Source organism: Mobula hypostoma, chromosome 9 (genome assembly GCF_963921235.1).
Source record: "Mobula hypostoma chromosome 9, sMobHyp1.1, whole genome shotgun sequence".
In the NCBI taxonomy this organism is placed as follows: domain Eukaryota; kingdom Metazoa; phylum Chordata; class Chondrichthyes; order Myliobatiformes; family Myliobatidae; genus Mobula; species Mobula hypostoma.
The window spans coordinates 8,853,407-8,997,585 of record NC_086105.1 but is presented as its reverse complement, the minus strand read 5'-3'; the positions used below and the strand labels follow the sequence as shown (position 1 = coordinate 8,997,585).

Here is a 144,179-nt window from a genome sequence, read left to right as displayed (position 1 = left end):
GGAAATAGGGAAATGGGGGGGGGGTGCTGAGGAATATCATGGAAGAATAAATAAGACATGCCCACAAAATATCTGGCAGATTTTGTTTGACAATATTTTGGAATGTTTAACATTTCAAAAGATTCAAGAATTAAAGCAATGTTAAAGGTTACAATTTAAAACAAAAACATTAACACAAGAACTATAAATCAACTAAATCTCACCAAGACACCTCATAACTATTTTTCTCCATTCACAGGGACAGACACTTTTCTTGCAGCAAACCTAACCCAACACATTTGGCAGATTAAATCCCAAACATCAATATCAGGGGGCAGTTGAGAGATGGCTATAAACAATGGCCAACAAGTTTGGTGATTTTGTACTTGAATACTCTTACAGTACACAGAATGAGTAGAAGCCCTATGGAGCTCCCTATTCTTCCCTACACATTGTAACTAATGAAATCAAGTGTTCAAATAATCTTCAACGCTTTTATGGGCAGGGAATGGTGATTCATAAAACAGTATTCCTTCTGCTTAAGCGAGTTCTTTTATGGCATCTTGGCACCAAAGCCAACTTAAATTACAAAATGAAAAGCCATTGTACTTGGCAATAATACGCACAAAAACTAACATTTGAAAGAAAACTCACACAAGAGAAATGGAATAACAACTCCTTAAAAGGCTTTTAACAACTACTAAATTGTATTAAATGACAAACAAAATTTCACCTACTTTTACAAAGATCAAGAAATAGTTCTTCAATTCCTTTGTTCAGCTTTGCTGATGTATGAAAGTGTTTTGCTCCAACAGATTCTGCATACCTGTACAAATACAAGAGAGATGAAATCACCCAATGATTCTTGCAAACTATTACTGAAAATATGATCAGTGTAATTATGAAAATAGAATGTCATGCACTTACACTTCTGCCTCTTCGACAGATACATGCCGATCCTTTTCAAGATCTAATTTATTACCTGTTGTAAAAAGAATCATAAAAGTACAATCAACAGAGATAACAATACTTTATAAAATACCTGAAATAAAACAGAACGTAGCAGTACTGTACAGCACAGTACAGGCCCTTTGACCCACGATGTTGCGACAACTTTTTAACCTCTTCTAAGATAAATCTAACCCTTTGCACACACATAGCTCTCCATTCATGTGCCTAAGAGACCCTTAAGTGTCCCTACTGTATTTGCCTCTACCATCACTTCTGACAGCGCATTCCTTAAGAAAATGCTAGAAATACTCAGCTTAGTAGCATTTGTTATGAGAGAAATAACTTTCCATTAGAGCTGCAGAAGACAGATCAAAACACCATTTCTGAGGTGTGATCAAGCTAAATCTTTAAGGCTTCCCTCTCTACAGATGCTGCCAAGTATTTACAGCATTTTCTGTTTCATTGAAAATTTAACAAGTTATATTTTTTACAATCTATGCTAATATTTGGGTATCGAATTGTCAAGTGAACAATAGTTTTTGTTGGACTGCAGATCGTGGTCTCTCTTTGGGGGCTTTGCTACTGCTTGCGTGGTGGGTGGTGGGTGCTGATGCTTCTTGCTGAAATTAGCTGCTGCTAGTGTGTGGGGGGGGGAAGAGGGGCTTTGCGTTCTAACATTGTTCTGTCATTCACTCTTTGGGCTACTCTTCTGTTTTCGTGGATGTTTGCCAAGAGAAAAAAATTCAGGTTGTATACTGTATACAGTCTTTGCTACTAAATGGAATCATTGAAACACTGAATATTCTGGATTATTATAGCTAATGATCTTAAATCAATCCAGTCCTCTTAAATAAATAATATGCAGGATTTATGTCATTCAATAATTCTATCAATCTCCTCAATGGAAATAAACAGCAAACAATACTATTAACCAATCACCTACAACACTGCATCCATATATAATTAAATAACTTTAAAGTAAATTTTGGATAATAATAGATATTTAGGAAGTTCAACAATATCAATTTTGATTAATTGTGCCAATTATAATTCTGGCTTCACAATAGAGAACAGTAATTAATGGCTTCAATATAATGAACAAGGTATTTCAGACAATATAGCCATCCTACTGAAAACGGATTGATGTTCACATTTCTTCAACGTGTGCTGCGATGAATCTTTTAAACAAGAATTTCTAACAGATTCCTTCATTGCATTTTCTCATGATTCAATTATTTCACACCCCCCTCCCTTCAAATGTTAGAGCATGGACAGAGAATTCCATGTCACAAAGGAAGGGATTTCTGCTGAACAGTCCTCACTCTTTAAGTGACAACCTTTAAATAGATGCTTTTTTATTATTTTACCTTTTCCTATCAATCTTACTTCAGAACTTAAATAATTACATCTCTTTGCAGCTAATCAGTATTTATTTTCTGAGATGAAATATGTATTTTAAAAAAGTCACATTTCTAAAACAGATTAGGAAATAGGATTTTTACTCTAACTTCATTCAAATATGACAACATACAGGAGACGGAAAGTTAAAACTATTTAACATTGATCCAACAAATGTGTATTCTCTTTGGAAATTAACTACTGAAGATAATCATTTAACTGACCTCATGATTTATTATGTAACCTGGAACTTATAATAGTAGAAATCAACTCTCATGCAATATTTTAAAGCAAAAAAGTCTTTGAGTAATTCAAAAATATTTTTAAAGCATCTGTCTCAAAGTAAACCTTCAAGGAGTTTGTAACTAATATTCTTATGCTGAATGACACAATAATATAGTAGAGTTTTTAAAAAGCGTCTTTAAAAAGTACATACAAAACTTTAGGTAAGGAATTCCAAAGCTTTGGGCCTCAACACAATTGCAAATGGTAAGGCAATTAAAATCAGGATCGTGCAACACCCCATAATCAGAGTAGTGAAAATACCTTGGGAAAGCTGTAGACCTGGAGGATTTCACACAGGTAGGAAAAATTACACCATTGTATGTGTGTGTAGTAGGAGTAGTACTACAGCTATCATGAAATTTTAAAATAAACTTGGGGATTTTGAAAAAGGACACACTGCTTAATCTGGTTAATGGTTAAGATAGTACAGAAAGTTAATGTTTAGAGTCTTTCACAAAGGATTAAATATTTTATTTTTTCCTTAATTTAAATACTTCCATAATATGATCCTCAAATACTCCTTTGAGGTAAAGGATTAACTGAAAGATTAACGGTATATGGCTATTTTATAATTCCATTAAAGACTATCCATTTTTATGGAAAATTATAAATACAGAAGGTATAAATTTGGCATAAATCTTCAGAATAAGATCCAATCATCTCTGTATTTTTGGTTTGGGTATGGAGTGATTCAAGAACTAAATAAAACAGAATTAACAAATTAATCTGTTTACTGTGCTATAAACATACAAACACTGATTAACCCTTGAAATAACCTGCTTTATCAGTGCAGAGCCAGGAGTATTTAAATTTGATGATTTACAGGAATAATTCAAGAATACCTAATGAAAGTACTTCAATGACAAGGATTTACTTCATGAATACTGCATACTTACCTACAATACATAAAGAAATGTCATTTCCTAACATTTTCCTTAATTCTTTCACCCAACTTTTCACCTGAGAACGAAGTATTAAATGTTGTATACATTAGTATATAGTTTAAATTGCTATTCAAAAGCTCAGCATGCATTTCTTACATAACATTTCTACCCATATCTTAGTTTAAAAAAGGGTTTTAATCAAAATTATCTCAGATTGAAAAAACACTTGTTACTTTTAATTAGTATGCAAAGCAAACATTTATTATTGAGGTCTCCTCAGATCCTGGAAAGTGAAGTATGGTAGAGAGTAGATAATTCAAGAACCCTAAACCCTTAAACACATTACAGTAAAACTCAAATGGGTAAAACTTCAAAATTATTGCATTTCACTTCACAGTAATTCGTATATAGACCACTGTACAACTTTAAGCCAAGAAATCACCTTTTGAAATGAGTCTTCATCTGTGATATCGTACACTAATATGGCTCCATTGGAATCTCTATAATAAATCGGACCCAAAGCATGGAACCTCTCCTGGCCTGCAGTGTCCTTGTTTCAAAAGAAAGTTTATACAATAAATATTAATTCCAAAGCACAGCAATAATATTTAGTATACAAGTTAAAGATGTCATAAGTTACTCTAAAGGTGGACATTACAAAATGAACGCTGAAGTCATGAAGTCAAGGTATTTTTCATATTCCAACTTTCCTATGACAAGCCGGCTGGTGGTGTAGTGGCATCCACACCAGATTTCAAGGCAAATGATCCCGAGTTTGAATCCGACTAGCTTCCTGCACGCTTTCCATCCGTGCTGGGTTGAGCATCGAGCTAGCAGCTTGGCCTCGTAAAAAAACGGGCAAATGCTATGGAAACGGCAAAAATGCTGCCTGATTTGCCACAAGGTGCAAAAAGGAACAACAACAATAACTTCCGATGAGATCATCCATCAAGTCTATTTCAGCTCCCAGAGCACCATTCCTTACCCGACCTCCCCTCTCCCTTTTGTTCATACATGCCCAATAACAGCCCTCTCCAGCAATTCCACTACCACCCATCTAGACCAGGGCAATTTACAGCAATCAATTCACCTAACAACACCATCCCTTTCAGATATGCCAATGAACCAGAGAACCGAGGAAAATTTCATACAGTCACTGGGAGAAAGTGCAAACATCGCACAGACAGCATCAGAAACCAGGGCTGGTGGAGCAGTGAAACAGCTGTGTTACTGATGACGGCAATGTGGCATATTAAATGATTTTTTTTAAAGGAGGCCTTTAAAAGTGGTAGAAGTGATGCAAAATTCTAACTGAAAGATTAGAACCAACCAACAGAACTATTACCAATGGACAGTGGAGAAAGGCATTTAATGAAGCAAAAGGTCAAAGGATATAGATGGTAATGGTTGGGAGCACACCCAGGGAAACATTATTCTTAGTAAATCTGGAAGTAGAGAAACGACTAAGTCTTGAAATATGATGCTGATGAACTTAAAAAAAACAATTCCATAACTCTGAACAAGTTCATGCAGAGAATATGACCTGGGGTAAGTGTAGACAGTACAAGAGCTATTGGATAAAAAAATGTCACAACATAGTTTTTTGAGAGAGCTCTTAGTTCACTTTCTCAAGTCAAAGTCTTAAGATTATGTAAGCCAAAGGACCAAAAGAAATGCACTGGGCAAAGCTGAAATTTTCTTGGATAAGCAATGGCCGACCAAAAATAAGAATGACCAAGATGAGGTCTCTAGAACCCCGGCGATAAATGTTTTAGGCAAGAAAAAGCAGGAATTGATTAAGGTTCTAAGGTTGCAGTCACGTAATGGAATCATAAATAGACTCGTCATATTCTAATTAATGATCTAATTACGTTTTCTAAAACAGCTCAGAAAAATTGGATATACAATTAGATGAAGAAAACAGTTAATCAACACATTAGACTCTGTTGTTAGAAAACAGAGAATGTTCCTCAATGAACAATGCAACTTTTCTCGGGTCTAAGCTGTAATTGTAGCATCATAGAACATTTCTGATTTGCACTGAACATTAACAGTCGGAACTTCATAAAATTTAAACATGACACCAGAGAGAAGATAAACAAAATTCATTACAGGCAGTTATGTTACTCTTCAGTGGAATTAATCCATGCTTCACATCTGATTAATCAGTAGCTAAATATACCTTAGTACAAAGCAAATTCATTGTGCATCAAGTTTCAGACACCAGGTCAATGTATTTCAAGGGAATTTGGTAACAGACACTTTGTATGAAAGTTGGCTACTTACCCAAATTGCAATATTTACTCTTTTGCCTCCAATATTCAGTTTTTTTGTTAAGAATGATGCCTAAGAATAAGAAGAAAGCCCATGAAATTACAAGTTAGAAATTTTACTGATAGAGTAAGAAAAGGATACAAGACATAGAAGCAGAACTAGGCCATTCGACCCACTGAACCTGTTCCACAATCATGGCTGATTTATTATCCCTCTCAATCCATTTTCTCCCCATAACCTTTCATACCATTACTAATTATCTATCAATCTCCACTTTAAATATACCCAATGACTACCTCCACAGCTGTTTGTAGCAATGAATTCCATAGATTGACCACTCTCTCCCTAGAGATGTGGAATTTCTATATTCTAGAGGGACTTCCCTCTATTCTGAAGTTGTTCTCTCTGGTCCTAGACTCCATCACTATATGAATCATACTCTCCACATCCACTCTTTCAATACTCGATTGGTTTCAATGAGATGGCCCTCATTCTTCTAAATTCCCATAAGTACAGACCCAAAGCCATCAATTGCTCCTCATACATTAGCCTTTTTGTTCCTGGAATCATTCTTGTAAACCTTCTCTGGACCCTCTCCAATGATAGCACACCTTTTCTAACTAATAAAATGGAGTATATCTGATGCGTATGAATGGGCAGCCTTTAACAACAAACTAAATTAAATTGAATAGGGAGAGTTTATACATTGACAACAAAACAACTCAGCTTATCAGAGAAATAACAATTCACTTCAAGGCATTTTAACTGCTCCAGTTGGGATGCTGACAGTATCTGTTCAAAGGTCTGAATACTTGTCAAAATACTTCCACCATTACAACTATTACATCCTCAGCTACTAAACAAAGGAATGCTAAGTGCATTATTGTGCATTTAGATTATCGTAGCCCAGCCCAAAATTTAAATTTTAATACTGGGATAAATTAGTTTTGTTCTGATCTTCAATGTATGATGTAAAAATATGCATTATTAGCTGTGTAAACTGACTTCACTGGTACCCAGTACAGCCAAGCCTTGTTTTTAAATTATTCCATGGTAGACCAATCACGAGTTTCTTGACAGACTTCTAAGAATAAAGTCAAAGTATACTTATTATTTAAATATGTATGCATTACACAACCTTGAGATTCATCTTCTTACAGGCAGCTACAAAAGAAATTCAAAAGAACCTATTAAAACAAAAGACCAAACACTCAGTTTGCAGAGAGAAAAAAGGAAAAGAAATGTGCAAACAAGAAAAATAAACAAATAGCATTCAGAAATTTGTGCATTCTTCCAATTCTGAATGTGCATTCATTCCCAATTTCCATCATTTTGTCACTGTCACCCATGCCTTCTCATGCCTGGGAAAACTCCTCCTTGCCTACCCTTCTATACTCATCGTTTAAGAACCCTTGATCCTCGATCATAATTTGATGAACTGACTGAACATCAGAATATTTCTGATCAGAATCCTATAAAGTAATTTGTGGTATTGTACTATATAAAATGCACAGTAGAAATGAAAGTACACTTGTGATCATCCAATTTGGAGGTGGAATTAAACTTCTTGGCTTCAGAAACATGTAGTTGAGACAAGAGTCATTTTCAAAAGACTCTTTGTACCTACTGAATGTAAACGTGCAATGATGCTAAATAATTACTCCATCCTTTTCTAAATGTTGTTATTTTGGAGGACCTGTCATGGATCCAGCAAACAAGTGCAATTATGAAGAAAGCATGATAGCACCTCTACTTCCTTAGGTGTTTGCAAAGATTCAACATTACATCTAAAACTTTGATGAACTTGTGTAGATGTGTAGTGGAGAGTATAGTGACTGAATGCATCAGAGGTTGGTATAAAAACAATGAGTCCCTTGAATGGAAATTCCTACAAAAAGTAATGGATCTTGGGTAAAGCCCTCCCCACCATTGAGCACATCTATGTGAAACACTGTCACAGGAAAGCAGCATCCATCAGCAGGGACCCCAAGCACCCAGGTCATACTCTCTTCTCATTGCTGCCATCAGGGAGGTGGTACAGGAGCCTCAGGACTCAGAACCGTTATTACCCCTTAACCATCAGGCTCTTGAACCAAAAGAAATAACTTCATTTGCCCCTATGAACTTACTTTCAAAGACTCTTCATTTTATGTTCTCCGTATTTATTGTTTATTTATCATTATTTCTTTAGTTTTGTGTTTGCACAGTTTCTTGTCTTTTGCACTCTGGTTGAACACTCACATTGGTGTGGTTATTTCATTGATTTTGTTATGGTTATTATTCTATGGACTTGAGTACGCCCGCAAAACAAAGTATGTCAGGGTTGTATATGGTGACATATACAGTTGGAAGAACCCTTTGCAATTACCTGGTTTTCTATATTAATTACTCATAAAATGTGGTCTGATCTTCATCTGTCACAATAATAGACAAACACAATCTGCCTAAACTAATAACAAACAATTGTATTTTTCATGTCCTTATCGAACACATTGTTTAATCATTCAAAGTCCTGGTTTTAAAAAGCATGTGAACCTCTGAGGTAACACCTCCTACAAAAGCCATTTGGAGTCAGGTGTTCCAATCAATGAGACGAGATTAGAGGTATGGGTTATAGAGGTACTCTGCCCTATAAAAAAGACACACAAAGTTAGGTTACTGACAGGGCCTGCTCTTCTCTAGAAAGATCTGTTTGTGCACCATGCCTCCATCAAAACATTTTTCAGAGGACCTTAGAATAAGATCTTCTAAGACCTTCAAGCTGAAAAAGAACTGAGTGTTCATCAGTGCACATTAAGAGAAATTGTCTACAATGGTGGAAATTCAGTATCGTTGCTACTCTCCCTTGGAATACACTTCCTGCAAAGATCACACCAAGAGCACAAGTGCAATGCTGAAGGAGTGAAAATGAACCCAAGGGGTAACAGCAAAACACCTGCAGAAATCTCGAGAACTTGCTAAAGTGTCTGTTCATGTGTCCACTATAAGAAAAACACTGAACAACAATGGTGTTCATGGAAGGATACCATTAAGGAAACTACTGCTCTCCAAAAAAAACATTGCTGCACATCTCAAGTTTGTAAAAGGCCACCTGGATGTTCCACAACGCTTCTGGGACAATGTTCTGTGGCCAGATGAAACAAAAATCGAACTTTTTGGCAGAAATTCACACAGCTAAGTTTGGAGGAAAAAGGGCACAGCACACCAACACCAAAACCTTATCCCAAACGTGAAGCATAGTGGAAGGAGCATCATGATTTGGGTCTGCTTTGCTGCCTCAGGGCCTGGACAACTTGCAATTGTTGAGGGAACAATGACTTCAAAATTGCATCAAGACATTTTACAGGAGAATGTCAGGGTAGCAGTTTGTCACCTGAAGCTTAATAGAAATTGGATGATGCAACAAGACAATGATCTAAAACACAAGAGTAAATTAACGACGGAAGGGTTTAAAATGAAGAATGTGTGTGTTTTGGAATGGCCAAGTTAGAGTTCAGACCTTAACCCAATTGAGATGCTGTGGCATGACCTGAAGAGAGCTGTTCATGCAAGATATTCCAGAAATAGTGATGAACTGAAACAGTTTTGTGTGGAGGATGATTTAAAATTCCTCCTCACCATTGTGCATGTCTGATCAGCAGCTTGAGGAAATGTTTTGCTGGAGGTAGTTGCTGTTAAAGGAGGTTGTACCAGTTATTAAATACAAAGGTTCACATACCTTTTCCATCCTGGACCATGGATAATTAAACAATGCGTTCAATAAAGACATGAAAAGAACAATTGTTCGTGTGTTATTAGTTTAGGCAGCTAGTATTTGTCTATTATTGTAACTTAGATGAAGATCAGACCACATTTTATATGTAATGCAGAAAACCAGGTAATTGCAAAGGGTTCACAAACTTCTTGCAACTGTTTGTACTTTGATAATAAATTGACTTTGAAACTTTGAAAAACGATTAGCAAACAAGTGTGGCATTTAGTCAACTTAATTTCTGTACATTTACTTGTACTATACTAAACTATTAAGATGCAGTATTTTAAAAGGTTATAATCTACACCTGCAGAACCCAAATTAATTTGCCAACGAATCATTGTACAAGTTATCAGCAAAAGAGAACAGAAACTGTTAGCTTTAGCATCACAATTGAATAACTGCCATGGATAGTCCCAAGCTCAGCTGTAATGGAGTCGGGCATGGGGCTAGCAACTACATCCCATAAAAACCGAGTGCTACAGAAATGCCAACAGAAGCTCCAAAGACCTCATCCCTGGGAGAGGAAGGATATTGAATGGGCCACACCTGGGGACGACATGAAAGACTGGCCCAGGACAGAGGACTCTGGCAAGCTGCTGTTGACGGCCTGTACCCCAGTAGGGGTGATGGGCTAAAGTAAGTATCACAATTGAATGATCAACCAAATATTGGCTGCTGAAACAGGCTATGCATTTCAAATTTACAAGGAAACGTCATAACACTGCAGTTAATCTATTGGATCAGCATTCACCTCAAGACAAAGTTAGAATCCCACTGTAGCAACTGGGGATTCAAATATGAGTAATTAAAACTCATCACCTTGTGTTAATAACAATGACTACAAAATGAATGGATTATTATAAAAACTAATCTGCTTCATTAAGAAATTCCACCATCCTTGTGCAGCATGGCCTATTATACATTCCTATCCCTTCAATATGGTTGCTTCTTAATCAAAATCATACCAAACTACAGATGCTGGAAATCCAAAATAAAAGCAGAAAATGCTGGAAACACTCAGAAGGTTAAGCAGCATCCAAGGAAAGAGAATGCTTCAGGTCAAAGACCTTGTGTCAGATCTATGCTGCAAAACAAAACATCTGTTTCTCTTTCTACAATGTTTGACTATTTGGGATGAAGAACAAATACTAACCTAGAAGTGACATTTAAGACTCATTAATATTTTAATTTTATTCAATGTCAGCAGTGTCTGAAGTGAACTTGACTGATGCCAAGAGTGTTAAAAAACTCAATTTGTAACTCAGTTTCACTAAGAGGATTGTAAGAGTGTGGAATGAATTGCCAACACAAGTGGTGCATGCAAGCTCGATTTTATCAGTTAAGTTTGGATAGGTACATGGACGGAAGGCTACGGTCCCAGTGCAGGTTGATGGGAGGAGGCAACTTAAATTATTTCAGCATGGACTAGATGGGCCAAAGGGCCTGTTTTTGCGCTGTACATCTCTACGACTAACTTTTGCAACACACAAAATTTTGGAGCAATTTAGCAGGTCCAGCAGCATCCTTGGAGGGAAGTGAACAGTGACATTTTGGGCTAAGACCCTTTATCAGAACTTTCTAACTTTCATCCAATTTCTGAATGGATATTCATCACATGAACACTATCTCACTACTTCTTTTATTTCCTATTATTTTTGCACTAAATTTATTATACTATATATTTTATTGTAATCCACAATTTTCTTTTTCTCTCTTTTGTAGTGCTACCACAAAAGTGGACAAATTTCATGACACATGCTAGTGATATTAAACCTGATTGTGATGCACTGGCAGTTATTCCAGACTGCATCTATTTTGAAACAATCAATGTTTGCAGATGATTGTTTCAAAACAATGATTTGCAATATTAAGTGTAGAACAATAACCAGTACAACAATGGGTTCATTTGTACAACCTAGCAAAGTTTCCACCTCAATATTTTAATATTATTCATATATTTTAAGTTAGTGTGTCAAACAATTCACAGAAACGAGTACACGATTACAAAATCACATAACTCAAAGTCAAGTGAAATACACTTCGTCACCTAAAATGATGCAAGAATATCTTAACTGTTTTCAAGCAGCGATTAACACCAATGACAAAAGAGACAGTATTCTGCGAAGGGGAATGAAATGTAAACCTTCCCTGCGGAACTTGTCGCCTCACCCTCATTTACTAAGGATTAAATATGCAAGTCCCTCCGTTTGAGTGACTTACTGAATTTTAAACCTCTCTGAAAGGTACAATGAAACAACGAATCATAAATTCAGCTACAATAAACGCTCAATTATTCGTAATTGATACAGGAAGAACAATTTTGGGGGCAAATATATAGGGCCAAAATATATTACGACGTCTATCCCAAAGTCCAGTTTGACAACATATCATTTGGGATAAACATGCTTCTTGGGAGGATTCTTCCTCACAAAACATCAACCGTAATCCAAATCAGCGGTTATCGTTTCCCGGCTCTGGTATTTCTCAGTATTGGTAGATTTTAATGGAACTGCGGCGAACACACAACTAACATGCTTATCACATTAAAATCTATCTCAGGCTGTAGGATAGAAGAGGAAACTGAAGATCATTTTCCTGGGCGACATTTAGCAAAAGGCCTTCGATTGGCAGGCGCCGTAATCGTCAGTTCCCCTTTCGTCAGGCAGTGATCCAAAGCTGGCAAGGGGGTTGGGATGGGAAGCAACTATACAGCAAAGGACGAACCTGAAGCGTAGTGATGTGCTTGTCGTTGAATTTGTTCTCACAGTATCTCAGAACCAGTGATGTCTTCCCCACGCAGCCTTCCCCGAGCAGGACAACTTTAAACGAGTAGGTTTTGCCGCCACTCGCCATTATCGGGAGGAAAATGAATCCAAGCGAGCCTCGGACACAATCACATGGGACCAGGGTGGGATGTGGCGGTGAGTAGGGGGAGGGAATGAAAGCGCAGACCAACTGGGGGGAAAGCCGCCGGCTCACCCAGTCGAGCAGGAACAGTAAACAAGCCGCCCTCCTCGTCTAATGGCGTCTCCTTCCTCCTGCGTCAGTCCTTTGGTGTACGTCATTTGATTGACAGGCGAGGGGCGGGGTCTCTCCGGGGCCGCGGAATGTGCAGCATTTTAACCCCGCACCTGATACATTACAAACAAGCGGCTTCAGCCCAGTTTGCAGACTTAGAACTTACGCCAGTAAAAAAAACTAGGTTGATTTTGACTGGAAGCAAATGATTTTCACGATCTTCTAATTAGCAGTAATTAATTTCCTCCCCCCCCCCACCCCAAAGAAACCTCCAAGAGGACCACAACCTTGTCGTGGTTTGGAGGTTGCGTACCCCAGTGACCTGGAGAGATACCTGGCTCTGGGTAGGGTCACCCATTCCAAACGGGTGAAAGGGCAGAGGCCGGACTGGGAGATTCAGGGTCTCAAGCTCGGGACTAACATACCTGACTTACGGAAACGGCAAAGACAAAAATGTTCTACATCTATGTGCGACCGTATTCTTGAGTCGCCACCCGGGACTTGCGTGACTGACAATAGTGAAAACCGAGCTGCTGGGTGAAGGAAGCTCAGAACACCGCCAGAGACGGGGGAAACCTTCATTGCTGCCGTAAACGCCAGCAGCGTAACGGGCAATAGGTTGACCCCAAAGAAAACTTTTATTCCAACTCGGTTTGATTAACCCGCAATGGCTCCTGCTAGGAAGCACATTCTGATTTTTCAATTCCCTTTGAAGCCTTACTCCTGTCCATTCATACAAGTATAAATTATTAATGGAGGATAATCATTGTCATTTTTTTAATTTATTAAGATACAGCGCGGAACAGCAAATCTCGCTTTAACCCTCGCCTAATCAGGGGACAATTTACAATGACCAAATAACCTACCAACTGTGGATTGTGAGGGGAAACTGGAGCACCCGGACGAAACCCATGCGGTCTCGGCAAGAACATACAAACTTGCAGACAGGTCACTGGTACTGCGTTGCATTACAGTGTTTTTAAACTTGTTTATCATCAGCACCACTATTATCAAAATAATAGAGACAGCTCTTTGGTACCTTGAACTCACTCCACAATTTAATAAGATCATGTCCATCATTTTCCTGTACTGTCACCCTTGATCGGCAATAGTTGAGTCATCTGGCTATAGAGCACAAAAACAGGCACTTGACCATTTACTCGTTTAAACAAATCCCATCTACCCCCAATCGTCACTGCCTTGGCAATTCAAGCGCTTGACTAGATATTGAGAGTACCTGCCTCCATCACCCAGTCAGGCAGCACGTTCAAGTTCCTCCTCAGACCCCCACAAAATATATATCTACGCCCTCAACTTGTAGACACCGCCGCTGCTTTCTACTGTCATTCATATGTTTTTTAAAAACGTTTCTGGTCTCTCTCGGTCACCTCTATTGAACAATAAACAAACCTAGCTTATCTAGTTTATTTATAAATGAAACACTCACTATAAAGGAAACCACAGCCCAGTAAATCTCTGCTGCAACCTCTCCAGTATGATCATACCCATCCCTTAACAACCAGAAATATACATAGTACTGTACTCCAGTTGTACAGGCTAAGGAAAGCAAGTATCCAATAAGCCTTCTTCACTACCTTATCTACCTGTGCTGCCACCTTCAGGGATTCTGGGACTCGTACACTGATAACACTAAACAAAGATTTTGCTTCCTGAATATTTTTGAGGGTATCTTAAGGACTTTGGACTATTGATTGCGAAAAATCACCATGAAATTTCCCTATCAAGCACTTTTTTTTGGGAAATCACCTTGTTTTGTTATTTGAATTCATAATGTTATCCACAATGTAAGCTGAACATTTTTCCTTCTCGTCCAGGCTTGCAGGGCAGGTTTCAGAAAAGCTATTCAGACAGATGTTTCCCAGAATAACTGACACCAAGATTAACGAAGGCATTTTTGTTGGTCCACAATTCAAACAGATCAACAGTGACGGGCAATTCTAGCAAGACTGGAGAAAAATCACATGGAAGCCATTCAAGGATGTTGTCGAAAATTTCTTGGCAACTACAGAGCATCAAACTATAGGCAGCTAGTTGACAACATGCTTCATGTATACAAAACCGTGGTGTAATATGTCACCAAAGATTCATTCTGCATTCCTGTTTAATCTCCATCCCTGCAAATCCTGGTGCTGTCAGTGACGAGCATGATGAATCTCGGACATCACCAGGACATTGCATTCATGGAGAAATGGTATCAGAGTGCCTGGAATCCAACAATGCTGGACACTTAAGCAAGAAGCCTCAGACACTGAAACATTTTTAGCTTAGTTGAACCACTGCAAAGCAGCAGCACCATTAAGCAATTAAACACATTATATTCGATAAAAGTTAGTTTCTTGTTTCTCCAAATTCCTACACGAATACAACTAATCTGAGATTATATTTGTATTCACTGTCAAGTGATAAACAAAAAAAATTCTGAGGAAACAACACTTTTGAAAAAAAAATGTTGTCCAGTGTAATCTGACCTGGTTTGCCAATATTCAGCAACATTTTTCACAGCACTCTTTGGGAGTTAATTCCTAAGATTCTGTAATCTCCAGCTGTAGAAATTTCTTACAATCTGTTCTGAGCAACCAACCCTTTATTTTGTGACCCACAATGGATGGAGGAATGCCACAAATATCAATCATGCATCAACTCTGTCACCTCAGATGAATCTGTATGGTTCTCCTTTTACCGAACTGTGGCCTAATCTACTTCACTCCTCCTTAAAGGGCAACTTCCCATCCCAGGAGTCAACTTGTGAATTTCTGTTACAGTCTCTACATCACAAATACACCCTTTGCAAATTACATTGCCACTCAGATTTGTACCATATGAGAATCTAACTATCTACTTGGTTCCCTGAGAAAACAGATCCACATCAAAAAGGCTCTTGCAATTTACTTCTTCCAATGGAAAATTAGCAGCTTCCTCTCTTTACTGTTAATAGAACATAACTACAGATTTGGTTAGGAAAATAGCAATTGCACCACAAAGGTGGGGCTAAAATTACAAGAGGCCAGCTGGAGTATTGTTTTCCATTCTAATGAAAGATGTGTCGACGCCTTGGAGATTGAGACTTGATTTACTCTCCATAAAGGTTGGTAGAGTTTAAACTACATAGAAAATCCGAAGTTAAAAAGAGTATAGATTTAAATGAGTTAATAAGAGCCATGCATAACTATGGACATTAAAAAAAATTGTGATTCAAAATCTTTCAAAAACAAATGGGAAAATATTTGAGGGAAAACATTTGTAGTGCTGCAGGAGAGTTGTGGTAAACACCAAACAAATATTGCCATTATTGTTTTATATATTAAAAAAAAGCCCTCCAACTCCAAAAATGAGATATTAAAAAAAATCAAAAGAACTTTTAAACCCATTTTTAAGAATGAGAACTTAAAAGTTTATAGCCCTTCATTTAGAAAAGGCAAAGATCAAATTTGTTTCACATTATTGACTCATGAGAATCTATAGGCTATAGTCTGTGCAGTTTAAATTAGCATCACAGTCAACACAAACACAGTAGGTCAAAATAAGCTAGTAGCTCCTGTGCTGTGCTGTCCTGTCCTATTATCAATTTCGGTTATCAAAATTAAAAGCCATTTTACCAAAAGCTGATGACTTTCTGTGACATCACAAACTCATGCTTGACTTCTGAAACAAGACATAATACTTTTTCAAAACAAAAGATGGCAGCAAAACTGACAGCATTGGAGCCAAAGTCTTGAACAAACAAGGACCATCTGAAAATTTCCCCCAAATACAGTGAGAGTTAATTACAATCACATCCAGAAATAATGCATGGTAAACAAACCCATTAAGGGATTTAAACATCAAGACAAGGAACTGGAACAGCTACACATTGGTATGATCTGTGAAAGTAGTGGAACAAGCAAGTGGGTAAAATGACTTTTGTTCTTGCATTGCTATGGAACTGCCAGTGCAGTCCACAGTTAATAGAAAAATATTTTTCTGATTCATCCAAGTCCCTCTTTTTAGACAAGCAAAATATTGCAGGCACTGAGAAACTACGATAGCATAAGTCCCAGATTAGGCAACATGAATAAGATGACATTTGAGCTGAAACATTTCAGTTCTGGTTTCCTCCCCATTTTCTATATTTCGGGGAAAAGATCCTCATCTGCATTTTTCTCGGAGTAATCCTATAAAGAGCATAAAATTGCACCATACATCAACGCAAAACCTCCAGTTTTCAATTTTTTTTTACCATGTTGGAGAATTTACACCTCCTTCCTCAACACGTTTCAAGGCCCCAAACAGTACTTCCAGGTGAGACAATATTCACCCACCATTGTATTTGGTGCTCCCGTTGCGGCTTCCTCTACATCTTGTGACACCTGATGTAGATGGGGGCAGCTTCATCAAGCATCTTTACTGTCTACAACAGGCAGGAATTCCCAGTGGCCACCCCTTTAATTTCCAATTCCCATATGTTGGTCCATGGCCTCTGCCACAGTGAGACTACTTTCAAGTTGAAGGAGCAACAACTTGTGTTCCTTCTGGCAAGACTCCAACCCAACAACATTAACATTGATTTCTCCAACTGGTAACTTTTCCCTCCTCTCCTTAAATTTCCCATTCTAGCTCCCTTCTCCTCACTGCTGCCCAAGACCCGCCTGGGGTGCCCCTCCTCTTTCCCTTTCTCCCATGGTCCACTTTCCTACTAGATTCCTTTTTCTTCAACCCTTTACCTTTTCTACCTATCATTTCATCACCCCTCCTCCCCTCTCACCTGCCAGCTTGTACTCCTTCCACCTTCTTACCCCTTCCTTTCCAATCCTGACAAAGGGTCTTGGCCCGAAGCATTGACTGTTTAATCCCCTCCATAGATGGTGCCTGCCCTGCCAACATTCCCTGGCATTTTGTGTATTACTCTGAATTACAATATTTATTAAATCTATTGCATTCTTGATAGCTTAATCAAATACACACATCTGTAGATGCTACTATCATCCTGGTTCATTTTACATGATCTCCGTACCCACTCAGATCTGTCGCTTCTTCAATATCCAGAGTGGGAGATATTTCCTCCTACTTACTTGTCTATTACCATCAACATCCATTGCCACAAACCACCTTGTTCTTGATCTGAGGTTCTCTTGGCAGGTAACTCTTCATCAATGTCCTACTTTAGATCGTCAGTTGTGAAACCCCCGGTTTCCTTGGCAGTGTAAGTCTGGGGAAGACAACCTCCGACCCCACTAAATTCACGAGATTGAGGAACTCTCCCACCCCAAACCCTTGTTTGTGTGGATACTGTGTAATTTGCCACACTGTTTCACACTGGTGCCACAAAATAACCAGACAGTACACTGCACATAATTAAAAGGAATATTTAAGAAACTTAAGGGTTAGTAAAGAATAACAAAAAGAAAAGGGCCCTTTCTAATTAAACAGTCAAATGTGCACAAGTTGAAACTCATCTTGAACTTCCATCACTCACGCACTGGCCCCTCGGACAGCGTGAATGTCCACACCACCTTCCGAACGTCCATCAATCCATCTCCAACAAACTGGTCTCCCACCGGATTGTATGCTACGACCCATTCTCCCCAGCATCTTCTCCCCCCGAACAAAAAGAAACGAGATCAATCTTATTGTCTCTCACCAAGAAAACCTCCTGCTAATTGGATGGCACACATTCCACATCATCCCTTATCTTCGACAATAACCCAAACATGCTGAAAGCAAAACAGACCACTCCCACAGAGCTGGCCAGTGAAACACCCACAGCATAACAGTAAAGATGTGAACCAAGGCATTACAGTTGTTAAAATCCTCAGGATCTTCATTTCTTCCAGAAAGAAAGAAAAACGGGTGGCTATTTGGGAAGGAAGCATTAGATTCATCTTGGAGTATGTTAAAATGTTGGCACAACATCATGGACCGCAAGATCTGCACCTTATTAAGATTGTATGTTCTTAAGATTCCATGTCACCTTCTATACACTCGGTTACCCAAAACTCAGCTACTTATACTCCACACTAAACACCGAATGGTCAGGCTTGTGTGACAAAGTCTAACGGTTTAACTAAAGAAACCTCACCCATTATACCAAATCCTAATGTCCTAATCTGTCAATAAGACTCTGAAGTTCTTATGGTACAGGAAGTGGCCCCTCCCCCCATATCAATTGACTTAGCACCCATACTCCTGTAAAGCCCCTTCACATCTTTTAAGAATTAAATACAAGCTTCATATTGAAATATTTTCCACTTGCCATTGCAGGATTAAAGTATTAATTTCTTTTATTCAGGCTCTTAAACAGGAGGAAACCAGATAGAGAGTGACCTTTATTTTTGAATGATCCAAAAAAAAAATACCTGTACATTGTATGACAAAGTGGAAGTGCAAGATTTATATCCCATAATCTTACAATAATTTTTACCTAATAAAAACATCAGTAGTGTATATAGTCCCAAAGAAGTGCACATGAAATTTAAATTAAGGGAATAGAGCTTATATATTCTTCCTCTGTACAGAGCACTTAAAGTCACTGTACATTATATTCCACTTCCCCACCACCACGCAAAAAAAAATCAGTTGTCATTTCTTCCAAAAGAAAGTCTCTGCTCCCGAGTACTGAAGTTATTCTCTTTGTCGTCAAGAATTGATTCGTGTTGTGCAGTAATCTTGCCATTTTGAAACCTGTAGACAATTAAACATTAGGTTGTAACTTGTGTACCCAGATTTACATTGTCAAGCAACTTGATATTCCAATTAGACAGTTTTAACAGTAAAAGATTAACATTGGCAAAGTGTCCATTCCAATTGCATATTTATGAATAAACTTTCAGTTGGCTTCTACTGTGAGTCAGAAATGACACATTTCCTACCAAACTACTGAAGATAGGAATAAGATCCAAAATTCCTCAACAAACCACAAGAATTCTAAGCTGATAGAACTAGAACTTCTCAATCAATAAATCAACCGCATTTTAAAACATGTACAGTAGATTTTGGTTAATTGGGACAACTCTTAAAAAACTAATGGAGAAAATAGGTGGGATTTCCTTTGTTTACTTGGGACACTATGCCACTTATTTGGGACAGGAGACGGTTGCCAAATAATTTCGATCTAGTATCAATCGCATGCACTTGTTAGACACTACACCGCGCTTAAAACAAACAGTTTATAAATAACATCAATTGCATGTATTTGTGTTCAAAAAAGTGATTTTTGTCACCGATAGTTGGCAAGAGATAAGCAATTAAGACAATTCAGTAATGTTTTGCTCACTATAATTTCAAGATGCCAGAGACAGCCAGGAGTGAAAATGCTTTCACTAATGTAACAAGTTAGGACCTACGATTAATTGAAGTTACCGATAATCTTCTTTGATGTTACAATGAAATTAAAGATTTGGAGGATACAATCGTCAATAGCTTGTATGAAGACAGTCCATTATCTGAACCAGGTGTCTGCACTAATTTTGTTCATTTACAGGCAATCAAAAGAAAATAGCAGTGAACACTGGATGAATTCCTCCGTCGATAACTATTAGCAACTATTTAAGTTTTATCGTACCTTAATAGTATTGGTAGTGTTCTAATTTGTATTTCATTTAAATACATAATTTATTACTCAGTTAAATAGTAGCTCATCTTTTGTTTATTCCTTTTTAACTATTTCCATGAAACTTCAGTTAATTGGGCCAGCAGATTAATTGGGTCAAAATGTACTGGTCCCAATTAACCAGAGTCCATCATACTGAGAAAGCCCTTAATCAGAGTGAAGAATTCTTCAGGTACATTGTTTATGCTCATTTTTGGGTTAATAGCACACAAGACTAAATTGTACATTGCTGCTTGCCAGCAAAGTTTGCTTCCCGCACCTTGCTGAAAAATGAGGCAAAATAAGTTTTACCAAGATACTTCCTTAAAACAAAAGCAAGTGGGTCTTTAGGAAATCAAGTCCATGAGAAAACTATATGCAACTGTATCTTTTTTAAACTATATGCAAACTTTGTTAATCAAGCAGCCAAGAATGAAGAACTTTATCTTAAACATGTTATTTCTAATTACAATACAGTAACAAAAGATGTTGGAGAGAGCAAAACAAAGTACGAATGTCAGACTGGTACATGTTGATGAATGAAATACAAATACAGGAGGAACAGGTGATTGTTTGAACAGATAGTTGCAAATAACAGCTAATGTTTAAGTGACATGAGGAAAATGGGAATTATTGCAAGGCCAAAATCACGAAGAAATGACAAACAAGAAAGTCAGACTCAAAATTCTGGAGAACATGGAAATCTACAGCACATTACAGGCCCTTTGGCCCAAAATGTTGTGCCGATCATGTAACTTACTCTAGAAACTGCCTAGAATTTCCCTACCACATAGCCCTCTATTTTTCTAAGCTCCACATACTCATCCAAGAGTCTCTTAAAAGACCCTATTGTATCCACTCTATCACCTTTGCTGGCAATGCATTCCATGCACCCACCACTGTGTGAAAAACTTACCTCTGACATCCCCCTTGTACCTACTTCCAAGCACTTTAAATTATATCCCCTTGTGTTAACCATTTCAACCCTGGGAAAAAGCCTCTGGCTATCCACATGAGCAATGCCTCTCATCATCTTATACACCTCTATCGGGTCACCTCTCATCCTCCGCCACTCTAAGGAGAAAAGGCTATGTTCACTCAACCTATTCTCATAAGGCACACTCTCCAATCCAGGCAATATCCTTGTAAATCTCCTCTCTCTCAATAGTATCCACTATCCACTAATAGTATCTCAATCTGCACCGAAGTGACATTGCTATATTAAAAAAAATTCCCGTAATTATTTAATTTTTTAAAAAAAGCTACCCCCATCAGTTCCTTCAGATATTATGCTCTAGCCCCATTTTAGGGGGTGTGATGAAAGCAGGTTTATTAGAAAAACATTTTTATTGTATTGAATTAACATGTGGACAGGTAATTAAGTGACTGTGATTTACAATGGTGATGCATTAAAACTGCAAATAATAAAACTTACTCTGTAGGATTGACGTGCTTTGGTTTCATCAGTCTCTGTGAGCATGGTGACAACATGCTGTCCGTAGGGCTTCTGAAAAGTTTCCTAGACATGAAAAACAATTTAAGTACACCAAAACAACACCAAGTGTGGCTATTCAAGTTATCTTCTTTTCCAAAGTACTTACTTTTCTTGCGCTCGTTTTCTCTTCATTAGACTTGGAGTTGGTGGCTGCTGGTTTGGGTCACTATGTTTAGTCAAGGCCTTGTTTGTGCTCATCTCAAAAATCTGAGGAAAAGGGGAAAAAAAAAGAAAAATCTGTTTAAGGTTGACTATTAGATACAAGCTCTATAGATAAATACAACTTTGAAGATATCAATAAATATAGAAAACAAATGATACAAAACAATCTCTCTACATCAGCTGAGGAAAAAGAACCACATTTTAGCTTCTTTAGTTTCCTTCCCCCAAACACACTGCCTCTCCATTATCCCACACAATTCCCGTCCCTGGGACACTCCCTCCACAAGGAAGGCCACTTCATTAGCCCAAGAGCCCCGCCTCCGTGTCTGGCACGTGAGCAAGGTCAACCTGTTCGACAACTGCAGACCCTGTGGTGGATGTGGAACATAAGGCTGGTGCTCTCTTCTGTGGTGTCTCCCTTGCCATCATTGTGGGCTTTTCATTCATTCACCACCTGCCAGATCGAGGAACGTGGCAGCAGACAACTAGGGAGGCCAAATGGCACCTTAAACAGAGAGGCCAAGGGGCTCACAGTCATCGAGTGTGAAGTACTTCGGCCCAGACGAGATTGTCCTCCCTCCCGAGGTTGAGGAGTCAGCCCATCTCTGTCCCCTCCCAGAGAGATTGCTGAGTGTTTAACTGTTAATGATGTGTTCAATTGTACAAAAAAAAGAGTAGGCTGCTATATGGAACCTTGACAAATTTAATATAGACTATAGCTAGCATATCTGTCCCCAGTGAATTTGCCATCAGCTGGGAATAACAAAGTTAGTTAATCACAGCAGTTCCTTAGCAAGTCGACACAACTATCCCCAATTCATCATTGCCTTTCTAAATAAATATTTTAATTAATTCCAGTAAGTTTCTAAAGTGGGATTCTTGTGTGCCTCAGCCAAACACAAGACAATGGGCCAATGTTAAATGGCTTACATTAAACCAGGGAACAACTACATTATTTGCACCATTGATCCTAAAGCTTTTAGACTATCTATGAGCATTACTTTGCCCCAGCAAAAGTATCTGGAAAACATCACATGCAGATGACGTAATCTAGTAGCAAAACAGGCTAAACATTAGAAAAGCAACACACATCAAAGTTACTGGTGAACGCAGCAGGCCAGGCAGCATCTCTAGGAAGAGGTGCAGTCGACGTTTCAGGCCGAGACCCTTCGTCAGGACTAACTGAAGGAAGAGTGAGGAAGGGATTTGAAAGTTGGAGGGGGAGGGGGAGATCCAAAATGATAGGAGAAGACAGGAGGGGGAGGGATGGAGCCAAGAGCTGGACAGGTGATTGGCAAAAGGGGATACGAGAGGATCATGGGACAGGAGGTCTGGGAAGAAAGACGGGGGGGGGGGACCCAGAGGATGGGCAAGAGGTATATTCAGAGGGACAGAGGGAGAAAAAGGAGAGTGAGAGAAAGAATGTGTGCATAAAAATAAGTAACAGATGGGGTACGAGGGGGAGGTGAAGCCTTAGCGGAAGTTAAAGTCGATGTTCATGCCATCAGGTTGGAGGCTACCCAGACGGAATATAAGGTGTTGTTCCTCCAACCTGAGTGTGGCTTCATCTTTACAGTAGAGGAGGCCGTGGATAGACATGTCAAAATGTCCTGACGAAGGGTCTCGGCCTGAAACGTCGACTGCGCCTCTTCCTATAGATGCTGCCTGGCCTGCTGCGTTCACCAGCAACTTTGATGATGTCAGAATGGGAATGGGATGTGGAATTAAAATGTGTGGCCACTGGGAGATCCTGCTTTCTCTGGCGGACAGAGCGTAGATGTTCAGCAAAGCGGTCTCCCAGTCTGCGTCGGGTCTCGCCAATATATAAAAGGCCACATCAGGAGCACCGGACGCAGTATATCACCCCAGTCGACTCACAGGTGAAGTGTTGCCTCACCTGGAAGGACTGTTTGCGGCCCTGAATGGTGGTAAGGGAGGAAGTGTAAGGGCATGTGTAGCACTTGTTCCGCTTACACGGATAAGTGCCAGGAGGGAGATCAGTAGGGAGGGATGGGGGGGACGAATGGACAAGGGAGTTGTGTAGGGAGCGATCCCTGCGGAATGCAGGGGGGGGGAGGGAAAGATGTGCTTAGTGGTGGGATCCCATTGGAGGTGGCGGAAGTTACGGAGAATAATATGTTGGACCCGGAGGCTGGTGGGGTGGTAGGTGAGGACCAGGGGAACCCTATTCCTAGTGGGGTGGCGGGAGGATGGAGTGAGAGCAGATGTACGTGAAATGGGGGAGATGCGTTTAAGAGCAGAGTTGATAGTGGAGGAAGGGAGGCCCCTTTCTTTAAAAAAGGAAGACATCTCCCTCGTCCTAGAATGAAAAGCCTCATCCTGAGAGCAGATGCGGCGGAGACGGAGGAATTGCGAGAAGGGGATGGCGTTTTTGCAAGAGACAGGATGAGAAGAGGAATAGTCCAGATAGCTGTGAGAGTCAGTAGGCTTATAGTAGACATCAGTGGATAAGCTGTCTCCAGAGACAGAGACAGAAAGATCTAGAAAGGGGAGGGAGGTGTCGGAAATGGACCAGGTAAACTTGAGGGCAGGGTGAAAGTTGGAGGCAAAGTTAATAAAGTCAACGAGTTCTGCATGCGTGTAGGAAGCAGCGCCAATGCAGTCGTCGATGTAGCGAAGGAAAAGTGGGGGATAGATACCAGAATAGGCACAGAACATAGATTGTTCCACAAACCCAACAAAAAGGCAGGCATAGCTAGGACCCATACGGGTGCCCATAGCTACACCTTTAGTTTGGAGGAAGTGGGAGGAGCCAAAGGAGAAATTATTAGGAGTCAGGACTAATTCCGCTAGACAGAGCAGAGTGGTGGTAGAGGGGAACTGATTAGGTCTGGAATCCAAAAAGAAGCGTAGAGCTTTGAGACCTTCCTGATGGAGGATGGAAGTATATAAGGACTGGACATCCATGGTGAAAATAAAGCGGTGGGGGCTAGGGAACTTAAAGTCATCGAAAAATTTAAGAGCGTGAGAAGTGTCACGAACATAGGTCGGAAGGGATTGAACAAGGGGTGATAAAACAGTGTCGAGGTATGCAGAAATGAGTTCGGAGGGGCAGGAGCAAGCTGAGACAATAGGTCGGCCAGGACAGGCAGGTTTGTGGATCTTGGGTAGGAGATAGAAACGGGAAGTGCGGGGTGTGGGAACTATAAGGTTGGTAGCAGTGGATGGGAGATCCCCTGAGCGGATAAAGTTGGTGATGGTGTGGGAGACAATGGCCTGGTGCTCCTTAGTGGGGTCACGATCGAGGGGTAAATAAGAGGAGGTATCCGCGAGTTGTCGCTGTGCCTCGGCAAGGTAGAGGTCAGTATGCCAGACTACAACAGCAGCCCTCTTATCGGCGGGTTTAATAATAAGGTTAGGATTAGTGCGGAAGGAGTGGAGAGCAGAGCGTTCCGAAGGAGTGAGGTTGGAATGGGGACAAGGTGCGGTAAAGTCGAGACGGTTGATGTCCCGTCGGCAGTTAGCAATAAAGAGATCCAGAGCAGGCAGAAGACCAGAGCAGGGTGTCCATGAAGAGGAGGAGGGTTGAAGACGGGAGAAGGGGTCATCGGTGGGGGTGGAAGAGTCCTTGCCGAAGAAGTAGGCTCGGAGACAGAGACGGCGGAAGAAAAGTTCCGCATCGTGGCGAACACGGAACTCACTGAGGTGTGGGCGAAGGGGGACAAAGGTGAGGCCCTTACTGAGAACAGAGCGTTCTGCCTCCGACAGTTGAAGATCGGAGGGGATGGTAAAGACCCGGCACAGATGAGAGCTGGGATCAGAGGGGGGAGGGGGGAGGCTGGGGGTGTCAGTGGAGAGGGGAGGGTTGGGGTGAGAGGAAGATGGTGCCTCTGAGGGCCCAGCAGTTGACAGTGGGATCTGAGGAAGACGGGGCTGCGGAGTGGTGGTGGGGGAAGGGGAGACGGGAGTCACAACAGCAGCACATAAAGACCCGGCCTGGAGTTCAAGGCTGGAGTCGCAGTTGGTGGTTGCGCAATCGCTGTGAAGGTGTCCATGGTCACCAAACAGTCCCAAACAGTCCTTCCGGGTGAGGCAACACTTCACCTGTGAGTCGACTGGGGTGATATACTGCGTCCAGTGCTCCTGATGTGGCCTTTTATATATTGGCGAGACCCAACGCAGACTGGGAGACCGCTTTGCTGAACATCTATGCTCTGTCCGCCAGAGAAAGCAGGATCTCCCAGTGGCCACACATTTTAATTCCACATTCCATTCCCATTCTGACATGTCTATCCACGGCCTCCTCTACTGTAAAGATGAAGCCACACTCAGGTTGGAGGAACAACACCTTATATTCCGTCTGGGTAGCCTCCAACCTGATGGCATGAACATCGACTTCTCTAACTTCTGCTAAGGCCCCACCTCCCCCTCGTACCCCATCTGTTACTCATTTTTATGCACACATTCTTTCTCTCACTCTCCTTTTTCTCCCTCTGTCCCTCTGAATATACCTCTTGCCCATCATCTGGGTCCCCCCCTCCGTCTTTCTTCCCGGACCTCCTGTCCCATGATCCTCTCGTATCCCCTTTTGCCGATCACCTGTCCAGCTCTTGGCTCCATCCCTCCCCCTCCTGTCTTCTCATATCATTTTGCATCTCCCCCTCCCCCTTCCAAATCCCTTACTCACTCTTCCTTCAGTTAGTCCTGACGAAGGGTCTCGGCCTGAAACGTCGACTGCACCTCTTCCTAGAGATGCTGCCTGGCCTGCTGCGTTCACCAGTAACTGATGTGTGTTGCTTGAATCTCCAGCATCTGCAGAATTCCTGTTGTTTGCGTTTAAATAAACATTAGAAAACATTGGGGACTGTTCAGAATGATAAGGGGAATTACAGAAAGACCAGAATTCATTCCTCAACCTTCAGTTTCTGCAACAGATGACTCACGCAACTGCAACTCATTGGTATGTTCTTTTAATTGGTAATAATTGTATCCGTTTGTAAATTCTTTGCAGTTTGTAAATCCTATGGGACTCAAATCTTTCACAAAACAGAAATCCTGAGTGTTAAATGTGTTAAGAACTATGTCTAAATTTACACATGTATCAATAAAAATAATATAAACATTGTTGAAAATACTTCTGTTAGGTGGCTATATTGCCTTCGTCGGGAGGGGTGACTCTCCACTCAAGCAGTGGGTACTTAGAGCTAGCCTTCCCTGCAGTGATTAGACAGGGAAGAAAGCTAGTACCCGAAGAGTAGGTGGATACAGTATAACCTCTAGAGTGAGGGTGCCCATAGATATCTATACCAGATAGGGCTTAAAATCTTTTTAGTTTAAGGTTTTGCAGACAGGGAACCCGATACCATCACAGCTGAACATCCTACTTTAATTTCACTTCATTTAAAAATTTCTCCCCCTACTTTAATCAACTCTCCCCAGATTCAACTACACTCTTACACACCAAGGGTAATTTACGGTGGCCCTAATTTATCTAACAACCCACACCTTCAGAATGTTAGCAGAAACCACAGCCAGAGGAAGCCCACACATTCATGAGATCACGTATCGCCACAGAGCACCAGTGGTTAGGATTGAATTTGACTGTCGAGGCAGCAGTCTCATTCATATCCTCGATGGAAAACGGTTAACAAAGAACATCCAAGAAAACTGCAGATAACAGAAAGCTGAAATAAAAACAGAATTAACAGCCAACTGCAGGAAACACACAGTGCGTCAAGCAATATCTTTCGAAAGCAAAAAATAGTTGATAGTTCAGATCTGATAAAGGACCTTTGACCTGAAATGTTAATTCTAACAAAGCAAGACTGCCTGACCTTGAGTGTTTCCAGTATTCCGTTTTAGTTCCAGTCAACAAAAAAAATCACCAAATTGGCTCTACTCTTTCGAGTCATCCCTTAGTCTTTTTTGTGCACTGAATCCATCTTCGGGTTTTAGAGTACAGCAGTTAATTTCAAAATAAATTATCAAGAGCATTGTAAATGATTATACAAGCATCTCACATACATGAATCATTAACGCTTGAAGTCACACACCCCATAAGTGGAAAAACTATTTTAGTTGTTATGTAAATGAAGGTAGAATGCATAAACTCTGGAATTGGCTGCAGGTCTACGAGAGGACCGTAGGCTTTTACATTGCACCTGTTTTAGCAGCGGAAGTCAAAGTAAATGCATTACGTATATGTCACCTTATGGTACCTCCAGATTCATTCTCTTGCAGGATTTTTAAATAAAATACAATAGTATCTGCACCAAGAACCTTTACAGCGGGAGCAGCAAGTCGCAGAACAACTTATCACCTTCCAAACATCAGGACCAACAGAGCCTTTTTTTGTGAAATTGCAGGCAGTAATTACCCGCAGTATTTCACCTGCTTCACATGCAAGGTACTCTCACTTACCTAAGCAAGCCCTTCACTCCGCGCTCTCCCGCTCTCCCGCTCTCACCGGTACCACTGCCAATTCTGTGCCCGTTCGTTTCGCGCTCCCATCGTCACCGGCTCCGCCGCGTCCCATTGGCCACTGCAGCTGCCAATTCTGCGGCCGTTCGTTTCGCCCGCCCGTCGTCACCGCCTCCGCCGCGTTCCATTGGCCACTGCAGCTGCCAATTCTGCGGCCGTTCCCTATCGCGCTCCGTTCGTCACCGGCTCCGCCGCGTCCCATTGGTCACTGCCGCGCTCACTTCAAAAGACAACAAACAGTCCGAACGGTGCGCGGGAAAAAGCTAACCGCCAATGGGCGGGGACGGGGCGCAGACCCCTGTCCCGCCCCCCTCCTCCCGTTTCCATGGTGACCGCCTCCGTCGCCGGTTCGGTTTGAATTCCGCGTCTCCATTTCTCCCACCCTCATATTCCGGACTTTGTTAACTCACAGCATACAAATGTAAGGCAGCATGACTGATGGTGTGTGGGGATGGTGGAAATAAAACTAGAAAATGCTGGAAACACAGAATCAGAATTAGGCTTAACATCACCGGCACATGTCGTGAAATTCCTGTTGTTTGTCGTGAAATATGTTGTTTTTGCGGCAGCAGTACAATGCAATACGTAATAATATAATACAAAGGGCATATATAAAAATTAAATAAGTAGCGCAGAAAGAGAGGGGAAATACTGAGGGAAGTGTTGGTGGGCTCAATGCCCATTCAGGCAGAGGGGAAGAAGCTGTTCCTGAATCACAGAGTGTGTGCCGTCGACCTCTTTCCTGGTGGTAGCAATGAGAAGAGGGCAAGTCCTGGGTGATGGGGGTCCTTAATGATGGATGCCACCTTCTGAGGTTATCTGGATACTGAGCAGGCTAGTGCCCAAGATGGAGCTGGCCGAGATTACAACTTCAGTCACATACACAACTTGATGACTTTTACAATTTTATGCAGCTTTTTCTGCTCCCGTACAGTGCCCCCCCCCCCATATCAGGTTGAGCAGCATCTGTGCAGAGGGTAATAACGTTTCCTGTCAAGAACCCTACAGCAGAATTAACAGTATAATTTGACGAAGCGCTGGGTACACAATTGGCTTGATTGTGGGAAGATGGTTGTTTCTTGGACTGGAAGCTTGAGACTAGTGGTGTATCCCAAGGGTTGTTGCTGGGCCCATTGAATCTTTTCATGGATGGGACAACAGGCATGATTAGTAAATTTGTAGATGGCATTAAAATAGATGGTGTCCAAGACAGGTTATGGAAAATTAGAGTGGGATTTTGATCAGCTGTGTAAATTAACTGAGGAATTGTTAATTGAATTTAATTCAGATAAACGCGAGGTTTTGCATTTTGGAAAGTCAAATCAAGGTAGCATTTTCACAATAAACTGGGGAGCGTAATAGAATGGGGGACTTTGCAGATTAGGTACACGGTTCGCTGTCCTCCAGTCTTCTGGCACATCACCCACTGCTAACAATGATGCAAATATCTCAACTATAAACGTAAGAGATTCTGCAAATACTGGAGTCTTGAGTAATACACACAAAATGCTGGAGGAATTCAGCAAGCAGGACAACATCTACTGAGGGGAATATAATATATGGAGTGGCATGATAGCGTAGTGGTTAGCACATTGCTTTACAGTACCACTGACCCGGGTTCAATTCCTGCTGCAGCCTGTACGGACTTTGCACGTTCTTCCCGAGACCACGTGGGTTTCCTCCAGGTGCTCTGGTTTCCTCCCACTCAGTTTCAGGCTGAGACCCTTTATCAGGTCTGGAAAGGAAGGGGGAAGAAACCAGAATAAGAAGGTGGGAGATGATAGCTGGTGAGGGAGAAGGTAGGTGGGGAAGGGGAGGATGAAGTCAGAAGCTGGAAGATGATAGGTCGAAGAGATAAACCACTGAAGAAGAATGGGGGGGCACCAGAAGGAGTTGATGGTGAGATGATGAGAAGAGGGGAGCCATAATGGGGAATGGAAATAAAGAAGGGGGTGGGGGGGAAGAAGTGTTTATATTTCAGCTGAGACCATATATCGACACAAAGAGAAAACAAATTACTGTTTAAATACAGAATATTCTGCCGATGCTTGAAATCTTCAGTTAACATACACAAAATGCTGGATGAACTCAACAAGTCAGGCAGCATCTATGGAGGGGAATAAACAGTCAACATTTTGGGCTAAGACCCAGCATTGTGTGTGTGTGTGTTTCTTGAGGAAATAAATTAATCCAGGTAGTAGAGAGGATGGGGAGGGAGAGGGGGCAGGGGGTGGAACAAAGTGATTTTTTTTCTAATAGGGTTAAAGGACAGTTAAGCTCCCTTGTCTATGTAATCTGTTGTTAATATTGTAAAATGTTGTATATTGTGAAATGGTCTTAAAATCTGGGCAATATTGTATAGCCTCTTAACTGCAACATGCCCAGAAGGCCAAACAAAACTAATGAAACAGAAAGGGAGAGGTGGCAGGCAGAAACAGTCATTTCTGAAACAACGACAGAATTCATTAAGGTAGGAGAATTTGATTTGGAGCCCTGCAGGTTGTAACACATCCAGACAAAATTTGAGCTTGTATTGGGTTTCATTGTAATAATGCAGGAGGCCAGCGATCGGAGTGGGATATGGAAATAAGGTGGTTGGCAATCACAAGTGCAGTTTCTGCTAGGTCAGATATGAATGTTACTTAAACTACAGGCCATGTTCCACATGTGGTCTAGCCATTTTAGTTTTTTTTTGGTATTTATTTGCTAGGCTGATTAGTTAAGTTTTAGGATCTTGATGATTCAGCGTGTACTTCTGGCATTTGGCAGAAACAGAGGACTGCAGCACCAGCGATGAGGACCTCATAGGTATGGTCAGGGGAGGCAGAGGAGTGCTTACAAAACGGTGGACTGGGCCATATTCAGGGATACATCTTCAGATCTCAATGACCTTGAACAAAAGAGGGTAACTTCACTCAAACAGAGAACTGCTAAAGGGTTTTGCCCAGAAACGTCAACTGCACTTATTTCCATCGATGCTGCCTGGCCTGCTGAGTTCCTCCAGCATTTTGTGTGTGTAACTTCATTCAACTTCACTTTCCCCACCATTGAACTGTTCCCACAACCTATGGACTAATTTTCAAGGACTCTTCATCTCATGTTCTTGATTATTTATTATTACTATTTCTTTCCTTTTGTATGTGCCCAGTTTGTTGTCAATTGCACACTTGTTGAAAGCCCATATTAGTGTGGTCTTTCATTAATCTTATTATGGTTCTTCTTCTGTTATGGATTTATTGAGTATGCTCACAAGAAAATGAATCTCAGGGTTGTATATAGGTACTTTGATAATAGATTTACTTTGAACACACCACGGCCATCACCGACTTCAAGACCTGCATGAATGAGTGTGTGCCTTGAGAACATACTGAGTTTCCCCAAAGCAGAAGCCCTGGGCGAATCAGGAAATTTGTAGTGTGCTGAGGGATAGATGTGGGACATCCAAGACTGGCAATTCAGATCCCTACAAGTTCAAGTACCACCTATGAAGGCCACCGTTTGAGAAATGCATGCATTTCTAAATGACAATAAGCGAGGACTGAGTGTTCTCATAATCTAATCTAAAAAAAAAACGGCAATTCTATGTGGAATTAGAAACTCAACAGATGCACGACAGCAGTGGCAGGGTTTTTATGCCATCGCCTCCTAAACAGCAAAAACTGACAGTCTAATTGGCAAAGAGGCTTTTCAATGCCTGTTATGCACATTTTGAGTGGGAGAATAACATTATGCCTGAATAATGCATCTGGCAACGTGTGATCTCTGTCTCAGAGATAGATGTCAAAATATCCTTGAAGAGGGTGAACCCTCACAAGGGGCTGACAGGGTACTGAAAATCTCCAAACTGGTTGGAGTGTTCAAAGACATCTTTAAGCTCACAGCTTGCACTTGGAGGATCCTACCTGCTTCTGAAGGGCAGTAATCATACCGGTGCCACAGAGCCATGTGAGCGGCCTCTATCGCTATCACCTGATCGCAGTCACATCTGGTGCGATGAGTGCTCGGAGAGGTTAGTCATGGCGAGAACTCACTGCTGCCTGAACCCACTGCAATTTGTTCGTCACAACAGGTGGATCCAAAATCTTACTGGCTCTCCATTTGGCTTTGGAGCACCCAGACAACAGTAAAACAGCTATTCTGGAACAGTTTTTACTCTTTGCCCATCAGGCTCCTGAACCAGTGTGGATAACTTCACTCACCTCAACAATGAATTGATCCCACAATCTATTGATTCATTTTCAAGGATTCTACAATTCACGTTCTCAGTATTATTTATTTATTGTTAAATATATGTTTCTATTTTCTATTTGCACATTGGTTGTTTATCAGTCTTTGTGTGTGGGTTTTATTGTATTTCTTTGTTTTACTGTGAATGCCTGCAAAAAAAATCTCAGTGTAGTATATGCTGCCATATCCCCTCGGTACAAATCAACAAGCTTCAAATCCTGGGTCTCTGCAACTGGATCCTCGACTTCTTTATTGGAGATCACAGTGGATTCAGATTGGTAAAAACATTCACCGTTACTGACAGTTAACACAGGCACACCTCAAGGATATATGCTTAGCCCACTGCTTTACTCTCTCAACTCTCATGACTGTGTGGCTAGACACAGCTCAAACACCATCTGTGAATTTACAGGTGACACCGCTGTCATTGGCAGAATCTCAGATGGCAACAAGGAGGCATACAGGAGTGTGATTGGTGTCATAATGACAACCTTGTACTCAACATTAGCAAGAGTAAGGAGTTGATTGTGGAGGTCAAAAAGGGGATATTGTGGAGGTCAAAAAGGGGGATATTGTGGAGGTCAAAAAGGGGATATTGTGGGAACACACACCAGTCCTCATTGAGGGGTCAGCAGTGGAAGGAGTGAGCAGCTTCAAATTCCTGAGTGTCAACATTTCAGAGGCTATATCTCAGACCCAAAGCAGTGATGCAAGCACAAAGAAGGCATGACTGTGGCTCTACTTTATTCAGGATTTGAGATTTTATTATGTCACCAAAGGTGGGTGAATGCTTGTATCAGCAGCTGGGGCACATCACCAGTCCTGGTTATGTGACCACTGATGCCAAGCTGACAATCTTTGATTATATTGATAATGGTTGGGGTCACCCATCTTGCAAAGACACTGCCCAGAAGTAGGCAATAGTAAACCACTTCTGTAGAAAAATTTGCCAAGCATAATCATGGTCAAAAGGCCCTGATTGTCTACGTCATACCACACAGCACATAATGATGATGATGACTTATTTATTTTTAACAGTAATTTTTTATGTATCATACTGTACTGCTGCTGGAAAACAACAAAGTTCATGACATCTGTCAGTAACAATAAATCTGATACTGATTTCTATTTTAATTAACATTTAGGATTAATCCACCAGTGGTGATGTTAGCATTTAAATGTTAACACACTGCAAATTTCACAAGCATTATTTGTGATTCATATGAAGTCAACTTGTACAAAAATATTAAATAATACTTTGTGGCCCCTGATATTTTCACAGAATTGTGGACTTGATTACAAATAAAATATTTAATTTATATCTGTTACACAATTTTTGTATCCATCATAGTCATATTTTCTCATGACCTGAAGTCAATCACCCATTCAAATCTATGCCAATTTTCAGAGTATTGCTATCCATCTCATTACTTTGTTCATTTCGCCCGTGTTCACCAACTTCTGCTGGTTCTTTTGGAAGCCAGCAACTCAAGGAACAAATGACCTCAAATCACACATTTGGGATATGGGTGGAACCTACAAAGTTATGCTTAAAATAAATTAATATTTAAATATTGTCACTAAAACATACAATTTACGTAAATTGACTCAGTAGTGAGGACTTTCTATCTATGAAAATCCTTGATTAAGCAATATATTCATGCACCAGATGACACAGTACAAAGTAATGAAGTTCAGATGGCATTTGTTTTAGTGACAGAGTATTAGAATCTGAAATAAGTAATGGCAAGGCTAGTTGAACAGACTCTTTGTAAAAAGATTAGATATATTTGCATTGGGATATGCAATTTAATTACTTTCAGAATCAATGTAAGGAAGTTAACAGAATGGGCTAATTGACCAAAATATTCTGTCAAAACAAAATAATATGATAAAATTAAATTGTTACAAAATGCAAATATTTTTGCTTTAACAAATGCATTTTCTGAAGGATTAATATACATGTTACAAAATGCATACTCATTCCTCATTCTCCATTGACGTGCAGACTGAAGATCCATGTACCCATGAGGCCTGTCACCAGCAGTGTTGATGACCATTGTGCATTCCTCTAGGCCCTCTGTGTGTGAAGGGAACTTCTGCCTGCAGCTTCCCAGGAAACAGGTCCATATACCAATTTCCTAATTAGGATGGGGCTTAATTACTCTGTTGATGACAGGTGTAAAACACAAAAAAAAAATGTCCATGTCTCCCTGGCTTCAGACACCAGCTTGGTTCCAAAAGCGAAGGAGCAGTGGCAATTTATGATGCGTACAAGTTGGGCATGTGGGATTTCGGAGCTCCTTCAAGCGACAAAGATTATTAAACTGGAAAGATAATCTCAATAAGGCACCTCTCTCCCACTGCCTTTACCAAAGCATACTTAAAGCTTCCTTAATTGAGTTAGAAACAGGAGGCCACTCATGTTAATACGTGTCAATTCTTCTACCAAAGGACCTTAGTGGTGTCCATGCTTTTGTAATTCATGGAAATACAGTGATCTTATTTATTTAGAGATTCAGCATGGTAACAGGCTCTTCCAGCCAACAAGCTGATGCTGCCCAATTACACCCATGTGGTCAAAGAACCTGCTGACCCATCTGCACATCTTCTAGAATGATCCATCGCAAATAATAAAAAGAGTCCAATAAGTTATAGACTGTACAGCAAAGAAATGGACCCTTTGGTCTCACTTATCCATGCCAACCATGACATCCATCTCAATAAATCTCATTTACCTATATCCCTCTACTCTTTTCATATCCCAGTACCATTCCAAATACCTTCTGAACATTGTAAGTGTATCTGTTCTGCCATCTCGATTGGCAGCTTGTTTTATATCTTCATGCCTTCTGTGCGAAGAACTTGCCGCACAGACCTCCATTAAATTTCTCCCCTCTCATCCTCAACCTCCGCCCTCCAGTTTTCAGACCTTCATATCCTGCAAATAGACTAACCATCCAACCTATTTTAAACCTCTATAAGGTCATAGATAGGGAGCTAATGATCATAATTCACTGGGAAGTGATGCATATAAAATTCTTGAGTGGAGAAATCACAATTTATTTGTCCAAACCTGCAATAACTAAACCTTCAAGTTAAGGTCCCAAGAATTTAATTCAACAAAGTTGAACACTTGGAAATCTATCAGTGCAAGTTCATTTGAATCTTCGCTTCTATTTTGGTTTGCCTGTACTGTTATATATGAATAGATGCTCAAAGTCTACCTTTCTAAATTGTTTGTTGCCTTGGCCAGAAAGGCCAGGTTATTCCTGGCAACAACAAAGCAATAATGATGACAGAGAAGAGGTTCACTGCATTGTTATCCAGGATAGGTTTTCCTGATATATGCCTTCCATTTGGAGTGATGTGATGAACAACCATTCCATTATCTTCATCAAAACCTGTAAGTTGACAAGAATTGCAATTATTAATAGGTTGTAATGCAACCATGTACAAAGCAAACACTCCTGCTCTAGTTTTGTAACCAGTGACTATTACAAATAAGCTGCCTGGTGCGCCAAGCTATGATGATGACAAATAAGCTGTGTTTCTATTTAGTATTTAACCTTTACTTCTATCAAAGTATCAAAATATATACATTAAATTTCAACAATTTGAAAATTTAAGTATGAATTTGTGGTAGATCTGACTGCATTTAAGCCTCTCAAAGTCCAATGCCACATCCCTGTTGTGAGAGGTGGAAATGGATAAGGCCAGCCAACAGGGCTCTGGTGAAGCTGTAGAGGCCAATCCCTTGTACAGTGAGTGGATGCAATGAATTACAGAAACATTGATAAACTCCAACTATACCATCTACTTTAGATGATGGAGACAGAAGGCTATTGATGGCCTATGCTCCACTGGGAGCTAGGGGCGGGGCCCAAGAAGATGATTAATGTATTGATGTAGGTGTGCTATGAATTCACAGCACTGGTTGGAAGGTTTCATCAGTCTCAATAGAATGATTCCTTGTCTCACAGCTACAGTTTATTAATGTGCATGTAATGGTAAAAGACAAGTTAATTGGTGTAAATTTCTCCCAAATAGTGAATAGTGCCGTCACTAAAGAATTGAGCTTCCACTTTATCAATAGCATCATTTATCGATCAACTCTAAACTCTTGTTAATCTGCCTTTGCAAACGAGAGGTTCACTGGACCCCCAGGTTCGGGGGTTCAGCTCAAGGTGAACAACCCTGACTGGTAAACAAAACTGTTATGGACACAGCCATGAAGAATGTTTCTGCATCTGAGTGTACTGAGTACTGTGCTATACTATTCTATGTAACGGCATTCCTGAGTCTCCAGCTGGGACTTGCGTGACTGACAGTACTGAAAACCGAGAGGAAGCTACTGACAAGAGGAAGAAACATCGCCAGAGATGGAGGACCTTCATCACCGTCCTAACACCAGTGGCATAACAGGCAGTAGGCACATTGCACACAAGAATGATTTCTCCATTTTCCCCATGGGGGGGGGAAGAAATAAAATGACGTTTAATTATTTCAGAATTCAAGCACAAACCTGAATACTGCATTGTAGCACCTAGGCAGGAATCCAAAATGGAACCGAAGAAACCTGCCACAGCACCATACAAAACAACTGGCCACTGGGGTGGTGAGCTATCCAGATCGTCCACAAACATCAACTGGGTTAGCAGATAGGCCAATCCAACAACAGTTCCACCAAGCAAACTTGCGACAAGACCCACAAGAGTCACTCCTCCATTAGTACCTGAAAGAGAGTAACTAATTTTATTAAGTATTTTTAAGAAACTAAGAATTTTTCATTTCCTTTCCTTGGACATTAACATTAGCAATTTTACTTACATATAAATATTGTGAAATAACTGAAATTAACTTGGTAGGGTATGCTGTGGCAACTGGATTTTCTCTATTCCAGAGAGTTGCTGAGTAAGAAATGTTGAGTCATTCTGTTCCAGATTGAAATTGATACACCTGATCACATGACAAGCAGCAAGTATTAACTTGCTGAGTGGATGAACAGGCTCAAGGAGTTATTATTCCAGATTTCAGCTTTGTCTCCATTCTTTAGGTCATATTCTTACAGATAATTCCAACTAGAAGCCTACCAAATTACAACTAGAAAAAAATGATGTAAAGTGTAGTAAAACTTATAGTTTATTTTCAAAGCAATGAAGGAGGTATATTTTATAAAACAAATAAAAGTTGGACAATTATTAAAGTAAGTAAACAGTAAAATTCAAGTTGAGGGGGGAAAAGTCACTACAGTTAGTAAACTATCATATCTGTCCATGACACAACACACTGAATATCCTTTACTGAAATTTTTACAAATCCACAATTCTTGACTGTTTCAAATTCATGAAGGACTTCTTGTGCTTGCGAAATAAGGCTGTATAATTGATTCGTCTTACAAACCTATTTTGTAATGCACATTAAGCAAAATAATTGGATATCAAAAGAGGCTTATATTTAGAGAAAATAGTGTAAATATATTAAAATCGGGATGTGCTTTTTAAATTTTTTGTATCACTAACATACAAAAATGAACTCATATCCAATATAATATTCAACAGAACCACGAGGAAGTCTGCAGATGCTGGAAATCCAGAGCACCACACACAAAATGCTGGAGGAGGAACTCAGCAGCATCGATAGAAAAAAAAGTCGCCATTTCTGGCCGAGACCCTTTTTCAGGATTCTTGGCCTGAAATATTTATTTATTATTAATTTCCACAGATGCTGCCTGGTCTGCTGAGTTCCTCCGATATTTTGTGTGTGTTAATTTTGAATGAAACTGAGCACAGTGTATGATTTTAAAAAAAAATTTACATTAAAATTTCGCTGCCCCATTGATTCCCATAGATGGGATAATTGAAATCCCACATTGTTAATACTTTAATTTTTAATCTGTTTGCCTTTTATACTGCTGCTCCATTTCCTTCCTGTTAACTGGTGGCTTTTAATGGAGGGCTGACAGGAAACCGGTTGTTGCATGCATAGAGTGTTGAATTCCTCCAGCATTTTGAGACTGTTAATTTTGAATGAAATCTTACACAACTATATGAAATAAAACTGAAAACACCAGTAAAATTGAGCAAGTCAGAGTGAGGGTGCAATATGAAAGTAGGGGAGTAAGAAATGGGGCCTTGTAGCTGGTGTAAACGTAGATGGGGGTACTGGATGAGTGGCATGCAGACACGGGATCGGAGAAGGGGGCGGGCAAGGACATCAGAAGCGCGGTCTCGAAAGGGGACGGGCAAGTAGGTTCTTGTACTGGTGGTGTGTGGGCAGGTTGCTGGGAAGGGATGGGCTGCCACTTGCTTAGGGTGTGTAAGTAGAGGCAGGAAAGGCTGAGAACATGTTGGTGGCTGTCCCGGGACGGCATGTGATCTGGAGACAGACGGGTAGGAGTCTGCCACTCACATTAGTTCCAGGAAGGAATACCACAGGTGTAGAGCGAGTCTGATGAAGGGCCTCAGCTTGAAATATCAACTGTTCACTTTTTTCCATAAATGGTGCCTGGCCTGCAGACTTCCTCCAGCATTTTGTGTGTGTTATAAGGAGATGTTGGTATATGGGGACAGAAGACTGGCAAGTGACAGGGGCAGGCATGCTGTCTCAGAAGGACTACATGGGTGGGCAGGCAGGTATAGCCAGAAGGGAAGGGATGCGTTGGGTGGCATTTGGCAGAATAAGGGAAGGGATGCATATTGCAGGTTTGGGGGTGCTAGGGCTCACACATGCAGACGTGGGTCATGACAGGGAACTAGTATGTGGGAAGGTAGTGGGCCTGGCAAGGGGAAGGGAGCCACGCAAACGTATGTTCTCAGAAGCAGCAGAACCTCCCCGGCCCTGGGAAAGGGTGGGCACTCGGAGGTGGGTTCCAGAAGTGGCTCACTCACAGGATTGGGGGACCTAACTGGTGGGTGTTGTTCGGAAAGGGGTGCTTGCATGTTCTCTGTGGGTGAGGTGAAGGTTGCGATTACCAGTGGTTAGCTAGGAAGGGGTGGATTGACAACAGGAGATTACATGATAAGGTTATGCTCAAAAAAGGGCACGATGAGTGTGACTGCATACTTGAAGAGTGAGAAAGTACACCTGAATGTACAGGAGGACGAGGTGCTTCTGTATGCAGGAGGAAAACTGAGGAGGGGCCCATGTACATGAGACGGAGGTCAAAAGTGACTGGGTTAGTTAGAAGGAATTGCCTATATGAGGCACTGATTGCTCATGTCAAAATATTGTGATAAAAGGCCTAATATTGCAGAGTCTGTATTTCTGCAAAAATTACAGTTCAGGTAGGGCACTACGGATCATTTTTTTCTTTCTTTCGGCTTTCACAAATTTATATTCTTTCAAATATTTGGTTTATTTACTCAGGAACAATCTTGACCCGACCATTATGGAAAGCAATTGTATATTCTTACCAATGGGTACCTTTTCCCAGGTGGTTATCAGCCTTGGTTGCTTTTTACTTATAACACTTCCTATCTCTGATGCCCATGTATCCCCTGAGCTGCAAGCCAGAGCACCCAGGAGGGACAGACACATCCAAGAGGCAGTATATTGCTTTGTAAAATTAATTGCAATTTCTCCTGGCCCATTTTCAATCATATAAAGCAATGCAATTTCTGTAGGAATACCTCCATTGCAGAATATTTGTAGCCAATTCCTCTGGCCACCTGTAAACAAAATGCACAAAATCAGTTATGCAAGATAAAAAAAAAGGCATCTGTTAGTCTTGTGAGACCATGGATCTGCGCCTGGAAAGTCTTCACTCTCCAGGGCGCAGGCCAGGGCAAGGTGGTATGGAAGACAGGCAGTTGCCCATGCTGCAAGTCTCCCCTCTCCACGAGACTGATGTTGTCCAAGGGAAGGGCATTAGGACCCATACAGCTTGGCACCAGTGTCATTGCAGAGCAATGTGTGATTAAGTGCCTTGCTCAAGGACACAACACGCTGCCTCGGCTGGGGCTCAAACTCACAACCTTCAGGTTGCTAGTCCAATGCCTTAACCGCTTGGCCACGTGCCCACAGTTATGTAAGATACACAAGCAATTTAGTTATACAAGTGTTGTGGACAGCAATAGCAGACTGGAAAAGGAAACAGCAAGGTAAGATTAATTGCATATGTGGGCAGGGAAATGGCAGGGAGAGTTTCACCTGGCCAAATACAAAGTGTTTCCTTTAAGAGATCAAATGTAAAGGGGCGGTTCACTGATAATGGCAAGACCCTAAAAGTATCGATGAGCAAAAGGATCTTGGGGTCCAAGTTTGTAGCTCTCGGATAATGGCTACCAAGATGGATAGGGTGCTAAAGAAGGATCATGGCACATTTGGCTTTAATAGTCGAGGTACTGAGTTCGAGAGCTGAGAAGTTAGGTTGCAGCTTCATAAAGCTCATCTGGAGTATTGCGTTCGGTTCTGGTTGCCCCGTTATGGGAAGGATGTTGAGATTTTGAAAAGGGTGCAGAAGTGATTGACCAGGATGTTGCCTGGATTAGAGGGCATGTCCTCTGTGGAGAGGCTACACAAACTCGTGCTGTTTTCTCTGCAGCGGCTAAGGCCGAGGGGAGACCTGATAAAAGTTTATAAGAGGGAAGCATAGACTGAGAAGACAGCCAGTATCTTTTCCCCAGGTTTCAAATGTCTAATACCAGAGAGCGGAAGTTGATAGAATCCTGATTGGTCAGGGCATCAAGGGATATGGTGAGAGGGCAGGTGTATGGGGTTGAATGGGATCTGGATCGGCCGTGATGAAATGGTAGAGTGGACTTGAATGGCCTAATTCTGCTCCGATGTTGTATGGTCTTAACGCTTTAAGGTGAGATGGTGCAAGTTCAAAGGAGATGTGTGGTGTGGTGGTAGGGGCATTTGAATGCCCCACCATAAGGGCATTCAAAAGTCTTGTAGGCAGGCACATAAATGTGCAAGAGATGGAAGGGTATGGACATTTTGTGGGCAGAAGGGTTAAGTTTAGTTCAGCATTTGATTACCAATTTAATTAGTTTGCATAACATTGTGGGCCAGAGGGCCTGTTCCTGTGCAATACTACTCTATGTGCTAAGAGCACTGAGATCTCTCCTGAATCATCATTGATATAGTTTCTCTCTCTCTCTCTCACACATTCTCTCCAGCCTTTGACTTTTCCCACCCACCTTGCTTCACCTATCGCCTTCCAACTAGCCTCTTTCTCCTCACCCCACCCACCTTTTTATTCAGGCATCTCCCCCCACTTCTCTCTCAGTCCTGATGAAGGGTCTCAGCCCAAAACGTCCACTGTTTACTCCTTTCCATAGAAGCTGCCTGACCTGCTGAGTTCCTCTAGCATTTTGTGTGTGTTGTTTTAGATTTCCAACATCTGCAGATTTTCTCATCTTTATAAAAAAATTAAGCAAGTTGTGAATGATTAAGATTTAACCCAAGAATATAGTTGGGTGCAATCATCTTCTTTGACAGTCATTGAGCTAAATGTCCTAGTTCCACTACAGTTTGGTCTGTTCCGAAGTGGCTAATGAGGAGACTGCCGACTTTTTCCACTGATGAAAGGGAGACCAGGTAAAAATGATCACACATTTCATTTTCTATTATTTGCCAGACCTGTATTTTTATCATTTCACTGATTTAAAAACACTGGTCTAGCAATTTCTACAAATAGCTGTAATTATGGAAGAAAGTGAAATGTGTATGTTTAAGAAGAGTTTAAGATAACTTATTCCCAACATGGACAGAGAAGTTCGGCAGCTGCTGGCAATTTGATATGGAAGACTTTGGAAGTATGCAGTCAGTCATGCTGGCATTCTGTGGGTGGTTGTTAATATTACTGGCCATGAACTCTTCATTTTCTTAACTCAAAGTGTTACAGACAGTATCTCAGGTTTGAAAGGTTTTTGCTTTATGTACAATCTTTTCATCGCCACATTTTGAAAGTAACATTACGATTTAGATGCATTACCTTCTTTATATTCTGCATCCAAACGCTTCTTTGCCTCAGCCTTCCATTTTGAGAGTTTAGATGAGGTAACGAAAAATGTTAGCAGTGCAGAGAAGAAACTGAAGTTGGCAACTGTAAGGATGATTCCGACAATCAAAGCTGCAACGAAATGTTTAAAGGAACAGTATTATTCCCATGCTGAGAAGTTTATGTTCATCAAGGGAGTGCTGCAGTAAATCTCCGTGATGAAGTTTGACAGGTCCATAATTACCAAGAAAGGTTATAGCTAAAAACAAGGTAACACTGGAAAACAGAAATCCTGTTAGGATCCACTGATGCACCATCACTGCAAACGAACTGCTCTTCTGAAAATGTCAATTTCAATTTTCTTTCTCCCTAAATGACATACATCACTGTCAAATACAGTCATATGAAACATCTAAACAGATATGTGACATCTCCCTGTATCCTTTTACCTCACTGCCTCGGCCTCCAGAAAATTTGATTTTCACAGATGTACATTGCAAGAATAGACCTGCATTGTCAGTTACCTAGTATTGAAAGGACTTGGACAGAATTTGCAGTGTGAGACCGCCCCCGCCCCCCCCGCCCCGCCCCACCAGATACATTTATTTTGAAGGTTTAAAGAAAATGTGCTGTAATCATTGCTCTGGGGAAATAGCAAAGAAAAATTGTCATAGGTTACTGAATTTTTTGAAGTCATATTTAAGATTAATATCAAAAGTGTCACCAGATAATTTGTACTGTACCCTACAGTATTTAATTTATGCACTTTATATTAGCTATGCATAATACATTTGTAAATTTAATTCTTACTTTCCTAAGTTATTGTGTGTTATATGTGTGTGATGTGTACTACTGTGCTGCACACCCTGGTCTGGAGAAACATTGTCTCATTTGGAGGCATGCATGTAAATAGTTAAAAGACAATGAACTTGAACTTGAAAGAATGAACTATTAGGAACTACTTTTCCAATACACTTAAGTTATTGAAAAGAAGCAGCATTAATGAAGTAGGGCAAGTCTATAAAATAACGGAGCAAAAACAATTCGACATACACAATGAAAGGACATTTTGTTCCATTTTATGCAATTGCCTCAGTCTTCAATTTCTCCGATGAGGCAACAGAAACTGAGCATTCGTTTCCTCAGGCATTAGTGAGATCATAGGAGACACTGTAAGAAAAATAGGACATTGATATACAGATGGACCTATTAATGTTGTAACTCTTACAATTTCAGGATAGCTTAAACTGCTTCAAAGCCATTAACTTTTAAAGTGAGCATCATGTCAATTTGCTAATGGGATGGTGAGGCGGAGATGCGCCCTTACCAAAGGAGGCGTCAGGCCCTCCTTCTCTCCACTAGCCTGCTGGTCACCCTTGGGTCAGGTGTAGCATCTGCTTAGCCCCCCCGATCAGGGTCACATGAAGCCATGGAAGCAGGTGGTGGATGGTCGTATGAGCATCTGGCGCATATCACAAGTCCTGCTTATGCCAGGCAGACAGTCTCTGGAGAGTATTGTTTATGGCTGGGATCACCCGTCTTGTAAAGACTCTGCCCAGAAGGCAATGGCAAACCACTGCCATAGAAAAATTTGCCAAGAACAATCATGGTCATGGAAAGACTATGATCGTCCACATCATATGACATGGCACATAACAAATTTACTAATCAGCTGGAAAGATTACAGAATGATACACTAAAGCCATAATAACGATAGTCATACAGCCCACCCTGTCAGCAAGAACCACCTATTTAATATTAATCCTACACAAGGCCTTTTTTATTTTCTAAACATTCCAATCAATTCCCCCATTTCTCGCAGTCGCTACACACTTGGACAATTTACAAGGGCCAATTAACCTCCCAACCTGCCCAGCTTTGGGATGTGCAAGAAAATCTGAAAAAGGGGCACATATACATGGAACACTGAAAGCAGCAATAGTGGTAAATGGTGGTGAAGAGAGCACGTGGCGTGTTTACCTTCAACAGCTAGGGCACTAAATACGATTCGGGACATTATTTTCAGTTGTGTGGAGCCAGACGGAGTGGTTTCAGTCTCTCAGAAATTGTAGATTTCCTGGGATTTTGATGCACAACAGTTTCTACAGAGAAAAGTGTGAAGAGCAAAACACATCCAGCCAGTGGCAGTTCTGCGGGTGAAACTACTTTGTTAATGAGAGAGGTCAGAAGAGAATGGCCAGACTGTTTTAAGCTGACAGGAAGGCGACAATAACGCAGATAACCATGTTAACAACAGCTGTGTGCAGAAGAGCATCTCTAAATGCACAAAATGTTGAACCTTGCAGTGGATGGGCTACAGCAGCAGAAGACCATGAACATACACTCAGTGACCACTTTCTTAGATCCAGGAGGTACCTACTAAGGCAGCCACTGAGTGTATGTCCAGTGTTTGTTTTCCACCATAGGTGTGTTTCAAACCGGAGGGTATGATGAGAGGAAGGAGGTTTAATGGAGGTCTCGGGGGTAAACTTTTCACACTAAGAACAGTTGGTATCTTGAATGAGCTGGAAGAGGAGGTAGTGGAGGCAGGAATAGTAGCAACATTTAAGCAGCAAATGGGCAGATATTTGAATGAACAAGCCACAGAGGAATATAGAATTAATACAGGCGAGTGGGTTTAGTATAGATGGGCAGGATGGCCTCCATGGATGTGGCACTGTTCCCATATGCCCAAATAACCTCCCTTATTTGATTCCATTGCCCTTTCTTTCCAAACACATTACACCTTCTACAGCCCTTTATAATCTCCACTTATCACCTCCCAGCATCTGTCGCTATTTCTACCATTCCCATTACTCAGCTAGATCCATCTGTCGCCTGCCAGTTCTTGCTCCCCTTCACCTCTTTAGTCTGACCATCTCCCCTCTATCCTTCAGTCAAGATGAATGGTCTCAGCCCAAAACATCAGTCATCCATTTCCCTCCACAGATGCTGCCTGTCCAGCTGTGTTTCTTCAGCAGGTTGTTTATGCTCCAGATTCAGTGAGTTTCGCATGTTTTTTTTTTTGTTTTGGCTATGACTCTATGGGTAGTATCCAAGGACGACTCCCCTGTTTCCAGGGAAAACAAAGACCCCACACAGACAGCATCAGAAGTCAAGGTTAAACCTGGTGTCACTGAACCTGGGAGGCAGCTGCTTTACCAGCTGCACCACCCTGAACCCTGGACATTGTTGCTGATAGACTCTAGATCATGGAGGCTTTGCTATTGCGTGCGTGGTGCTGGTGGGGGGTGGGTTTGATGCTTTTGCCGCTCTTTGTGCATGGGAGGTGACTTTGCGGTTCTAACATTTTCCGTCATCTATTCGTTGGAGATTTTTTTCTGTTTCAAGAATTTCTGTGGAGAATAAGAATTTCAGGTTGTATACATTCTCTGATATTAAATTAAACCATTGAAAAGGTGAAGTACACAATAACAGAAAATGGTGTAAAGCATACAAGGTCATGCAGCATTAGTGGAGGGAAAGACAAATTGGGCTGATAAGCATTCTCAATAATGAAATTTATCAATCCAAAATTTAAATGCTGATTTGTCTCTTGCTCTCAGACAAACACACACAATATGTTCTGCCTGATCTGTTAAAAAGTCCTCGTATTTTCTTCTATTAATTATGCATCTGCAGAATTTTGCTTTTACACATGATAAGGCAGCACAGTAGTGTCGTGGTTAGCATGACACGTACAGGCAAGTCGGCTTCAATTCCCACTGCTGCATTTAAGGGGTCTGTATGTTCTCCCCATGTCCATGGGTTTCCTCTGGGTGCTCCAGTTTCCTCCGGGTGCTCCAGTTTCCTCTGGGTGCTCCAGTTTCCTCCCACAGTCCAAACAGGTTAATTGGTCATTGTAAATTGTCTTGTGATTAGGCTAGGGTTAAATTCGGGGGATTGCTAGGCTGCGAGGCTCGAAGGGCCAATTCCACGCTGTATTTTTTTTTGTAAGTAACTAAATTAAGTGTGCTGCAAAATAGTGTGGACATAAACTTAAACAAATTAAAGTGGGCTTAATTTGAAGTGCAGTATAAAGCAACTTCATAAGAAATGGTTTAGATTGCAACTTTATCCTCATATTAAAGATGTACTTAGGTTTTATTTTTTGACACCTTAACTAATATAGTACAACATCTTCAAGCTTCAGTTTGTTATCCTAATTTACAGACATATTTATATTCAGATGTACCCTAAACAACAGGCGAAAAATGCTGGTGCCAAATAAAGGCCAAGACTCGTGTACAAATATGGTTAATAAATCGTATTTGAAGACTTTAACTCTGAGAAACTGCTGTTTACAAAACCATACAAAGTTATTCTTTGACATATGATTAAAACTATGCAATCAACACTACAGAAATAGGAACTTTTCAACAGGTGTGCATTTATTCATATCAAAGAATTCCCATTCCTATAGATCCACTTTCCCTGATTTATTCTCACTCCTTAATCTCTATAATTAACTAAAGTACTTCCGAGGAAGAGAGTGAGAGCAACAAGGGATTGTGTACAAACTGTAAAATTATGGCCAGAGATGTCACTGCGATCTGAAACCGAAAGAATATTAGAAATATCCAATCTGTCAGAGTACATGTGGATAGATCAAAATAAAACTGAGTTAATATTGCAGCCCAATTTGCTGATGATGCATAGATAGGAGGGAAAGTGAGTTGTGAATGGCTAAAATAATCTGATGTATACATTGTTCAGTGAATGGGCAGAAATATGGTTTGGATGATTTAAGTGCCGGGATGAATCAGAAAGGCTGGATACAGGCCGAATCGTGCTGACAGGATCCAGACCGCAGGGCATATCAAAGTGATTGAACCTGTTATTTAGAAGACGATTTAGACACTGGGCCAGACTGAAAAAGTCGGGGTGTCATAGTCCGAGGAGAAGGACAGGCTGGTTCAGCTCCCTGCTCCACTCTGCGCTGAGCTGAGCTAAGGGTCTGTGGGCGGACTCTCTTTGTGGACTTCGGTTCTAAACATTATTTGCTTGTGTTTATTGGGAGCCCAAGCACGGGAGGTTGAACCCTGGGCACCCTCCCAAGACTAATGCCCCACCTCCCCCTCATACCCCATCCATTATTTATTTATATACACAAATTCTTTCTCTCTCTCTCTCCTTTTTCTTCCTCTGTCCCTCTGACTATACCCCTTGCCCATCCTCTGGGGTTTTCCCCCCTCCCCCTTTTCCTTCTCCCTGGGCTTCCTGTCCCATGATCGTCTCATATCCCTTTTGCCAATCACCTGTCCAGCTCTTGGCTCCATCCCTCCCCCTCCTGTCTTCTCCTATCATTTTGGATCTCCCCCTCCCCCTCCCACTTTCAAATCTCTTACTAACTCTTCCTTCAGTTAGTCCTGACGAAGGGTCTCGGCCCGAAACGTCGACTGTACCTCTTCCTAGAGATGCTGCCTGGCCTGCTGCATTCACCAGCAACTTTGATGTATGTTCCAAGGGAGGCAATTACTTTTCACAGGCACTGTACATACGAACATTGAGTAATTAGGAAGACAAAAGGAACATTGGCCTATTGCAAGGGGAATGGAGTATTAAAGAAAGCAAGTATTGCTACAACTGTACAGAACATTGGTTAAGCTAGAAAATATTTCTACATACAGCGTTGGTCTCTTTATTTAAAGAAGCACACCTTTGCATTAAAAGCACTTCAGAGAAGGATCAGCAGGCTGAACACTGGCAAAGGACAGCTTATATTAATTAGAAATGAGAAAATCTGCAGATGCCGGAAATCCAAAGCAATACACACAAAATGCTGGATGAACTCAGCAGGTCAGACAGCTTCCACGAAATGAACAAACTGTTGCTGTTTCAGGCCGAGACCCTTCCTCAGGACTGTTTATTCATTTCCATGGATGCTGCCTGACCTGTTAAGCTTGCCTGGGTGGGTGGGTATGTAGGTAGGTAGGTGTGTGTTGCTTTACACTGATTAGAGTTTAAAATGTGAAAGGTAATGTTGAATTAAAAGATTTTAAGGCGGGGGGGGTTGGCAAAATAGATGCCGAAAGGATGTTTCTAGAAAGCTAAAACCTGGGACATAGTTTCCAAATATGTCGCCCTCTTAAGATACAAATGAGGAGCAATTTCTTCCCTCAGGACCATAATGATTCTTAGTCCGCATCTGCCCGAGGACATTTTGGAGCCTGAATCACTGAGTACATTCAAGAATAAAATTCACTTTTGTTCTATAAAGAAGTCAACATTTCTGGGAGCACACAAGAAAGAGCAGCTGTGGCTAAAATCAAATATTATTGAAAAGCAGAGCAGGCCAGAAGAGTTCATATGGTCTACTTCTACCCTTACTTGTATTAGACTGAAAAATACCTGTGTTCAATGTTGGATCTTTTTCATAGAACATAGAATAGTACAGCACAGTACAGGCCCTTTGGCCCACAATGTTGTGCCGACCCTCAAACCCTGCCTCCCATATAACCCCCCCACCTTAAATTCCTCCATATACCTGTCCAGTAGTCTCTTAAACTTCACTAGTGTATCTGCCTCCACCACTGACTCAGGCAGTGCATTCCACGCACCAACCACTCTCTGAGTAAAAAACCTTCCTCTAATATCCCCCTTGAAATTTCCACCCCTTACCTTAAAGCCATATCCCCTTGCATTGAGCAATGGTGCCCTGGGGAAGAAGCACTGGCTATCCACTCTATCTATTCCTCTTAATATCTTGTACACCTCTATCATGTCTCCTCTCATCCTCCTTCTCTCCAAAGAGTAAAGCCCTAGATCCCTTAATCTCTGATCACAATGCATACTCTCTAAACCAGGCAGCATCCTGGTACATCTCCTCTGTACCCTTTCCAATGCTTCCACATCCTTCCTATAGTGAGGCGACCAGAACTGGACACAGTACTGCAAGTGTGGCCTAACCAGAGTTTTATAGAGCTGCATCACTACCTTGTGATGCACTCAACACTCAACACAATAAATGTATGGTTTACTGTCAAAGAGAAAACAGTAACCAAAATTTCCTGGATGCATGTTAGTAGACTTAGCAAATAGCAGAACTATTGCTTGCATAGAGGTTAATGGATAACTACACCCACTTGCACATCCATTGAGATGTTCTCACAACCAATGATCTCATTTAATAATAAGACAATGTCCTTAAATGTTCTTGTTTATATTTGCACTTGCAGTTTGTTGTCTTTTGCACTGTTTGATCTTTTATTGATCCTGTTATAGTTACTATTCTATAGATTTGCTGGTATGCCCGCAGGAAAATGAATCTCTGGGATGTATATGGTGACATATGTACCCTGATAATACAATTTACTTTGAACAATTGACTAGCATGCCATGTTTTACCAAACATTCCACCGTGAGTTTTTAAGACTGCTATTTTGTTGGCTCTACATGTGTCCCACATGTGGGCGAGCCTTCAGGGCCCGGATTGGCCTCATCAGTCACCTCCGGACCCACAGCCACCAATCTCCCATTTGACTTTGAAGCCATGGTCATCTTCGACTACGAAGGACGAACAACAACAACAGATCCCTTGAATTCCCCCGATAACCCACGAATTGTTTCTATATATCGTGTGAGAAAACTAGGTAAAGTATTTGAACCAGGAAATATATTGAAATGTTTCTTCTTATTTTTCCCTCTGTCTCCTCTTATTCTGTGAACCTGTCTAGTTTTGTTGATAGGATCGTTGCTGTTAACACGGTGGCGTAGCGGTGAACATAACGCTATTAAAGCGGCGTCGACACGGGTTCAGTTCCGCGGCTGTCTACACACAAAAAAACGAGGAAGTCTGCAGATGCTGGAAATCCACACACACACACGGCCAGGCAGCATCTATGGAAAGGAGTACAGTCGTCAGCAGCCCTGCTGAAGGGTCTCAGGCCCGACACGTCGGCTGTACTCTTTTCCATAAAAGCAGCTTGGCCTGTTGATTGTTGCAGCTCTTTGTGTGTGTTGCTGTTTATAAAGAGTTCGCACCGTCTCCCAGTGACCGTGACCGTGCTGACTTCTTCCACTTTCCAAAGACGTAAGGGTCACATGGGTGAAATCGGCCTCCCCAGGAACTCCGTGGACAGGGAGGATCTGCTCGAGCTGTAGTTCAAAATAAAATTATAGCTCGGAACTAAATGTAATATCCTAATGCCATAGACCGCATTTTCGATTCAAAATCAATATCATATTGTCAAGAAACAGCGACAATGTACCGGATTTTAGATTATTATTTTAGCAAACATTTTGTGAAACTTCACCTCCAATAGCTCCGCTACGATCAAGGCTTTTCCCCTTCAGTGCATGCGAAGTGATAATTAGCGGAACTATCACAGAAAACATCCATCTCCAGGGTGATACTGGTCGGAGATTATCTGTGAAAGGAAAGGGCAACTGCTTCACTGTAGAAACTATAACAATCTTCACGCATGGACAGGTTTAATCACATTCGATTGCATGTACTAAAGGCATTTCAGATTGAAAGGGGGCATTTTATTGTTGTCCATATTGTATTGGTAATAAGAAAGCACTTTTAAACCAGGTACGGCAGCGTTATCAAACTCCAGGTTTGTGACTAAACACACAGGTGAACATTGCACTTACCATAATAAGTACTTGCTGTCATGGACACAACCCAAAATAACAGTGATAGGGCCAGTATCGCAATCAGAATCACAATGTTTGCCATCATGTTGACTAATTCTTCGCATGAAACCACCGGACGATTGTTTTGCCTGCGCGCAGTGCCTGAAACCAGAAAGGGACACAACACATTACATGAAATACAGCTGCCAAGAGCGAGGATGCCATCAGCCAGGGAGCAGAGGGCAAGGGACTGAGATCAGGGTGGCCCCCTACTCACGATACCTCTGCGTGCGCCATTCTGCGGGGACATTACCATTTTTTTCCCTCACCGTCAGAGGCCAAACGGCTTTTGATGCGGGAGATTAGGTCCAGCCTCCGCTCATCAGCATTGATTTCACCCCGCTCCTGCTCCAATCGCGTTGAACCCCGGAACAAGCACCGGCAACTTCCGGCAGCCGGAGCTCCTGGGAGGACCGACAGGGCGCCCTCCTCAGGCTGGGCCGTGCAACGCAGGCAGTTCGTTTGCCCTCCGGATCCAAATCAGAATCGAGGTTTAATATCACCGGCATATGTTGTGAAATTTGGTGTCTTTGCGGCAGCAGTGCAATGCAATACATCATAATAAATATATATCTTTATCTATGCAATACATCATAATAAATATATATCTTTGCACCAATAAATATATCTAATAGTAAATGAAATAAGCAGTGCGAAAATAGAATGGGTTCAATGTCCATTCAGTAATCAGAAGGCAGAGGGTAAGTTGCCGTTCCTGAATCATTGAGTGTGTGTCTTCAGGCTCCTTCCTGATGGTAACAATGCAAAAAAGGTCATGAACAGAAGGCAGTGGAGGCCAAGTCTCTGGATGCTTTCAAGAAAGAGATGGATAGAGCTCTTAAAGATAGCGGAATCAAAGGTTATGGGGATAAGGCAGGAACTGATTGTGGATGATCAGCCATGATCACAGTGAAAGGTGGTGCTGGCTCAAAGGGCCGAATGACCTACTCCTGCACCTATTGTCTATTGAACTGGGTGGTACGGGTCCTTAATAATGGATGACGCCTTTTCATTTCGTTTCAATCTCATTTTTATTTTATTGTCTGATATTCACCTTCTGAGGCATTGCTCCTTGAAGATGTCCTGGATACGACGGAGGCTCATACCAAAGGAACTGACTAATTTTACAACTCTCTGCAGATTTTTCCGATTCTCTGCAGTAGCACCCCAACCTCAAGCCAGTTAGAATGCTCTCCACGGTACAGCTGTAGAAATTTTTGAGTGTCTTTGGTGACATACGAAATCTCCTCAAACTCCTAGTGAAATATAGCCATTATCATGCCTTCTTTGTAACCACATTGGCATTGTGGGCCCAGGGTAGATTCTGAGGCACCTACTGCGGCTCACGCAGGATGCACAAGTGAGTCAATGAGGTAGAGTCAATATGAGAGTGGTTCACTCCCAGCGAAAAGCTGTGAATTTTAATGTGTGGTCCCTTATGCCTCCATTAGTGCAAACTGGTTGCCCTCTCTCCATTCTGAGATGTCTCGGGTCAGGAATTCCCACCGCGTGTGGCATGTTGCCCTTTCACAAGGAGGCCATGAAGATCCTTGAACCATTTTCCTCTGGTGATAGTGAGATTTGGTACGTCCACAAGACTCTTGCAAATGTCTACAGAAGTATAGTGGAGATCGTTCTGGCTTGTATGGAAGCAAAGGCTGGGCCGATTCCACTTGCTTTTCCATGATGTTCACTCCTGTCTCCTTGGCACCAAGACTGTGAGACCGCTCCTGCTGCTATGCAGTTTGTGTCTGCAAGCTGTGAAGACTTGCCCCACTATATAATGAACTGAGACCAAGGCTATAGGCCCGCTGCTGCTGCTCCGGGATTCCGGTCTACAGACTCAGTTTGGTTCAGAATGCCATTGTTGGCTTTTACTGTTTGCATGATTTGTGTTTTTTTCTCTCTTTCTCGGCACATTAGGTGCTGGTTTTTATTCTAATTGGGTTCTTTCAGGTTTCTTGACTTGTGGCTGCCTGTAAGGAGACGAATCTCAAGGTTGTATAATTTATACACACTTCGATAATAAATGTACTTCGATATTTCTATCTTTCATTCTTTGGGGGCTTTTTTCTGTTTTGTGGATGTCTGCAAAGAGTAAGAGTTTCAGGCTGCATACCGTATATACTCTTTGATATTAAATTGAACCATTGACTTTGCAATTTCCGATGTTCACTGGAAAGAGAATAGACCGGAATGAGGTTAATAATTTGACTGAATTCTAACACCCTGTGTTTGATATTCATCAGGATAACATATGTTCCAGGAGTCTTGCTGTTTTTCACTTTGGATATTTATAACTTGTTAATCGAGGGTGATGGTGACACAGGATCAGACAGGATGTTGTACAGTGAATTTAAAAAGCACTCACAAGAGATGCTATCAACTTCAGGACTCATGCCACCCACAACATCAGGAGTGGTTTTATAGAGAAATCTGATGCAGAATAAATCACCCGAAAAGCAGGCCACAGTGTAAAGATGGGAATCATCGTCAGCTTATTCTGCACTTGCTGTGCCCTTTAAAGGAAATCATATTTTTGTAACACACACAAAATAGTAGAGGAAATCAGCAAGTCAGGCAGCATCTATGGAAAAGAGTCAACAAAGACCCTTCTTCAGGACTGGAAAGGAAAGGGAAAACCCCCCAGAATAAAAAGGTGGGGGGAGGGGAAGAAGGCGAGCTGGGAGGTGATAGGTGAAGCCAGGTGGGTGGGAAAGATCAAAAGCTGGAGAGGAAGGAATCTGATAGGAGAGAAGAGTGGACCATAGGAGAAAGGGAAGGAAGAGGGGACCCAGGTGGAGGTGATCAGCAGGTGAGAAGAAGTGAAAAGTCAGAGTAGGGAATAGAGGAAGGAGGACAGCTGAAGAAATTTTGTTCAATGGCAGGAGAAATCGATACCCATACCATCAGGTTGGAGGATTATATTTTTATTGCAGGAATGGATAAGTCACATATAACCATATAACAATTACAGCACGGAAACAGGCCATCTCGGCCCTTCTAGTCCCTGTCGAACTCTTACTCTCACCTAGTCCCACCGAACTGCACTCAGCCCATAACCCTCCATTTCTTTCTTGTCCATATAGTTGTCCAATTTAGCTTTAAACAACAACATCGAACCTGCCTCAACCACTTCTGCTGGAAGCTCGTTCAGCTACCACTCTCTGAGTAAAGAAGTTCCCCCTCGTGTTACCCCTAAACTTTTGCCCTTTAACTCTCAACTCATGTCCCCTTGTTTGAATCTCCCCCACTCTCAATGGAAAAAGCCTATCCACGTCAACTCTATCTATCCCCCTCATAATTTTAAATACCTCTATCAAGTCCCCCCCCAACCTTCTACATTCCAAAGAATAAAGACCCATTGAAACATTGTACAAAATCCTCCCTGATTCCAAGTGATTCACAGCTAATGAACTATTTCTGAGATCCAGCAGTCTGTTTATAGATATCACAAATCAGGATCAGTGAGCCATCAGTTGAAGGATTTAATTTGATCAGGATCTTCTGTGAATTATTCCCCTCCATGATTGCAATGGATTTGATTTGGCTGTTAGCCTTGGTTGAGATTGTACGAGATTATATTTAAATATTTTAAACACTTCCGCAGATTTTTGAGGCACTTAATCTAGGATGATGGACGGTGGGGTGGAGGTATGCCTCTACCAATGTAAGTGTAAGATGCTCCTTCCCTCTGCTAGCCTGCAGGTCACCCTTGTGTTACAAGAATCACCCCTTGTAATAATGATCAGTGAGGCATGGAGAACCTGTATTTACTGACAAGTAACTTCTATTGTTTCAATTAAAAAGCAAATGGGTTCACAAACCATCTACCTGTGTGCACCCTGCGAGAATCCCTGACCCTCCATGAACAGTCAGTGAAGGGAAAAGGTACTACCTGGGAATGCTGGCCAGGCGTCCCTCATGGTCCCGATCTCCATGTGTCTGTGGGGTCCTCCTTATCCGCGATGGTTGCTGGAGGGTTATCGCTCCTGCGTATTTGAAGCTCCTGACTCTGACAGTGTTCCTCATCAATTCAACTGGTGGATCTCCATCCCATTGGCTGAAGGTCACCTGACCTACCTGGGTCATCTTCTTACTGGTTGTTGCACAGGGCTACAACTAACATTGCCTCATGGCTCTGCCCACCCCAGCCTGGTGTATTTGTGCCTTTACACTCCGACTGGTCCAGACCAGTTAAATGAGGCAACCCAGCCAGAGTCTAATGAGATTACAGATTGCTTCTGGCATTTTACTTAATAAGTAGCTACTCCTCTGAGAATGGTCTCAGGTTCAGCCTGAAGTTCCTTGTGTCCACATTCAATTGCTCTGATTAGGTTGTCCCAGGTCAAGAATCCGTTCAGAGTCCACAAAATGAGGGGAAGCAAAGTCAACTGGTTTGTCTGCCTCCCCTGTTCTTGATTCATCAAATCCACTACTTGCATTTTCCTGGCCAACACCTGGGCAAGGTGTATCACCTGCTTAGCCCCCACCCCTGATCAGGGTCACGTGAAGCCATGAGAGCAGGTGGTGGATAGTCGTATGAGCAGCTGGTGCATATCACAAGTCTTGGTTATGCGACCACCGATGCCAGGCAGACAATCTCTGAAGAGTATTGATAATGGCTGGGGGGGGGGGGGTTGGGTCACCTGCCTTGTAAAGACTCAGCCCAGAAGAAGGCAATGGCAAACCGCTTCTGTAGAAATTCTGCCAAGAACAAGCATTTCAGCCTGAAACGTCGACTGTACTTTTCTCCGTAGATGGTGTGCCTGGCCCATTGAGTTCCTCCAGCATTTTGTGTGTGTTGCTTTGAATTTCCAGCATCTGCAGATTTTCTCTTGCTTGTGCACAGTCATCCATGATCACTTGTGTCATACGACATGGCACATGATGATTGATGAGAATGTTGAAACACTGCAATGCCTGGGGAATGCGGTTCTAAGAAGAGGAGGCACCCAGTAATTTAACTGATAATTTGAAGTTTGAAGTTAATTAAACTATTAGACAAAGAAGGAATCAGTACAAAAATGGCAGAATAGTACACAATTAATTTTGCTTGAGACTGTCAATCAGAAATCAAGCTGATTAATGCTGAATTTTTATACTGCGACTTTAAGTTTCCTTTAGAAGTTACTCTTTAACATTACTGCCCATGTACTTTCTGTTAACCTACGACCTGGATTTGTTCTTTAATGCCTGTTGTTCCAAACTGAATAATCAGCTATTATCCTTCAAAATAAAAGCAAGTCAAATTCAAGTTTAATTATCATTCAACCATATATGAATACAGTCGAATGAAACAGTGTTCCTCTGGGGCCAAGGTGCAAAATGTACACCGCACATTCAAGATAGCGAGCACACGTACAGTCACACAAAGAAAAAAAACAGTAAATAGTACAAGTGTGGTTTCTGGCAGTCCACAATCTAGCTTGCCATTCCACCAATTGACCATTCGAGGGCAGCACACACTGGAGAGGCCGGGCACCCAACCGAGCATGAAAGTCTAGCACAAACACTAGGAAGTCTGCAAATGCTGGAAATCCAAGGCAGCATCTATGGAAAGGAATGAACAGTCGACGTTTCAGGCCGAGACCTTCTTCAGGTCTGCACTTTCACAAATGCTGAGTCATATCATCAGATATCGAATCTACTGGCATCCCACATGGAATCAAGTTGGTGGAATTCAGTCTTGGACAACATGGGGAAATTAACTTTTGGATCCCGGATCAGTTTAGGTCTGATTGAACCCAATGCTGGATTAGTGCTCCCCACTCAGATGCATTGTACCTGTTGCAGGGTTTGGGCTGCAAGAAGTGCTTCAAAGCTTCTAAATTTGAATGGAATTGGTGTAAACTTCCCACAAATGTTGTTAAGATATTTTTCACAATTAATCTCTCCGGTTCTGATTATTAACCTTGGGAGCGTGAAGATTCAGTCCTAATGCAGGGTTGCAACCAAAACAGCAGTTAGTTCTCTTTGCATTGCTGGTTTGGCAACTGATTTACACAACCTTCTCATTGCTTGCTGTTAATTTCAGTTATGAATCTGATTGGGAAAGATGAAAGTTTGTTACTGCAGACATTCCACCCTGCAAAAACTCATTTCAGGAAGGTAGCACCCCCGCCCCCCCCCCGCAACCCCATATCCCCCCCCCCAACCCCAGTCGACCTCCAAGGGTGTATGTAATACTTTGTTTAGTGATTTTGCCTAATCTGTAAACCAAGTTGGGTATATGCAGAAAATGTGACAATAAAATATCTACTTATATATTATCATGTTTATTCTATCACAACTTTAAGCAAGTCTACAGGGAGTTTGGCCTCATCACGTAGGACATCAATAGAGTAGCTCCTTAGCAGCTAGCCAGCTAGTTTAAATAACGTTAGCTATGCTAAGGAACGAATGACACCTGTTAAACTCACCTCAACATGTCTTTTACATTTTAACCCACCATGGGCAATAGAAAAGTCACTGTTGCAAACAGTGCAGCGAGCAACACTCATTACTTTTGAGGTTGACTGTAAAGCCCACCCACAGAGAAAACTGATAGGTCTGCTTAGCACGAAGAGAGACCAATCAGGAAGCTCACTCTCGGTCTCAAAAAAATCGATTTCGGGGATATTGTATATAATTTCTGGGCATCAGGGAGCCACTATCAATATGCAGGAGACTCTCGGAACTTCCAGGAGAGGTGGAGAAATGCAAGCATAATGGACAGGTGAGACATGGTACAGGCAGAAGTATGGGTCCGTGAGGAAGAGAAGCAGATGTCAAGGGCAGTGGAACAAGGGTCCCAGGGTGCCTGGACAAAATGGGATCTGCCCAAGCGCAAGATCTCATGGGCAGAGTTATGGAGACTGGAGCCCTTCTGTATTTCCTTCCTCTTGTGATCCGTGTATGACACCCTTCCTTCACCATTACACCTGTACACATGGGGGATGAGAGAGGACCCGAACTGTAAGCTCTGTGGTCAAAAGGGATCACTGGCTCATATACTGTCCGGGTGTAAAACAGCTCTAACTCAAGGACGGTATAGGTGGCGCCATGATAAGGTGCTTCTGGCTCTTGCTGACACACTGGAGCGGGAGACATGCAAGAAGAGGACGGCTGGCACAGATTTGAGGAAGGCCATCACCTTCATCAAAGAGGGAGCCAGGCCTTTCGTAACCAAACAACCAAAGCCATATCTGCTGCTAATGGCCAGGTCCTGTGAGATGAGGGTCGATGTGGGAAGGAGGTTGCAGTTCCCGGATGTGGTGCACACAACCCTACGCCCGGACATTGTACTGCGGTCAACCGAAAACGAGAAAATAATTCTGGTTGAGCTGACTGTGCCGTGGGAGGAGGAATGGGAAGAGGCCCACGAGAGAAAGGCCTTGAAGTACCAGCCCTTAGTGCAGGAGTGTAAAGACAAGGGATGGCAGGCATGGTTGTTCCCTGTGGAGATTGGCTGCAGAGGTTTCCCAGCCAAATCAGCATGGCGGTTGTTGTCAGCTCTGGGCCTGGACGAAAGGAGCAAAAAGCAAGCAGCTCATAGGATGGGGGAAGAGGCAGAACGAGCCTCTTGTTGGATTTGGAGTAGGCGAAAGGAGGGAAGCTGGAAGCCAGGAGCAGAAGGGCAGTGATTTGGCCAGCACTGCCAGCCCACCAACTGGAGAGTGTCGTGGTTAAGGGTCAAAACACTCTGTGAAGGTTGGGAACCACCTGATGACATCTGCTCCTGGCTGAAGGCTACGGTTACCTTATAAGGTAACTGGAGAATGCACCCTAACAGGGGTATGTAACAAGTCTGTTACTGAGTTAATTCAGATCTCTGACACCCTCTGGAGGAGACTGTGTCAATTTCATCCCAACCTTATCAGAATCAGAATCAGGTTTACTATCACTGGCATGTGTTGTGAAATTTGTTAACGTAGCGGCAGCAGTTCAATGCAATACATAATATAGAAGAAACAAAAATAAGTAAATCAATTACAGTATATATATGTTGAACAGATTAAAAATTGTGCAAAAACAGAAATAACATATGTTAAAAAGTGAGGTAGTGTTCATGGGCTCAATGTCCATTTAGGAATCTGATGGCAGAGGGGAAGAAGCTGTTCCTGAATCGCTGAGTGTGTGCCTTCAGGCTTCTGTATCTCCTACCTGATGGTAACAGTGAGAAAAGGGCATGCCCTGGGTGCTGGGAGTTCTTAATAATGGACGCTGCTTTTCTGAGACACCGCTCCCTAAAGATGTCCGGGGTACTTTTTAGGCCCATCCCCAAGATGGAGCTGACTAAATTTACAACGCCCTGCAGCTTCTTTCGGTCCTGTGCAGTAGTTTTCACACACCCCCCCCCATACCAGAGAGTGATGCAGCCTGTCAGAATGCTCTCCACGGTAGATCTATAGAAGTTTTTGAGTGTTTTTGTTGACATACTAAATCTCTTCAAACTTCCAATGAAGTATAGCCACTGTCTTGCCTTCTTTATAACTGCATTGATATGTTGGGACCAGGTTATATTCTCAGAGAGCTTGACACCCAGGAACTTGAAACTGCTCACTCTCTCCACCTCTGATCCCTCTATGAGGATTGGTATGTATTCCTTCATCTTACCCTTCCTGATGTCCACAATCAGCTCTTTCGTCTTATTGACTTTGAGTGCCAGGTTGTTACTGCAACACCACTCTATTAGTTGGCATATCTCACTCCTGTATGCCCTCTCATCACCACCTGAGATTCTCCCAACAATGGCTGTATCATTAACAAATTCACAGATGGTACTTGAGCTATGCCCAGCCACACAGTCATGGGTATAGAGAGAGTAGAGCAGTGGGCTAAGCACACACTTCTGAGGTGCACCAGTGTTGATCGTCAGTGAGGAGGAGATATTATCACCAATCTGCACTGATTGTGGTCTTCTGGTTTGAAGTCGAGGATCCAATTGCAGAGCGAGGTACAGAGGCCCAGGTTCTGCAACATCTGAATCAAGATTGTGGGTATGATGGTATTAAATGCTGAGCTATAGTCGACAAACAGCATCCTGACATAAGTGTTTGTATTGTCCAGGTGGTCTAAGACTGTGTGAAGAGCCATTGAGATTGCATCTGCCGTTGACCTATTGTGGCGATAGGCAAATTGCAATGGGTCCAGGTCCTTCTGAGGCAGGAGTTCAGTCTGGTCATGACCAACCTCTCAAAGCATTTCATCACTGTCGATGTGAGTGCTACTGGGCGATAGTCATTAAGGCAGTTCACGTTATTCTTCTTAGGCAAATTGTTGCCTTTTTGAAGCAAGTGGGAACTTCCTCCCATAGCAGTGAGTGGTTGAAAATGTCCTTGAATACTCCCACCAGTTGGTTGGCACAGGTTTTCAGAGCCTTACCAGGTACCACTTCAGGGCCTTCCACCTTGTGAGGGTTCAACCTCTTTAAAGACAGCCTAACATTGGCCTCTGAGACAGAGATCACAGGGTCATCAGGTGCAGCAGGGATCTTCACAGCTGTAGTTGTATTCTCCCTTTCAAAGCGGGCATAGAAGACGTTGAGTTCATCTGGTAGTGAAGCATCACTGCCATTTATCCTATTGGGTTTTGCTTTGTAGGAAGTAATGTCTTGCAAACCCTGCCAGACTTGTTGTACATCCGATGTCACCTCCAATCTCGTTCGAAATTGTCGCTTAGCCCTTGAAATAGCCCTCCGCAAATCATCCTTGGTTTTCTGGTACAGACCTGCGTCATCAGCATTGAATGCCACAGATCTGGCCTTCAGCAGATGACGTACCTCCTGGTTCATCCATGGCTTTTGGTTTGGGAATGTACAGTAAGTCTTTGTGGGCATACACTCATCCACACAGGTTTTAAGGAAGTCGGTAACAACTGCAGCATGCTCATCCAGATTCGAAGATGAATCCCTGGATACAGTCCAGTCCACCGATTCAAAGCAGTCCTGTAAGCACTCCTGTGCTTCCCTTGTCCATACCTTCTTGGTCCTCACTACTGGGCTGCATCTTCAGTCTCTGCCTATACTCAGGGAGTAGAAGTACAGCCAGGTGATCAGACTTTCCAAAGTGAGGGCATGGAATAGCACGGTAGGCATTCTTGATGGTGGTGTAGCAATGATCCAGTGTGTTGTTTCCTCTGGTATTGCAAGTTATCTGTTGATGGTAATTGTTTAGTGATTTTTTCAGAATGGCCTGGTCAAAATCTCCCAAAACGATGGTGAAGGCATTAGGGATGCGCTTATAAATGTGCACTGACATTAAACAGGAAAAGGTAAATCTAATAATCATGGATTAATTAACAAAGTTCTTTGTTGCTCAGTTACAGCATGTTTTGAACCAATATTTTTACAGATTTACACAGCATTAATACGAGTTATTCAAACTAACAGCTTAGTTAATGCAGCAGTTGGAATCAGATTATGCATCTTTGCATAATGTACTGCTAAATTAAATCTGTGGAACCTACAATTCAGGCCAAATCAAATAACAGCAAAACAAACATTGAACCACAATGAGGTCAGGAAGAAGTGGCAAACCTTGATACAAAGAATGAGTGAGTTACCTAAAGATGGAGAATTTGATATTGAGTCCAGAAGACCGTACTTCTCCCCGGAGGAAGTTCTTTCTCAAGCTTGTGTTGGCTTTGTTACAGTGCAGGGGTCCAGTTGTTGAACTGGGGCTCCACTGTGAGCATATTGTTGTATATTGGCACTGTAGTGTATGCTGACACTTGTGCGCTGCCCCCAGCACATCCAAGGTTGTGTTAGTTGTGAACACAAATGACATATTTCACTGTGTGTTTCCGAATCGGAATCAGAATCAGAATTAATGTCAATATTAATATCATTTAGAAGAGAAGATGGCGACGCGACGCAGCGCACAGCAGCCACTCCGGAATGGATATCTGTCATCTGTCAAGTAGGGTGCCGTGCACAATCCTGATTTGATGGAGACAGACGTGAGAGCACGGAGGAACATCTGGCGAAACTTCTGAAATGCCTGTTTGGCTGCCGCTGCTACTGTGTGATCCAGAATCTCCGGAGGGGAAGGCCTGTTGCTTGGCCGCCGGGGCGGGATCGAAGTGCTCGGCAGAGATGGTGCTCAATGCTCGGTGTCGGAGGCTCGAAGTTTTCGGACGGACTCAGAGTCGGCTGTGGTCGGGTGCTTCCAGGGTGCTGCATCGGCAAGTTTGCGGCGCTGGAGGTTCATGGCAGGGAGAGTTTCTCCCTTCTACCGTCTGCATGAGATGATGTGGCTATTGGGGCTTTGAGACTTTTTTTTACCGTGCCCATGATCTGCTTTTTATCAAATTACGGTATTGCTTTGCACTGTTGTAACTATATGTTATAATTATGTGGTTTTTGTCAGTCTTGGTCTGTGTTGTGTTTCTGTGATATCATACCAGAGGAACATTGTATCATTTCTTAATGCATGCATTACTAAATGACAATAAACGAGGACTGAGTGTCCTCATAATCTAAATCTAATCTAAATATTAATGTCATGAAATTTGTTAACTTTACAGCAGCGGTACAATGAAATACACGTTCAATAAATATAGAGAAAAAGTAACTGAGTTACATTAAGTATTTATACTGTACAATATGTCTATTAAATAGTTATGTTAAAAAAATAGTCACTGCCCATTACTCCACTGCTGTTCAGGGCAGCAATGAAGGCCCTCCATCTCTGGCGATGTTCAAAGCTTTCTTCATCATGTTGGTAGCTTCCTCTCGGTTTTCACCACTGTCAGTCATGCAACTCCTGGGTGGAGACTCAGGAATACTGCCACACTCAGGTGTAGAAGGATTCTTCATTTCTGTTTCTGTAACAATTTTGATTTACTGTTCAGGGTTGTTAGACCTGAGCTGAACCCCTGAAGCTGGAGGACCGGTGGCCCAGTGGACCACTTCTAGTTTGGCCTCTACCCTTTGACCTGTTTGGCATGGGTGACCCTACCAAGAGCCAAAGCATAAAGCCCTGACTCCAGCCAACATAGTTCTCCATGTCACTGAGGTACGCAAGCCTCCAAACCCTACGACAAGTTTGTGGTCCGCTTGGAGGATGTTACAGTGAACATGTAATTTAAAAAATCTAAACTGTCAAAGTGGGATGGAGAATTAAAATAGCGGGCAAGAAGCTCAGGGTCACTTATGCCCACTAAGTACCTGAGCATTGCAAACAATCGCCCAAACTGCATTGACTTCACTAAAGCTCATTGTGAGCACCGAATGCAGTTCACTAGATTGGAAAAACCCAACTGTAACTTCAGCTGGAAGGAGTGTTGGGGACTCTGGATAGTGAGAAGGGAAGTGGTGTAAAGAAAATTTTGCCTTTCATGTGACTGCAGGGGAAAATCCGTGACGATGAGTGTTGTTGGTGTACATTGACTTGGTTTGTGGATTGGACTCTGTAGTTCACATAATGATGTGTTTCTGCTTTCTGGTCACTGGGTTTTTGTTGCTATTTTGGGCGATTTTGAATCAGGCCGGCCTGCAGGCAATGAACACTGAGCTGAACCGAATATGCCTGGACTCTTTCAAATTGTGTTTTATATTCTTGTGTTTTTTTTGTTGCTTTTTGTGCAATTTTTTTTGCACGTGGTGGTGGTGGGGTGTTGATGTTTTCCCTTGAATGGTTTTCTTTGTTTCGTGGCTGTCTGTGGTGAAGACAAATCTCAGGACTATATACTGCAAACGTACTTTGATAATAAATGTACTTTAAATCTTTGAGAGAGCGGACCAAGTTGGAGAATGACACTACTCCACAACTTCAAGTACTCATCTGGTGAGGCAACATTTTCAATGTGTAACAAACAATCGGCTAGAGAAACAGTCAACAAACCCCACACCAGGACCAAAAACATCAGCAATTCCTTTCCTCCCCAGTGGAGGTGCTCAGCCCACTCTCCCCCCCCCCAGCACGTTGCTGCCCCAGACTTCAACGTCTTCAATATTATTGCCTTTATAATCAATCTCCATTGATCATAAATGGAGACCGGAGAGGGTTGGCATCTTTCAATTCCTGGGTGCTACTATTTCAGAGGATCTGTCCTGGATCTTGTTCTCATGACCCAGTACCTGCCCTATCTGCTACCACCATGGAGCTGGTACAGGAGACTGAAGGCACACACTCAACGATTCAGGAACAGCTTCTTCCCCTCTGCCATCCAATTTCTGAATGGACATTGAACGCATGAACGCTACCTCATTACTTTTTGATTTTTTATTTTTTACATGACTTATTTAACTATTTTATACATATATATAATATGTATGTATGTGATACATGAATTTTTTTTCTATTATGTATTGCAATGTACTGCTGTCACAAAGACAAGTTTCACAACATATGCCAGTGATATTAAACCTGATTCTGATTTTGGTACTGACCCAGCATGTAAGTGAAATTGGGAAATCACGACTTCATTAGGAGTTTGCAAAGATTCAGCATGGCATCTAAATCTCTGACAAACTTCGACAGATGTGTGCTGGAGAGTGCATTGACTGGCTGCGTCACGGCCTGGTATGGAAACACCAATGCTCTTGAACAGAAATTCCTACAAAAGGTACTGTCAAAAGGCCCAGTACATCACAGGTAAAGCCCTCCAAATTATTGAGCACATCCACATGAAACACTGTCGTAGAAAAGCAGCATCCATCATCAGCAACACACATCAAAGTTGCTGGTGAACGCAGCAGGCCAGGCAGCATCTCTAGGAAGAGGTACAGTCGATGTTTCGGGCCGAACCCTTCGTCAGGACTAACTGAAGGAAGGGCTAGTAAGAAATTTGAAAGTGGGAGGGGGAGGGGGAGATCTGAAATGATAGGAGAAGACACGAGGGGGAGGGTTGGAGCCAAGAGCTGGACAGGTGATTGGCAAAAGGGATATGAGAGGATCATGGGACAGGAGGCCCAGGGAGAAGGAAAAGTGGGGGGGAAGCCCAGAGGATGGGCAAGGGGTATAGTGAGAGGGACAGAGGGAGAAAAAGGAGAGAGAGAGAAAGAATATGTGTATATAAATAAATAACGGATGGGGTACGAGTGGGAGGTGGGGCATTAGTGGAAGTTAGAGAAGTCAATGTTCATGCCATCAGGTTGGAGGCTACCCAGACGGAATATCCATCATCAGACATCCTCACCACCCAGGCCATGCTCCCTTCTCGCTGCTACCATGAGATAGAAGGTAGAAGAATCACAGGACTTGCACCACCATGTTCAGGAAAGTTACTACCTCTCAACCATCAGGCTCATGAACTACACACACTTGCCCCATTAGTGAAATGTTCCTACAACCAATGATGTCACTTTCAGGACTCTTTATCTCACTATCTCATGTTCTCATATTTATTACTATTTAATTACACTTGCACAGTTTGCTGTCTTCTGCAGTCTGGTTGATCTTTCATTGATCCTGTTATAGTTACTATTCTATAGATTTGCTGAGTATGCCCACAGGAAAATGAAGCTCAGGGTTGTATATGGTGATTTATATATGTAAATAATAAAATTAACTTTGAACATTTGGAAACCAGGTATGTACATGCGGAAATTGTACAAGGAATTTTTGGTTTTGTGAATCTCCAGATTCTTTCCACCAATGCAGTCCAAACTGTGGAAGGAATCCTGGCAATTTCAAGTTCCTGTGTTTCAATATCTCTGAGGATCTAATCTGGGCCCAACATATCAATGCAGCTACAAAGAGGGCACACCAGCGGCTATATTTCATCAGAAGTTTGAGGAGATTTGGTATGTCACCAACGGCACTCACAAATTTCTACAGGTGTATTGTGGAGAGCATTCTAACTGGCTGCATCAGTGTCTGGTATGGACCAGGGGTCGGGGCTACAGCGCAGGATCGGAATAAACTCGGCTTTATCATGGGCATTAGCTTCCCCCAGCATCCAGGCCATCTTCGTGGAGCAATGCTTCAAAAAGGCGGCATCCATCATCGAGACCCCCATCACCTAGAATGTGCCCTTTTCTCACTGTTACCATCAGGGAGGAGGTACTGGAGCCTGAAGGCACTCACTCAGTGATTCAGGAACAGCTTCTTCCCCTCTGCCGTCTGATTTCTGAATGGACACTGAACCTCATTACTTCTTCTTCTCCTTTTGCATTACTTATTGAATTCAACTGTTTAACATATGTACTTACAGTAATTAATTATTTTCTATTACTGTGTTGCAACGTACTGCTGCCACATAACAACAAATTTCAAGACATATGTTGGTGATATTAAACCTGATTTTGATTTTGTTTTATAGCTGGTTCAAAAGATAATTTAACTGGGAATATTGGTGTGACTCTTTTTGTGCCTGAATTACAGGTAAGGATAAAGAATGACTTATTAGCCATTTATCAGTATATACAGCAAAATTGGTTGCCATCATTTTAGGATTATGGTGGGTGGAGAAATTTGTCCATCTCAAGTTGTAATTTGTTCAGATTCCTTTTTGGTTTTGATGAGTCTTGAAACAGGTAATTCTAGCAGTAGGTCAGATTTACTGCTGGAAACTCTTCAAACTTTATTTCATTTACAAATTATTGGTTGACATATTTTCTTTTTTATGGGCCCCTGCACCTAGAGGTGTTCAGGGAAATGAGTGGGTTAACTATTTAGCAAAGAAAGTTGTTAAAAGTTCTGCAGGTGATATAGACGTCTACTTAGCAAATCAGAAGCTAAGCGGTTGGTAGGGTTTAGAAATAGTGGATGATGGCAGGACTAGTGTGATATTGGTCATAAGGGGAGACACCTTTACAGAATACATAAAACCATTCGATTTGTGGGAGAAGGGGGCAAAACAAGAAGGGAAGAAATTATAACGCAAACAACAGGAATTCTGCAGATGCTGGAAATTCAAGCAACATACATCAAAGTTGCTGGTGAACGCAGCAGGCCAGGCAGCATCTATAGGAAGAAGCGCAGTCGACGTTTCAGGCCGAGACCCTTCGTCAGGGGTCTCGGCCTGAAACGTCGACTGCGCTTCTTCCTATAGATGCTGCCTGGCCTGCTGCGTTCACCAGCAACTTTGATGTATGTTGTAGGGAAGAAATTATATTGACTTGACTTAGAATTGGGCATTTTATGCTTAATTATTCCTTATATCTTGTTAGAAAACATAACTCTGGGATGTGTAGGTTTTATCGTCATTATGAAACATTCTATTATAGTGTGAAGTATATATGGTTGAAGGAAATCAAATGCAGGATTCAGTACAATCTCTGCGGATTGACAATTTTCATTTAAAAACTCTGTTAAGTTATGGGTGTGACTTTAATTCACAGCATCTTCTTTTTATTACTGACAATCTACAGATCTGGGTTGAGTTGTTCACGGATAGTGGCAATTTACTTACAAATGTCTTGTCACCATGTCAGTGCCTCGTGATGAAATGTTTGCAAGTAAATTGCCAAGATCAGAGAACAAGCACAGGGGATTCTGCAGATGCTGGAAATCCAGAGCAACACACACAAATTGCTGGAGGAACTCAGCAAGTCAAGCAGCATCAATGGAAAAGAATAACAGTCAACGTTTCAGGCCCAGACCTTTCATCAGAAGAACAACTCAACCCAACCCTCTATCTATTAGGAGGAATAGGTGCTCAATACAAGAGGACATGGCTTTAAGGTAAGGGGTGGGAAGTTCAAGGGGGATATTAGAGGAAGGTTTTTTACTCAGAGAGTGGTTGGTGCGTGGAATGCACTGCCTGAGTCAGTGGTGGAGGCAGATACATTAGTGAAGTTTAAGAGACTACTAGACAGGTATATGGAGGAATCTAAGGTGGGGGGTTATATGGGAGGCAGGGTTTGAGGGTTGGCACAACATTGTGGGCCGAAGGGCCTGTACCGTGCTGTACTATTCTATGTTCTATGTAACCACCTGAGTTGGGTCATATCTTTTGAATTATTTCTCGGGCTTTTGGGGGCAATTTAGCTTTCATTTGAAAGACACATCACACTCCAGTGCAGTTGGTGGCAGTAATGCACCTTCAAGTTGGAAGGCCAACTCCATAAGAGGAAGAATTTCATAGAGGTGGAGCGCGCACTCCGGTTTTGCCGAGAACGCGCATCGTGCCTCCGCCGTGGCTGACGTCAGTTCCGCTTCCACCCTCGGTGACGGAGACGGCCGACGGCCTCCGGCCCTCGGTGCTGGTGATAGGCGACAGGCGACGCCATGGAACTCGGCGGAGAGCAGTTGTCGCCCAAAGAAGAAGGGGAGCTGGAAGACGGCGAGATAGACGATGACAACGACGAGAATTTCTACCGGGACTCGCGGTTCGTGTCTCAGAGGCCGAGACCTGGCGGCTCAGGGCCTAAACAGCACCGGCTCGGCTCTCGCCTCACGACTCAGTCGCCGTCCTCCGGCAACGGCCTGTCCTACCGGCTCAAGGAGCCGTACCGGGGCTTCGCACGGCAGCCGTTGCTACCGCCGCCCGCTCTGCTCGGCGATTCGCCCCGCTCCAACTTCTGGGAGAGGAGTCACGGAACTTTCGGCCGCTTCCGCTTTCGGGAGGGCTCCAACCGCGGCCGCTGGGGCAGGGAGTGCCCGGGGCCTTGGGGCTGGAAGAGAGGAGGGAGACTTGGGCCGGGTCCCGGGCCCAACTTCAACAGCGGCAGCAATGTCCGCAGAGACTCTCCGCCCAGGAAACGTATCCTTCCATAACCTGGCCTTTACCCCGCCCTGAGCCGGGTGTTAGGCCCAGCAGGCCCCGGGCTGGCTGACCAAGCATAATCACAGCAATCCTGGCTCCTCCCTTCGGAATCAGCTCGTTTGTCATAGTCAAGCACCCGCGTGAGATCGAAATGGAAACTTAAGGACGTTTATTAGAAACGAAGAGGTGCAGGTAGTTTGCCCAGTAGAGTGCCATTGTCGAATTTAAGTATTATAGAGGACCGGTGGGTATTTTCCTTTCGGGAGGATAGGTCGTGTAATGCATAGCACCACACAATGCTGGAGGAACTCAGCAGGTTAGGCAGCATCTATGGAAATGATTAAACAGTCCATATTTTGGATCGAGACCCTTTTTCAGGACTGAGAAGGAAGGGGGAATTACGCCAGAATAAAAAGGTAGTGGGGGGGGGGGAAGGTGGGTGGAAAGGGTCAAGGGTTGGAGATTAAGCAGTCTGACAGGAGAGGAGGGTGGACCATAGGAGAAAGTGAAAGAGGATGGGATCCAGGGGGAAGTGATCTGCGTGTGTGAGAAGAAGTCAAAGATCAGAGTGGGGGAGGGAGAGGTATTTGTCTTCCAGAAGGAGAAATTGATAGTCATGCCATCAGGTTGGAAGGTAACCAGATGGAATGTAAGGCGTGGCTCCTCCACCCTGAGGGTGCCCTTACAAAGAGGAGGCCACATCAGAGCAGGAATGGGAATTGGAATTAAAATACATTGTTAGTGTTGAGCAAGAGCAAGCCACCTGTCACCAACATTCAATATAACGTTGACTGATCTCCAAGCTATGGCACCTTTTCTGGAGCTTTCAAAGTTCAATTGTTCAATCTTACAAAAAATAACCTAATGTCTTTTGAAATGCTTCTAATAATCTGCCCCCTGCAACCCTTTGGGGCAGAGGTTCACCATCCTGTGTGAAGAGAAGTTATTCTAAATGATCACCCTTTATCTTATAACTTGTGGGAAGGAAAAAGGATATACAATTATAAGGAGAGATTAAATAGGTTAGGACTTTATTCCTTGGAACTTAGAAGATTGAAAGGAGATTTGATAGAGGTATACAAAATTTTGAGCCAACCAGAGGTTGTGGGTTAAGGATGAAAGATGAAAAGTTTAAGGGGGACATGAGGGGAAAACTTTTTCACTCAGCAATGAGAGTGTGGAATGAGCTGCCAGTGCAAATGGTGTATTTGAGCTCAATTTCAATGTTTAAGAGCAGCTTGGATGGGTACATTGATGGTAGGAGTATGGAGGGCTATGGTCTGGGTGCAGGTTGATGGGAGTAGGCAGTTTAAATGGGTCGACCTAGACGAAGAGGGCCCATTCTGTGTTGTACATATCTGTATAAGTAGAAATATTTAAGGATCATATGTTTTCTCACATTTACTACACATTATTCTTCTAAGCTGCAAGGAATACTGATCCAATTTCGTTAGATGCTTGCGATAGGACAACCATCTCATTTTCTGAACTGTCCCCTTTGCTAGTGACTACAGTTTAGCAATCTCCCCTGATGCGGGAATAGTCATTACTAGCATAATTTGAGGCAGTTGACCGGAGCTCTCAAATGAGGTCCCAGATGAGGAAAACAGAAATTGTTGTGTTTTGTTATTTGAGTCCCTTGATTCATTTTAAATGTGACCTTTTTGAATTATTTATATATGGTATTTGAATAGACATACTAAGTACTCTGTAATTTGTGATGTAACATGCTGATGTTGGGTGGTTTCCTAACATGTAATGTGGAGTGACGCATTTCATGGGGGAATCTTAACTGCATAGAGAATTGGATAAATTTACAATAACAATTTTAATGTGCATATGAGTCCTGACGAAGGGTCTCGGCCTGAAACGTCGACTGCGCCTCTTCCTATAGATGCTGTCTGGCCTGCTGCGTTCACCAGCAACTTTGATGTGTGTTGCTTGAATTTCCAGCATCTGCAGAATTCCTGTTGTTTAATGTGCATATTGATGTTTTAAAAGACCATAAGAGATGGGAGCAGAATTTAGGCCATTTGTTCCATCAAGTTTGCTCTGGTATTTCATCATGGCTAATCCATTTTCCCTCTCAACTCCATCTCCCCGTAACCTTTCACTCCCTAACTAATCAAGAACCTATCAACATCCACTTTAAATATACCCAATAACTTGGCCTCCACAGACGCCTGTGGCAACAAATTACAGATTTGCCACCCTCCGGCTAAAGAAATTTCTCATTTCTGAACTAAATGGATGTCCCTCTATTCTGAGTCTGCCCTGTGGTTCTAGACTCCCCCATTAGAGGAAACATCCTCACCTTATCTAGGCCTTTCAACATTCAGTAGTTTGCAGTGATATTCCCCCTCATTTCAGCATGTATAGGCCCAGAGCCATCAAATGCTTCTCATAGGATAACCATTTCATTTCTGGAATCATTCTTGTGAACCTCCTCTGAGCCCTCTTCATTGTCAGCACATCCTTTCTTAGATAAGGGGTCCAAAACTGCTCACAATACTCCACAAGTGAAGCCTCACCAGTGCTTTATAAAGCATCAGCATTACGTCCTTTTGTATTCTAGTTTTCTTGAAATGAATGCTAACATCGCATTTGCTTTCCTTAATCTTTTTGGAATCCTACATGGCACTCCCTAGTCCCTTTTCTCTCCATCTATGTTTTTTTATTAAGAGTCTGTGCTTTTATTCCTTCTACTAAAGTGCATGACCATACATATCCTGGTTCTGAATTTCATCTGCCACTTTGCCAATTCTCCTGATCAGCCTACCTGCTTCCTCCATACTATTTGCCTCCCCATCTATCTTCGCATTGTCCGCAGACTAGGCCACAGAGCCTTCAATTCTGTCATCCAAAATATTGACACATATACGTCAAAAGAAGCGGTCCCAACACCTACCCCTGCGGAACTCCACTCACCACCAGCAGCCAACCAGAAGAGGCTCCCTTATTCCCACACTTTGCCTCCTGTCATTTAGCCAATCCTCTATCCATGCTAGTATCTTTCCTGTAATTACCATGGGCTCTTACCTTGTTAAGCAGCCTTGTGTGCAGCCCGTTGTCAAAGGCCTTCTAAAAATCTTATACAATATCCACCAATTCTCCTTTGCTTATCCTGTTTGTTAGTTGTCAAGGAATTCCAACAGATTTGTCAGACAAGATGTTTCCTTAAGGAAACCATGCTGACTATGACCTGTTTAATCATGTGCCCACTAGTATCCAGAAACTGTATCCTTAATAATTGACTCCCAACATCTTCCCAGCCACTGAGGTCAATCTAGCTGGCCTACGATGTCCTTTCTTATCCCTCCCTCCCTTGGAGAGTAGAGTGACATTTGCAATTTTCCACTTCTCCAGAACCATGCCAGAATCTAGTGATTTTTGAAAGATCATTACCAATCCTCTACAATCTCCCCAATTTCCGGTTTTAAAATAACTTTAATAACAAGGATTGTTGTGTGACTAGGTTAGAATCTGGTTGACTGAATATACAGCACAGCTTTGTAGCTTTCTCATTCATGCCTAAGAGATGTTTCATTATAATGTTTTGAGACACCATGGGTTGTAAATAAAGGGTTAATTTGCATTTTGTTCATTAATCAGTTTATTTGGTTTCCAAATTCTCATGAAATTTCATGTTGTTTGACTTCAATCTTCACAAATATTGGGCAATTTCTATGGCACTTTATAATGGAGTAAAGTCTTGTATGTAGTATTAATTGGATATTTATTTGTATTGGTAAATGGCATTTCAGGTTGTGACTATTTAAAGTGGAATAGGAAGGCATAATTGAGTGCTGATTACTTATTTTTAAAATGAAGTTCCAGTTAAATTGTTTTTTGGCAAGTTCAGATGACCCCATGCATGTTTCGGCCTAAATAATAAAATACAGTCAATTGTAATTAAAAACAGATGCTGGAAATCCTGAGCAACACACAGAAAATGCTGGAGGAACTTGGCAGGTCAGGCAGCTGAAATTAATAAGCATTCAACTTTTTGGGCCACATCCCTTCAGGAATGAGAAGGAAGGGGGAAGATTGCAGTCTAGAAAGGTGGGGAAGGAGGATATCTGGAAGGTGATAGGTGAAGCCAGTGGGCTGGAGAGAAGGAATCTAAGAGTGAATCATGAGAGATAAGGAAGAGGGGACCCAGGGGGAGGTGATAGGTGGGTGAAAAGAGGTAGGAGGCCAGTGGGGAATAGAAGAAAGGTGGGGAAGGGAATTATTTTTATTGGAAGGAGAAATCGATATTCATGCCCTCAGGTTGGAGGCTACCCAGACAGAATACAAGGTGTTGTTCTTCCACCCTGAGATGTCCTCATCTTGGCACAAGAGAAGGCCATGGACTGACATGTCTGAATGGGAATTGGAAGTAAAATGTTTGTGTCCTGGGATATTCAGTTTTGGTGGATGGAGCAGAGGTGCTCGATGAAGCGATCCCCCAATTTACGACAGGTTTCACCAATGTTGAGGAAGCCGCATTGGGAGCAGTGCATACAATAGACAACCCCAGCAGATTCTCTGGTGAAGTGATGTCTCATCTAGAAGGACTGTTTAGGGCCCTGAATGAAGGTGAAGGAGGTGGTGTATGGGCAGGAGTAGCACTTTGGCTGCTTGCAAGAGGGAAAATAGTAATTCAAAGTTGGTAAATGTAGAGTTTTCGTACATTATCTCAAAGGTAAGAAACTGAGCCTGTTGACCAGAAACATTGATTCTGTATTGGATGTTACAAGTGATGGTGCTGTGTGCATGCTATTGCTGCGGGATTTTATTCAGTCCATTGCGCAAGAATTGAGAACATAACTGGTATGGCAGGTGTGTCATGTTAAGCAAGGTTGAGTAGACTATGCCTTTGTTTAACAATGAGAAGAGTCAATTGTGACCCCATATTTGTACCTTGGGTTAATAATTCTATGCAGGCAATGGTAAGTGCATGGAACAGACTGCCAGGGCTGGTGGTAGAGACAGATACATTAGAAACATTTAAAAAATGAAAGATAAATGGAGGGCTAGTGGGAGGGAAGGCTTGGCTACATTTTGGAGTAGGTTAAAAGGTCAGCACAGCATCTTGAGCCGAAGGGCTCCATTGTATTGTACTGTTTATCTTTGGGCACTTTGTAAATTGGCCTTCAGTTGATCTTATTTATCGTTTTTTTTGGGATCAATATGGTCTTGCTATTCTTGAGGTATTCTGGCACTGAGCTAGACTTGGACCATAAATTGAAGAGCCATGACAGTATGTTCTTGTTATCTGGCCTGCTGCGTTCACCAGCAACTTTGATGTGTGTTGCTTGAATTTCCAGCATCTGCAGAATTCCTGTTGTTCTTGTTATCTGCTATTTTCAGCAGCTCCTTCCTGCTTATGGTGAGCATCCCATTGCTTTTTAAGAGCTTACAATATTTATTTTAGAAAAACAATTTTTGCTAGTTTGCTGATCACAAGATCAGAAGCTGACACCTTTATTTAAAAAAAAGGCAGTATCACATGAGGTTTATAATGTAGAGATTGCAGTTGGGTGTGCAACCAAATAAATGAGGAAAGCACAAACGAGAAAATCTGCAGATGCTGGGAATCCGAGCAACGTGCACAAAATGCTGGAGGAACTCAGCAGGCCAGGCAGCATCTATGGGGGGAAAAAAGTTTTGGCCCGAAATGTTGACACTGCTTTTTTTTCCCCCATAGATGCTGCCTGGCCCTCTGAGTTCCTCCAGCATTTTGTTAATGAGGAAAACAAATGTGTTCCATCTAGCAAAATAAAAATCACTGAGGCCTTGACCACAGTGATTCCTGAACCCAGATCACTGTCAGATTAGATAGTGATGAAAATGACCCCTTGTTTTGAAATTATACCCACAGTTCTCCATCAGTGTGGGAAATACCCTCTTGGCATTTGTCTTGTCACTCCCCTGGAGAATGTTGTGTGTCAATATGACCACCTCTTATTGCTCCCTATTGCATTGACGAAAGGACCAAAACGTTCTTTATTCATTAGGGCTTTCAATACCAGAAATCAATCTAATGAACTATGCACAGATTTCAATGCAAGCACATCCGTAGTTAAATACAGAGATCAGAAGTATATGCAGTCTTACCAGGCCATCAGAAAATCCATAATTATTTTCCTTAGTTCTTGCAATAAATCTGACATTTCAATAATCTTCCTAATCATTTGCTGTCTCAGCATGTTAAGATTTTGTTTGATGTACCAACATTTCCAATATTTTAGTACAGAAACATTTATTATTCTGATTACATTGAAAATTTTTTTTAATTCAATATGAAAGCAAGTCCCTACTGACAATCAGACACCAATTTGTATTAATCCTACTTTATGCGCTTTCATTTCCATCAACTCCCCCAGATTCTGCCACTTCCTTACCAACCCATGTCTTTCAGATGTGCAAACCAAGTTTTGGAGTTTGGGATTGAACTCTGATTGATGGAGCTGTGAGATATCAGCTCTACGTGAGCTGCCTCAAAGTTGATTCCCTCCTTACAACTGACCTATCTTTACGTTGATGAGGTTTGGATATTATGTATTTAGTCTCAGGTTGGGAAATAAAATCCAGGAATCTGAAAGAAAAACGAATGCTGGAAGCACTCATGTCAGGCAGCATCTTTCAGCACATCTTGGGAGGAAGAAAAAAATGAGAGAAATCTTGTTCTGTCGTTTTCAGTTCTTATGAAGGTTTTCTGACTTGAAATGTTAATTATTTTTCTTTTTGTGAGCGTTCTTTTTGTGTAAGTGGGTCCCAACAATGATCTGCAGAGCAGATAAGTCAAGAATGATTCTGGTTGAAAAGTCTGCAAAATGAGCATTAGTTGAATTGGGACTGGAATGAGATCCCCCCCCCCCACTCTAAACATGTATCTTTGGAATTCTCTACCCTGGAGAGCTTTTGAAGCTCAGGTGAGAGTGATAGTTTTCAGAACATTACAGAGTAGTGCTGGTGAGGCCCAGCAACTACTTACTGTTGGCAAACAAGACAAGGAATACAACTAAAGATTTTACTAAGAACACATTTTCTTGTAAAATTGATCAATCTAAGTGCCAGGCTGATTTGGATAGGTTGGTTCTGGGCCGAAATGTGGCGCAGGGTCCTGGCCCAGAATGTATTGGTATGACAGGGCCTGGGTCCTGGTGCATAGGAGTGATCTGATGTGTGGATGATTTAAACGCCAGGCCAGATGGTTTGAAAAGGCATGGTGTCCGGACCAAAGGTGAGGGTTGGGCTGGTTCTGCTCGCTGCTTCGTGATGTTTACTCGGCTCTGCTGGGCTGAGGCTGTGGCCTGCTCCAGGCTTCATGTCCATGGACTCTGCACATAAGGTGTTTGATGGTCTTTTTATGGGTTCTTTTTTGTTTTGTGGCTGCCAGTAAGGAGATGAATTTCAAGATTGTGTAATGCATATATACTTAAATAATGTACTTTTGAAATTTGAAGAAAATGAATATGGGGTCAAGATGGGAAAATGGTATAGTCGTCAAAGAAGCTCACTAGTGATCTTCAATGGTAGAGCATGTTTCAGGGCTTGAATAGCTTGCTGTCTCTTAGAGCATCCCATTGTTTTTTTTATTTTGCAATAGTTAATGAAAAATAAATTTTAATTGTATGCTGATGACAAGATGATCTAGAAACTGGCACCTTTTATATAAAATATTGCAGTTGGGTGTGCAACCAAATGAGTGAGGAAAGCAAAAGTGTTACAGCCAGCAAAAAAGTCACTGAGAGGCCTTGCTCACAGTCATTCCTGAACCTAGCTTGCTGTCAGCTGCAGATGATCTGTAGAAAGTTTGGATAGCAATGAAAATGTGATTCATTTTGCAGCGTGTGTATTTTGGAAATATTTATAACATGGGATTCTGTTTAAGCATTACCTCGGAGTATGGAAGTTAACTTGCTGTGAATTGAATGAGTTAAGTTTCCTTTACATCTAACTCAGCAAAATTTTTTGGACGTTCATTATCAAGAAGACCAGCTTATCATCACAGAAATGAAGATGATATGGCAGAAACGTTTGAAGATCTACTTAGGAAGTACAAGGAGATTCAGCTGGAACTGGAATGCCTTAATAGGGAAGAGAAGATGTCTCAGACAACTAAGGGGGAAAACTTGTTGGAAGAAGAAGCAGGAGTTGTATCTGGGAATGCTAGTATTGACGTAAACAGTATTGACAAGAACAATGAGCATTTTCAGCCTTCCACTGAGAAACCTCAGGTTAAATCTTTTCAATCCTTTGAAATAAAACCGGTAAGAAATAAATTACCAACTCCAGCTGAACTGGATCAAATCAACTTGAACAAAGACCAGAAAGTGGACCCTTTAGAGCATGTGACAGTAATACAAGGTATAAAACAGCGTTATTCTTAAGTGAGTTTTGCTATCCTTAGATGCTGAGAAGGCCTTCGATTGGGTTGAATGGAATTATTTATTTAAAACATTAGAAAAAATTAATTTTGGACAAGATTTTATTCAATTGATTAAATTACTTTATCTCCTGCTCAGGTTCTTACTAATTTTCAAAATTCCAAACCATTTAAACTTCACTGCGGAACTGGACAAGGCTGTCCGTTGAGTCCTTTGCTTTTTGATTTGGCTTTAGAACCCCTTGCCATTGCTTTTCGAGAATCTAATGATATTTGTGGTATTTTAAGGAGAGGTATAACCCACAAAATCTTGCTTTACGCTGATGATGTATTGCTTTTTATCTTTAATGTTCAGACCTCATTACCCTGTGTTCTTCCTTGACTCTCCTGTTTTAGCCAGTTTTCAGGATATAAATCTAACCTATATAAGAGTGAATTATTTCCTTTAAATAATTTGGTATCAATTAATACTAATCTCCCTTTTAAAATTGTAAGGAATCAATTTACTTATTTGGGTGTAACAATCATTAAGAATTACAAATACCTGTTTAAAGAAAACTTTCTTACCTTATTGAACCATGTAAAAAAGATATTATTAAATTGGTCACCTCTTTCAATATTGTTGATTGGATGAATTATTTCTATTAAAATAAATATTCTACCTTTATTTATATATCTTTTTCAGGCCTTACCCGTTTTTATTCCCAAATACTTTTTTGACTCTCTTGAATCTATTTTATCCTCCTATATATGGAAAAATAAACGTCCTTGTTTAAATAAAGTTTACTTTCAAAAACCTAAAAAGTCTGGAGGTTCAGCACTACCTAGTTTTAGGTTTTATTACTGGGCAGTTACTATACGATATCTTGCGTTTTGGCTATATTAATCGTGTAGACTGTCTGGTATGGGTTTCTTCAGAAGCTAATTCTGTTAATTTTCTATTATTTCTCTTCTTGGACCCTCGCTTCCTTTATTTGTAAGTAAACTAACTGATAGTTAAACATACTGTGAGGATCTAGATACAATTTAGAAAGCATTTTGGTTTATTGAGGTTTTCCCTTTCTAGTCCCATGTATTCTAATTTTTTAAAAACCCTCCATGACTGATTTAGTTTTTAAAGAATGGGACAGGTTGGTTATTAAATATTTTTGGGGTCTGTTTGTTGGAGGAAATCTTTTTCATTTGAGCAACTGTCAGCTAAATATAGCTTACCCAAAACTCACTTCTTTAGATATCTACAAATCAGAGACTTTCTAAGATCTCAATTATGCACATTTCCTATAAGCTCAGATAGGAACTTAGTAGATGTCAAATTAAAAATTACACCTTTTTATAATGGTTCAATATCTAATATTCAAGGTATGTTACTGGAGATGAGGAATATTCCTTTAGGTAAAATTAAGAATCTCTGGGAACAAGATTTACAGACATCAGTATCTGAGGAAACTTGGAATGAAATTTTTAAACTGGTTAATACTTCATCGCTATGTGCTTGCCATTCTTTCATACAATTTAAGGTGGTACATAGTCCATATGACTAAAGATAAACAATCTCATTTTTATTTGGATATATGTCCCTACTGTGACAGATGCAATAATGGAGAAGTTTCATTAATTCATATGTTTTGGATATGTCCATGTCTTGAAAAATATTGGAAGGAAGTTGTTCAAACTTTTTCTTTACTTTTCAAAGTCAATTTTAAGCCTAATCCTCTGGCCCTATTCGGTATTGTTACAGGACAAGATATCAAGTGGAAGATATCTGATTTACATATTTTGGCCTTTAGCTGTTTTATAGCTAGGAGGGCGCTTTTGTCTAAATGGAAAGATGTTTGTCCTCCCACTCATGCTCAATGGTTATGCGACGTTATGTCATGCTTAGATTTAGAGCAGATCCGTTGTTCAATTTCTGAATCTCGTCAAGACTTTCAAACATTGTGGGGAACCTTTCTGAATTATTTTCAAAACTTCCAAAACCCTCAATTCGTTGTTTAAATTTAGATGTTGGCTATTATTTTTATTATACAAGAAGGTATTTTACCTTTTTTCTCCTTAATAAACAGCTTCAGTCTCAGTAGGGGTTAGACTTTTTTTGAATAAATTAGTATATTTCAATATAACTTTGACTAACCTACATGAATATGGGGTAATGAGATTATATCTATTCATAATAACAATGTAACGGTGTTTTTTTCGACTTGTAGTCTTCTTCTATGTAGAAACTAATAAAAATATTGAAAGAAAAGTGAGTTTTGCAAGGTAAACATTAAAATTGAAGAGTAATTTTCTACATTTTCTTTCAGGTGTTGAAAGTAAAGATTCATGTCGTCCTTCAAACAGCAAAAAGTTGTCAGAATCTGCCATTAAGGTAAATTAATAATATATTTGTGTGAAATAAGTATAATAGGAGCATTATTCTTCAGTCATTTTGGAGGTAATGAATTTTGACATTTTAACAGGATGCCAAAATGGAGGAAGATGATGAAGATGAGGAAGAAAAGGAGGAGGAAGAGCTGTCTGAACTCCACTTGCGTCTACTTGCATTACAGTCTGCGAGTAAAAAGTGGCAACAAAAAGAACAATGTGTAATGAAGGAGAGCAAGGAGAAGTTAACTAAACTAAGAATTTCTCAGCAGAAGACCAGGAGTAGCCCAGAAATGCATGCAGTCAAGAAAACTCCTAGTGCAGGTAACATACAAATTTATGGAAAAAGATATTGCTGGTGCAAATGACAGCATTTGGCATGTCAGGATTGATGGTACAAAGTACATATTTCTTTATTGAAGCAAGTTTCTTTTATTGGTAACTTTATACCAATTTTGTACAAGTTTTGCTTTAGCTGTAAGTGCTATTTGTTTGAGATAATAGAAGCAGACAAAAGCTTGGTCAAGGTGTTTGAGCTTTGATTGTATCCAAGGAGAAAGGAATGCTGAGGATTATGGAGAGCACTTGAGGTTTTGGATGTCTGAAGACATGGCTGCAGAAAGGGTTGCCCGTAACTCCAGAGCTAGAAAAATCGGTTGTGTGTATTTATACAGAGTTGGTGCGATTCCTGTCAGGCTAATAAGAGGCTTGAAAATTATGGCAATTTTAAATGACATTCAGGGTGCTATAGGGTAAATCATTCAAATGAATCAGGAGAGCATTGAAAAAATTGGACATGAAAAAGACATGAATTGCATGAAGGATTGAGACAGGCTTTACAAAGTAGAAGCAGACAAAAAGGTAATCTGTAGATGTTGGTTTTCTATATATTTTCCTAGGACAGATTGAATGGAAACTGAAGCAATAACTGGAATTGAGTAGTCATCATATCAGTTGCTGTAGGAAGTAAATAGTGAAGGCAATATTTCATTATTGTCACAATGGCATTGAAGGCCATTTCAGTTTTGTCACTAGGAGGGGAACTGAGTAATGTGATTCTAACGGAATTCTAGTAAGCAAACAAAATACGAACTACTGGAGGAGCTCCAGATCTAGCAACATTTGAGGAGAGGAAGGAACTGCAAAGGTGATTTATTTGCAAGGGTGATAATGCATTGCTGAATTTTGAAGAGGAAAGAGAAATAAAGATGTCAAGACAAAGGGGATGACTGAGGATAAAAGGAAGATACTGTACAGGCGAGGGAATAATTTAATGCTGTCTTGTTGACAGGCCAGAGGGAAATTTAATTAGCTTATTTTGAATGGGGTCATGAAAATACGTTTATGGTTAAGCACAATGGGTTGCCGTCATGATGGGTGGTGTCATATGCCATAGGCAATCATGGTCTTTACATGGCCGTGATTGTTCTTAGCAAATTTTTCTACAGAAGTGGCTTGCCATTGCCGCCTTCTAAGTGTCTTTACAAGACAGGTGACCCACCCCACCCCAACCAGCCATTATCAGTACTCTTCAGAGATTGTCTGCCTGGTGTCAGTGATCACGTAACCAGGACTTGTAATATGTACCAGCTGCTCATATGACCATCCACCACCTGATTCTGTGCTTGTGATCCTGAACTGGGAGCTAGCGGGTTCTACACCTTACTCAAGGGTGACCTGATGCAGGCTAGTGGAGGAAAGGAGTGTCTTACAACTCCTTTGGTAGCAACGTATCTCCACAAAGGGAAATAAGAGAAACAAAGAATGTTCAGGGCAATGCTTGCTCAGGAATAAAATTAAAGTCTGACAGGGCTGTATCTGATCTCAAGCCCAAGTCTTTATTTTTTTTCCCACATCAATCGTTGTCTATCTGTATCTCTAGTAATGCCCTACCTTCATCTCCTGCTACCCACTTGGCTTTCTCATTCACTTTCCACCCCATATCCCTGTTTGCCTCTTATTGTTTGTGTGCATGTTGCTGCCAGTTTCAGTCTGAATGTTCACCAAACACAAATCCACCATTTGGTCAGCTATGGGTCTAGTAGCCATGTGTTTGGAGAAAACATTTAAATTTAGATTTTGTGGATAAGGGCAAGGAGCTAGATGGAATAATGTATTATTTTAATGTTATTGGACATTGAGTCTGTAGAATGTTAGAGATTTAATGGCTCACACGTTGACCTCTTAAGCTGTTATGTTACTCGCAGCTTAGTAAGGGCTCTGGAGACCACATTTATTTCCTGGCTCTATCAGAAGTTACAGTGCATAGAGATACTCCGAGCTTTTTTTTAAACGTCAACCAACCCAATCAGGCAATGTATTGAAGACCATAATTACCCCTGAGGCGGAAGAAAGAATTTCTTTCTAGTCCTGTTACATGTTGTCTTAAATTGGGTGATTTTGTGTACTCTTAACTATTACTTCAATATTTTATATACCTGAATTAAACTTCTCACCTTTCCTGCTCCCTAGGGAAACCAGTCTAAACTTCATTCCTATTAATATCCTCAAATCTCAAAATCCCTTTAACACGACCACATGTGTGGTCTGAACTGAAAGTAGTCCTCTGGTTGAGGCTTAACTTTAGTACACCCATCCACTTGTCACATTCTCTACCTTGGCAAATAAAATCAGGTATCTCATATACCTCATCTGCCTGACCTTCTGCTTTGGACTATACATGTTTTTTTTTTGCATGACTTTTTTTTGCTCACCTCTTTGAAAGTGCTGTGTATGTTTTGCACCTTGGCCCAGAGTAATGCCCTTTGTTTGGCTGTATCCATGTATGGTTGAATGATTAACCTTAATTGGATTTGGTTTCATTCTTCTGTATGTGCCCCAAATCAATTACCTTGCACTTTGCTGGATTAAATTCTAATTGCCAGACCCACTGACCTGAGACATCCATTAAATTGTTCCCAATGCATTTTATAGGTGGGTCAGGTGGTTAAGGTGCCTGGGGTGGGGGATGGGGGCTTGGGGATTGTAGACAATATTGATCTTGATTACCTCTTCCTCAGAGGAGAAGATGCTTGTGAATTAAATGTTTGTTTGATAGAGGAAAGTGTGACTTGATGTGACTTAGCTGGATCTAGTGATATGTGATACAATTAGTTGAGTGCCAAATATCTACTTTCATAGAGGTGGATGGAGTGAAAGGCAGGGGCAAAGAATCCTAATAATACACACAAAATGCTGGAGGAACTCAGTAGGCTAGGCAGTATCTATGGAAAAGAGTAAACTCAGTCGACGTTTTGGGCTGAGTCCTCTCAGGACTGGATAGAAGAGATGAGAAGTCAGAGTGAGAAGGTGATAGGTGAAGAAACCGGGAGAGGGGAAGGGGTGAAGTAAAGAGCTGGGAAGAGCTGATGAAAGAGGTAATGGGGAATCTGATAGAGGACGGAAGGGAAAGGGAGAGGAGTGGTGATGGGCAGGTAAGAGGGAAGTGGGAATGGTGAAGGAAGGGGGGCAACTACCGGAAGTTCAAGGAAATTTATGTCCATACTGTCAGGTTGGAGGCAACCCAGACGGAATACAAAGAACCCTGTCCTTGTTCTGCAGGGCAGGAGAATGCTTGAAAAGCATGAGTGCAGGAAATGAAACAGATGTGATAGCCCCATTTGGGAAAAATGAAGATGTTGCATAGAAAAATGGAGAAACGGGTGGATTCAGTCTTCACAGGAAACGGGAGAAAAGAGTTCAGATGCTGGAATCTGGAACAAAAGAACGTGGAAGAATTCAGATCTCAATGGTGGAAGAACTCAGATCAAACTGCATCTGCAGAAGCAGAAGATGTAAGTCACTGCTCCAGATCGAGACCCTACATCAGGACTGAGGGAAGAGGAAAGGTTGCTAGTCTGAGGCAGGGATGGGACATGCACTATTAGATTACCTGCATCTTTTGCACCGACACATGCTGCTTGGTCTGACTTCTTCCAGCGTTCTGATTTACTGAGAGCTGTATGAGAGGAAGTGCAGTCAAGGCAACTGCAGATTTCCCTCGGCTTCTGGATTCTGGTCGCTAACCTATTTCCCAATGGGTATAAAGCTGAGAAAGGGAAGGAGAGAGTCATTAACAAATGGTGTGAGAGGAGAGCAGGTTGGAAATTGGTAAATGTGATGAAAATTTAAGTTTGCCTGTGAAAAGGTAGGAACAACTATATAGTCTTAAGTGCACTGTAAAAGGAAGTGGGTGAAATTGGTCTAATAAAGAAATGTGCATAACTTGGCACAGCTGTATCCTGTGAAGGAGCTGTCAAATTCAACATCAATTTCAGCCAGGCAAACTAGTAATGGTAGAGAGGCACCTGGTCAAGGAAGAAACAAAGGATATTCAGACTGTCCTGATGCAAGATGGAAAGAAATTTGTTTCCTTAGAAGCTGCCCATGCAAGTTGACACATTATGGTTAGAGTATTGTACACTGTTTTGAGCTCTGCAACAAAAAAGATCTCCTTTTAGAACTGCGTAAATACATCTTTGAGCTGCAAAAACATATGTATCTTTTTATTTACTAACCCTCTGCTCCATGAACAGATGTATCTATGACAGAATTATGGAGACAAATCAAAATCTCTTGCCTATAATTGTGTCATCAACCACAGACCACACTAGTGGTTTGTCCTTCATCTTAGAGGTGGAGTTGCCATGCTGCTGTTAGTGATGGACGTTGAAGTGCATTCTTTACCCCTGGTGTACTCATTACCCTAGCTAAATGGCGTTCACTGGCAAGTATTACCACGTGGCAATCAATCAAGGACTGTCATAGAGTACTACAGCACAGAAACAGACCTTTTAGTCCATCTAATCAGTGCCAACTGTGCCTTCTGCCTGCACCAGACTATATCCTTCCAAACTCATCCTATCTATGAAGTTATCTAAACTTCTCTTAAATGTTACCATTAAACCCACATCTATCACTCAGCACTACACTCTGCATGAAGTAGTCTCTTCTCAGATTCCCCTTAAATACTTCACTTTGCACTTTAATCCTTTCGCCTTTAGTTCTAGTCTCACCCAGCCTAAAGGGGAAGAGCCTGCATGCATTCATCTTATGGAGACCCCTCATATCTTTGTATACCTGGCTCCCTTGCTACACTTTCCTTGCTCATGTTTGATCTGATACCATGAGATGTTGACGTCCAAAGCCTCTTAACTACATAATGATTCTGAAATCTTGAGAGGAATTCTGATGGACATTAAAGGGGGAACTGTTCTGCCAGTTTAATGCTACTCTAATTGTTTGTGAGTGGGGTTTTGCAATTTCATTTTGAAAGTCTTTATTGACCCTTAATGACTTGGGGGGGGGGGGAGATCAATTTAAGGCCATTATTGATTGATTTCCAAATGATTTTCAAACACCTTTCAATCTTCACTTTTGCTGTATTTCCTCTAATTCCTTAAACCACTGCTCATGGGAAAAGCTACCCTATCAATAGCTATCATTATCTTGTTTGCTTCCATCATATTTTCTGTATTTATCATTGCTTCAAGAAGTTTAGCTTCATCTTTAGAACTTTTCTGCACTCTATAGAACCTTTAACTAAGTGGTTCCCAACCTTTATTATACTATGGACCAATATCATTAAGCAAGGGTCCATGGATCCCAGGTTGGGAACAGTATTTCAACAGTGCTGTGAAAATAATTGACCAGCATGTCTCATTTTCTGGTGAAACTGAATCAAGATATGCAAGCTGCCATTGATTTTTTAAAAAAATATATAGAGTGTTAAAATGCATTGTGAGAAAATGTACTTTTAAAAGATAGGGCAAACTGGTAATTAAAATTAATCCTGTTTGGATCTGTCATCTGTTTATCTTCTATAGCAAAGCGAAGACAAATGCGAAGGCAAAAGACCAAAGCTTGGAAAAAAATCCAGCAAGAAAAAGAGCAAGAAAAACAACGCAGGGAGGATGAAGAAAGGAAACAGATGGAAGAAGAGGAACGAAAAAAACGGGAGGATGAAATCAGAAAAATTCGGGACCTTTCCAATCAGGAAGAGCAGTACAATCGTTTCATGAAACTTGTTGGAGGAAAAAGACGATCTAGTTGCAAGGTAAAATAACACTGAACACCCAAATTTATTTTCTTTTTTTTTGAAAGTGTTGCTTCCTCAGAATTTTTTTATTTTATGGTAGAGTACTTGATGCTGAACACAAATATTTCGGACTGCTTGTGTCATGTAGGAATCTGGAGAAGCAAGAAATTAACTTTTATTGAATGTAATGTGTTTAATTGTATAATGGTGCTGACGCTTTGCAATAGATCAACTAAGGTAAAAATGTTTTGATGATTTTCATTTGTACTCAGTGTCTGTGATTTCTCGCTTAAGTGTCCAACAATAATCACCCAGCACTGATGAATTCCAGTTGCCCTGATACTATTTCTCTATGACTGCAATGTCTGGTGAAGTCTTTCACCATGCTTGGCACTGACAATGCCAAGATTTGCAGAGAAGAAGTCTAAATGGGAATGCAGAAAAAAATCTTTAATGACATGTTGCACTTCATGATTTTGTGTGCTTGAAGCATGTTGTCAACCAGCTGAACATAGTTCAATGCTCTGTAGTGGCCAAGAAAATTTTCAAAAACATTTTGGAATGTCTTCCGTGTGATTATCTCCAGACCCACTAAAAGTTCTTTGAATTTCATGCATTAATGACCTGTTTGATTTGTGGACCAACAAAAATACCTTCCTTAATTTTGGCATCTTGAAATATGAATTGAAATTACAAATATAGGCAATTGTTTTTAAAATGGTGCATGATAGGGGAATTGCATGATCAGCAGCCAAAATTCATTGGATACACCCAAAAGTATTCAGGAAGCAAAATCTTTGTTGTTCAGTGTAGTTTATGCTGGCAGTATTTTTAAACATCTGGACACCACCATTATTGTACAAAATGGATGTATTGGATGTTTATTACTTAAACTTTGAGTGTAGAACAATTATAGCTGCAAGTTTAACTTCAAAATTATTTGCCATCTCAGTTACTAAATAATCCTGAATCTGATGTTTGAATATAATTGAGTAGGAAAGTGTGAAACTAATAGACGATAGATTTTTCAGTTAGAAGCTTGATGTCAGATTGGCACCTTGGATTAAAAGTGGCTGATTTCTGTTAAGAATCAATAAACATAAAATGGATGAAATGGCACACGGGGGAATTCTGCAGATGCAGGAAATCTAAAGCAACCCACACATAATCACATAGAAGATCAGACAGTATCTGTGGAGAAAAAGCCAACATCTCCATTTGATGACCTTTCATCACTTATGTTTTATGTTTCTGTTTTTTTTTGATTACTGCTTTCCACAGTGTCAGTTCTGTGGCCAGGCTACATTCCATCATTATATATGACAATGCTTAAGCAATGAGTGTTCCTTGTTGCAGAAGGACAATGTAGGAAATTCATTGAAAAAGTGAATGCTGAGCAAAATGTATAAATGTGTTAGCCAGTAATGATAATTGGCCTTTACAGCACAAATATATATTGGCCCCTTTGGGTGGTGGGGTGGAGATTCATTTCTACCAAAGAAGGGCGCTCTTTCCCTCTGCTATCCTGCAGGTTACCTTTGGGCAAGGTGTAGTACTTGCTTAGTCCCCTGATCAGGGTCACGTGAAGCCATGGGAGCAGGTCATGCATATCACAATTCCTGGTTATGCCAGGCAGTCTCTGAAGAATATTGACAATGGCTAGGGTCACCTGTCTCATAAAGCCACTGCCCAGAAGAAGGTATGGCAAACCACTTCCGTAGAAAAATTTGCCAAGAACAATCATGGTCATAAGACCACAATTGTCCATGTCATATGACACAGTGCATAATAGCGATAAGCCCTGTAAAGATTATTTTCATAACATTGACAACTATCCACCAAACTAAGGCCTGAAATAGCAGTTAGTGAAATTCTGCACTTGATGTTTAGTGCACTGGATATAAAGTTTGAAAACAAATTAAAACTATGAATTAATTGATTTTCATAATGTAATCAGTGGAATCTAAAAGCAGATTTGCGTTTTGATTTAAACAAGTTAATTTATGTTCGCTATCCTAGTCAACAGACGCAGATAAAAAATCACAAGAAAAACCAATAGAAGAGTCTGGCAATTTATATCAGTATGATAACTATGAAGAAGTTGCTATGGAAACAGATAGTGAAACCAATTCACCAGGTTAGTGTTGTTTGTGAATTATAGCTTAAGCTTTCTTATAGGATCTTATCAATAAATTAACTCCCTGTGTTTTGTACTGATAGCATTGAGTTAAGAATTCTTGCTTATCAAGCAGTTTATTGCAACACGCTAAATGCTGGAGGAACTCTGCAAGTCAGGCAGCATCTATGGAAACGAACAGTTGACGTTTCAGGCCGAGACCCTTCTTCGGGACTGGAAAGGAAAGGGGAAGGCAGCAGAATAAAGAAAAAAGTGGGGGAGGGGAAGAATGATAGCCAGAAAGTGCCAGGTGGGTAGGTAAGGGAAATGGTTGGAGATGAAGGTATCTGATGGGAAAGGAGAGTAGATCATAGGAGGAAGGGCATCAGGGGGAGATGTTAGGCAGATGAGAAGATGAAAAGTAGCTTTATTGAACAGTTTTGGAATTTATGGATACTGAGATAAAATAGAGAACTGTTATCAGAGTTAATGCACTGCCACATGGGTTTGTCACCTTAAATGATTTATTTGCCTTTTCTGACAGTATCCTCTCCAGTGCCACTTCCATATTCTGTCGATTACCACACAGGGTATTTTCCTCCAGTGCCACCAGTGCCAGTGTTCGTACATCAGGTCAGTGTCAGCCTTCTATTGACCGTGACGTAAAGTATTAGTGATATTGGACTTCTGTTTGCAGTACTCCAGTTTCTTTTGTCCACGGTCAACTTTCAAAAGCATATGCAAAACAGTTACTTTCATAAATTATTTTGCCACACAGAAAAAGTAGGTTAATTTTCATTGACGGTTGTGAATTTGCAATTGATCTTGCAACAGTAAATGGTTTAAAAAGATGAAATATTGATTGCAGTCATGACCTTTGGTTTACATAAACTCCAACTAAACCATCTCGGCCTCTTTCCTTAAATATGTAGAACTGTAAATGTATAAATCCTAAACCCTGACAATGCATAAATAATTTGCAAATCTTTTGTCATTCAGAATGTGGGAGAGCCTTTCATTCCAAATTATTTGGAGAATTACTTGCCTTGTCCCTTGGAGCTGCCCCAACAACAACCACCACCGCCACCACCACTTCCACCCGACGAGCCCGAGCAACCACCTAAGCCACCGTTTGCTGATGAGGAGGAGGAAGAAGAAATGCTTCTTCGAGAAGAATTGTTAAAATCTATTGCAAATCGACGTGCTTTGAAGCCGGAGGTATTTGAAACAGATATGAATTGATATATTTTAGCCAGCAGAGGGCATCCTTTAATAAGCCAGGAAGTTTAGCTGGGATGGTTGTTTTCAATTTTAAATTTACTCAAAGTGAAATTCAGGTTGCAAGTTTATCACATCCTGCAGGAAGTGCTCAAGTTCAGATTTTGCCATGTTTGAATCTGGTTGATTTTATTTGGAACGCCTGAATTTCATGTGCCTCCTGGTTTCTTTTTTTTGTTAACGCATTCCGAAATAGAAGAGGTTTGGCCGGGCTTCATTAATTTTCAGGGATTTGTCTGTTGCCACCCATGACTGAATAGTGAAGGTTGCCCAATAAATTTGTGTAGTACTTATTAAAGTATGCCCCAAAGAAGTCCATGCTCAGCAGAAGAGAAACAAGGAACTAGCTGTTTCAAATAGAACACTGCCTGTCACTTGACATTTTTCATAGTTCCTTATTTTAACATAAAATCTCATTCACTCATTTGGATGACACATATTTGTCTGTTTTCCTACATTTGAATGAATGATTAAGCATAGAAATTCAAGATTGTAGGGTGAACGTTGTCAGAAGTATGACAATCAGATTTTCAATAGATGTGGCTGTTATTAAGTTTTGTTCTCAATTTTCTTAAACAGGATTCAAGTGACGATGGTGATCTGTCTTTGCCACCTCTTCCTATTGAGAATTCACAATCTCCGTCAATAAATAACTTCACAAATGCCAGCGTGAGTGCTTCATTACAGCCACGCCCACAAAGCACAAAATTTGTGAGAGGGCCTGCAGCAAATCGGCCGCTGATCGTGGTTAGTATGACAATTTGTGCAGGGGAATGGATTTTCATTTCAGATATACTTTCAGTGTATTTTCTTTGTGGTTCAAAATAAATTGCTGTAACACTGAAGCAAGCTCATTATGAAGAATTAGCAGATTTTTTTCCAAAATTGGTAGAACTTAGTGAAGCTTGGCTACATCTTGGTCGAGTGACATCTTGCCACTTAATTGCACTATCCGGAAAATCTAGATTATAGGGTGGTAAATCTATATTGGATTATTCATAGTTTCATTTAAACAATAAAATTTTTTAGAAATTGCCTAATGTAAATGGTTTTTATTATGGCACACTTGTTAAAGTAAAGTGTATTAAGCAGTTTGATTTATTACTTGAAATGTCTTATTAATACATGAAAGAATACTTAATGTTTCTGGAATTTTAGAAAATAGCCACTTTAACATCTTTTTTAAAAAACCTAAACAGAAATAATACTGTCCTTTAGCAAAATACCAATGGATTCAAACCCTCAGTCACATGAATATAAGGGAGTGTTATCAGATGGTGCATTGAAAATTCCAAAGGTTTTAAAATCAAAATAACCAAGTTCGTGCAGGTTGTTTTAGAATAGATCTTTGTGATTTTTAGCTGTAGATTTTTGTGTAATGGTTTTCATATTTTCACTTGAAAGTCCATCCTGTGGGTACTTGTCAACATATGGGTATATATACTGTTAGGTTCCATACTTTTGTAAGCAGGAAATAACATAGAATCATACACAGAATAGGGACATCTGGTACATCCTGTTTATGGTGGCATTTGTCTCCTTGAGGCTTATCTACTCCTCCGTTTCTTCATATAAACACTATTCTTTGATTATCTTTTCTACTTGAATGCATCGGTATTATTTTCTTCAGCTACACACCACAGTAGTAAGCCTCATGTTTTTAATAAACTGAAAATAAAAGTTGCAAACTTGTATACTCTATGGATTTTCAAACTCAGAATGATACATAATCTAAATGTGCACCCCTGGATTGGTTTGCAAAGGGAGAGCACATTTAAGTTTGAGGGACTATGACATTTAATACATGTCTGTAACCTGTTCCTTGTAGATTCCAAGGCACAAATCAGTAGTTGTGAGACTGGATGACTCTGATGATAGTGACTCAGATAATGAACAACCCAGTCTAAGTATGGGTGTCTTTGGCGGATTAGAGTCCATGATACGAGAAGCCAGAAGAACTGCAGAGGTATGGAAAACATAACACAATAGCTGTAATAGCATACATTTTTAAAACTGCTGTTTCCTTTGGATCTTGTGGCATGTATTATAACCACTCCAGAAGTATGGTGAACATTGTAACTTAATGAACATTACAGCCAAATTGATTATAGTAAAGTCCTACAAATATTAAGTAATAGTGACTAACTTTGGTTGACAGGCAACAAAGAATTCCTTATAGTTTCTACTCAAACCCAGATCCTGCTCAGTATAGGGCATATACAAGTTGGATTAACTCCCTTTTAGGAAATTATATTTCAAATCATGCTAGATTCCTCCTAATCTGGTATACAATTGTTACTCTGGACTGGAGGCTTATGAAATTTAAGCTATATTAAACACTTTCCACACAGGCTTTGTGAGCTGAAATTGCAACAAGACATTTAAATTAGAACTGTAAATATAATTCAGAAATGAAAAAGGTTGAAATCTTGCACCACTCTAAGCAAGAATTGGGTTAATCATTGATTTTTCATTCATGTTTGAATGTTTTGGTCCAGAGTGATGTATCTACAGATGTAAGAAAATTTGTGAACCATTAGCAATTGCCTGCTTTTCTGTAATAATTACTCATAAAATGTGATCTGATCTTCATCTAAGTCACAATAATAGACAAACACAATCTGCCTAAACTAGTAACATAAGATAAATTGTACTTGTCATGTCTCTATTGAACATATTTGTTTAATTATTCACGGTCCAGGCAGGAAAAAGTACATGAGTCCTTGTAATTAAAAACTGGTAGAACCTCCTTTAGCAGCAGTATCCTCCACCAAACACTTCCTATAGCTGCTGATCTGATAACAGTGAGAAGGAATTTTAGACGATTCTTCCATACAGAACTGTTTCAGTTCATCACTAGTTTTGGGATACCTTGCATAAACAGCCCTCTTCAGGTCATGCCACAGCATCTCAATTGAGTTGAGGTCTGGACTGTGACTTGGCCATTCCAAAACACAAAATTTCTTCATTTTAAACCATTCTGTTGTCGATTCATTCTTGTGTTTTGGGTCATTGTCTTGTTCTATCATTCAAGTTCTATTATGCTTCAGGTGAATTGGACTGTTACCCTGACATTCTCTTGTAAAATGTCTTGATGCAATTTTGAATTCATTGTTTCCTCAATGCTTGCAAGCTGTCTAGGCCTTGAGGTAGCAAAGCAGCCCCAAACCAAAATGCTCCTTTCACCATGCTTCGTAATTGGGATGAGGTTATGGTGTTGATGTACAGTGCCCTTTTTCCTCCAAAAGTAGTGGTGTGCGTTTCTGTCAGGCAGTTCAACCTTTGTCTCATCTGCCCACAGGACATTGTCCTAGAAGGGTTATGGACATTCAGGTGGTCTTTTGCAAACTTGAGACATGCAGCGATGTGTGTTGTTTTTTTTTGGAGAGCAGTGCTTTTCTCTGTGGTGTCCTTCCATGAACACCATTCTTGTTCAGTGTTTTTCTTATAGTGGATATGTAAATAGAGACTTTTGCAAGTTCCAGAGATTTCTGCAGATCGTTTACTGTTAACTTTACTTTTTCACCTCCTTCGGCATCGCACATTGTGCTCTTGGTGTGACCTTTGCAGGATGTCCATTCCTAAGGAGAGTAGCAATAGCACTGAATTGCCTCCATTTGTAGACAATTTCTTTTACTGTGGGCTGATGAACACTCAGATCTTTAGAAATACTTTTGTAGCCTTTTCCAGCTTCACACATCTCTACAATTCTTCTTCCAAGGTCCTCTCGAATGTTTTGAGTGAGGGATGGTGCACAGCAACAGATCTTTCTTGACTTTGAGATTGGAACACCTGTTTACATACTTTTTTGAACCTAGACTGTGATTGTTTAAATGGTGTACTCAGTATTGATGAGTAGTAGTACAATTGTGTTGTTAGTTTAGGCAGATTGTGTTTGTCTATTATTGTGACTTGGATGAAGATCAGACTATATTGTATGAGTAATAAATACAGAAAACCAGGTAATTGCGAAGGGTTCACAAACTTTGTCTTGCAACTGTATTTTGCAAATGAATATCAACACAGAAATTTGGATTGCTTCAGCCATCTTCAAAATAGAATATCATCTGTTATTTGTCGTTGTAAGATAACTTGGCATTTATAAATTTTGACTGCAAGAGAAAAACTATGGAAATAGTAGAATGAAAATTAATTGATGCAGAAGAATGAAGATGTCCAGCTTATAATTGAATCTGGCTAAATCTCATTCCCTGAATCATTGTCTGTGCGTCAAAGTAAAAGCAACACTATTTTTGTCTCTGGCCAGTTGTGTTTCTCTTATTTCAATTTTGTCCTCTCAAGGTTCGGAATTTTTTTTCAACATTGGGCTTGGTAAATGAATTTTAAATATTAAACCAACTAGCCCTATTTGATATTCAGTGAAATATATTAATAGTTTAAAATTAAACTTTATATGTAGCCCTTGGAACTGCAGGTTACAAAGTATGCAGACAAAAAAATCGCAGCTCAGGTCAGGCAACATCCATGGAAAAGGTGTTTCTTTGGATTTCCAGCATCTGCAGATCTTCTCACGTTTGTAAATGGTGGTTGTGTTTTGAAGTATCTGCAAGGGCTTATTTGATACTGTTGTCGACCTAATCAATTATATGTCTTTTGCCTTCTTAATGCTGCTTGATGCGCTGAGTTCTTCAAGATTTCTATTACTCTATTTAGAATTGTTGGTGTACATGGTATTATTAGTGGGGTGTTAGAGGACACTTGCTAGGATCGTTGCTGTTCATAGTGGATATCTGTTAGCTGATTTTTTGAACTAAACAGCTTCTGCCTATTGGGAATGGAGGCCCAAGCTGATGTGGCATGTGTCTCAATTTCAAATATTATGGAAGAAAGAAACTAAGGTTGAAAAGGATCTGGATGGTTCAGTGAGAGAGTTAATTATATTTCCTCTTTTTAATAAAATGCACCAACAGAATTTGTTTAAAATTTGATCTTTTCATAAAGGCATCAAAACCTAAACCAAGGCTAAAAGCAGAGAAAGAAAATGACCCTGCAGGAACCAAAAGTGGATTTTTGGAAGGAGGCAAAAAAGAAAATAGACCATTGAAGGAAGAAAATGTCAGGTAAAATGTTCAGTGTAGATTTTTTTTCATTTCATTGTATTCTTGAACAGACAGAAGAAATTGCTTTGGGCTATTAACTAAACAATCTTTTGTTATTTGAAGATAGTCAATTTATAGCATGTACTTACGAAATTGTTCAAAGCTCATTGTGCAGAAGTTAAATTGTTTCTTTGAGATTGTTAATTTGGAGCAGCAGTTTTACTTTATTTTGGGTTTAGAATTTAAACCTAGTCAGCCTAATAATTACAGTTGAATGTTTTCACACTATGTAATACTGGCCCTTTTCACTGATATTTGCCACCAAACATTGGTTTAGATCAGTGTCTCTTGTTATTCAGATGAATATGAATGGTTTGTTGTTTAAAGGCATTGCACTTTTTTTTCCCCTTCTCTTGGTTTTATTAAGTCGTGACAAACAGCGAGTATTGAAATCAGATTTATCAAAAGGTGGTCCATCACCAGTTCACTCTGATGCTGAAGTAAATGCTGCTGGCAAGAGAGCGATAGTTACTAAACAATTGTCAGAAGTTGAAGAGCGACTAAGAAGACACAAGTAAGTTTTGGTTGTGCTTGATTTTTTTTGTCTGAATGTAAATAAGAACAAACTTGCATTAGTAATAGAATCCTTAGGTTGCCTGGGAAAAGTGTTGAAACAAATGATGTTGAAAAGATACTACGGAATCTTCTATTTACTTGAATACTGATCTGGAATCCAAGTTGAACATCAGATCCAAAACGTCATATTGCCTGACAGCAATGCATTCCTTCACAGCCATAAATGGCCATTGAGATTTTCTGTACATCTTTACACAGCAGCATAAGTTCACAGCAGAGCTGGTGTTGCCACCAATCAACTAAACACAGTGAATAGGCCTGTTCTGATGAGGGGTGGTTTCTTAAGATTGCCATAGCTGGGTGTGGTAGTGAGGTTAAGTTCTCATTAGCTAACGTTCCCAGTGGCGTGCATCTCAAATAGCTTCTGACAACCAAGTCCATCGCTGGCCCTCACGTGTGCCTTAACTACTAAGCCCAGTGGAACCATTTCTACTGACAGCAAAAAGGTCGAAGGCAGGTTACTGGCACCTTAAAACCAGTCACTGCAGGCAGATGAGGTTCAGTTGTAGTTGGCAGCTTGTCTAGGAGAAGGAAAACTGATCTCAAACCTCCACTGCCTTGCTACTATACCAACTCATGGGAAAGGAATCGGGAGTAAACACCAAGGAAACATTGAATTGACTTTATTATTACTTAATTCCTTCATATACGTGAGGAGTAAAAATCTTTACATCACATCTCTCTAAATGTGCAATTTATAGTTATAATAAATAGTATGCACAACAGTATAGTCAATATAACATAGAAATACAGTTGTGTCAGCAGGTTAAGCAGTCTGATAGCCTGGTGGAAGAAGCTGTCCCAGAGCCTGTTGGTCCTGGCTTTAGTGCTGTGGTACCATTTCCTGGATGGTAGCAGCTGGAACCGTTTGTGTTGGGGGTGACTTGGGCAGTTTTTACACACCTGTCTTTGTAAATGTCCTGAATAGTGGGAAGTTCATATCTGTGCTGGGCTGTCCCCACCACTCTCTGCAGAGTCCTGCGATTGAGGGAAGTACAGTTCCCATACCAGGCAGTGATGCTGTCAATTGTGCCCCTGTAGAAAGTTCTTAATATTTGGGGGCCCACACCAAACAACTTCAACCATCTGAGGTGAAAGAGGCACTGTTGTACAGACCATGTGAGATCCTCGGTGATGTGCATGCCGAGGAACTTGAAGCTGTTCACCCTCTCAACCCCAGATCCATTGATGTCAATAGGTGGTAGCCTGTTTCCATTCCTCCTTTAGTCCACAACCAGCTCCTTTGTTTTTGTGACATTGAGGGAGAGATATTTTTGACGTCACTGTGTCAGAGTGATAACTTCTCTGTAGGTTGCCTCATTGTTATTTGAGATTAGGCTAATCAGTGTGGTGTTGTCAGCAAGCTTAATTAGACTGGAGCTTTGGGTGGCGACACAGTCTTTGGGTATACAGAGTAAAGGAGGGAGCTTAGTACACAGCCATGAGGGCCACCTGTGTTGAGGGGTTGAGGTGGGGGAGCCCACTCTTACCACCTGCTGGCACTTGAGCTGGAGTCCTTTTGTAAACTTAAATTTGCCAGACCAATAACCACACAGTAAACAATTTATCACTTTATTCTTGGCTTCAGTTTATTTTCATGAGCTCAGCTGGCAAGAGGTGCGGAGCTGCACGACAGAGGGACAGAGTTCCTGTCCTTCTGGGGGCTCGTATCGGACCTCTAACTTAGTATAGCATTGGCCTTTATACCATACAAAGAGTTCGTAATCATTACAGAACATGTGCAAACAGAAGGAAGCAGTCTTCTTTGTGGTTTGACAGGTATGCAGAAATCAGCTTTTTCTGCTAGAATAAAATCAAGGGCCATCCGGTTCTGTAGGACTGTTTGCTGGATTGCAATCATTTCGGTGGATATTTCAGTCACCTGTGCTTGAGTATCAGCCGTATTGTTGGCTAACTCTTTGAGGGCTGCTGCTAAGTTAATTATCTCCCTGGAATTTTGGGCTGCCCCTTAGGAGGGGAAGGCGATCATCCAAAATTGCTCAGTTTCGGTTATTCTTCTCCGTTGTTTATTCCAATAAGGGTGATCATGAGGCTGGGCCATAACTCTCAAGTGGGTTACTAAATATCCTAGATAACAACATCCACTCCATCCCTTATCCTTTCTGGAGGTAGAGGTCATAAACGAGGGGCTCCGGGAGCACCCATGAAATCTTTCTTCCGGCAGCCAGGGGTATGCTCGGTTCCCACAGATCCAATAAGTACCATTAAGGGGACGAGGTGTATTGTACCCACTCACATATGTCTTATTCTGAGTACACAAGCTTACCCCTACCTTACATGGAGCACTTTTGTTAAAATTACAGTAACAACTAGTATACTCTGGTTTCGGGGGTGGATCAATCTTAATTCCTGGCCACAATTTAGAAGGATCCTGGGGAGGGGACCGAAAGTACCACCTGGAAGGAGCAGTCCTCATTCCTGTGACCAGGAGGGAATGTGCAGCTTGTGGCACTTCCGTTAAAAAGCATCACTGACGTAACCTCACTAGAATTAAGAGAAACTATGGACGTGGGGATCATTGTTTTTCCATGCCGGGGGATTTTGGCACATACCCAACATGCCCCCCCCCCCCCAATTCTACTTGTTTGGCGTAGAGACAAAAAGGTATTTACTTGGGGACTTCCAGAGACTGGGGCAGGTCCTCTTAAGGACATAAAAACCAGCATTAATCAGTACATTTTCTTTAGTTCTTATGAGCCTGAATCAGTTCCTCTAGTAACACATTTACAGTCTGTTCGATGTATCTACCGGAGCTGCCCTTCCACCTTTGCAGCAGTAGCTGTAGTTAGTGGTACTTGGTATGGTCCCTTCCACCAGGGTTCCAACCTCTTACGATCCCAATCCTTTACGTTGGGTTTCGTCTTCCCGATAAGCCTGTGGCACCTGTAAATAGGCATAGTCATACTTTATTGATCCCAGGGGAAATTGGTTTTCGTTACAGTTGCACCATAAATAATTAAATAGTAATATGTAAATTATGCCAGGAAATGAGTCCAGGACCAGCCTACTGGATCAGGGTGTCTGAGCCTCCAAGGAAGGAGTTGTAAAGTTTGATGGCCACAGGCAGGAATGACTTCCTATGACACTCAGTGTTACATCTCGGTGGAATGAGTCTCTGGCTGAATGTACTCCTGTGCCCACCCAGTACATTATGTAGTGGATGGGAGACATTGACCAAGATGGCATGCAACTTAGACAGCATCCTCTTTTCAGACACCACCGTGAGAGAGTCCAGTTCCATCCCCACAACATCACTGGTCTTACGAATGAGTGTGTTGATTCTGTTGGTGTCTGCTACCCTCAGCCTGCTGCCCCAGCACACAACAGCAAACATGATCGCACTGGCCACCACAGACTCTTAGAACATCCTCAACATCGTCCGACAGATGTTAAAGGACATTAGCTGTTGATGCAGCAGCTAAACACAAAGCCTTAGACACCACACTTTTAGTCCCCTTGGGAGCCCAGTAAGCTCCTATTAGACAAAACCTAGGACAGGTATGCCAGACATGGGGGAGATGCGTATGTTTCGGGGGAATGCCCTTGAAGGAGAGCACAAACTATGGTCCCAAATGCGTTGCCACCTTGAACCTTACAGAGCAACTTACGGGTGACCCCTGCAGGACAGGTTTGTGTTCCTTCTGTGTTTTTACCACCTTAATAGGTTATGTACGTAATTGTACACACCTAGGCAAGGAGGGAATGGTTAATACATTGTTACAATCTTAGTGGCACCCTGATTTCCAGCAAGCAGCTGAAAAGCAAGCTAAAGCATGCTTAATTTGTAAGAAAATGAATGCTGGAAAGGGGATGCCTTGCGTTTCCAGAACCACCCCCTTGCCTGGTGGGCCTTTCTCTTGTTTGCAACTTGATTTTATAGAACTACCTAGAGTACATTGTTATAAGTATTGTTTACTGACAGTAGATGTATTTAGCAGATGGATTGAAGCTGTTCCCACAACTAATAACACTACTATGGACTGTTATAAAAATATTGCTAAAAGAAATAATCCCCCGCTACGAACTTCCAGAAATGATAAGCTCGGACAATGGGCCACACTTTGTAGCCATAATAAATGAAGAAGTTTGCAAGGAACTTGCCATAAAACAGCAGTTCCATTGTAACCATCATCCAAAAGCAGCTGGCATAGTGGAGCGAGCAAATGGTGCCCTGAAAGATAAGTTGGCCAAACTTACACCAAGAAACAGGATTGACCTGGTTAAAGGTCCTACCCTTTGCCCTATTTCATGAGGAACACCCCTTCGAGCAGGACAGGATTGTCACCAGCGGAAATTGTTTACGGAAAACCCATGAGGACCCCATAGGGGCCCTGAGATAGTGTACCTCTCCTCCCCGAAAGTTTACCCACAAAATTAGATATGCTTACCTTGGGGGGGGGGAGGATATGGGAAAATACTTATGTAAGCTAACCAAAACTCTCCAAAGCTTGTGGGGACTGTCTTGTCTCCCTTTCTCTTCACCATTTACACCTCGGACTTCAACTACCGTACAGAGTCTGTCATCTTCAGAAGTTTTCTGATGACTCTGCCATAGTTGGATGCATCAGCAAGGGAGACGAGGCTGAGTATGGGGCTACGGTAGGAAACTTTGTCATATGGTGTGAGCAGAATTATCTGCAGCTTAATGTGAAAAAGACTAAGGAGCTGGTGGTAGACCCGAGGAGAGCTAAGGTACCGGTGACCCCTCTTTCCATCCATGGGGTCAGTGTGGACATGGTGGAGGATTACAAATACCTGGGGATACGAATTGATAATAAACTGGACTGGTCAAAGAACACTGAGGCTGTCTACAAGAAGGGTCAGAGCCGTCTCTATTTCCTGAGGAGTCTGAGGTCCTTTAACATCTGCCGGACGATGCTGAGGATGTTCTACGAGTCTGTGGTGGCCAGTGCTATCATGTTTGCTGTTGTGTGCTGGGGCAGCAGGCTGAGGGTAGCAGACACCAACAGAATCAACAAACTCATTCGTAAGGCCAGTGATGTTGTGGGGATGGAACTGGACTCTGACGGTGGTGTCTGAAAAGAGGATGCTGTCTAAGTTGCATGCCATCTTGGTCAGTGTCTCTCATCCACTACATAATGTACTGGGTGGGCACAGGAGTACATTCAGCCAGAGACTCATTCCACCAAGATGCAACACAGAGCGTCATAGGAAGTCATTCCTGCCTGTGGCAATCAAACTTTACAACTCCTCCGTTGGAGGGTCAGACACCCTGAGCCAATAGGCTGGTCCTGGATTTATTTCATAATTTACTGGCATAATTTACATATTACTCTTTAACTATTTATGGTTCTATTACTGTTATTTATGGTGCAACTGTAATGAAAACCAATTTCCCCCGGGATCAATAAAGTATGACTATGACTATGAACCCGACCATTACCCTTTGAAATCTCATCGGGTTCTCCAATGTGAGCAGCACGTTTAATAATCGCCACACTGGCAGGGAGCTGTAAGGCTTGCAGTAAGTTATATACGAAAACAGCGTTACTGATGGGTTGGCCTGTTGAGGTCAGAAATCTCCTATGTTCCCACAACGCACCATAATCAGAGCCACCCCAAAGGCATAATGGGAGTCCGTATAAATGTTGGCAGACTTTCCCTTGGCTAGTATACAGGCTCTGGTCAGGGCAAAGAGCTCTGCCTCCTGTGCGGATACCGGGGTCTCAAAGGGCCCTTGTTCGACTACCTCAGAGTTAGTGACGACTGATCCTCCCGAGCAGCGCTGTCCTGTAGGTGCGATAAGAGAGCTTCCATCAACATATAACGCTAATTCTGCATTTGGCAAAGGTTGGTCTCCTCGGTCTTCGTGGGAGGTTGTAAAAAAAAGATTTCTAAGCAAACAGTCGTGCGGCAGTGAGGTAAGATGCTGCAGTGGTTTTGTTAAAAACATAGCTGGGTTTAATGTACAGTGAGAGAAGTAGTGGGTTATTCAACAGGGCCGTCTCATACCTGTTCTGGCAGGCCTGAGTCAGCTGTTGAGTCTGTTGGGGGGTTAGCAACTCGACCACAGAGTGGGGGGTCAGAACCGTCACTTACTGGTGTAGAGTAATATTAGGGGCTGTCGTTATTAACATGTAAATAGCGGGTAGCACCTGGGAGCAGTGAGGCAGGCCAGCAGCAACTGGATCCAATTTAGTGGAATAATACACCACCAGCCTTTTGCGGTCACCGTGCATCTGAGTGAGGACAGCAGTGGCACAGTCTTCTCTGATTGTAACATGCAGCTGGCAAGGTCGATCGTACAACGGTTGGCCGAGGGCTGGAGCCTGGAGGAGGCTGTCCTTTAGTTCCATAAATGCTGTTAATTGCTTGGTTGTTAGAGTAAAACTAGGCGGGGCAGTTGAGGAGGCGGTGGGGGGGGGTTAAACAAGCGGGTGTAAATAGCAACATTGGGTATCCATTGCTGACAGAAGTTTAAAAGACCACGGAAGGCACGCATCTGCTTGGGGGTAGTTGGCAGAGAAGTGTCGGCGATGGGTTGTATCCGATCTTCTGTCAGTTTTCGTTCCTTGTCTGCGAGTACAATACTTCGAAACTTAACTTCCCCCTGAGAACATTTCACCTTGTGAGGAGGGACCATGTATCCCAAAGAATGCAAGGAAGTTCAGTAATACTGTGGTGTTACTTTCACAATCTTGCACATGGTTACTGGCTAGGAGTAGGGCATACACATACTGGACTATGGTAGAGCCCTTCGGCAGCTCTTGTGTGCGTAATTGTTTCTGAAGAGTCTGCGAAAACAGGGGAGTGGATGAAATCCTGGGGTAATCGTGTCCAGGGTATTGCTGGCTTTGATAGGTAAAGGCGAATAACTACTGCGAATCTGGATGTAGAGGGACAGTGAAAAACGCATGTAAATCTGTTATAGTAAGTACACATGCATCTGCAGGTATGCAACTTAGAGTCGTAGCTGGGTTCGGAACTAATGCATGGAGCGAAGCGATGATTTCCTTTATCTTCCTTAAATGTTGAACCAGCCGCCAGTCTCTTCATCCTGGTTTGGGGACAGGGAATATAGGGGTATGGGAACCAAAATTCCTTGTGCCACAAGGGAGTCAGTTAGCACCTGCACCCCTTCTTCTGTCTCCAGTTTCAGGGGGTACTGAGGCATAGAGGGCAAGGCTTGGTTTTCCTTTAACTCAATCCGAATTGGGGTGCAGGTAGTACATCCAACCTCATGGCCAGAGGTAGCCCATAGCTGAGGAGCAACCTCCTTTTGTCTGGTCCATACTGGAAATGTGATGGACCAGGTGCCCAATGTTTTGTTCTGGTTGCTTCCCGTATCTTCATCGTCCTTTGGGAATGACTTGCCAGGTCCCCTAAGTATCGGCAGCCAGCTGAGTCTGTGTATAAGCAAGAAATCCCAGGCTCTTAGGCTTATACCCAGGATTAATGGTCAGGGTAATGTGCGGAACCACTAACCCAGTCTGGCATGAGAGGTAGTCTGGAATGGCGGTCAAGTAAGCTCCACCTTCCTTATCTTCTACCTCTCCTATCAACAATACCGGGTACTCCAATCTTTCAAAGGGTGTATAATATCGGCTATCTTCAATAGAGCATCCGGTAGGATCGTAGCATACAGTCACATGGGGGGGGTCTGGTGTCGGAGACAGCGGGTAGATGTCATTTGGTCAATGCTCAAACCCCACCATTGAGGGGCTGCAAACTGGGGGTATTGTCGGCGGCCAAGTAGTCCCAAGGTAATGCCTTCAGTGCAGATTATTTCAACTCCCGAAGGACAGAGCAGATTGCATCCCAGATTAGTGGTCACAGTAAAGAAAACGTTGCAGCAATGTCCACAATATTCGACTGGTAACGGCTGAGTTTGCAGGTAGGGGCACTCAAGTCCTTCAAATTCTGACACGATAATGGTAGTACCCGATAGCTGGAATCCCTTCCTATTTCCTGATCGAGGGTGGAAGTGGTTGCCCCCGTATCAATCGTAAACTTAATCGGGATTCCGGCCACTTGTAGGGTGATGTGAGGCTCCTGACTCGGGGACGTGCTTACCACCAGGGGGTTTCTTCCTGTGGGTCAGGTGCTGAAGAGGTTGTTCGTTGAGAATGGAGCTCGTGAGGGCCCCTGAGGTGGTGGTTCAGATCCAGATTTCTGTGGGCTGTTGGCCCTCCAATATCCATAGCTGCCACAATTAAAGCAGGAGCCTCCCAGGGATCTTTCAGGTTCCCGGTGATATCGTCCTAGATGCCTGGACAATTCCATCGGGCGCGATCCTTGTGGTGGTCCCCTTGGGTGTCCTTGAACCATATTGCGGCTGGGTGGTTGCCACCAGTCGCGAGGCTGATCCCATGGTTCCACATCATCAGGGTTGGGATATGGCCAATCTGGGAACCGCCGGTCAGGATCTTCAGGCCCTGCCCTCCCTGAGAGTGGATCTCCATTTCCATTCGCTGGCCCCCTCCGGGAGGGACACTGTATATGTTCAGTTTTTACCTGAGGGTGGGAGTGGGACGGAGGCTCACCGTGTTTATCCCAGTAGTATTCTACTGCCCATCTCATCTGAGGTCTAGAATTATTGGACCAGTTCATGTTATTGGTTCTCATCATATCGGCAATGTCGGAGGGTATGCACTGCAGGATCATAGCATTAAAGAGTGGAGAATACTGACCACCATTGAAAGCAGAGTCTCCTGCAAACGTCCCGTAACAGGCCACAAACCTTTCCTAGTAATCAAAGCCAGACTCCCCTGGTTTAGGCTTGCATTGCAAAACCTTAGTAATATTCACAGATTGCTGCAAAGCTCGCTCCAGGGATTGTATTATTTGCTCCACCTGATCCTGGGGCTGGGGTACAGCAGCCGACAGGGCAGTAAAATCCCCGTGGCCTCTCATCCCTTCTTGCCACTTTTGTTTCTCTGGTGATAATATCATACAGCATAATCCGAACAAGTCCTGTGGTGTTGCATTATACATTTGGATGGTGCTCCGAATGTATTGGGCAAACATTGCGGGATTTTCCTTCCTATCTGGGGCTTGGTTCATAATCATTATCTCTTGAGGTTTGCAGGGGGCATAAACACCGAATGGTTGGGTTTTGATTGCCTTGGCCAGCCAGAGGGTTTGGCATCTGCTGGATAGGATATTGGTGTGGGGGTGACATTGTCATGCCCTCAAACAAATTCTGAAGTCCGTAATCCTCCCCGTCCCCTAACTCTTGGGCAGATTTCTGACGCCTTTTTCATAATTTAACTTGCTTGGCCACCGCCTCTAAGGGAGGATGGGCGGGGTGGGGGGGGTGGTTAGTGGAAGAGAAGGTGGAGACAGAATAAATGAGGGTGGAAGTAGGGGATAGCAGCCCCATTCCTCGTTCCTATCGCTATTGTCAAATAGGGTCGGTATGCCAGACATAGGTTCGGGATCCTGAGTCTTTTTTTCCCTTGCGCGCTCAACATTGACGATCTAATCCTTCCTGTCTATCCATATCAGCCTTTTCCTGCTTACACTGTTTTTCCTGCTCTCTCTTCTGTTGCCCATCTCCCACTCACACTCTGCTTTCAGTGTCTCCCAACCCTTCTGCCGTACATACCTTTATCCCTTTATCACAGGTATTATTCTTCCAGCTGGCCGGCAAGATATTATTCCATTTAGTATCAGCTTTATCCTTCCATTCTTTGATCAATAATTTCCACTTTTTGCCACAATTCTTTTTCCAATTCAAATTCACAGCTTGTTCACAAGATATTATATCCCAGGTTCCCCCAGGTGGCCACATACCATTCCCCAATTTCTTAGTCAGCGCTGCACTTAACATCCGGAGGTCCTTTTCCTTATCTGGTATTTGTTCACACATCGACTGCAAGGGAGTTTCCTTGCCCTCTGTATCCAAAGTCTGTCCCATCATGTGCTGATTATTCAATTATACAGTTTGATCGACCAGGCCAAAGACCTGTTGCCCAATTGTACAAATAGACCCGGCCCTTTCCTTGCCCATTGTCTAATTAGTCATATTGACCTAGCACCAACAGACCTTCAGCATTAACATAAATATAGGCTTACCTCACTATTCTGGTCTTGGCAGTTGGTTGGATCCCGTCAAGTTACCAGTTCCTCTGGGCGAGGGGCAGGAGTTTCGGGCAAGGAGAAGGGACAGTCAGAGGTAAAACACCTCGGGGTGCCCTACCACCCGTTAACACTCACCCACAGCTCTCTGTCACTTACTTAGCCCACAGGTACTTTCCCTATGTTGGGATCCAAGTCACGGCACCAAATGTAAACTGAAATTCACTGGACCAATAACCACACAGTGAACGATTTATCACTTTATCCTTGGCTTCAGTTTATTTTCTCAGGCTTAGCCGGCAAGAGGTGTGGAGCTGCACAACAGGGACAGCGTTCCTCTCCTTCTGGGGGCTCGTATCGGACCTCTAACTTAGTTAGTACAGCATTGGCCTTTATACCATACAAAGAGTTGTTAATCATTACAGAACATGTGCAAACAGAAGAAAGCAGTCTTCTTTGTGGTTTGACAGGTATGCAGAAGTCAACTGTCTTTATCAATCAGGCAGTCACGCGGGGTGGGTATTACACAAGTCATACTGACAAGTGCAAAGTTCTAAAAATCATTCCCTACTTCCCCAACACCCTTAAAACCTCATCACCTTAAGGCACTATCAACACTTCCAGCGTTGACTGGCAAACTCCTGTGATGCCACTGGTGCCGAACTGTATCGGTCTCGGCCATTCCTTTGGTTTCATCAGCTGTGTGGAGGGAAGCCTGCATGAGCAACAGCTTGCTCTCCATATTGTGCTGCTCTGGCTTGCGTATCACGTATACAGTGAGGGAGCAATATTCATAGTAGACCCTGACTAACAGCTAGCCTCAACATGAAGGGTCTCCAATCTGATTTCCCACAGATGTACTCTGACCTGCTGAATATTTTCAGCATTTTCAGTTTTTGTTTTAGATTTCCAGCATCTGCAATTTATTTTCAGTAAATATATTATTTGCTATTAAATTCTAATTATAAATTGTAGGTCTTTTGGGTTGGCTTGCTTTTAAAAGTAAATATTGGCCCATTAAAGTTCAAAGTAAAATTTCTTATCGGAGTAAATGCATGTCATCACATACAACTCTGAGATTCTTTTCACAGATTTGACTGTCTGCAGTCAAATTCACCTAATCTGTCATCCGACTATTTGGGAATCTCACTTATTCAGCGTCTGGTTCACCAGGCAATGTTTTGTGAGCTCCATCTAAATTTAAGAGCTGTGGAACGACTCTTCCTCCAAATTTGAGTCACTAAAATTTCTTATAATGCAAAAATCACATCTGAAAAGTAAAGTTTAGAGAATGTTGAATTGGCGAGTATGTGGTGTAAGAAGAGGTTGGACAAACTAGGGTCGTTTTCTGTGGAGTGCTGGAGGTTAAGGAGAGACCAGACAGAAATGAATAACATTCTGAGAGGCGTAGATAGAGTAGACAGCAAGTTCCCCCCACCAAGATTGAAGTGTCTAATACTAGAGGGTATACAGTTAAGGTAAGGGGGATAAATTCACAGAGATGTGTGGGGCAAGTTTAGTTTTACAGAATGGTGAGTGACAAGGATTCATTGCCAGAAATGGTGGTGAAAGTAGATGTGGTAGAGGCATTTTAAAAGACTCTTAAGCAGAGAGTTGACCAGGTCAAGACAACGGAGACTTATGGAGAAGAGGAGTTCGGTGGGTAATAAAATGGACGAGTTGACGGCGCAAGCCAGGCGTCAGAGAACATTTCGGGAGTGCAGTGTTGTGTGTTTTACTGGGGCTGCACGAGGACATACCTGATCAAAACTTTTCCATGGATGGCTTCCAGACCGTTCGGGCTGACCTGAAGTGCACTGAGAGCGGTAAGCGTAAAGGAGTTGGGGGCTTACTGTTCTGGTTAACAATGGACGGTGCAATCCTGGTCATATTACGGTCAAGGAACATGTTTATAGACCGGATATTGAACTTTTTGCTGTTGGACTCCGGCCATATTCCACCGAGATACAACACTGGGCGTCACGGGAGGTTGTTCCTGCCTGTGGCCATCGAACTTTGCAGCTTCTCCGGTGGTGAGTCAGACGCCCTGAACCAATAGGCTGCTCCTGGACTTATTTCCATCTGGCATAGTTTGCATATTGTTGTTTGATTGTTTGTGGTTTTTGTATTGCTATATTTATGCTCTATTCTTGGTTGGTGCGGCTGTAACGAAACCCAATTTCCCTCGGGATCAATAAAGTATATCTATCTATCTATTGATATGGACCATGCCCAGGCAGAAGGGATTAGGTGTTGTTAGCTTAATTAGTTCAGCACATCTTTGTTTTTGGTTCAATGTTGGGGTGTTAATAGAAATGACTGCCAGTAGTTTGGAAAAGCTGTCATTTTGGCACCACCGAAGTCCTAAGTTTTTTACGATTGCTAGCAGTACCATTAGTACCACCATTCAGCTCCCAGTGAGTCTTAAATTCATTTTTAGACTTGTAGGAAAAAGAAAAAAAAATTTTCTTCAGTATTGTAACATGATTGCATTTTCTCCTTCAACACGCATCAAAGTTGCTGGTGAACGCAGCAGGCCAGGCAGCACCTCTTCCTAGAGATGCTGCCTGGCCTGCTGCGTTCACCAGCAACTTTGTGTGTTGCTTGAATTTCCAGCATCTGCAGAATTCCTGTTGTTTACATTTTCTCCTTCTATTCTTAAGCATAACATCTTCAGCATTTTCATTAATAGAGCAGTCAAGTCCCGAGTCACTTAGAAAAAAGTAAGAGAAAGCAGTAGGGGGAAAAAAAATGAAAGAAAAATGTACAAATTAACGAGATAGAAAAAGATTGTGTAAAAAGGATGTTAAGAGGAATAGGAATAAAAATGGTAAAGGAAATGAGAGAAATAACAAATAAATTGTGTGTGTGTATATATGCAGTGTGTGTGTTTATGCAATACAAGTAGTAAGGTGATTATTTTTTATATATACACACACACACCTATGACAACTCTGGAGGAGTTATAAAATAAAATATTTTAAAAATTCTGGTTAAACATAGTCCTTCAGGATTTCTCTGGGGATAATTGAGTCATTGTGTTTAATCATTGAACAATTTCACTACTGTAGTTGTCGGGAAACACTTAAAACCCGAGCGTCTGCCTTCAAAGACTTGGTGCTGCATGTTAGAAAATTCATGTCTGTCTATGGTCAAATGAACTGCATCATAAGACCATAAGGCACAGGAGAGAATTAGATCATTTGGCTTATCGAGTCTGCTCCACCATTTCATCACGGCTGATCTAGTTTCCCCCTCCGTCCCAATCTTCTGCCGCCTTGTATCGCTTTATGCCCTGACAAATCAAGAGTCTATCAACCTCTACCTTAAATATACTCAGAGGCTTGGCTTCCACAGCCACCTACTGATCAACAGAAGATACTCTTTCAGGTCAAAGTGAAAACGGATCTCTACAAAGTGATCTAAATTAACTACAAATATAAAGCAAAATAATCGATTGCATAAGTGTTCACCTCCTTTAATATGACACATCAAAATCACTGGTGCAGCCAGTTAGTTTTAAGTCATATAATTAATTAAATGGGACCTGTTTGTGGAGACCTGTGTGCAGTCAAGGTGTTTCAATTTGTTGTAAAAATATACCTGTGTCTGGAAGGTCCGACTGCTGATGAGTCATTACACTGGAAAAACTACACCCTGAAGACAAAAGAACACTTTAAGTGACTCCACATAAAGATTATTGGAAAAGCACAAGTTAGGAGATGGGTACAATTAATTTTTCCAAGTAACTGAATATCCTTTGGAGTACAGTTAGGTCAGTCATCAAGAAATGGCACAGCTGTCAATCTGCCTAGAGCTGGCTGTCCTTAAAAACTGAGTGACCATGCAAGAAAGGGACTAGTGAGGGAGGCCACCAAATGAGTGACGACTCTGGAGGAGTTACAAACTTCAGTGGCTGAGATGGGAGAGACTGCGCTTACAACAAAATGATTAGTTCTAAGGATTATAGGGTTGACTAATGAGGCAAGATTGAGTGGATTGAGCTTTAACTCTGGGGTTAATAGGAATGAGAACTATTCCCATTGAAACACAACAAAATTTTGGTTTTATGGCATAATTCAAATGTACCACACTTAAAATTTGCATTTGAATGTACATGCAATTTTCATTTTTATTCACTTTGAGAAAAATAACAATTTGTCCTGATCACTTTTGTTTTAGTCTCCTGCTTACAAAAGATGAGTCCCTCTTAACAAGCTTACTACAGCAAGAAGCAAAAAAGAAGGAAGCACTGCGTCAAGCTGAAGTCAAATATATGAAGCATAAAGAACAGTTACAGGCAGCTGAGAAGATTGTCAATGCCAATAGAATGCTTCTTAAAAAGCTTCAAGAACAGGTAGGCTGAAGATCTTGTTTTGATTACTTGTGCCATTGCCAATATTGATATAACTATTTTAATTATATTTCAGTTTTATTTGCAAGCTGAATTGATCGATTTAAAATAAAAAGCACACATTCTCAACTGTGTCAACACTTAATCTGGAACATTTTGCTTCTGTGGAAAAGGACGGAAAATCAGTCAGGTTTTCTCTTAATTCATGTGCTGTAAAATGTATGAGGGCATGAAATGAGGACCTACTGTGTTCCAATTATCGTGCCATTCCTTTATTGTGCAGAGAAATTTCTTAACTCTGAGGGTCATGAGAATGTGGAACAAGCTGCTGACACAAATATTGCATGTAGGCTTTATTTCAATGTTTAAGCAAAGTTTGGATAAGTGCATGGATAGGGGTATGGAGCTGTGGTCCCGGTGCAGGTCAATGAAAGGTAGTATAAATGGTTTGGCTAGATGGGCTGAAGGACCTGTTTCTGTGCTGTACTTTTCTATGACTATAACGAGACTAATAAGAAATCTTTCAATCCTATAATGGGGATGACACAATGCATTTGAGGCACAACAAAGCTTATCATCCACTTGCTATCAGACTATTTGCAGACCAATAGTTTGGCATCAGGATCACAAGGGAATATTTGTCTTTCTCCCTTCTCAGTTACTGGGTTCTGACTTTTATACCCTGTGGCTTGCCTCAGCTTCAGTTCCCATGCTCCCTTCTCTTGGGTTCATTGAGAAATTTATTGTAATAGTGTGTAGCAATGGGCTGATCTTTTAGTGGAGTGGAAAGAATGATAGACAGCCAAGAAGCATCAGCAATTTTCCAATCCTGATATGAGAGCTTTATGAATGGTAGATTTAAGTACTTTAAGAGATTTTTCTGATATCTTTGATTATGTAGCAGTTTTTTTTTGGAACCACATTTGTCTTAATAGCAAATCCTAGAAGAATTTTGTACCCATACCACAAGTTTGAATTGGGCTCCAATTTAAGTAGTTTCAGATTTCAACAATGTCAAATCTAGTTTCTTTTATCCTATTTAGATTCATAAAGTAAAACATCGAATACAAATTAAGAAAAATTTTTCGGTCAAATATGAAGAATTTGCACGAGCAAAAGCCCTTGCTAGTCAAGTAGGGAAACGGAAACGTGAACAAGATTCAATTGTAAGTTGAAACAGAATTCAGACAAGGTTGTAAAATAAGTTTACTTGGTCCATTTCTGACACTTCTCTCCTCTTTCTTGATCTGTCAGTCTCTGTCTCTGGAGACAGGTCTACCTACTGATATCTTCTATAAACCCACTGACTCTCACAGCTATCTGGACTATACCTCTTCCCACCCTGTCACTTGTAAAAATGCCATTGCCTTCACTCAGTTCCTCCATCTCTGCCACATCTCTCTCAGGATGAGGCTTTTTATTCCATAATAACTGAGATGTCCTCCTTCAAAGAAGGGAGCTCTGTTTTTCCACCTTCAGTGCTGCCCTTGCATGCATCTGTACCATTTTGCACTCATCTGCCCTCAACCCATCCTTCCTCTGCCATACCAACGATAAGGTTCCTCTTGTCCTCTCCTACCATCCCACTAGTGTCCGCATCCAGGACATAATTCTCCATAAATTCTCCCATCTCCAGTGGGATCCTGCCACTAAGCCCATTTTTCCCTCCTCTGCCCTGCCCCCCCTCCACACTTTCCACTTTCTGAAGGGATCTCTCCTTCACACTCTCTTGTCCATTCTTCCATCCCCACTGATCTCCCTCCTAGTACTTGTCCTTGCAAGTGGAACAAATGCAGTACCTGCCCCTCCATCACCTCCCTCACTACCATTTAAGCAGTCCTTCCAGGTGAGGCAACACTTTGCCTGCGAGTCTGTTGTATCCCGTCTACTGTATCCCGTGTTCCTGGTGTTGCATACTCTACATTGGTGAGACCTGACGTAGATTGGGACACCATTTTGCCAAGCACCTTCCCTCCAGCTGACTCTAAAAGCGGGATTTTCCGATAGGATCCCATTTCAATTCTACTTCCCATTCTCATTCCGACATGTTAGTCCATGCCCTCCTCTGCTGCCAGGATGAGGCCACAATCAGGTTGGAGGATCCACACTGGGTAGCCCCCAACCTGTCAATTGCTTAACCTTCTGGTAAATGCCCCTTTCTTCGCCCCCCCTTCACCATTCTTCATTCCTGCTTCCCTCTCTCACCTTCTCTCCTAACCTATCCATTACCTCCCTGTTGTGTTCCTCCTTTCTTCCATGGCCTTCTGTCCTCTTCTATCAGATTCCCCCTTTTCCAGCCCTTTATCTCTTTCACCTATCAGCTTCCCAGCTCTTTACTTCACCCCTCCCCTTCTTCGGGTTTCACCTACCTTCCACCTTGTACTTGCTCCCCTCCCCTTCTTACTCTGACTTTTCCTTGCTAGTCCTGAAGAAGGGTTTCAGTCCAAAATGTCAACTCTTTACTCTTGCATAGATGCTGCCTGACCTAATGAGTTCTTATAGCATTTTGTGTGTTGCTTTGTAAAATATGTTTAGTGTTTTTGATAATTTATCTAAGTAATAAAAATCAAACACAGTATATCCAAATGAGCATGCGTTGAGTTCTTCGGAATTTAGCTTTCTTAATTTAATATAATTTAGAAAGATCATTTGGTTTTGCTTTTTAACACCGGCATTCTTTTACTGCTTTGCTAAAAATACAGCCTTTGAGTTTAAGTATTATATAGATGTTATCGATAAATTACTCTTTTTTTTTTCTCCCTCTTTCAGTCTAATAATATCCGATTGGATGACGCGTCTAAACATGCAGCAATCTTAAAGAAGCAATCTGCTGAGTATATAGCAATGGAGAAAAAACGCTTGCAGCAACTTGAATACGAATATCGGTTAAAGATTCAAAAACTGAAAGAGGCGCAAGCTTTAAGGAATGCAGGACAACCTGAAAGCTTGTCTGGAATAGATGAACAACAAACATTTGTGGTATCACAGCCTTCAATGCATGACCTAACGCAGGATAAACTTGTTCTTGATACTGAAGAAAACGATGGAGAAGATGAAGTGCAATCTCCATCTCTAAGGGAACGAAGGAGGTCATTTCGAGAATCAAACTCTTTCACTAAGCCAAATCTGAAACATACTGACCTGAGTCAAGGGAAAGAAACTTTAAGTAAGCCAACAAAGAAAAGCTTTGATGAGCCAGAACTGTTTCTTGGTCTCAATCTCGATGATCTCAAAAAGCTTCATGGAGAGGCTGATGACTTTAAAACATTGCTACAGAAAACATTAGGTTGCATGTTTTCAAAGGAGAAGTCTCTGTGTGGTCAGGTTAGTAGAAAGGAATTGACTGTAATTTTAATCAATGTCTCTAACTGTGGGTTTAAAGCTGAATACAAGCATGTTTACTTGAAGAAAATGGTAATATTATTTAGTCTTAAAATAATTGCTTTTTTATGCAGCACTTTTCAGAACTTTGTTTCAAGGTATTCAACAAATTTTTGAAATTTTTGTCATTGTCTACTATTTCCCAAATCATAACAATTTGCCTGCAGTAAATTGGTGTGGAGGTGTAGAGATGCATCTCTACTAAAGGAGGTGTAAGGTGCTCTTTCCCTCCACTAGCCTGTAGGTCACCCTTGGACAAGGTGTGGCACCTACTTGGCCCCCCAATCAGGGTCATGTGAAACCACGGGAAAGGTGGTGGATGGTCGTATGTGCAGCTAGTGCATGTCACAAGTCCTGGTTGTGTGACCATTGACAATCTCTGAAGAGTATTGCCAATGGCTGGGGTCACCCATCCTGTAAAGACTGCCCAGAAGAAGGCAATGGCAAACCACTTCTGTAGAAATATTTGCCAAGAAGAATCGTCATGGAAAGATTGTGATCACCCACGTCAATACAACGCAGCACATGCCAGAAGGTCCTATAAACTGCACAATGTGTTCCTGCAGTAGATATTGTGCTTGCTCTAATCTGAAAAAAATGCTTTGTGATTAATTACATTTTGTTAAGGGAGCAAACAGAAATCTCTTATCTGAATGGTACCCGCAATGCTGTTCAGCTTCTGCATTGGGGCATCAGTTAGATTTTTTTCTGTTAATTTTCTATTGTAGCAAAATTTCCATGCCCAAACCTTGTTGTCAAGAATGTTGGCAACTTGCATCATGTGGATGTATGATAACCAGTACAATTTTGCAAGCGATTATTCTGACTGGGATTGCTCGCTTGACTAAATATACAGTCCTGAAGGACTGTGGAAGTGCAGTTCTGTTGAAAATGTTGTAATTTTAACTTCAACCTCTAATTTCAGAGCACATTTTTAGTATCATTAGGTCATTTGCTTCCTGCTCAAGTTACTTGTGAATTTCCTGAGCACACATGAAGAAACTATTGAACATTCTTTGTTTTTAAAAGAAAACAACTTATCTTCTGCAGGAGATTCCTGTGAATTTGGATGCGGTGTTACAGTCAAGACAAGTTGATTCGAAACCAGCGCCATTTGGAACATACAGTAGCCCTCTTTTGGTCTTTAGATCTTACAGGTATAAAGTTCTTATTAGAAAAAAGTTGTGGTTTCTTTGTAATTTTATCTTGCGTAAACAATCTTGATAGAACCTTTGACTTTAAATTTATATTGGAAGAGGATATAAATTAATTCATATCAAAATTTGGTATTTAACCTAGTACACACAAATCAATTGCTTCAACTCTTCTAACACAACTGCAAATACATGGAAAGTTTTTTTTGGCATTGGTTTATTTGATAAGCATTTTCAGTTGTGAATGAAAATGTTAATGAAGCAATGGGTTATCTATTCCTTGAGTTCCTGAGCTGTGCATAGAATTCAATTGTATCTCATCCTGAAGTGATAGTACCTCCGCTAAGGGGCAGATAACATTTTAGGGGTTGCTGATTAAATTTGTCAACTTTTTTGCCAAATTAACGAACTATTAACTCTATCAACCTTTGTCAGCAGCCTTTACAGATGGAATCATGAGGATTGAAAACTTAGCTTCATTGCTGGTAGAGGAGGGCAGGAATTCCTTCCCAGGAAACATTTGTCATTGCAAAAGACAAGCAATGCACATATTACCTGAATACTTTGCTTTTCCTGAAATAAATGTTAATATAATCTGCACTAAAAGGGACCCTTTTGGCAATACATGTTGAAGATGACCTCCCTAACTGCTTCTTGCAGTGATGAAACAGTTAAATAGCTCTCATTTCCACATCTGTGTGAATTGAGCCACCAAGGCAATGAAAAATGACTGCCTGTGAGGACTGGCATAGAACAGACTAGGATGAGCTGTGTGACTGTCAGTCGGGCTGTAAAGCTCTTTGCTGAGTGACTTCTCTGATCAATAGTGCTGACCCTTTTTAGCTGCCTTTACAGATTGGTACTTTACTCCAGTTGGACTCAGGGGACTGAAAACGTTTTGGTGCTGGTAGAATGGTAGAAGAGGGCAAGAATTTCCTGCCAGGCAGCAGTGTGCAGCCTGAGATGATGTCTTTTATTTTAAACTATGGTGTGTTCATACCTCTGGTTGTGTAGACTTTGGGACCAAGAGCATTATAACAAATTAGACTACGACAGGGTACTGCAGAGTGAAACAGTAGCATGTACTTGTGAATCAATCTCTGCTTTTCATGGTAAAATGGAGCATCACTGGTTGTTGCCAGTGACGTACCATTTTAGCTTAATATAGTAATAGCTTTTATTCTGCAGTTGTGTTTATGAACCATAAAGTACATCAATCTGCATTTTTTAAAAGCATACTGATCAGATTGACTTTTAACTGCATATAAGATCACAATTTGACTAAACATGTTGAATGGAAACAATTCAGTGAATTTTGTGCTTTAGAAAGCACTTAATGGTTTCACATAGTTGTGTGGAATCTTGGAATAAGCAATGTTAGCCTTTTCACTAAGGTTGTCATTTTAGAGCAAAAAATGTGAGCAGAATAAGTATTAATAGCACAAAAAGAAATTATTTTAATGAAATTATTCCATTTTGCCATTTGGGAGCTGTGGCATATTTTCATAGTTTTATTAATCCAGACTGGCATGCATTTCTTAGTGATATACAGTAGAATCTTAACTCTGAGTTTTGGTATAACAGCTATTTAAACAATTTCATGTAGAAAGAGCTGAATGCTTTTTCTCAAAAATAATGATAATGCACAGATCATTTGTGCATCAATCAAATCTAAATTGCAGGAAATTATTCTAATTAATTTATTAAAACAAGGAATTTTTTTCTCAAACATTTTGCTTGAGGGCTCACACTCTAAAAATTGTGCAGTTATGCTTGAGCATTTGGGTGCATTGTTCCAGTTGATGTGCAGACACCAAATACAAATCTGGTTGTTTGGGAACTGTGTCTTAATTAAATGATAGAACTTGTCTTATTTCACTGTAGCATGGATATTTCAGAACATTTGCTTGTTTTTAAATGTGCAGGTTTGAAATTGGCAATAGAATACCGTAATTGAAGAATTATAATTTATTGTTCAATTGCTTCAAGATTCAAATGTAGAATTTTTTTGTCAGTTCACTATCATTTTCACATTATGCATTTGCAATCTTTTTCTGCAGGTTCAGTCCTTACTTTCGTAACAAAGAGAAACTTCTGATTAGTTCTGTTTCCTATAGCAACTTGATTGATCCCAAGCAATGTTTCTGTCGATTTGATTTAACTGGTACATGTAATGATGATGATTGCCAATGGTACGTATACTGTATTTAGCGTTGTTATGAATATTATGTTTAATAATTGATTATTGCATTGACTTCACAAGATAACACTTGACAGTGAAAGAGTAATGAAGCATTCACTTTTATAATCATGGAATCTCCCCTTTATATTAATAATATTTAAACATATGAAACTGCTAATAAATCTGATTCCTGTCATTAAGATTAATTACTTGGTCATATTTGCCAGGAACCTTAAAGTATCAATATGGGAATTTTATAAATTCCTATTTCCAATAGTAGGAAAAAGGAATTTATTTCCATATTGTTATGTTCAAGATTGTAGCGATTTGGATTCAGATGCAAAAGCAATTTAAAATTTGAAATGGGTAATAAATGTAGAGGTTATTTGGTTCGTGTTTTGCTGTAATGTTTAGCAGTGTAAAAAGGGGAAATTTTATTTATCTATTAAAGCCATCCGTATATTTTTTCTTTTGTCTAGGCAGCACATGAGAGACTGCATTTTAAATCAATCCCAGCTGTTTCAAGATCTTCTCTCCTACAATTTATCTCTGATTAAATGTTCAGCTTTTAGTACAGATGAAGAAATCAGGGTTGCAGCTGGTAACTATGTATTACATACTGTTTAGATATTTCTGTCCAGCATTAATTTATTAATCATTATTACAAACTGATTAAAAAGAATTTTTAGCTCTTAAGATTATACCAAATATGTTTGAGTGAAAATATATCTGAAGCAAAAATGTTGAAATATAGAATTTCTCTTTTTAATGTACAGAAAATTATGTGGATAAACAGTTTGGTAAAAACAAGGATCGTATGACCACAGATGAGATGGCTGTTTTACTTGTTAGCAAAGTGAATGAAAGTACTGGTCACAGTAAGTAACTATTGTCTTTTAAATTATTATTTGTAGCCAACAAAACAAACCTGCCACGCTCGGATTCACAACTTGTGGTCTCTGACGTAATAATGAAATATTTATTCCATGGACCTCTATCTATAAATTAAGAATTGAGTTCAATTTATGGCAATGTGCTTGTCATAAAGATAATGGCTCATCGCGAAGAATTAACGTAAAGTATCATAACAGAAGTTAATAGCTTCTGAAGAGAAGTAGGGAGTTGGGTGATGTAAAAAGAATGTTTCTACACTTGGAGTAAGAACACATGTCGATAATTGTCGAATTGGTAGTAATCCAAAGTCAAATCTTACAGTCAGAATGTGAATTTGGCTTGAACGTAGTGTAGAAATGTATTATGATGAAATTTATTTCGCAGATCAAAGCACTGGTATAGTTTCATTCACTAAATTTGATAAATTTGATGTTGATGCCTTAGTGGATATGCTGCTAAGGTGTAAACTGCCAGCTGATAAATGAATTTTCATTTCAAGTTGGGAGAACTTGCACATTTGTCTTACTTTTCAGCACCACCTTACACGACATTCAAAGAGAGAAGGAAATGGAAGCCCAAACTTCTGAGAAAACAAGTTTCTGAAGGCAGCAACAGTGATGATGAACAAAATTTTGGACCAGTACGATACGGTATGATAAGATTAGAATGAGTTTTAGAAGTAAACCCATTTATTTTGTTTTGGCAATACTTGGAAAATGTGATCATTATCTTGTCTGAATACATGGCCATCTGTTCTTTTAACTACTGTAATAGTGGGTCATTGATAAAGCGCTGGATAAACGAAATGGCTCATCTGTTCAGTATTTCATTCATAGTGTGATTTTAGCGGTGTGGTCTTCTATTCAACCTTTGATAGTAGATTATTATGATAAGTGAATTATACAGTTTCTATTGTTTAAGTGGAATCTTTCTTTCCTATCTTGTGCTCTAAAAAAATAAGCATCAATAAATTTGTCCTTCAAAGGCCAATGGTATTTTCCTAGCAATGATTCAAATGATGTCTAACACACCTGGCTTTAACTCTTGAAATTCTATATGGAAATGTTGTGCTTATAGTAGGATTTGCTGAATGGATGCACTCTTTAATGGAGCAAAGCGATTGAAGGCAAAAAAAAAACAGGATCCCAAGTTTAAGTGGAGCTTTTTAGAATCTAGGGCATTCCAAAGCAGTTTATAGCCAAAAAAAAAGGACTTTTGAAATCTAATCATAGTTGCAATGCATTGACTGTTCTAATATGGTACAGTACATATGATTTGTATGGTAAACAAATGGAAACATAAACTATGCTAAATCAATTCTGGACTGAAATTTGCTTTGTATTACATTTCCCAACTATTTAACTATGATCCCTGTTTAAAGTGGAACTTGCTCAGCACATAAAGTGGCCACTGAGTGTATATTTTTATTAGTGCACTGTAGCCCATCTACTTCAAGGTTCAGTATGTGCATTCAGATGCTGTTCTGCACTCCACTTGTAACACATGGTTATTTGAGTTACTGTCACCATCCTGTCAGCTTGAACCAGTCTGGCCATTCTCCTCTGACCTCTCCCATTTATCAAGACATTTTCACTCACTGTGTCTCATGGAGTTGCTGAATTGTGCTGTCTAGGTAGTGTTATTCCGTGCAGGCAATACAGTTCTCGTAGCTGCAGTATTTGTGTCGGTGATGAACCCAGGATGATGGTGATGGGGGACTTGCTGGTGATGCCACTGAATGTTTAGTCTAGGGATTAGACTCAGAAATGTGTATTTCCTAGTATTGTGACATGGATGTTGCTGACCATTTTTCAGTTTATGGTGAATGTTGTCTGTATTTGCTACATCAGCATGGAATGTATTTTCTGAGGAGTTGCAAGTGGAATTAAACATTTTGCAAACATCAGTGAACATTGCACTTTTAACCATGTGCTACAACATATGTAGAAGGAAAGGTTTTGCGGTAGGCAAAGGTGATCATGCCTGGGGCTTTGTGCTCAGGAGCTTCTGCAGTGATGTCCTGTGGCTGGATTGATTGACTATTAACTGCTATTGCCTCCTTCCATTGAGTTAGGTGTGACTCCACTTATTGGAGGTCTTTACCTTTTTGCCCACTGGCTTCATTTTATCAGAATGCCTTAATGCTAAAGTTTTCCAGTGATGTGACAGCCATTGTCCTCCTCAGCTTCCTTGATAGTCCTTCTCTTATTTTTTTATTTTATTTTTTGTTTTGCTAAGATATAGCTCATAACAGGCCCTTCCAGCCCTCTGAGCCAAGTTGCCCAGCAATCCCCTGATTTAACCCTAGCCTAATCAGAGGACAGTTTACAATGACCAACTAACCTACCAACTGGTACGTCTTTGGACTGTGTGAGGAAACCAGAGTATGTGGAGGAAACCCATATGGTCACAGGGAGAGCTTACAAACTCCTTACAGGCAATGATGGGACTTGAGCCTGGGTCACCTGTACTGTAAAGCATTGTGCTAATTACATCTCTCTCTTCTCTCCCGCCCCCCCCCCCCCAATCTCCCCCAAAAAATCTCTAATTCATCTTTTTGGTTCGTGATTGGACCAAGAATGTGAGGTATGGAGATGAGTGGTCCTTGAGTAACCCAAACTGGGAATTGGTAAGCAGGTTATGTATATGGACTATGTGGAGTATGTGTCACTTCATAGCACTGACAATGACCTGTGTCATCACTTTTCTGATTGACAGTAGACCAAGTGGTAATTCACCAGATTAGATTTGTCTGGTTTTTATTTTTTGTAATTTTATTTAGTGATACAGCGCTGGCAGGTGGTAAGAGTGGGCTTCCTCACCTCTGCCCTTTAGGGCTGTGTCCTAAGAGCCCTCCTTTACTCTCTGTATACCCACGACTGTGTCGCCACCCACAGCTCCAGTCTGCTAATTAAATTTGCTGACAATACTACATTGATTGGCCTTGCCTTAAATAATAATGAGGCAGCCTACAGAGAAGTCATTATCTTGACACAGTGGTGTCAAGAAGACAACCTCTCCCTCAATGTTGCAAAAACAAAGGAGCTGGTTGTGGGCTACAGGAAGAATGGAGACAGGCTAACCCCTATTGACATTAATGGAGCTGTGTTGAGAGGGTGAACAGCTTTAAGTTCCTCGGTATACACATCACCGAGGATCTCACATGGTCTGTACCTACTGGCTGTGTGGTGAACAAAGCACAGCAGTGCAACTTTCACCTTATACGGTTGAAGAAGTTTGGTATGAGTCCCCAGATCTTAAGGACTTTCTACAGGGGTATAATTGAGAACATCCTGACTGGCAGCATCACTGCCACATATGGGAACTGTACTTCTCTCAATGACAGGACTCATCAGAGAGTAGTGCAGACAGCTCAGCTCATCTGTGGATGTGAACTTAACACTATTCAGAACATTTACAAGGACAGATTTGTAAGAAGGACCCCTAGGATCACTGGGTACCTGAGTCACCCCAACCACAAACTGTTCCATCTGCTACCATCTGGGAAACAGTACCACAGCATAAAAACCAGGACCAACAGGCTTCGGGACAGCTGCTTCCACCAGGCGGTCAGACTGATTAATTTATGCTGATACAATTGTATTTCTAGGCTATATTGACTATCCTGTTGTGGATACTATTTATTAGAAATGACTGTAAATTGCACAATTAGGCAGAGATGTAACGTAAAGATTTTTACTTATGTATGTGAAGGATGTAAGAAATAAAGTCAATTCAATTTGGCCCTCCTGACTCCTAAAGCCAGACCAACCCCTACTTGACTCTAACCTAATTACAGCACAGTTTATAATGACTGATTAACGTTTTCAGACTGTGGGAGGAAAACAGAGGACCTGGAGAAAACCCATGCATTACAGAGAGGACGTGCAGAGGACGCTGGGAGTGAACTCTGCTGCTGTAATAGCGCCGAGCTAACTGCTGCACTACTGTGTCCCCCATTATCCACATTATCAAGTAGTTACTGTTTTAATTACTCAGCATTCATATTGGCTCACTTGACGATAGGTCCTGTATCCAAAGGCAAGAGTGTTGTGAAGTCAATTCACTTACTGTTATATAATAATACTTAAAGTCTGGCACCTTTGGGACTTTGGTAATGCTGGACTAGCAGATTTTCTGAACTTAAGTTTTATTCAACACTTATTTCACTTTTTTAATATGTTGCACAATAGTATACTTTAAGTGAGGCTGGTGAGTTTAAAGAGAGCAGGAACTTGAGCCTGGTTTTGCATCTGACCATAGTCCAGATTCTCAATTCAGAACACACGTTTGCTTACACTCTGAACACTTGACTCACACTGTAGAGTAATGAATGAATCAATTTCAGACCACTGGGATTTCTGACCATTCTGAAATTTACTGTAATTTTAAAAACTCATTATTACTGAATTCAGCTTGGATACTGTGCCATACCACCTCCGGTGGAGCATGCTGACTCTGCCTCTCTTCTGGGCAACCGTAAACAAGTGACACCACAGCTTAAGGTTTAGTTCTTGCTATGACCGAGGCCCGAGCAGCTTCCCTGCCACCGCCAATAGTTCAGTGAACATAATTTATTTTTAACCGGTTTATACTGAATATTGTGCAAGATGTTGATGCTCAAATTCTGTATGACAGAAGACTAATGACTGATAATCAGCTAACCTTTGTTCTCAGTCATGTAAGCTGGAACTGTGTGATTTCTACTTATAGAAAATTGACTTTATTGAGGAACATTGTCAAAGAACGACAATCTAAGTCTAGTAATCTCAGTGTACAAAGGGAAAATGATCTGGTAACCTAAATGCTCTGAGATCCTTGCCTCTTTGACTGTGGAATCCAAGTTGTTTTTTTATTTGTGATTTGTTTTTCATCCTGCTGAATTTAAAAACTGCAGAAAATTTGTGTAATTATTTCCAGCTGTAAACCTCATGTAAAACACTGAGCAAAGAAAGCTATGCTGGGAATGGTAATATTTCTCAAGATGTGGTCACCTCAGATACTTCTATTTTGGATTTTCACTAGATTTGACAAGCAATTTCCTCTAAACTTGCAATTTGGTTTAATTTTGGGAGCCATTGCTGTCCCTGACACTCTGTCAGCTGTCTATCAATGTGCAATATCTCAGGTCTCCAGTAGCAGTATGGAAACACACAATATTTTGTATTTTAACCAAACTCATCTGGTATCTTGACAGCATGTTTGTAGATTCAGATGCCATGGTTGTGGTTTGTGCACCACCGTGAAGTAGTACATTTTCAGCACTGTGGGTAGCTTTTTGAGTTTGGTATTGGATTGGGCTGGAATTTGACAACTGGCATTTAAAAGGTTGCATTGTATCTGTTGGGACGAAGTGAGATTTCTGAAGGGATGTACTAATATCTCAAATCAACCATTTTCAAAAGGGTATTTTTGAGTTCATCGCTGACTGGCAACTCTTGCAATGCTGCTCGTACCAAACTGTATTGGCCTCTGTCTTTTCATTGGGTTCATCAGATGCATGAAGAGGAGGAGCTTGCTACATGGGCATCGGCTTGCTCTCCATATTGTACTGCCTAGGCTTGCGTATCTAGACGACTAGGACACAACATCCATAGTCGACTCTGACCAACAGAGACCTCAGATTTTCTGAATATTAAGTTACTCTAGTTTAAATCACTGTTTAATGTGGATGGGGATTTAAAAAAAAAACAATTCTTTTGTATTTCAGCCAAGTGTGTAGAACCTTCCTGGTCTGGAACTGAAGCTTTAGATACAGTTATTACTCCAGATGATGTCCGATATTTTACAGCAGAGACTGATGACATTGCCAACCTGGAAACAAGTGTGATGGAAAATCCTCAAGATGTACAGCTTTGGATTAAACTCACCTATAAATATCTGAATCAAAGGGAAGGGTATGTATGCGTTTCCTCATCTTAACTGGTGTGCAGTGAAGAATGAGACTAATTGTCTCGCTCAATTTCCTTTCATGTCAGCAGTGGCAAGTTGGTAGCTCCCTCACCCCTGAGTCATTAGGTTCAATATCTGAGATTGACTTCCACTGAAAAATCAATTGCAGTGCAAGGCAATGGCATATTGTCAGATGTTTCTGATTTTGGATAAGCCATTAAACTGGGATTCCATTTGACCATAAGATACAGGAGCAGAATTAGGCCATTTGGCCCATTGAGACTGTTCCGCCATTTCATCATGGCTGATCCATTTTCCCCTTCAGACCCAGTTTCCTGCCTTCTCCACAGATCCCTTCATGCCCTGACTAATCAAGAACCTCTCAACCTCTGCCTTAAGTATATCAAATGACTTGGTCTCCACACCAACCTGTGGCAACAAATTCCACATACTCAGCACACTCTGGTGAAAGAAATTCCTTCTCTTTGTTCTAAAATGATACTCCTGTATTCCAAGGCTGTGTCCCCTTGTCTTAAACTCCCCCGCCAGAGGAGACATCTTCACATCCACTCTGTCAAGGCCTTTCAATAGTTGCTAGGTTTCAATAAGGTTACCCCTCATTTTTCTAAATTCTAGTGAGTAGAGCCCAGAGCCATCAAACGCTCCGCATATGATGAGCCTTTCAATCCTGGAATCATTTCCCTGAACCTACTTTGAACCCTCTCCAATGTCAGCACATCCTTTCTTAAAATATGGGGCCCAAACCTCTTCATAATACTCCAAGTGAGGCCTCACCAATGCTTTATAAAGCCTCAACATTACATTCTTTTATATTCTAGTTCTCTCGAAATGAATGCTAACATTGCATTTGCCTTCCTCATCACCGACTCAAACTGCTCTTACTCAGGAAGATATAAAAAGCTTTTTAGACTAAGGATTTTCTAGACAGTATTTTTTTCCTCAGGCAACACCTAAAGGCTGATAACTTGGTCGTTATTGTGTCATTGCATGTTGTCTGCTATTTCTCCTACACTTGAGTAGCCTTGGATAGCCCAGGTTTGTGAATGGAGAAAATGCTGGAAATGTTCAAGTCAGATGGCATCTTTGGACAGAAGACAAATCATGTTAGTGCTATCAGAGACATCTTTATCAAATAGCTGACAAATCAACTTCTGAATTGGATTATCCTGAATAAACTTGATGCTAATCAAATTCTGAAAACTTACATTGATTTAATATTCTTCACTTGCAGTTCGTGCCAAATAAACACTGGGTTTCAGCAAATTGACCAAACTCTACACTGCACTAAGTTTTACTGGTCATCAAAATAGGCATGTCTGTAGAAATATCCTCTATTTTGTGCAAAACTTCATCTGTAAAGTGACGTTTAAATGTAAATCCTTTTACAAAAATTTGATTTCATTTTGCAAATTGGGTTTGGCTTGTTGGATTATACATTTACTTGGAGTTCTTTTCAGTCTGTATTGATTTAAAGCTACTCAGCTGCATGAGCACGGGAACTGAAGTGATCAGTTACAACTTATTGCACAAAGATTTTCTGTTTTGGATTTTGTTTTTTTTAGCTGGATGGGTTTAAATCTAGAAGTTTGTTAAAGCAGGAAGTCCTGGAGCAATGAGCTGTATGAAGCCTGCATAAGCCACTCCAGGAACCCAGGAACCAAAAACAGCAAAATTAAAATGAAAATCTATTTGGTCTTACCTGACTTAAATTATTTCGTCACAACTTTAAAGCAAGGTTAATCATTGTTAATTGTAGTCTTTTGAAGTTTATGATAGGATCTTGAACAGTTTACTGTTTGGTATACCTTTGCAGTCACCACTTTAAAAATATGCAGAGTTAAAGTAAAAATGTCTTGAGACCTTTCCAGCTGTATCCTTTGTTTCTATGCTTTTAATCTCCTGAGGCTGCTAATCCATCCGTTTCTCTCCAATCTACATCTGACTCCATCTTCTAAAGTTGCACCCTTGTGCTCTTTTTTTGTTTTGCAAACTAAACAGCATTTTTTTCTTCAATTTGGGTTAATGTATAGATTCTTAGTGCCTTTTAGATTTAACTAACTTGTAAATTTACCAATGACTTTTTGTTTTATTCAGCAGCAGAAGGTAGCACCTTAGCTTCAGAAACCAAGCTATTTGTCATTCATTTATTAGAAACAGTGGTTATACTCCAGAAGGAACCCATTTGTCTTGTCAAGTTTATACTGTCTAGAGAACGAGTTCCCAGCCTTATTTTATCCTATGGACCCCTACCATTAACTTGGGACGGGGGGGGGGGGGCGTGCGGCGTCTATGCACCTCAGGTTGGGAACCCCTGGTCCAGAGAGTTGGAAAAAAATGTCCTGACAACTGAGGCTAGTATAGGGAGTCAAAACAAGGCACTGCAAGAGCTTCAGCCCTTGTCCAAGATGTGCACGATTTGTGCAGCCAATCACATGTTGCAGATGTAACCAAACACGTGCCCACCCTTAACGAGCAATTTTTGTCTCTGGAGTATCTCACTTTTTCTAGTGTGAGTTGCTGGCTCTTTAAAACCGAAAAGATTGCGATAAAGATAAAGCAGATAGTATACAACTTGCACAAATGAAAGTTGTCAGAAACACCATCTAATATTGTTTACGGTGTAAATGTATGGCCCTTAATTGAATTTTGCATAGTGGAAGCTCTTGGGGAAATACCCAAAGTCTTCAGTTGCCCTTTGTTACTTAAATCTAAAACTGAATTAATATCTGCTCAGTGCAAGCATTTGTAATTTAGTTTTTATAATTTTCTTTCATCTTCAGTTACACATGGAATGCTATTTTGTCAGTAGGTGGCACTAATGTACTTCCAAAGTTAATATTAGCTTTCAAGATTATTTAATGACATTCAAACACAGAAGTGTAAAGGAGAATGAAATAATTGTTCTGGATCTGATGCAGCACAAGAAATATGCAAAGATAAAATAACACAATAAACAATAAAAATAGAATAAATAGAAATACATAAAATAGCTCATACACGTAGCTTTATCATCTACATAAATGGATTGTATGTCTGTAAAGTGACGCTAGGCACAGGAGTGTCTTTACATGAGGTGGCTGAAAGGAAATGGTAAGTGGTGGTTAGGTGTGTGGCGGGATGGGTTAGTGCACAGTGCAAAATGAAAATCTTACTCTTCCCTCGCCTACATAATGAACTAAAATTCTGCATTACTTTCTCAGAAAATGTCCTTTTCCTGACTGCTAAGTTGGTTGATCCAAATCAGCATATGCTAATTATGGGGACTGAAGCTGCATTATTGTACTTGATACAGTTTCTGTTTGAGACTTTAATATTAGATGGTTTTCTTTATTTGACTCTATTAGGACACCTGCGGAATGTTTAGATGCTGCATTGAATGCTTTGGCTCGAGCACTTGAAATTAACAGAGCAAATCCTGAAATATGGTGCCATTATCTCAACTTGTTCTCAAAGCGAGGTACAAAGGAAGAGGTTCAAGAAATGTGTGAAACAGCAGTGCAGTATGCTTCTACTCATGTTGCCTGGTGGACGGTAAGTATTGAATCAATGGAACTTGTCCACATACATACTGTAAAAGCATTTCTTAGAAATGGATTGGAAAGTCCTGACGAAGGGTCTCGGCCTGAAACGTCGACTGTACCTCTTCCTAGAGATGCTGCCTGGCCTGCTGCGTTCACCAGCAACTTTGATGTGTGTTGCTGGAAAGGAGACAGCCAGGTTTATTAGCATGTTTGATGTTTGGGTTCAAATTCTGATTCCCAAGGCTGAGTATGTTTGTAACTCCAACAAAGTGCTGAGTTATTAGACGAGAGGTTAAACTTGCATCTGATTATTCATTATTCTTAGTGTATTAGGAATATTGTTACTAATTTTGTTACCGTGTGCTTGAAAATTACCCAGTTTGTGACTGACAAAGTTTCTAAGGCAAGAAGCACTTAATGCTCGTCCTTTGGAGCCTTACCTCCAAGAGAACCACAACCTTGTTGGGTTTGGAGGCTTGTGTGCCTCAATGACCCGGACAGCTATGTTGGCTGGAGTCAGGGCTTTGTGTTTTAGCTCTTTGTAGGGTCACCCATGCCAAATGGGTCAAAGGGTAGAGGCCTGACTAAGAGTGGTCCACTGGTCCTCCAGGTTCAGTGGATCAGCTCAGGGCTAACACCCCTGAGTGGTAAAACAAAATTGTTACAAAAACAGCACTGAAGAATCCTTCTACTTCTGTGTGTGACGGTATTCCTGAGTCTCCACCTGGGACTTTCATGACTGACAGTAGTGAAAACAGAGGTCAAGGGCCTTCATTGCTGCCATAAGTGTCAGCGGTGTAACAGGCAATTAACTAAATTTGGAGGCTTACATTTTATTTTTTTTCTCTCTGCTTGCAGTATTTAATGCTCGAGAACTCATTTGAAGGAAAAGACTATGTTTGCAGTCGACTTGTGCAGTTTCTAATGGAAACCATTGAAGGATCAGAAAAATCAGAAATTCTGTCTTTTCAACTGCTTCAGTCTCTGCTGTTTTGGGTACACTTAAGTCTCTTTACAGGGAGGCAGCAGAATGCACTAGCCATTTTTCAGGTATACTTTTCTGAATTGGTGGTCTTGATTCTGCAACTGATCTTTTGAAAGTGATGGGGCAAGTTGAGAATTTTATTTTTAAAGTGTGTTACTGAAACTCGTGGCCTTATTTGGAGCATGAAATACAAAACTAAGGAGATTATGCCAATGTATCAGATGTGGGAAAATAATGGAGGCAACTCAGTGGGTCAGGAAGCACCTTAGAACAAGAAATATCATTGATGTTTCAAGTCAGTGGTTCCTCTTCAGAGCTTGATGAGTACTCACTAGTTTCTCTTGCTTTGTGCATCACTAACTAATGCATCACCAGTTCTTATTTAGTCTCCATTTGCAGTGTTGTGACTGTGAACAAAGTCACCAGAGACGCTGAAGCTAGTGGATATAGAAGCCTTTATTCAGCAAAATGAGCATCAGGCATCATATTTGAGACACTCTTGGAAGAAGAGGCCTGTCTGACCCAATATTACATGACATTTTTATTTGCTAAAGATCAAAGGTAACAGGCCAATTCTGTAGTTACAATGCATCTACAATGCTTCCTTTTGAATTACATATAGTTTTCACACACCACTTCCTTCACGCCCATACTCCAGATACCCAAAATGAATGTTATTCAGCATTAGCTCGTTTTCTGGCTGCATTCATGCATATGCAGACATCAAGTGATGGTTTCCTGGTTTGCAATCAACACCAATCTGTAGCTTCTGGAAGACCATTGATCAGAGCTGCATTTTAAATTCAATCTACACTCCATGTTCAGGTCTGAAGACTGGCTGTAGTATTTGCTATATACTAGAACTCCAGAATACTCCCTAACATCCAGCAGCTGTAGTATTTGGCAAATGTTAAATTTTTCATAAGCTTTTCAAATGCTGGTTAAACCACAGCTGCATATTGTGTTCATTTGTGAATGCCATGTTTTAGAAAAAGAAACAAAGTCTATTAAGAGAATGCCCTAGAGATTGACTAAAATGGTAGAGAGGACTTTCTTTCTGTGGAAAAGTTGATAAGCTTGAATTACTTCAGAGAAGACATTCAGTGGGAGTATTCCCACTGTTGAAATTGTAGCAATTCATCTGAATTGATGTTACAGTTTGCATTTTAGTGCTATTAAAGTAACGTCATTTTTAAAGAGCTTTGTAGCTATAATGCTGATGTTAAGAGAAGTTGCATCCTGTATTGGTAGCTTTCAATTCTGTTATGCACTTGGCAAAAGTAATGTGAAAATTGAGAGTTTTTTATCTGTAGTTTTGACATGTATTTTACAGAATGCCTTGAAAACTTCAGATGGTAACAAAAGTGTGGCAGAATATTTAAATGCAGATGAATGCTGCCTGGCGTGGTTAGCGTACATTCACCTCATTGAATTCAACAGTCTTCCTTCCAAATTCTTCGATCCAGCTGTAGCCAATTCTTCCAAACTTGTAATGAAGGAGCCTTTTCTCATCCCTTGGCAATCGTCAGAAGATATCAAGACGCACCCTGATACGTTGCTTGCATTGTTTGAAGGTAATTTCAGATTAATCTTTGTATCTTTCATTTGTATGTGTTAAATTGCCAGTCAAAATAACAATTCATGTTTTTACAATGTGTTCAGATGCTGTTCAAGCATGTTCTGGGGATTGCTCTACTATGGAAGAGAGGATTACAGTCTGCCTTCCAATTTACAGAAATATGATTTCAGCACTGAGGCTAATGGGGAGGTATGGTTACTTAAATTTCTCAAACGGCATTGAGGTATAAATGCAATACTGTTTCAGTGTCAAAATTTGTGGTGGTAAGGTGCAACTTGAGAATGATTGGAATTTATGGATGTTTGTAGAATATTAAACTAGATTTATCTGTTTTGAGTTCACATTTATATTTCAAATTTTAATGCAGTAAATGTGTCTTTCAGGTGGGAAGCTGCTGAAAACATCTGCAAAACACTGCTACAGTCTTGCCCAGCTGCTTACCAACTCACTGAAGCTCTAGCTGACCTTTATTTGGAGAGAAAACAAATTGATGATGCTGTGAATGCGTGGCTTTGTGCTTTTAGGAGGAGTCCCCATAATGCTCAGTTATTCTATTACGCATTCAAATTCTTTATTTCAGTGGTGTGTATATAAATCTTTTTAAATTTCCATTTTGAAATTTCTTGGTCAACACATTGAAATCAGATTCCATTTGACTCAGAAGTTTTACAAAAAATGTTATTTGATTGATGGAGTTAGTGCTTCTATGCATGACTATCATGGTAATCATCTTATGGCAGTGATGAACAATGTTTTCATTATCTTTCATTTAAGCACCATCTTCAGTGATTTGCTAAACAAACAGGAAAATTAAAATAGCTAACAGGCAAGCTATTTCAAAGAAAGATTAAAAATAACTTGTCAAATTTTTATGCATTTGGTTCTGAACAGTCAGCAATATGCAGCTGGAGATTCGGGATGTGGTTGTCTTTTGTTGAAACCACTGGATTTGTCACCTTGAGGTTTTTAAACTTGCCAGAATCTAGTATGACAGGTACTGAGATTAATTTCAGCAAACCTGTGGGAAAGAATCACAAGATCCCAGTTATTTTTTATATAAGCTTAATTAAAAAACTTCCTTACTGAAGGGACCCTGTTGTCCTCTTTTCGCCAGCTGACCTGGGACTTGTTAACTCATATTGTTACTTGAAATAACCCATATAGTCTTGTTAATGTCCTTTACCTCCCAAGGAATGAAAACAAAGTGCTGGTCATTATTTATTTGGGGAGAAATGAGATTAAGATTGGTAGATGTATGCCCTTTATGTATCCCCCTCAAAGCCAATCTTTTCTCTTGAACATTTACACTTTGCCTGTGTGAGAAACAATCTTCAACACATGAAATAGCTTTCCTCATGTTGGTACGTGTTGAAAAATATTTCTTTCTGTACAGTAAATGCAGATAATTAAAAATACTCTGCATTTTAATTGCAAATAGCCATATTTTACATTGAATCACAAATTGTACTTGTTTATTGTGAAATATTTTTCACGTAAGAACTATTATCATTCATTGCAGAAAAGGATAGACATCGTTCCAGCTTTGTTTCAAGAGTTTGTCAACTCCTTTTTTGAGGGGGATGTCCCTGATCATGACCCTGCTTATATTTTACGGTATGTTTGGAAGCATTAGTAGGATTTTTCATTTAGTTTCCTAATTTTTTAATAAATTTAAGTTTAAACTTTTTAAGAATGCTTTTTTTCTTTTTGCATCTTGCTAGTCCAATAAAATTTGTGCTTTATAGTGTAATTACATTTAAGGAATTTTACTTTCTTTTATATGACAGGTAAGCCAAATGCATCAGTAGCTGTCTTTTCTGACAGTTACAATTCCCATGCTACTATAATATAGGTTTGATAAACAACCAAATGATAAGGTGTATAAGAAAATCATTGACACCATGCATGCAATACAGGAAAGCAAAGAGACTATTTTAAAATTTCGATATATTCACCTTTGGTCATCCTACTTCAGAAATGATATGAAACTTTTGAGGAGGTGCAGAAAACATTTACTGGAATAGATTTCACTTGCGTATAGAATAGAAAATCTGAAACTCTCTATGGAGCAAAGTGGATATGGCGATTTGATCGTTGTGCACAAACTCGAGGCTAAGTTAAACTTGTGCCAATGAGTAGAAGGCCAATGGATTAAGAGATGTCAATTTGCAAAGATAATGTTAGATTCAAATAATCAATGACATGCATTTGGTGAGGGACTAGTTTAAAGGAAGTGTGTGGGCCATTTTTATACCCAAGGTGCCCAGAACAGGTTTCCAGAGGTTGGGTGGTGGAAGCAAATGCAATAAGGATGTTAAGGCCTTTTTAGATAGGCACCTGAATATGCAGGGAATGGAGGGATATGGAACATGTGCAGGCAGAAGATATTTAGTTTAATTTACCATCATGTTCAGCACAGGCATGTTGAACATGAGGCCTATTCGTTGCAGTATGATTCTGCTTAATGTATAATGTGAAGTAAGTTCTTTTTGTATAAAAAAAATTTTATATATATACACATACATCTCCGTCTTGTGATCTGCATTGCACTGCATAAATGCTTTGTAGTTACAGATTCAGTTGTGGTTTTCAAAACAGATTTGGCTAAATATTTGAAGGTAATTTTTTTTAAATGCATAGCATTGGGGGAATATTCAAGAAGATAGAATTAACTTGATTGCCAAGAGCTTGGATGGAATGACCTCTTTAGCAATAATGATTTTGTGATCCTAAAAATGTTTTTTCATGATACCTTAATCAGAATTTGAATTTATAGACATTGAAGTAATGAAGACAAATCTTTTCTCGGTACACCTGCTCAAGGCCACAATGTTTCATGTGTTTTTCTCCTTTTGTTCATCACGCTCATTTCCCCAGATCCCTGCCCCCCTCCACTTGCCCAAATTCCCCATCCCACCTGACTCAACCAAACTGTTATTCGCATACCAATGAACTGGGGTCAGGATCTTCCCAGCGTCAAATAAATTGATTGAACTTAATGCAAGCTTTCCCAGCTGCCAGATCATCATCTGTCGTATCCTTGAGTGCAAGTGATCTGAATTGAGACCCATCAACATGGGATCCAATATGGGGAAAAAAAAACACAATTGCAAAGAATCCAAAACCAGGAATTCCTCACCCAAAAATTACCTTTTGTACTTGCACCGTTTGCCTCCAAAGATGCTAATTGACCCACTGAGTTCTTCTAACATTCTGAACTTGTTCCATTTCCCAGCATCTGCAGTCTCTTCTGTCTTAAGTGAGGTAATGTATATGATACTCACTCTAGTCATTCTTGCTTTTCTCTCCCTTTCTCTTTTGCCCATTTTGCCACGAGCGTTTAGGGCAGCAATGAAGGTGGTGTTCAAGGCTTCCTTCGTGTCAGTGGCTTCCATTCATGCTGTTGTGCAGAATTAAAATGTTTACGTTGAAAATAGTATGGGAGCACTGCTTTGCAGTTCTCCCTGTGGTATGCTTTGTTTGGAGACACAAGTATTTTTCTTTTTCCACTATTTTGATTTTCCTCAACTTTGCTGTTTAGTTTTATTTGTTGATATAGTATTTTTAAAATGTAGTTTACACCACTCTAAAAATACCATGTTGTCTTTTGAAACGTTGGTTAGACAATCTACCACTTTTGAGTTTCACGCAATCTCTAGCAATCTAGATGTGGGCTTTTTCAGGATGAGCCTGTTGGCATTAGTTGCTCATCTCTAATTATTGAGATTGAGGTGACTGTGGGCAGCAATTTACACCACTACAGTCCTGCTGAAAAGGCAATGCTGTTGGGTGAGGAATCTCAGGATGTATGACAATGACTACAAAGGAGTAACAATACATTTCTCAGTCTGTATGATGTATTATTTGGAGGAGAACCTGTAGATGGTGCTGTATATTTGTGCCTACTGCCTTTCTACTTGTTCATGGGCAGAGATTAAAGTTTTAGGAGGTACCTTTGCAGTAGCCAGAACCATTTACCACAATACCATTTGTAGATGAGACTCTAGAGCAGGGGTTCTCAACCTTAAGAGGTCCATTGACCCCAGGTTGGGATCCCCTTATCTAGAGTTATGGCTGATGCTGGTGCATGGAATGAATTAATATTTAGGTGGTGGATGGATGCAAACTAGCAGGTTTCTTTATCCTAGATAATGTTGACTTGCATGAATGTTGTTCGATTTGCCTTCGTCCAGACAAGTGAAGAGTACGATTTCATGCCACTGAACTGTGCTTCGTAAGTATTGGAAAGACTTTGAAGTGGCGAAAGCGGAGTCATTCTTGGCAGATACTCTACCTCTGACCTCACGTCATTGGTCAAGTGAGTTTCTCGTCAGTGCAGTGACCCCCAGGATAATGTGGGAGTCTCAGAAATGAATGTTGAGGTGGCATAGTTAGATTCTTCCTTCTTGAAGGTTATTTGACTCTTACTAGCCCATGTTTGAATATTGTCTAGGTCTTGCTGTTAGCAGATAGAAAGTGCTTTGTTTTCTGGCAAGTTGTGTATGGAATTAAAATTCCAATCATAAGCATTTCTCATTCTGATGTTTGATGGAAGGTCCTTGATAAAGCAGCTGAAAATAGTGGAGGTGGGTGACTTAGAGCTGGCATTTATTAACCTGATAAACTACAACAATCTTTGTCCTGCATTTAATTCTCACTCACTCTTTCACTGTCCTATTGATGTTTTATTCTCATAGTTTTTAAATAATCATGTATTGATTATCTGTTTTGTCATTTTTTAAAATCCTGCCTTAGTCTCTTAAACTGTTATACCAATCTTTGTTGACTTCTGTTAACCTTCGTGATCCTTTTCAGAATACTAGCCACTACATTGCACCCTGTTGCAACTTACATTCTCCATAAGACCATAAGACAAAGGAGCAGAAGTAGGCCATTCGACCCATCGAGTCTGCTCCACCATTTTATCATGAGCTGATCCATTTTATCCTATTTAGTCCCACTGCCCCGCCTTCTCACCGTAACCTTTGATGCCCTGGCTACTCAGATACCTATCAATCTCTGCCTTAAATATACCCAATGACTTGACCTCCACTGCTGCCCGTGGCAACAAATTCCATAGATTCACCACCCTCTGACTAAAAAAATTTTTTCGCATTTCTGTTCTGAAAGGGCGCCCTTCAATCCTGAAGTCATGCCCTCTCGTACTAGACTCCCCCATCATGGGAAACAACTTTGCCACATCCACTCTGTCCCATGCCTTTCAACATTCAAAATGTTTCTGAGCTCTCCCCTCATTCTTCTAAACTCCAAGGAATACAGTCCAAGAGCGGACAAATGTTCCTCATATGTTAACCCTCTCATTCCCGAAATCATTCTAGTGAATCTTCTCTGTACCCTCTCCAACGTCAGCACATCCTTTCTTAAATAAGGAGACCAAAACTGCCCACAGTACTCCAAGTGAGGTCTCACCAGCGCCTTATAGAGCCTCAACATCACATCCCTGCTCCTATACTCTATTCCTCTAGAAATGAATGCCAACATTCTCATGTCATCCAGATTGACTGTACCTGCACTTTTAAGCCTTGTATATTTCAAATCGAACTTTTCACTTTGTCTTGCAAGATTCATTCTTTCAGCTATGTTTTGTTAAATTGGTCTGTAACACCACCTAACTCTGCGCCGAATGTGAACTACTACTTTCTTTAAGACATGAAAAATGGATTAACTGATAAAACTGTTAATTTAAACCAGAATTACTCATTAGCTGTCTACAATGCAAGTATAATTTTTGGGCTGAGGAATGCTTGGTTTTGGATTCTTTGGAATTGAATGCTTTTTCCATATTAGATCCCATGTTGATGGATCTCTTTGAAATCAGATCATTTGCATTTGGCAGCTGAAGTTAAATCAGTTTAGGTTCAAGTTAAATCAATTTTTTCTATCCCTAGTTCTGAAAACTGTTCCCTAATGAAAATTCTGTTCCCTTTCAATGTAATTCAAGATTTAATCATACCTGCACATCATTTGAAGTCTGCTACCTCTTAAAATTCACTTCTCGCTTAACAACCATATGGACTTCTAAAGTGCAGAATTTCAAACTGGAGCTTTGTGTGTGGTGGTGGTGGATTTTACATATTTAAAGTTGTAGTCCTAACCTACAGCATGGAAACAGGCTGTTCACCAAATCTATGCCAGCCATTTGCATCATGTTGGATTTTTGCAATCAATGTTCTGGAGTGGAATTTGACCTCACAACCTTCATACTTGGTGGCCTGTATTATGCCTGCTTCACTGCCATTGAACTGTATTTGTTGATGTGTCGTGTTTATTCCTCTGTAGGTTATTTTTGTATAATTATCTGGCAGGGTCAGTTCATGATGGGGTATTTCTGAGAAATAAATCAACATTTCAGGCACCCATTTCTCTTTGAGAATGTGTTGACATATGGAGGTAGTTTTCAGAACGCTGTGCAGCTTAACAAACAAAAATGAAATGTTTTCTGATGGGTATTATGCATGTTTTGCCACATTTTTTTAATAAGTAGGTACTTTTTTAAAGGTTTAGGTATGTGGTTTGAAAACCAGCTATATCCACCTAAACTTTTCAAGCAGCCTTTGAGAAATGCTGACATGAGGTTAAGTTGACTTGAAGCCTGGGAGAGTTAGATGATGAGTGATAAGGTAGCTGTAGCATTTCAGACATGCAGAATTAGGTGCCAGCATCTTGAAACAATGTTTGTTCAGAGTTGACAGGATTTTTTTTTCAATTATCCCTCTATTTTGTGATTATCATCTGTTGTGATGAATCTGCTGTGATTCATTTAACTTTTTAATCTTTGAACGTATTGCAGTATTTATCACCATTGATTCAGCCGCTGATCATGTTTAATGCTCATAACTAAACAAACTAAGAAAGATTTGTATAAAACAGCAAGCTGGAAGTTATTTTGATTAAGTTGACAATGTACTTTGGCTTTCTCTCTTCTCATTAGCTACCTCCTAAATTATCCAATGCCTTACGACTTCAGAGCACCTTCACGTAAAGAAATGTTGAATGGAGAGCGACTAAACACACAAATACCCTATCTATGGCTCATATTCTGGTAAGAAATCTGATGCATAATTCTGAACTGTCTTGTCTTTCATCAAGTGTAAACTATGTATAAATGTTATTGAAATGTTATTAATGTGGAATGTTATTAAAAGTCATGGGCATGATCTATAGATGTACTGCCCTGTCTGTTTTGCTAATCTTAAATATCTCTCTCAATTTTTTTTTAATATTTTGCCTTGTAACAGCTTATGGCAGTCCATTAATGCGAGCACAAGAGAAGCTATGGACACATTTGAAGCAGCTCTGAGTACAGTTATGCAGAATGATGTATTGAAACTGATCTGGCTGGAGTAAGTAAAGAATTGGAGGTTGGGGGTGACCTGAGCACCATAGATAGTCAGAACTTTGTTCCTCACAGTGAAAGCCGAATTCCAGAGCAGGGATTCCCAAATGGGGTCCACAGAGCCCTTGCTTAATGGTATTGATCTGTGGCATAAAAAAATGTTGGGAACCCCTGTTCTAGAGAAAATAGATTTAAGGTGAGTTTGGAAAATCTAAAGGCAATTTGTACACAACCCACTGCCAGGGGAGGGGTTGGAAGCAGATGATGTTAGAGGCATTTGGGCAGACACATGAACAAGGAAGGAAAAGAGGTATATGTCTCTGGTGCAGCCAGATGAAAATAATTTAGATGGCATGATTGGCATGGGCATTCTGGGGCAAAGGGCCTGTTTCTGTGCTGTACTGTTCTATATTTGATGCAAAGAGAACTTTGCTCCTTAGTCTGAACATAATCATGTAATTAATGCCTTCACTTCCTGTTGTTATCAATATAATGAAAGTTGGGTGTTTTCTCTGCAGTTACCTAGTTTTTACCAATAAACAGCTAGTTGAGACTAAGAACAGGATGAGAGACTTCAAGCTGTTTACAGACCTGGTTCACAGATGTTTGGTCACTGTCCCTACAAGAATGCCTATCCCATTCAGCTCTGCCAAATATTGGACCAGTTATGAATTTCATAATCAGGTAAATCACCAATACTTTTTACGTAAACTAAAACATTACATATGCAAGAGTCCTTCATGTCCCTCATCATTAGTTACCCATGTAATGGTTTTGTAAATGTACAGTCAAAACAATAATAATGGCCATCCTTTCAAAGGTATTCCTTTTGTCTTGTTCATTCCCGCCAAACAAGTTCTGCAATTTAAAACATCTATGTTTCTAACAATTACCTCAGTTCTAATGAAGTATCATTGTTTATCCTGTTTGAATACCACAGATGCTATCTGATCTCTCTAATAGTTGCATTTTAATGAAAGTGTATAGTGGTTTAAATAGTTGTAGAAGTTCATCTCATTAAGAATTACTTTTGCTTTATTGTGGTGATTAAAGATATTTTAACTGGATGAACCTTGCAGACCAGAATTAGTAGAAGGTGTAATCTCTCAACTGGTTGATACTGAAGGGTAAGGGGATGTCGAAATTCAATAAAAAATAAATTACAAAAAAAAACAATGAAGGGTAAGGGAAATTATTCAAAGTTTTGACCATATTCTTGCAATTCACATAAATAACTTGGATGAAGGTTTGATGTTAAATTTGTGCACGGGTACAGGAACTAACTTGAAAATCTAATATTGTTATTGCTAGGGAAATTAAATAGAAAAGTAGAGCTACAGGGCATTGGTGAGATTACATGCAGAGTTTACTGGCCAATAAGATATTTCAGCAGTTCCATTTAATATCAGAGAATGCATACAGAATACAACCTGAAATTCTTATTCTTAAAGGACATTAATGAAACAGAAGAAAGTGCCCAGAAAATGAATGACAAAAAAACGTTAGAACCCTAAAGCCCCCTTCCCCTCCCATGCACAACCAACACCAAAAGCATCAACTCTCCCTACTCCCATTCCCCTGTGTGCCTCAGGAAAAGCATCACCCGTCTACCACCCACCATCCAAGCTATAGCAAACCCCCGAGACCAGGATCTAGAATCTATGGGGGGAAAAAAAACTGTTCATCCCAATACTTTGACATCCCACAGGCTCGAGAGAGAGAGGGATATTGCTCCTGCCTCAGCTCACTGTTTCGATGTTACAATCTGTGGTGTCGCTTATTTTGACAGCAATGTACATTGCTGTGGTGTCGCTTATTTTGACAGCATGTACATTGCTGTCTCAAGTGCTTCAATCTCCCTGTGAGGGAATGTCGGAAAGACGAAGTTTGTCTTATGGAAATTAGAGTGCAAATGAATTGAACCATAAGACCCTGAGGGCTTTTCATATGTAGAGAAAACTCTTACTTTAATGGGAAAATTAAAATTCAGGTTCACAGTTTAAAAAGGTTGCTGGTTTAGGAGCCATGGATGAAATATTTGGAGGGTTGATTTTGGAGCTCTGTCTCAAAGGGTAGTGGAAGCAAAGTGTGAATATTTTTGAAACCGTTGATAGATCCTTGATAAACAAGGGTGTACAGGTTTACTGCTGGTAGACAAGAATGTAGAGCTAAGATTATAGTCAGATCATCCATGTTCCTATATATATGTTTTGCTATGTTGTGAAATTTTAATGTTGTTATTGTATTCTGTTCATCTACCAAAATGGTAACGTGGGCTTTCCTCATTTGTTATAAAATCTAAGATCTTTCTAATAGGGATACTGGGACATATTAATTTTGTTTTTGGTTGTTGTCTTGGGCTTTGGACAAATAATCCAGGGGTGCAGTTGGGTAATTTAAGACTTTTATTTAAAATTGCTAGTTAATTTATTGTAATTTCATGGATGTCCTTTTAAAGGAGCAAATGTGTGTCAGGTTCATTGGTAGTATGGTAATTGTTAACTCATTCCTGAAGTGCCTGGCAAGCCATGTCATCATCAGGGTAATGGCTCACCACCAATTTCAAGGGCAGAGATTCCACGGTGATGCTGATCTTGTGATGCAAGTTTTTCCATGAATTTTATGCCTTTATAATGCTAATTTTCTGGAATTATGCCTTTGAAATTAAATTTAACAAATTTAAAACTACTTTTTTTTTAGGTAATTTCCTTTTATCTGAGCTGCCTTCCTCAGTCCCAGCATTGCAAAGCCTTGGAAGGGTTCTCTTCCATGATGCCAACTAACGTTGAACTGGCATTAAGGTAAATATGTAGAAAGCTGGACTGAAAATCTTTAAGCTTAAAGGACATAGATTTTAATCTTTAGCTGCACAGATGCTAGGAATTTCCAATTCATTTAATGTGGAAATTGGTTTGAACTGCTTGTGTTCTTGATGCAGGATACTGGAGCAGGAGTGGAAGGAGGGTAATATCCAGCAGCTCAAGTTACAATTGAAAATGTACACACATTCTCTACCAATCTGTTTGCCGATTTGGAAAATGTAATTGCATGTTTTATTTTTGATATTTTATTGTTTATTAGATTTGGTCAGCATCTGGTAAAGTCTATTCGGAATAGTACTGGTTTTTACTGGATATTGATTTGGGCTATTTTTAAAAAATCACATTGCAGGTAGCTTAGTTTATTTTTTCTAGTTTTGCTGAATCAGTGAACATGTAGGAATTTGAAATACAGATTTTAGTTGAAATTTTAAAAATTAATTCTAGTTCTGGTTAAGATGAAAGTTATTTTCCATTGTTGTTGCCAGTGTTGGTACACATCTCCATAATCAAGTTTATTCTCATAGGCATGGATGCACAGAGTACAGAATACCACAAAAATCAGCCTTTTGCAACAGCAGCACGGCACATGCATAGACATAACATGAAGTTAAACTTAATATAAATTATACATAGTTCATGACAAAATGACAGCAACACACACACATGCTGGAGGAACTTGGCAAGTCAGGCAGCCTCTACGGAGGGGCAGAAGGCAGTGGACATTTCGGGCCAAGTCTCAGCCTGAAACACTGATTCCCTTCCACGAATGCTGGCTAACTTGCAGAGTTCCTCCAGCATTTTGAGTGTATTGTTCAAGATTTCCAGCATCTGCTGAATCTTCTGTTTTTGACAAAATGATACTAGTGCAAGCTGAGAGGAAAAAGAGGAAAAAAAAAACAAAGTGCAAGGTTTTCAATACAGTACTACAAAAATGGAGCTTAACCACAGATGTCTTGAATGTCAATATTAATATACTTTGACTTTCTACATCTTATCTATGTAATAGCCACGAACCTTGAAATATAAATAAACCTGTTCTGTTTTTCTTTGCATTAGAGCCATAGTTGTTGAAAGCATGTTGAGGGACCACCAGAATGAGGTATGTCTATATGATTTGCATTCTTGGTTCTCTTATGCAGAATTCAGTCATTGAGTTCTTGTTATAAAGTAAATTTATTAGCATTTAGTTTTGCTAATTTTTTTTCCCTCCAAAACAATATTACTTAATTCCATTTTGTTCATTTGCTTAGGCTTTCTCTCAAGATTTTAATCATTGTTATTTGGTTTTTGTCCCTGCTCCTTGTATAGACCAATGCACATTGAAAATGTATTATCTGTATGAAATTTTATAAATCTAATTGAAGCCATTGTAGTAGTTGTGTGTTTTTCTCATGAATTTTTAGTCCTTACATAAGTACTCCCACTGGCTATCTGCTGTTTTTTCCAGGTTCGGCACCTTTACCAACGAGCTCTTCAGAAGTTACCGCTTTGTGCATCGCTATGGAAAGATGTAAAGTTTCCCACTTATGTTTCTTTTTAATTTTCTGTAATTCATACATAATTTAAACAGCTGAATTATATAAAATAGAATTGAGTTTTTCTAGTTTGCAAAAAGAGATTATACAGATTTTTATAAATGCAACCATTTCCACTGACAAGGCAATATTTATTCAGCGACTAAGATTTACTTAAGTGCTTCCCCTATCTCTTTCAGCAACTCTTGTTTGAAGCTTCAGAAGGAGGTAAAACTGATAATCTCAGAAAACTAGTTGCCAGGTGCCAGGAGATTGGCGTCAGCTTAGATGAGCTCTTAAATTTAAGCCCTTCCCAGAACAGAGGGCATTGATTACAGAGCATAAAAATCTTGCCACATCCCCCACGTTAAGAGGTGGCTCTTCAAGACCTGGCTCCTCTGTAGCTGATGTCTGCAGATGCAGGTAAAAATGAGTGGAGATGCACACTTGTCCTCCGACTTTCTACCTTCGTGGTCAAAAACCATCGGAGTTTACACACCCGTGACCCAAAGCAAGATCCATGAACTCTACTTGGCCTCTCAGGGCCCTGTCAGATTCTCGTAACATCACGTCCGTAAGTATGGTACTTCACAATGATGAATCCTTTTTCTTTCTTAATGTTTGTCTTTAGTCTTGAGCAAACTGATGCATGTAAAATTGGCTACATTTAGTGCAGTTTTATGCACATGAATAGGGCAGATTTCCTCCCCTCTCTCCCCTCTATCCCTTCCCTCGTTAAACTTCTGTTGAGATTTTTTTTATTGCAGGTTCAAAAGCAGCAGGTTTCAAAGAAAGTGTTATTGCCATGGTACAGAGTCTAAAGTGACTACTTGCCTGGTGAAGATTCCAGGAAGGGTTGCATTTTACCCTTTCTTGTACAATTCAGTGTGATGGGCTTGCTGCCGCAAGGACTCTGTTTTATGTATTAACATACTTGAAGACGAGACCTACTGCAGTGGAAAAGTTGGAATACTAAATTTTATGCATGCCAGTGCATCAGTTTTTGAGGCTGGTCAAAATTTATGTGCAATCTTGGTTTGTGAAAATTTATTTATTTTATGGTTTAAACAAAACTTGAAGAATGACAAGTATTTGATGAATAAACTTTTGTACTAAATAGTTACTTTGTAAGTATTCTTATACAATGTGTTTATATTTGAGTATTTTCAATACATGATTTATCAAAATAAAGCTTTTTGTCTTTTTTAAGATATTGAATATCAGATATCTCAACATTGTCAAAATGGTTTTAGTGGCAGTTGGGTATAACAGGTTGTTGAAATCAGAGGTAGAATAAAAATACCTCTGTGCAGAAAATACATTGATTTTGTTGCAGCTTTTGATACCTCTTAGATGAGGAATGAGCTTTAAAGTAACGTAAATCTAAAGCAGTTTTACATTGAATGTGCTGGTACTTTTACGGCACTAAAGGAGAGCCATTTAAAATCCAGTCAGTCCCACCAACAGCAGTGAAATCAATGAGTTTGATTAGTTTTTCAGGTAGCTGATACAGTCGACTATGACCTTAGATTTTTCCGTTCCCCTTCAGGTCAAGAGTTTGAATTCAGTTTTTCACACTGTCCCAGAATGCTTCACAGAAAAAAAAGTAACACAAAATGCTAGAGGAACTCGGCAGGTCAGGCAGCATCTAGGGAAAAGAATAAATAGCTAATGTTTCGGGCTGAGACCCTTCTTTGGGTCTGAGAGGGAAGGGGTGTGTGCCTGGTTTAAAAGTTGGGGGGTAGGGGAAAGAGCCTAGCTGGAAGGTAATAGGTGAAGCCAGGTTGGTGGGAAAGATCAAGGGTTGGAGAGGAAGGAATCTGAGGAGGGGAGAATAGGCAATAGGAGAAAAGGAAGGAGGAGGGGACCCGGGGGATGTAATAGGCAAGTGAGAAGAAGTGAAAGGCCAGAGTTGGGAATAGAGGAGGTGGGGGGGGGGGGGGATGAAATTTCCTTCACCAGAAGGAGAGATTGATACTTATACCAACAGGTTGGAAGGCACCCAGATGGAATTTAAGGTATTGATCATTCACCCTGAGGATGGCCTCATCATGGCACACGAGGAGGCCATGGATCAACATATTGGAATGGGAATTAAAATGTTTGGCCAATTAAATAGTGTTTAAGTGTAGACACTGTTGCCATATAGGAAATCTGGCAGAGAAATCAGATAAAGCAGGGTTTTGTGAGCAGCAAAGTAACTTCTTAGTGATGTTATGTAAAGGGAAAAATACTTGTCAGAACACAGCAAAATTGCCCCTTTTATCAAAATAGTCCCATGAGGACTATTAGCTTAACTACAAATGACAGGCAAGACTTCCTTTTAATATCTTAAAAAAAAAAGGCATCTCCAATGATGCAATACTCATAGCCGTAGATCGCTACGGTTTGTGCTTTAGTTCCTGAGCCATTTCAGATATGAGAACAGAGCACTGGTCTTGTGCAAATATCAAGTTGTGACCTTTATTCACTCAAGATTTGGGTTGTGTGCATACATCTGAACCGGGTCAATAACACTGTGATGAGATGAGCCAAATCGTGGGTTTGATAAGGTTTATCGTGACATTTAGGCTGCTTACAAACAAGCCTAAATGACTAAGTGAAAACATCAACTCTCGTGCATCCATAAATCAGAAACTAGTGATGTAATGGTATTTGTGAGTGGTTGTAGCAGGATCAGTAGTCAAAAGATCATAAGACATAGGAGCAGAATTAGACCATTCAGCTCATTGAGTCTGCTCTGCCATTTGAGTATGGCTGATTTTATTTTCCCTCTCAGCCTCATTCTCTTACCTTCTACCATAACCTATAGTGCCCTTGCTAATCAAGAACCTGTCAGTCTTCCTATACCCAATTCCACAGATTCACTACACTCTGGCTAAAGAAATTCCTCTTCATCTCTATTCTAAAGGAGAGTCCTTCTGTGCTGTGGCCTCTGGTCCTAGACTGCCCCACTATTGGAAACATCTTCTGCACATCTACTGTATTTAGGCCTTTCAATATTCGGTAGGTTTCAATGAGATTGCTGCTGCCACCCCCCCCCCCCAATTCTTCTAAACTCCAATAAATACAGGCCCCCATGCTCCTTGTATGTTTTTGGGGTCACTCTTGCAACTTTCTCTGGGTGCTCTCCAATGCCAGCACCTCCTTTCTTAGATATGGGTGCCACAATTGCTCACAATAATCCAAATGTGGTCTGACTAATGCCTTATAAAGACTCAGCATTGCATCCTTGGTTTTATATTCTAGTCCTCTCAAAATGAAGGTGAATATTGCCTTTGCTTTTCTTACTCCTAACTTAACCTGCAAATTAACCTTTATGGAATCCTGCACTAGGACTCCCAAGTTTCTTTGCACCTCCAACTTCTGAATATGCTGTTTAGAAAATTGTATGCCTTTGTTCCTTCAAGGAAAGTATGACCATACACCTTCTTAAGCTGTATTCTATTTGCTACTTCACCATTCTCCGAATCTGTCCGAGGCCCCCTGCTTCCTCAGTGCTATCTGCCACTCCATCTATCTTTGCAGGTCTGTAAACCTGGCCACAAAGCCATAAATTCCACTATCCAAATTATTAGCATATCATATGAAACATAGTGGACACAACACTGGTTCCTGTGAACCAGATTCCTCATATTTCCTTTTAAATGAAGTATGTTGCACTTGGAAAGGAAAGAAGTACAACCTTGTTGTGTTAGATAAAGAAAGATCTGCTTCATTTGTCACATGTACATCAAAAACAGTGAAATGTTTGTGTCAAATCAGCAAGGCTTGTGCTGGGCAGCCTGTAAGTATTGCCATGTTTCTGGCATCAACATAGCACACCCACAACTCATAACCTTAACTGTACATTTTTGGAATGTGGGAGGAAATCAGAGCATCTGGGGGAAGGTCACATGGAGAACGTATAAACT

General features: G+C 40.8%; 3 protein-coding genes across 7 annotated transcripts in view; 1 reads left to right on the top strand and 2 right to left on the bottom strand.

The window, feature by feature from the left end:
• The window catches only part of rab21 (RAB21, member RAS oncogene family), a 17,553-nt gene extending 4,981 nt beyond the window's left edge, over positions 1-12,572 (bottom strand). The window contains exons 1-6 of the mRNA XM_063057726.1: positions 12,250-12,572; positions 5,784-5,843; positions 3,940-4,047; positions 3,510-3,573; positions 907-961; positions 717-805 (exon numbers count right to left, since the gene is read on the bottom strand). Of these exons, the coding sequence (XP_062913796.1) occupies positions 717-805; positions 907-961; positions 3,510-3,573; positions 3,940-4,047; positions 5,784-5,843; positions 12,250-12,378 (505 nt within the window). The 5' untranslated portion in view covers positions 12,379-12,572. The remainder of the gene's footprint in view (positions 1-716; positions 806-906; positions 962-3,509; positions 3,574-3,939; positions 4,048-5,783; positions 5,844-12,249) is intronic.
• A 20,130-nt stretch (positions 12,573-32,702) lies between these two features.
• On the bottom strand, positions 32,703-51,441 carry tmem19 (transmembrane protein 19). 5 transcript variants are annotated; one of them, XM_063057724.1, is made up of 7 exons: positions 51,265-51,360; positions 51,001-51,144; positions 50,658-50,771; positions 42,397-42,534; positions 40,085-40,123; positions 36,979-37,188; positions 32,703-35,857 (listed from the first exon to the last, which is right to left on the bottom strand). In XM_063057724.1, exons 1-7 carry the CDS (start codon positions 51,296-51,298, stop codon positions 35,685-35,687), a joined length of 852 nt encoding a protein of 283 aa, XP_062913794.1. In that variant the 5' UTR covers positions 51,299-51,360; the 3' UTR covers positions 32,703-35,684. The 5 variants fall into 5 exon arrangements, with proteins under 5 accessions (XP_062913794.1, XP_062913795.1, XP_062913792.1 ...); XM_063057722.1 differs by having other exon boundaries at positions 32,705-35,857; positions 39,869-40,123; positions 51,312-51,441; XM_063057721.1 differs by having other exon boundaries at positions 32,705-35,857; positions 39,869-40,123; positions 51,296-51,435.
• A 16,489-nt stretch (positions 51,442-67,930) lies between these two features.
• LOC134351497 (zinc finger C3H1 domain-containing protein) lies at positions 67,931-141,447 on the top strand. The gene is made up of 35 exons (XM_063057719.1): positions 67,931-68,676; positions 76,633-77,037; positions 79,360-79,424; positions 79,516-79,744; positions 85,246-85,475; positions 87,477-87,594; positions 88,118-88,206; positions 88,573-88,791; positions 89,431-89,598; positions 90,680-90,817; positions 93,814-93,932; positions 94,339-94,485; positions 108,792-108,966; positions 110,007-110,129; positions 111,733-112,287; positions 113,395-113,501; positions 115,559-115,690; positions 116,160-116,281; positions 116,457-116,558; positions 117,108-117,224; positions 122,285-122,471; positions 125,832-126,018; positions 126,867-127,058; positions 128,327-128,567; positions 128,656-128,761; positions 128,956-129,154; positions 130,092-130,186; positions 135,525-135,635; positions 135,832-135,936; positions 136,448-136,613; positions 138,630-138,730; positions 138,868-138,969; positions 139,808-139,850; positions 140,199-140,261; positions 140,466-141,447. Exons 1-35 carry the CDS (start codon positions 68,202-68,204, stop codon positions 140,595-140,597), a joined length of 5,865 nt encoding a protein of 1,954 aa, XP_062913789.1. The 5' UTR covers positions 67,931-68,201; the 3' UTR covers positions 140,598-141,447.
• Positions 141,448-144,179: the final 2,732 nt, after the last annotated feature.

Bases quoted from the DNA above. Each gene is read 5' to 3' on its own strand.
- tmem19 (XM_063057720.1), bottom strand. From the start codon at position 51,298: ATGGTAATGTCCCCGCAGAATGGCGCACGCAGAG. The intron at 50,772-51,000 runs GTAAGTGCAATG...TTCCTTTCACAG, and splicing joins GACAGCAAGTACTTATTATG to ATAATCTCCGACCAGTATCA. The intron at 40,124-42,396 runs GTAATGCATCTA...TTTTGTTTACAG, and splicing joins GGATGCAGAATATAAAGAAG to GTGGCCAGAGGAATTGGCTA.
- LOC134351497 (XM_063057719.1), top strand. From the start codon at position 68,202: ATGGAACTCGGCGGAGAGCAGTTGTCGCCCAAAGAAGAAGGGGAGCTG. The intron at 89,599-90,679 runs GTTAGTATGACA...TGTTCCTTGTAG, and splicing joins CAAATCGGCCGCTGATCGTG to ATTCCAAGGCACAAATCAGT. The intron at 126,019-126,866 runs GTAAGTATTGAA...CTCTGCTTGCAG, and splicing joins CTCATGTTGCCTGGTGGACG to TATTTAATGCTCGAGAACTC.